At 45.9% G+C, this 142,500-nt stretch overlaps 3 protein-coding genes and 2 long non-coding RNA genes across 15 annotated transcripts in view; 2 read left to right on the top strand and 3 right to left on the bottom strand.

The window, feature by feature from the left end:
• Positions 1-1,263, bottom strand: part of SRRM1 (serine and arginine repetitive matrix 1) — a 30,023-nt gene extending 28,760 nt beyond the window's left edge. For 8 of the 9 annotated variants that reach the window (XM_032759324.2, XM_032759328.2, XM_032759325.2 and 5 more), the window contains exon 1: positions 1,100-1,263. In XM_032759324.2, the coding sequence (XP_032615215.1) occupies positions 1,100-1,120 (21 nt within the window). In that variant the 5' untranslated portion in view covers positions 1,121-1,263. Of the gene's footprint in view, positions 1-711; positions 848-1,099 lie in introns of those variants that run through there. The other variant, XM_058443942.1, reaches the window with a different exon arrangement.
• Positions 1,264-30,318: 29,055 nt separating this feature from the next.
• Positions 30,319-82,794, bottom strand: NCMAP (non-compact myelin associated protein). Its single transcript, XM_032761007.2, has 4 exons — positions 82,711-82,794; positions 42,497-42,585; positions 34,174-34,258; positions 30,319-30,642 (listed from the first exon to the last, which is right to left on the bottom strand). The coding sequence occupies exons 2-4, from the start codon at positions 42,576-42,578 to the stop codon at positions 30,501-30,503; spliced, it is 309 nt and encodes a 102-aa protein (XP_032616898.1). The 5' UTR covers positions 42,579-42,585; positions 82,711-82,794; the 3' UTR covers positions 30,319-30,500.
• Positions 82,795-82,858: 64 nt separating this feature from the next.
• Positions 82,859-97,047, top strand: LOC116813084 (uncharacterized). Its single transcript, XR_004370895.1, has 3 exons — positions 82,859-83,065; positions 87,000-87,160; positions 96,446-97,047. It is a non-coding gene; the product is annotated as an uncharacterized LOC116813084 (long non-coding RNA).
• On the bottom strand, positions 95,277-130,096 carry RCAN3 (RCAN family member 3). 2 transcript variants are annotated; one of them, XM_032759322.1, is made up of 5 exons: positions 129,760-130,096; positions 119,226-119,479; positions 104,915-105,088; positions 103,051-103,222; positions 95,277-101,217 (listed from the first exon to the last, which is right to left on the bottom strand). In XM_032759322.1, exons 2-5 carry the CDS (start codon positions 119,418-119,420, stop codon positions 101,033-101,035), a joined length of 726 nt encoding a protein of 241 aa, XP_032615213.1. In that variant the 5' UTR covers positions 119,421-119,479; positions 129,760-130,096; the 3' UTR covers positions 95,277-101,032. The 2 variants fall into 2 exon arrangements, with proteins under 2 accessions (XP_032615213.1, XP_032615214.1); XM_032759323.1 differs by having other exon boundaries at positions 129,793-130,096.
• Positions 130,097-130,550: 454 nt separating this feature from the next.
• On the top strand, positions 130,551-136,772 carry LOC131384267 (uncharacterized). 2 transcript variants are annotated; one of them, XR_009214943.1, is made up of 3 exons: positions 130,551-130,585; positions 133,034-133,144; positions 136,431-136,772. It is a non-coding gene; the product is annotated as an uncharacterized LOC131384267 (long non-coding RNA). The 2 variants fall into 2 exon arrangements; XR_009214942.1 differs by having other exon boundaries at positions 132,994-133,144.
• Positions 136,773-142,500: the final 5,728 nt, after the last annotated feature.

The raw sequence follows: 142,500 nt of genomic DNA, 5'->3' as shown, positions 1-142,500 counted from the left end.
CATGCTCTAAAGAGAAGAGCTAACGTGTATTTCAGAAAACGGAGATACTAGCTTAGACCAACTAGTTTCTATATGGTTTCATTCTGCATTAACAGTTTGCAAGCCCTGAGAGACCAATGGTGCTCAACTCTAGTCCTGTGTCCCTTCTAGATCTTGACCTAGTGCTAATTTCCTACAGGAGAGGACTATGGGACACACAGGCTCCAGCACGAGCCTGATAAAGTGTGGGCCCCGAGAACCAACTACCACAGAGTAACTTCCCTGCCTGCAGGCGATGGGCAGACGACGCTGGCAGAGCCTAGGTGAGAGTCACCTTTCGCCAGCGGACTCCAAGAGTAAAACACGACGGTGGCGGGTGGTGAGGGATGTGGAGGGCGGGAAGAAATTGAATCACTCCATAACCTGCCTCCATACCCGCGCATAGTTTTCGTTGCACTCTCTACCCTCACAGAACCTAACATTCACATTGTCCCAACAAGTTATCTACGTCCCCCTCCCTGAAGGGATATCAAATTGGGCGGGAGCTCCCGCGAACCCTGACCTGGCGCCTCCACGAAGGCTTAGGAGCTGGAGGGAGGACGATGGGGGGCGGGGAGGGCGCTTTTTCAAAAAAAGCCGCTGAATGCTGCTTCCTGTCCTCCCTCCCCTAAGGTGCTCTCCCAAGATGTACCCCTAAACCATATTCTCCCTGCCCCTGCCGCCACCAGTGACCTTAGGGCTTCCCTTTGGCCTCCCACTCGGGACTTCCTCCTCCGGCTCCGCTAGGCCCTAGGACCCGGCGGCACGCACGGCGCTCGGCCTGCAGGCCCCGCCAGGCAGGCGGGCAGCGAGGTACCATCCTGGCCCATTCCCGGCGCCATTTTCCGGCCACCGTCGCCGCCGCGTAGGGGGGACCATTCCGGAGGAGGAGACTGCGCAGGAGCGCACCGGTCTCCGCCGCAGCGCGCGCGGGGGGGGGGGGGGGTGCGCCGGCACTAGGAGGAATCCTTAGGATCTCCGAAGCTCCCCTCGCTGGCCACCCTGTCCCAAGCTAAGGGCTCCTACCAGGCCTTACCGAGGAGTCCCTGGCCTCACCCGAGCGCCCGGCGCTTCTACTTACGCGGAAAAATCCCGCGTCCATCTTGCCGCCTCGCTCGGAGATCGCTCCCTATCCCAGGGTACACCGCGCCGCCGCGACGGAGGGCGGGACCGGCGGAGGGAAAGCCGAGCGCCGGGACGCAGCGCGCGCCGTTGCGCCCGCCCCCTCCGGCCGACACGAGGCCGCGCCTGCTCAGTGCGCCGAGAACCCGCCACGCGTGCGCACGAGCGCCAGCGGGGGGCGGGCTTCTGTCAGGCCCTAAACTGCCCGGTAGGCAGTGGAGGAGGCGAACCTGACGACCGCAGCCAATGGGAGCAAAAGGGAGTGCCGTCAAGTTGCCCCGCCCTGCAAATCCTTTTGTGGCGCGTGACCATCCTTGTTCGCGCAATGTGACGTGACCCATCCTTCGACCCGTAGTGGAAGAGGCTTGGCGTCCTGGAGTTCCATGAAGCGATTGAAGAGAAAGGCTGTTGTTACCTCAGAGTGACGCGGAAGAGGCGGCCCGTGCGCCGACGAGAGGCCTGCGGCCTCCCTCTCGTTGTGAAAGTTGTGATTGTGTAGGTTTTACGCGTTTACCAGACGAGAGAGGATTGGCTGTAAAGCGGTCGAGCTTGGCAGCAGACATGAAATCTGCCTTTGTAGCCCAGCTTTTGCTCAGCCTTTGGAGGAAGCTGGAAGTGTCCAGTAGATGGGTTTCGGTTTCCGCGGCCCCGTAATCACGCCGCTGGGCAGGACGCCCGCGAGAGAGCCGTGGTCCTCGAGCTCTGTCTGGGGCTCTCCCCGGCCCGGGTCTCGGACTCCGAGAAGCACCAGCTTCCTCGCAGCGCCTCGCCTGGCCGCCCTGGTGCCTCTGCTCTGGCTGCGAGGGCCTCGGGTTGGATGCGCACTGCTAGATTTTCTTACTGTCTTAAAAATTATTGGCTGGGCGCGGTGGCTCACGCCTGTAATCCTAGCACGTTGGGAGGCCGAGGCGGGCGGATCAGGAGATCGAGACCATCCTGGCTAACATAGTGAAACTCCGTCTCTACTAAAAATACAAAAAATTAGCCGGGCGTGGTGGCGGGCGCCTGTAGTCCCAGCTACTTGGGAGGCTGAGGCAGGAGAATGGCATTAACCCGGGAGGTGGAGCTTGCAGTGAGCCGAGATCCCGCCACTGCACTCCAGCCTGGGTGACAGAGCGAGACTGTCTCAAAAAAAAAAAGAAGAAAGTTATTTTTATCTAATAAAGCAGAGACGGGGGTCTCTCTCTGTTGCTGGTCTCGAACTCCTGGCCTCCCAAAGTGCAGGGACTTAGGGCCTGAGCCACCGCGCCAGGCCCCACTCTGCCAGCTTTGTCGCAAGCGCTTCTCGCCCTTCTCGCTTCTCTTTCTCGGAGGGAAAGCAGGCGTCCCTTTCTCAGAAAGACCTCCTCCTGCCGTCTTTTGTGTCGTTCCCGCCCCACACACACACACACACACACACACACACTTGCCTCCCTTTTCTCTTTTTCCATGGCACTTAGCCCACCTTTTGAAAGTATGTATGTGTTTGCTCTCGTGGCTGGAGACACCAGCTGTGTGCTGGCGACATCCCTGCATCTCCAGCTCAGACTTCTCTCCTGACCGTCCCACGTGCCCCAAGTTGAAATCCTTATTCCTTCGCCCTCCACCAAAACCACAAACGACCTGCCCTTCCCAGGGTCTTCCCTGGCTCCTGCTGACCGCAGTGGCTTTCCTTTGGTGTAGGACGCAAGCATGTGTTACTCTTCACTCCTTTCCTTTACCTCGGCTTTCAAACTATCAAGAAACCCTCCCTGCTGTCATTGTGGTTCAGGGCACCATCGTCTCTTCCCTGAACTGCGCTGGCCCCCTAACTGGTCTTCCTGCTTCCACCCTGGCCACTCAGCAGCAGGGTAGTTCTGTTAGAAAACCTTAACCAGACACTTTTCTCAAAACCTTCCAGCAGCCTCTCATTTTTGTTAGAACAAAAGCCAAAATCCTACCTGATGCCCGCTATTTCTTGTTTGATGTAATCTAGAATGCTGTACTTCCAGATATCTTTTTTTTTTTTTTGAGACCGAGTCTCGCTCTGTCGCCCAGGTTGAAGTGCAGTGGCGCGATCTCGGCTCACTACAACCTCTGCCTCCCGGGTTCAAGCGATTCTGCTTTAGCCTCCCTGGTAGCTGGGACTACAGGTGCACACCACTACGCCCGGCTAATTATTGTATTTTTAGTAGAGATGGGGTTTTACCATGCTGGCCAGTCTGGCCTCGAACTCCCAACCTTCACTGATCCTCCCGCCTCGGCCTCCCAAACTGCTGGGATTACAGGCGTGAACCACCACGCTGACCTACTCCTGGACATCTACTGGGCAAACTTAAAGTCCCCACTGCCCCCTTGCAGATGGGGTCTTGCTCTGTCTGCCCAGGCTGGAGTGCAGTGGCAGGATCTCGGCTCACTGCAACCTCCGCCTCTCAGGTTCAAGGAATTCTCCTGCCTCAGCCTCCCGAGTTGGGAGCTGGGATTACAGACACCCGCCACCAAGTCCGGCTACTTTTTTATTTTTAGTAGAGATGGGGTTTCACCATGTTAGCCAGGCTGGTCTGGAACTCCTGACCTCGTGATCCACCTGCCTTGGCCTCCCAAAGTGCTGGGATTATAGGCGTGAGCCACCGTGCCCGGCCTGGGCAAACTTAAAGTTTTTACTCGATGGTCACTCACTGAGGCCTAACCTGCCTGCCTTGTTGGAAGTTGCTCGGATATCCTCTCTACATCCTGATGCCCCTTACTCTTTTTTTTTTTTTTCATAGCTTTTATCACCTTCTAATATGCATTTAACCTGGGTTTTTTTGTTTGTTTGTTTGTTTGTTTGTTTTTGAGACAAGGCCTGGCTCTGTCACCCAGGCTGGAGTGCAGTCATGTGATCTTGGCTCACTGCAGCCTCCGCCTCCTGGGCTTAAGCCATCCTCCCACCTCAGCCTCCAGAGTAGCTGGGACTACAGGCCCGCACTACCATGCCCAGCTAATTTTTGTATTTTTTGTAGAGATGGGGTTTTGCCATGTTGCCCAGGCTGGTGTCGAACTCATGAGCTCAAGGGATACCTGCCTTGGCCTCCCAAAGTGCTGGGATTACAGGTGTGAGCCACTGTGCCCAGCTGTTTAACCTGTTTTTAATGTTTGTTTATTGTCTGTTCCCCACACTAGAATGTAAGTGCCCTAAAGTCAGGGCTTACTGTCTGTTTTGTTCATTCATGTGTCACTAGAAAAGTGACACATGGCATGGGTTCAATAAACATTTGTTCAGTGAATGAAGGCTTGTCAGATGGCCAAAGACAGGGAAGTGACAGGCCTCCACAGAACAAGCCACTTGACCAGATGGGAACTATGAAATCACAACACCCCACATCTCCCTGACTATTCTCTATGGTTCTGATTAGTCATTCTGTTTTAGACTTCCTTCACTGTCTCTGTTTGTTTGCTGTCAATCCTATAAATGTTGTTTTTTCTGGTAGTTCTGTCATTGACTATTTTTTCCCTCAACAAAGGTGCCCTCTCTGACCTCTCGGTTTTGATTAGCTTTCATATTTCAAACCTGTGTATCTCAGGCACAGGCCTGCTCCAGACCTATATTTTCAACTTCCTGCTCACCTATTCACTTGGATGTCCCGTAGGCACCTCACACTCAACATACCCTAAACTGAATTCATCTTCATCCACTTGCCTTCAACCTTCTGGTTTCCCATTTTCAATGAATGAGCCCACCTTCTTCCTACCATGATTCTTCTCTCTTCCTCACACTCTACAACCAACTCTTGCCTTTTCACCTCTCTTAATAATGCCTCCCTCTCCTCATCCCTTACTTCTAAGTTGCAGCCACAATAAACTACAGATGCTTGTCTGATTATGAACAGATTTAGGTTTCGAATGGCAATTTTTCTATATATTGGTAAGCCTAAAATGACTAAGAGATGATTCAAATGGCACCTCTTCATCAAGCCTTTTCTGAACAACCTTCCAAAAAGGACACCCTCAATCCCCTCTGTCTTACCTTTATTTTTTCTTTCTTTCTTTTCTTTTGGAGATAGGGTCACTCTGTAACCCCAGCTGGAGTTGCAGCCTCCTTGATTTCCCCAGCTCAAGCAATCTTCCTACTTCAGCACCCTGAGTAGCTGGGACTACAGGTGTGTGCCACCACACCCAGCTAATTTTTAAATTATTTTTTAGAGACAGGGGCTTTACTGTGTTGCCCAGGCTGGTCGTGAACTCCTGGGCTCAAGTGATCCTCCCACCTCAGCCTCCCAAAGTGCTGGGATTACAGTCGTGAGCCACCATGCCTGGCCTATTTTTCTTTTCTTTCTTTCTTTCTTTTTTTTTTTTGGAGACAGGATCTCACTGTGTCACCCAGGCTGGAGTGCATTGGTGTGATCTTGGCTCATTGGTGTGATCTTGGCTCATTGGTGTGATCTCGGCTCACTGCAGCCTCCACTTTCTGGGCTCAAGTGATGCTGCCACCTCAGCCTTCCGAATAGCTGGGACTACAGGCTCACACCACCACGCCTAGTTAATTTTTGTATTTTTTTCTTTTCAAGATGAGGCTTCGCTGTGTTGCCCAGGCTGGTCTCAAAATCCTGAGCTCAAGCAGTCTGCCTGCCTCATCCTCCCAAAATGCTGGGATTGCAAGCATGCACCACTGTGCCCAGTCCTATTTTTTTTTTTTTTTTGAGACAGAGTCTTGCCATCTCCCAGGCTGGAGTGCAGTGGCACGATCTCGGCTCACTGCAACCTCCGCCTCCCAGGTTCAAGCGATTCTCCTTCCTCAGCCTCCCGAGTAGCTGGGACTACAGGCATGTGCCACCACGCCCGGCTAATTTTTTGTATTTTTAGTAGAGACAGGGTATCACCGTGTTAGCCAGGATGGTCTTGATCTCCTGACCTCGTGATCTACCCACCTCAGGCTCTCAAAAAGTGCTGGGATTACAGGCATGAGCCACTGTGCCCAGCCCCTTATTTTTTTTTAATAACACTTAACATTTCCTGGGATTATTATCTATTTTGTTTATATGTTTACTATCTTCTTCCTTTTTTTTTTTTTTTAAATAAAAAAAGCTCTATGGGGGTGTGGATTTGCCCATCCTTGGAGCTCAATAAACATTTGTTGAAATAAGTATATGAATGACAGTCTAAGGCTGGGCATCATGGTTCATGCCTGTAATCCCAGGACTTTGGGAGGCCAAGGCGGGAGGATTGCTCCAGGCCAAGGGTTTGAGACCAGCCTGGACAACATAGTGAGATACCCCCAACCCCACTGCCCCACCTCTATTTTTTAAAAAGAGTCTAAGGCTCAGTTTCCAAAGGTATTTCTATCAGTGAGTGTCTGTTGGGTTAAAATGTTACAACCACTGATTCTATCAGTAAGAGTCTATACTGGAAAATCCGCTGTGGCCAATGAGCTGCCTCCCTGATGATCCCTGCAAATGCAGTGGCTAACTACTTGGCAGTGAAAGTTTTTGCAGACACCACCTGTTGCTCACTTTGATGCTGGGCAGAACAAAATAGGTGTTGGCTGGGCACAGTGGCTCGCGCCTGTAATCCCAGCACTTTGGGAGGCTGAGGCGGGTGGATCATTTGAGGTCAGGAGTTCAAGACCAGCCTGGCCAACATGGTGAAACCCCGTCTGTACTAAAAAATACAAAAATTAGGCAGTGGTGGCACACGCCTGTAATCCCAGCTACTTGGGAGGCTGAGGCGGGAGACTCTCTTGAGCCTGGAAGTGGGAGGTTACGGTGAGCCAAGATCGCAACACTGTACTCCAGTCTGGGCAACAGATTGAGACCCTGTCTCAAAAAACAAAAACAAAAAAACAACCAAAATAGGTCTTAATGCCGAGAAGCCACTCCTAGTGAACCTACCGTGGCTCTTTTGCTGGGTCTGGTCTTTGAATCCTCAGACTCTGAGCCTCAGAAAGCTGATAGGCATCCAACCTTGGTGCCGATCCTCGAGGCACAGACTCAGATTGTTCCATTTCATCAACAGCTTTTCCTCATTGCTTGGTGATTGATGTTGATGGTTTAGGAGTTTCACCTGTTGCTTGTTCCCTGTGTTCTTCAGAATCCCTCCTACTGAACATTTATTCCATAGGCCGGGGCAGGTTTTATAATTTTCTTATTTTTGTTATCATCTTCACTTTTGTTTCCATCGTTTGCCTCTTCCTTCCAACTCTGCTTTTGTGTTTCCTGGATACAACAGGATGAACAGTCTTCCTAAAATACTTAAAAAACGTATAAAAATATATAAGCGTAAATTTACCTAGCAAGCTGTGAAATCAAACCAATAGCTGAGATGAAAATGACTGAAGAATAGAAACAGATGCATTTGCTCCAGGAGATATTTTTGAGCACATTAGTGAGTATGTTATCTATTGCCGCATAACAAATTACTCCCCAAATTTAGCAACTTAGAACAATAAACATTTGTTATCTCTCATTGTTGCTGTGCATCATCTGGGGAGGCTTAGTTGGGTGATACTGACTCAGGGTTTCTCAAGAGTATATAGTTAAGGCTACAGTCAACTGGGGCTGGAAAATATATTTCCAAGAAAACTCACTTATATAGCTATTGGCTAGAGGCCTCAGTTCCATCCCACAATGATAGGGCATCTTTGGTTTCCATGACATGGCAGCAAATGATCCAAAAGAGAGCAAGACAGAAGCCGCAATGTCTTTTGTACCATAACCTCAGAAGTCATGCACAATAGTTTTTATAATATCTTATTGGTTACACAGGTTACCCCCATTAAGTGTTGGAAGGGACTACAGAAGGACATCAATATTATGTCCTTCTGTAGCAGGGGGAGGGTCATTGGGGGTCATCTTGGAGGCTGGCTACCACGGTAAGTGTGTAAGTTGAAACTATTTCAGTGTAGCAGCTTGTATACTTCCAGATCTAGAATGGATGTATTCTTTCTCTCTTTCTCCCCTCAGATCTTTGCACATATTCTGTTCCCTTGGTCTGAAACCACTGTTCCCAGCCCTTCCTTTGCCCTCACCACTTTGCCTTTCTACCCTTTAACCTTTAACTGGCCAGCTCTGATTCTTCCTTTAGGATTTAGTTTAGATATGACTTATTCCAGGAAGCATTTCTGCTTAGTAGGGCTCAGTATTTATCATCTGATTGTCTTTTAGGGGGTTGCTGAGCCTCCCAAAATCCCTGGGTCTAGACCTTCCAAAACAGGATTCAATTTTTCACCTATGGTCTCATAGCATATTTTCCACTATATTCTAATCATATATATATATAGATATAGATATTATATATATTATAGATATTATATATATTATAGATATTATATATATATAGATATTATATATATATAGATACACACACACACACACACACACATACATGCCAATCTCTACTCTGTTGCCTATGTAAGAGGAACTGTTTGGAGACAAGGAGTTTGTCTCTCTGCTCTCTTTTTTCTCAGTACCCAAACCAGAATTTGGCAAATAGTATGTTCTAAGTAGATGTGCAACAAAAATGTACCTTGGCCAAAATACAGAATGGTTGAGTGTTTAAAATGGTATTTTGCCAAAGCTGAAGATTTACATCATACAATAAACTTTTGAGATAAAAGAGTAAACTTTTGTTTTTTTGAGATGAAGTTTCATTCTTGTTGCCCAGGCTGGAGTGCAGTATCGATGCTGTATGATTTCTGAATTTCTCTTGGTCTTCTGTATTTTTATTCCATTGTCAATAATTGCATGACACTTTTATTTCTTGCTTCTCCATTCTATAAATAATGAGATTCACTGAGGTTAACTGGGTAAGGCCAGAAGTCTCTTGGCAAGAGAAATAAAAGCTTAGTTGAATTTATCATTAATACATAAAGCTGCCAAACTATAAAATTTCTAGTTGGGTTTGCATACACAGATATCAAATAGATGAGACATGGAAGTAGCAATCTGGGATTTCCTGAATCTCACAGTTTTCTAGTCTGATAACAAGAGTCACTAGATGGCGTTCTACTCTCTCAGTATAATGTGCCTCTAATCGGGCAGGACTTGTTACAAGACTAAGTAAACTATCAAAAGAGCATGTAGTTTGATTAGTTGTTTTTTTTTTTTTTTTTTTGAGACGGAGTCTTGCTCTGTCACCCAGGCTGGAGTGCAGTGGCACGATCTCGGCTCACTGCAAGCTCCGCCTCCCGGGTTCACGCCATTCTCCTGCCTCAGCCTCTCCGAGTAGCTGGGACTACAGGCGCCCGCCACCACGCCCGGCTAATTTTTTTGTATTTTTTAGTAGAGACGGGGTTTCACTGTGGTCTCGATCTCCTGACCTCGTGATCCGCCCGCCTCGGCCTCCCAAAGTGCTGGGATTACAAGCGTGAGCCACCACGCCCGGCCTGATTAGTTGTTTTTACTGAGCCCTTCCTATATGCTTAGCATGGTGTTCTTAGATAGTAAGGGGCACAAAGGAAGTGTAAGTTAGTCCTTGGAGAGTTCATAATATTACCAGAAGAATAACAGCAACAGGCATCAGAGAAAAACATAACATCTTTGCTTGTCATCCCATGGAAAGACCTCTACAGATGTTATATTCAAGTATTATGTTTGCTTTTTTTTTTTTTTTTTTTTTGGAGACAGAGTCTTGCTCTGTCACCCAGGCTGGAGTGCAGTGGCACGATATCGGCTCACTGCAACCTCCGCCTCCCGGGTTCAAGCAATTCTCTTGCCACAGCCTCCCGAGCAAAGCTGGGATTACAGGCATGCACCATTATGCCGGGCTAATTTTTGTATTTTTATTAGAGATGGGGTTTCACCATGTTGGCCAGGCTGGTCTTGAACTCCTGACCTCAAGTGATATTCCCGTCTTGGCCTCCCAAAGTACTGGGATTGCAGACGTAAGCCACCATGCATTTTTTTTTTCTTTTCTTTTTTTTTTTTTTTTAGATGGAGTCTCACTCTGTTGCCCATGCTGGAGTGCAGTGGCACAATCTGAGCTCACTGCAACCTCCGGCTCCTGGGTTCAAGCAATTCTCTGACTTCGGCCTCCTAAGTAGTTGGGATTACAGGCATGTGCCACCACACTTGGCTAATTTTTGTATTTTTAGTAGAGACAGAGTTTTACCATGTTTGCTAGGCTGATCTCGAACTTTTGACTTTAAGTGATCCGCCTGCCTCAGCCTCCCAAAGTGCTGAGATTACAGGCATGAGCCACTGTGCCCGGCCATGTTTGCATATATATATATATATATTTTTTTTAGATGGAGTCTTGCTGTGTCGCCAGGCTGGAGTGCAGTGGCACGATCTCGGCTCACTGCAACCTCTGCCTCCCAGGTTCAAGCATTTCTTCTGCCTCAGCCTCCCGAGTAGCTGGGACTACAGGCACACGCCACCACGGCCAGCTAATTTTTGTATTTTTAGTAGAGACAGGGTTTCACCATGTTGGCCAGGATGGTCTCATCTCTTGACCTCGTGATCTGCCCACCTCGGCCTCCCAAAGTGCTGGGATTACAGGTGTGAGCAACCGCACCCAGCCCATGTTTGCATGTTTTTAAAACAAGGGCTGGAAGAATAAGAGCAGCACCCATCAGATGGGAAATGAAGAGCCATGGTTGGAATTCCCTGTACCTGTCTATGTTCTCTCTGTATTTAGATGGTAGTACTTTTCTTTTATATGGGATTTCATAATAATAATTACCATTTTGGGGGGATCATATTATGTCAGGCTTTATGTTCATGCTTTAAACACTTTAGCTAATTCAGTCTTCACAATAATATCTAGCAGATTGTTACAGGCAGAATTGTCTCCCCCTCCCAACCCCTGGCCGAATTGTCTCCCCCCTCAACCCCTGCCCTGCCCCTTCACCATCTCCAAATTCATATTGAGGTCCTAACCTCCAATACCTCGGAATGTGACTGTATTTGGAGATAGGGTCCTTAAAAAGGTAATTAAGTTAGAATGAGACCATGAGGTGGGTCCTTATCCAATATAACTGGTGTCCTTATAAGAAGGGGAAATTGGCTAGGCACAGTGACTCATGCCTGTAATCCCAGCACTTTGGGAGGCCGAGGTGGGCGGATCACCTGAGGTCAGGGGTTCGAGACCAGCCTGGCCAACATGGTGAAGCCCCATCTCTACTAAAAACACAAAAATCAGCTGGGTGTAGTGGCAGGCGCCTGTTGTCCCAGCTACTTGGGAGGCTGCGGCAGGAGAATTGTTGAACCTAGGAGGCGGAGGTTGCAGTGAGCCGAGATCATGCCACTGCACTCCAGCCTGGGTGACAGAGCAAGACCATGTCTCAAAAATAAATAAGAAGAGGAAATTAAGAGACAGACATACACACAGAGGGAAGACCAAATGAAGACATAAGGTGCAGACGGCCACCTATAAGCCAAGGAGAGAGGCTTCAGAAGAAAACAACCCTGCTGACACTTGATCTTGGACTTCCAGCCTCCAGAACAGTGACAAAATACACTTCTGTTGCTTAAGCCACCCAGCGTGCAGTACTTTGTTATGGCAGCCCTAGCAAACTAATACATAGGTATTATTCCTATTTTACAGATGAGTACAGTGAGGCATGAGAAAAAGTGAGTTGTGTAAAATCACACAGACAACATACAACAGAACTTACTTTCAGGGTTTGGTCCATCTGCTTAGGGTTGAGACCACGTTACCAATTGCTTGACATTCGTGTAGGTGTTAAAGCAAATGGCTGGAGGAGGGAATGTAGACAGATCTTATCTTTCTGGTGAATGAGCAAACAAGCCTTTCTTCATTTGGCAGTGACTGGCCTCCCAGTTGGTTTTCAAACCCACAAGGTGAGAGGAAGGGAAAGCCAGTGAGGCCTGTGCCAATTTTCTTCACCTTCAGGCCCAGGAACACTTGGACAGCAGGGGTCATAGTGGTCAGTGATTAAAAATCATCCTTGACTTCATTTAAAAATAATCAACCCCTCTTGTTGCTGTAAGTGGCCTTTCTTTTTTCTCTTTACCTCCCACACCCAAATTCCCTAGCTAGGCAGGGTCCTTAACACATTGTCTTGTAAATGTAGGGCTGGCTAGAGACCAAATATGGCTAGAGACCATTCAGCATATATGAATTTGAAACAAGACTTCTCTTTTGACCCTGGAGAATTGTAGTCCAGTTACCCATGGGCAATAGATAAAGACCGTTAGGCTGGATAGGTATGAAGATGAAGTCTGTGAGTCCATGAATTATTGAAGTCCAAGTTCTAGCCCGTGAGGGTTGCTTACGTTGCAGGGAGGGTCATCACCCCTTATCAAGTGGACAAATTGCGGCTATTTGCTTATATGTCAAACCTACAACCAGGTAAGTGGGGGTGGTAGAACCAGGATGTGCAGCAATCACATCTAGAATCAACATATTCACTAATATGCATATAGCCAATATGCACATAGCAAGGATGTGACAGCACCACCCCTATGGAAACCATTCACAGAAAGGAAGCTCCCAACTACAGAACAGAAGAAGGCTAAGCTTTCATAGCTCTATAACACTGGCTCCCACAACAGGAATGCCTGTTATTCTTCCATTCTGCTAAGTCTCAGGCAGCAGCTGGAAAGAGAGTGAGGAGCTTCTATATGTACAAGGCAACTAATGGACCATCATAGACACTCACCTAGACATTAAGATACTGTGGCCTTAGCTGGGCTCAGTGGCTCATATCTGTAATCCCAGCACTTTGGGAGGCCAAGGTGGGTGGCTCACTTGAATCCAGGAGTTTGAGACCAGCCTGGACAACAGGGTGAAACTCTGGCTCTACAAAAAATAAAAGATTAGCTGAGTGTGGTGGCATTTGCCTATATTCCCAGCTGCTCTGGAGGCTGGAGGACCGCTTAAGCCCAGGAGTTAGAAGCTGCAGTGAGCAGTGAGCTATGATTTTGCCACTGAACTCCAGCCTGGATTTTTTTTTTTTTTTTTTTTTTTTAAAGAAAAGCTGTTTTAGTGGAAGCTCAAGAGATGGGTTAATGGATGAAGGAGAGAAATCTTTATAATGCCCTGAGAGGCTGGAGGCTAATCTATATAATAAAAAGGAAAGAGTGTTGGCTGGGTATGGTAGCTTACGCCTGTAATCCCAGCACTTTGGGAGGTAGAGGCGGGCGGATCATATGAGGCCAGGAGTTCGAGACCAGCCTGGGCAATATAGCGAGACCCCATCTCTACTAAAAATACAAAAATTAGCCGGAATGGTGGCACATGACTGTAATCCCAGCTACTGGGGAGGCTGAGGCACAAGAATTGCTTGAACCTGGGAGACAGAGGTTGCAGTGAGTGGCCACTGTGCCACTGTACTCCAGTCTGGATGACAGAGTGAGACCCTGTCTCAAAAAGAAAAAAAAAAAGAGGGTTAAAGAGAGAAGAGATTGTTTGGAGAGGAAGAGGCAACAGAGCAGCTACAGGTATCAGGGAACTGAACAGAAGTAGAAAGGATTATTAACCGGATCCCCTTTGCTGGTTTTTGAAAAATATAATTGGATTTTTGGATTTTTTTTTCACTATTTTTGACTACTGGACTCTTTATTTGAGTGTGTGATACTAACATCTGGGCCATAAAGGACCCAAGATTTATTCAGATTATTCAGATACTTAAAACAGAGAAAAATGACTCTTCACTTATTATTATCATTACTACTTTTAGAGACAGGCTCTTGATCTGTCCCCCAGGCTGGAGTGCAATGGCACAACTATAGCTCACTGTAACCTCAAACTCCTGGGCTCAAGCTATTCTCCTGCCTCAGCCTCCCGAGTAGCTGGGACTACAGGCATGTGCCAAATGTGCCAACATGCCTGGCTATTTTTTTTTAATTTTTGTAAAGATGAGAAGGTCTTGCTATGTTGATCAGGCTGATCCCAAACTCCTGGCCTCGAGCAATCCTTCCACCCATCTACACCTCCCAAAGTGTAGGGATTATAGGCATGAGCCACCACGCCCAGCTGCAATGCATTTTTGGTGTTGATGGTCAGGAGGTTCAGACATCAAGCCTGCCATAAAACTCAAGTTTACTTCTCCTTGATTATAAACCCCTCTCACACCAGCGTGATTCCAGTTCACCTGAAACTCTAAGAATATTCTGCCATCTTGGTAGGTGGTCCTCTGTGATTGCTGTGGTCAGTTATTGAAGGCTTTTTTTTTTTTTCTCTCTCTTCTGACTGATATTTGTGAATCCAGCCATGTACCAGAGGTTTGTCATAAACCCCTGGCCTATGAGGCCATCTCCCTGGACAAGAGAAGTGTTTTCCGCTGTAACCCACAAAAACTGGGTAGGAAAGGAGAGGAGAGTCATGTTTAGATCTCTTGGGTTATGATGAAAATTGCTTAAGAAAATTAGATTTTAGACAATTTAATTATGGGCATGTGTCAGAATTTTGTTACAATCATGTTACAAGGGAAAAGGATTTTAGTAAGCCAATTACTAGATTTGCTCTCTTAAAAAATGAAAATGAAAATGAGTACATAATCACTGCTAGAAGAGATAAAGAAAGAAAAAAGGATTGGTTCAAGATTACTAGGCTCTTAATAGAATACTCACAGGTAGCCTGTCAGAAAAAAGTCAGTTGGATAGAAGTTTTTTTTTTTTTTTTTGAGACAGAGTCTCACTCTGTCGCCCAGGCTGGAGTGCAGTGACGTGATCTTAGCTCACTACAACCTCTGCCTCCCGGGTTCAAGAGATTCTCTTGCCTCAGCCTGCTGAGTAGCTGGGACTGCAGGCATGCATGCACCACCACGCCCGGCTATTTTTTTTGTATTTTTAGTGGAGGTGGGGTTTTACCATGTTGCCCAGGCTGGTCTCAAACTCCTGGCCTCAAATGACCCACCCGTCTCAGCCTCCCAAAGTGATGGGATTACAGGCATGAGCCACCATGCCTGGCACCCAGAATAAGTCTTAATCATAGTTCATCAGAAAATAATGTAAACATTTTCTCAAGAATGGTATTTTTGTTCCTAGAGAAAAACTGGGAATTATATCCCACAAAAACATTTTGTGGGAAATCTCTCCTGAGATTTCCCATCTCTTCAGCCACTATTTAGATCTTTTCCTGTAGACTCTCTAACAAATTTATCATTGTTATTTAAAATTCTTTGTTAATTCCAATGTCTGGGCCATTTGTAGGTCTCTTTCTATTGACTGATCTTTTGCTTTGTCATAGGTCACAGTTCCCTGCTTGGTTGAACATCAAATAATTTCATTATGTACTTGACATTATGGATAATGTGTTGTAGAGACTGGATCCTGTTATTTTCCTCTGAAGAATGTTTTTATTTTATTTTTATTTGGTAGAGAAAGGGTCTCACTGGCCAGGCGCAGTGGCTCATGCCTGTAATCCCAGCACTTTGGGAGGCTGAGGTGGGTGGATCACCTGAGGTCAGGAGTTCGAGACCAGCCTGGCCAATATGGAGAAACCCCATCTCTAAGAAAAATACAAAATTATCTGGGCGTGGTGGCATATGCCTGGAATCCCAGCTACTCGGGAGGCTGAGGCATGAGAATCGCTTGAACTCTGGAGGCGGAGGTTGCAGTGAGCCAAGATCACACCACTGGACTCCAGCCTGGGCAAGAGAGCAAGACTCCATCTCAAAAAAAAAAAAAAGACCGGGTGTGGTGGCTCATGCCTATAATCCCAGCACTTTGGGAGGCCGAGGCAGGTGGATCACGAGGTCGGGATTTCAAGACCAGCCTGGCCAACATGGTGAAACCCCGTCTCTACTAAAACAATACAAAAAAAAAAAAAATTAGCCGGGTGTGGTTGTGGGCACTTGTAATCCCAGCTACTCGGGAGGCGGTGGCAGAGAATTGCTTGAACCTGTGAGGCGGAGGTTGCAGTGAGCGGAGATCATGCCACTGCACTCCAGCCTGGGTGACATAGCAAGACTCTGTCTCAAAAAAAAAAAAAAAAAAAAGAAGGGATCTCACTATGTTGCCCAGACTGGTCTTGAACTCCTGGGCTCAAGCGATCCTCCCACCTTGGTCTCCTAAAGTGCTGGGATAAAAGATGTGAGGCACCACACCTGGATGTCTAAAGAATGTTGAGTTTTATTCTAGCAGGCAGTTAAATTACTGACAGATCATTTCACCTTGTGGTGGCTTGGTTTTATGCTTTGTTCAGGTAGGTATGTCAGTAATTGGAGTCTCAGAAGGAAAGGATAGAAATAAGAGGGAAAGGCTGGGCAGGTGGGCGCGGTGGCTCACGCCTTAATCTCAGCACTTTGGGAAGCTAAGGCAGGTGGATCACGAGGTCAGGAGTTCAAGACCAGCCTGGCCAAGATGATGAAACTCTGTCTTTATTAAAAATACAAAAATTAGCTGGGCATGGTGGCGGATGCTGTAATCCCAGCTACTCGGGAGGCTGAGGCAAAGAATTGCTTGAACCCAGGAGGTGGAGGTTGCAGTGAGCCAAGATTGTGCCCTGCACTCCAGCCTGTGTAACAGAGCGAGATTCGTCTCAAAAAAAAAAAGCTGGGCACGGTGGCTCACACCTGTAGCCCCAGCACTTTGGAAGGCCAAGGCGGGTGGATCACCTGAGCTCAGGAGTTCGAAACCAGTCTGACCAACATGGAGAAACGCCATCTCTTCTAAAAATACAAAATTAGCCGGGCGTGGTAGTGCATGCCTGTAATCCCAGCTATTCGGGAGGCTGAGGCAGGAGAATTGCTTGAACCCAGGAGGCGGAGGTTGCAGTGAGCCAAGATCGCGCCATTGCACTCCAGCCCAGGCAACAAGAGCGAAACTCCGTCTAAAAAAAAAAAAACCAGAAAGAGAAATAAGAGGGCAAACATTTTTAAAAGAAATATTAGCCAAAAATTTTCAAAATTTGATTTAAAAACAGTACCCAAAGATTCAGGAATTGCAACAAGACTTCAGGAGGATAAATATAAAGAAAACTGGGCTGGGCATGGTGGCTTACATCTGTAACCCTAGCACTTTGGGAGGCCAAGGTAGAAAAAGCGCCTGAGCCCAAGAGTTTGAAACCAGCTGGACACCATAGTGAGAACTCATCTCTACAAAAAATAAACAAAAATTAGCCAGGTGTCATTGCATGCTCTTGTAGTCCTAGCTCTCAGGAGGCTGAGGTGGGAGAATTGCTTGAGACCTGGAGGTTGAAGCTGCAGTGAGCCAAGATCACACCACTGGACAACAGAGACCCTGTCTCAAAAGAAAAAAAGAACAAACAAAGAAAAGAAAACCACGCCTGGGCACATAATTGACAAACTTGAAAACCAAAGATAAAGATAAATCATTAAAAGCAGGCCAGGCACGTTGGCTCACGCCTGTAAACCCAGCACTTTGGGAGGCCAAGGAGGGCAGATCCCTTGAGCCCAAGAGATCCAGACCAGCCTGGGTAATATGATGAAACCCTATATCTACAAAAGATACAAAATAATTAGCCAGACATGGTGATGCATGCCTGTAATCCCAGTTATTCAGGAGGCTGAGGTGGGAGGATGGCTTCAGCCCAGGAGATCAAGGCTGCAGTGAGCCAAGATTGTAGCACTGCACACTCTAGCCTGAGTGACAGAGTGAGACCCTGTCTCAACAAACAAACAAAAGAAAGAAAAAGAAAAAAAGATACTCAAGTGGAGCTATCAAGTTGTGTGTTGGCCTTTCATGCCTAGGATTCAGGAGAGAGATCTGATGCTACACATTTAGGAGCTGCAGCATATAGATGATATTTAAGTCATGAGGTCAGATGAGGGTACCAAGGGAGTGAGCATAGGTAGCCTGGAAGTCTGACAGCAAACTCAGGCTCTCCATTATTTAGAAGTAGAGAAAATGATGAGGAGCCAGCAAAAGAGATTGAAAAGGAACGGCCACTGCATTCAAAAGAGAACCAAGAGAAGGCCGCGTTGCAGAGGCCAAGCAGGAAGATAATTCCAGAAGGAGGAAGTCATAGGCTATGGCCAATTTGGCTAAGTAAGTAGATAGATGAGGGTGGAGGATTGAGTAGATTTGGCAAGGACAACTTAGTGCAACAAGGGATGAAAGCCTGATGGGAGAGGGCTCTAGAAAGACACGGAAGAGAAGTGGATGTAGCAGTAGAGACAGCACTTTCGAACAGGTTTGCTGTCCAGGAAAGCAGAGAGGTTGAGCAGTGCTTTGAAGGGGCCTGTGTGCTCAACAGAGGGTTCTTGTTTGTTTTTAATCTGAGACATAATAAAGAAATTAGAGGAGGATGTCTATAGTGGGGAAGAAAAGTAGAAGTGGGGCTGGGCGCAGTGGCTCACACCTGTAATCCCAGCACTTTGGGAGGCTGAGGCGGGCGGGTCACCTGAGGTCAGGAGTTCGAGACCAGCCTGGCCAACATGGTGAAACCCCATCTCTACTGAAAATACAAAACAATTCGTCGGGCATGGTGGTGGGCGCCTGTAATCCCAGCTACTGGGGAGGCTGAGGCAGAAGAATCGCCTGAACCCAGGAGGAAGAGGTTACAGTGAGCCAAGATTGCACCACTGCACCACTGCACTCCAGCCTGGGTGACAAGAACAAAACTCCATCTCAAAAAAAAAAAAAACAAAAAAACCATAAAAACAAACAAAAAAAAGTAGGAGTGGAAATTCAGGATGAAGTAGAAAAAAATTATAAAACAAGAGGGGCTCTACATGGTCAAAGATGACAGTGTGCCATGAATTGGAGAGAATGGTAGAACCATCTCATCTGGGGACCGAGAAACAAACAAAATGAAATAAACATCACCCTCTTATCCCCTTTTTTTCTTTATTAAGTGGAGCAAACTGTCCAATTCACAGATCCTTCAATTCGAGGTTGTAATTATGCATATATTAATTTTTAAAAATCCCTTTTACTCCCATGGGCCTTCCAGGGCAAGAACTGGAAAGCTGGAAAGAATGAGTAAGTTGGTTGTTAGATTTCTTCAAGATCAATTAAGCCACTGCAGCATTCTGTAAGAGCACGGGGGCCCAGGTAAAATGTATTCAAGAGATTGAATTTCAGCCAGCGAGGGACCCTCCCTGATAATAGCTGAGCCGACAAAGAGGGTTTCATATCGCCAGAGACCTGAAGGTCAGTCTTGTTTCTACCTGCTTCTCCCAAATGTGGACAGTCTGGCAGCGGCCGGGATGGCAGTATCTGCTGAACCACAGCAGTTTGCTTCTTTGCCAGGAAATTTTCTGTGAAGGGAATGGGTGTCCTGGGACAAAGGGCTACAGAGCTGAGACAATGCCCCTGCTGTGTGCCCCCATCCAGTGGGCCTGAGACGATTCCTGGGGACATTTTTGTTGGGTTACTCCACACCCACAAATAGCTACTTAAAAAAAGAAAAAGAACAAAACTTAACAATTAGTGGGCTATTTGGAAAAGGCATTTTAAAACTAACAGATACACAGATGCGCCTGTTACTTCTTGCAATAGGCTCTAAATTGTTCTCCCAGCCTCCAGTCGCTCCCACACCAATCCATTCTGCACATTGTAGCACAGATCTTAAAAGCACAGATCCTTAAAGCACAGATCTGATCTTGCCACTTCTCCCCTCAAGCATTTTCAATGGCTCTCCACTGCCTTCAAAATAGCCAAGGAATGAAGATCCTTCAGCCTCTTTTCTCTTCCCAGCCCATCTTCCACTATCTCCTTTGGGCTTCTGCGAAACCGAAGCTTTTCCCTCCTGCAGAGCTCTCTTCTTCTTCTTCTTCTTCTTTTTTTTTTTTTGAGATGGAGTTTCGCTCCTGTTGCCTAGGCCGGAGTACAATGGCGCAATCTCAGCTCACTGCAAACTTCGCCTCCCAGGTTCAAGCGATTCTTCTGCCTCAGCCTCCCGAGTAGCTGGGATTACAGGTGCCTGCCACCATGCCTGGCTAATTTTTGTATTTTTAGTAGAGATGGGGTTTCGCCATGTTGGCCAGGCTGGTCTTGAACTCCTGACCTCAGGTGATCCAACTGCCTTGGCCTCCCAAAGTGCTGGGATTACAGATGTGAGCGACCACGCCTGGTCCAGAGCTCTCTTCTTTATCTCTCTTCTTCTCCCACTTCTCTTCAGTCACTCCTACTCCATGTGTTTTTTGTTTTTTTTTTTTAGATGGAGTTTCACTCTTGTTGCCCAGGCTGGAGTGCAATGGTGCAATCTTGGCTCACTGTAACCTCTGCCTCCCAGGTTCAAGCAATTCTCCTGCTTCAGCCTCCCAAGTAGCTGGGATTACAGGCTTCACCACCACGTTTGGCTAATTTTGTATTTTTAATAGAGGCGGGATTTCACCATGTTGGTCAGGCTGGTCTCGAACTCCTGACCTCAGGTGTTCTTCCCCACTCAGCCTCCCAGTGTGCTGGGATTACAGGCGTGAGCCACCGTGCCTGGCCCTACTCCATCTGTTTTGTTTTGTTTATTTGAGACAGGGCCTCATTCTGTTGCTCAGGCTGGAGTACAGAGGTGTAATCAGTTCACAGCAGCATCAACCTCCCAGGCTCAAGTGATCCTCCTGCCTCAGCCTCCCAAGTAGCTGGGACTACAGGCATGCACCAGCATGCCAGCTTTTTTTTTTTTTGCTAGAGACAAGTTCTTCCTAAGTTGCCCAGGCTGGTCTTGGACTCTTGGCGTCAGGCAATCCTCCTGCCTTGGCCTCCCACAATGCTGGGATTATAGGCATGAGCCACTGCCTCTGACCCCTATTCAATCTTTTACCCTTAGTTTATATGTTATTTATTCTGGGGAGCCCTTCCTGATTCCCACTCCCAATCTATGAACCTCCAGACTGAGCTAGGTGCCTCAGCAAGAGGTGTATATAACACCTTGAACTTCCCCTATTGCAAAAGAAATTGTTCTATATTGTGGTTGTTTGTTTAATTGTCTGTCTTCTGTGGCAGAGGATGATATGGTTTGGCTGTGTCCCTACCCAAATCTCATCTTGAATTGTAGCTCCCATAATTCCCACGTGTTGTAGGAGAGATCCAGTGGGAGGTAATTGAATTATGGGGACTGGTTTTTCCCATTCTGTTCTCATGATAGTGAATAAGTCTCATGAGATCTGATGGTTTTATAGAGGGGAGTTCCCCTGCACACGCTCTCTTGCCTGCCGCCATGTAAGACATGACTTTGCTTCTCATTCACCTTCCACCAGGATTGTGAGGCCTCCCCAGACATGTGGAACTGTGAGTCAATTAAATCTCTTTCCTTTATAAATTACCCAGTCGCAGGTATGTCTTTATTAGCAGTGTGAGAACAGACTTAATACAGGGGATAAGTTTTGAGGACCACAGGTAAGTCAGGGACCATGTTTATCTTGCGCATCATGTTAACTCCAATGACTGGTATGCACTTATAAAAGTAAGCAAGAAAGATGCTGGCCACAGCGGCACCCCTGTAGTCCCAGCTACTCAGGCAGGAGGATTGCTTGAGCTCAGGAGTTTGAGGGCATCATAGCAAGATCCCATTCCTTAAAAAAAAAAAAGTAAGAAAGGAGGAACAAATGAACTGAATGTTTTTCCTTGACTTCAAAGTTTTACTCTTGCCTTTATTTATCCCACCTGACCTATCTTTGCCACAATTCCTATCAATAAAATTTCTATAGAAACTACACATATACAGTCACTCAATTCATGATAAGGTGATGCTATAGTAACACAGGAAAAGAATAATCTTCTTGACAAATGATTCTCAGTCAATCAGATCTCTATATGGAAGAGAGGAATCTTGACCCCACCTCCCACATATGGCAAAATCAATTTCAGACGGATCACAGATCCAGATATAAAAAGTAAAACAATGTGACTTTTAGAAGAAAACATAGAAGAAAAATCTTTAGGTAGGCAATGATTTCTTAAGCAGAATACAAAGAGCACCAATTATAAAGGAAAACATTGATAACTTAACGTTTAGATTAAAAATATATTTTCCCTAAAAGAAACCATTAAGAATATAAGAAGGCAGACAAAGAATAGAAAAATAATAGAGAAAAAAATCAACAAAACCAAAAATTGAATTTTTGTAACAATCAAGAAAATTGAAAAAGCTTTAGCTCAATTGAACAAAGAAAAAAGGAGAAAAGATTTGAATTACTAAAATCAGGAATGAAAGAGACAGCATCACTACTGATCTTTCAGAAATAAAAAGGATTATAAGGGAATAGTATAAAAAATTGTATGCCAAGAAACTAGCTAACCTAGATAAAATGAACAAATTTCTGAAAAGACACAAGTTACCAAAACTGACTTAAGAAGAAATAGAAAATCTGAATAGACCTATAACAAGTAAAAAGATTGCATTAGTAATAGTAGTTAAAACAACAACAACACATTTCTTACAAAGAAAAGCTTAGACCCAGATGGCTTCACTGGTAAATTCTACCAGATGTTTAAAGAATTAATACCAATGTTTCCAAAAAATAGAAAAGGAGAAAATGCTTCCCAACTCATTCTATGAGGCCAGTATTACTCTGATACCAAAACCAAACAAAAACATCATAAGAAAAGAAAACTACAGACCTATATGTCTTATAAATATAGATGCAAAAATCCTCAACAAAAACATATGAAAATCAATTGAGGTAATATCCTATATTAATAGAATAAAATACGAAAACAATGTGATTATCTTGATAAATATAGAAACAGCATTTGGCAAAATTCAACTCCCTTTCCTGATAAAAACACTCAAAGTAGAAACAGAAGTGAATTTCCTCAACCTAAAAAAGGCCATCTGTAGTAAAATTCATGGGTATCATCATATTTAATGATGAAAGACTGGTTGCTTTCCTCTAAGATCAGGAAGAAGACAAAAATGCCTGCTCTCACCACTTCCATTCAACCTAGTACTGGAAGTTCTAGCCAGAGCAATTCAGTAAGAAAAAGAAATAAGAGGTATCCAGATTGTAAAGGAAGAAGTAAAATGATCTCTGTTTGCAAATGACATGATCTCATATGTAAAAACCCTAAAGATCCCACAAAAAACAAAAAACCTGTTAGGGCTAATTTTAAAAATTCCTAAATATTGCAGTATACAAAATCAACAGGCAAAATTAGTTGCATTTCTATGCACTAGCAATGAAAAATTCAAAAAGGAAATTAAAACATTTATGATAGTATCAAAAAGCATAAAATACTTAGGGAAATATTTAGCAAAAAAGGTGAAAGATTTGTACACTGAAAACCAAAACTTCTTTGCAAAAATTAAGCCCAAAATAAATAAAAATACAGCCATGTTCATGGAACAAAAGACTTAATGTTATTAAAATGGCAATACTACCCAATTTGATCTATAAATTCAACTTAATTTCTATCAAAATCCCAGCTGCCATTTTTGCAAAATTGACGAGCTGATACTAAAATTCATATGGAGATAGAAGAAACCTAGAATAGCCAAAATAATATTTTTCTTTTCTTTTTTTTTTTTTGAGATGGAGTTTTGCTCTTGTCCCCCAGGCTGGAGTGCAATGGTGTGATCTCAGCTCACTGCAACCTCCGCCTCCTGGGTTCAAGCGATTCTCCTGCCTTAGCCTCTGAAGTAGCTGGGAGTACAGGCATGCACCACCATGCCCGGCTAATTTTTAGTAGAGTTGGGGTTTCACTATGTTAGCCAGGCTAGTCTCAAACTCCTGACCTCAAGTGATCCCTCCACCTTGGCCTCCCAAAGTGTTAGGATTTCAGGCATGAGCCACCATGCATGGCCCAAAATAATCTTGAACAAGGAAAACAAAGAGGGAGGACAAGAAAAAGTTTGAGGACTCACACTTCCTGATTTCAAAACTTATTATCAATCAACACAGTGTGAAAATGGCAGAAGAATAGAAATATAGATCATGGAACAGAATTCAGAGTCCAGGTATAAACGCTCATATTTATGGTCAACTGTTTTTTGACTAGAGTACCAAGATAATTCAACGGGAAAAAAATAGTCTTTTCAACATATGGTGCTGGGACAAGTGAATATCTACACGCAAAAGGATAAAGCTGGTCCCCTATCTCACACCATATATAAAAATTAACTCAATAACTTGGTCCTCAGTTTGATCAGAAAAAAAGAAAAAAATTAACTCAAAAGGGATCATAGACCAAATTTTAAGAGCTAAAACTAGAAAACTCTTACAAGAAAACATAGGAGAAAACCTTCATGACTCTGGATCAGACAATGATTTCTGAGATATGAAATCAAAAGTGCAAGTGACAAAAGACAAAATAGATGAATTGGGCTTTGTCGAAATTAAAAATGTTTGAGCCGGACATGGCTCACGCCTGTAATCCCAACACTTTGGGAGGCTGAAGCAGGCAGATCACCTGAGGTCAGGAGTTTGAGACCAGCCTGACCAACATGGCGAAACCTTGCCTGTACTAAAAATACAAAAATTAGATGGGAGCAGTGGTGCGTGCCTGTAATCCCAGCTACTTGGGAAGCTGAGGCAAGAGAATTGCTTGAACTTGGGAGGTGGAGGTTGTAGTGAGCCAAGATCATGCCACTGTACTCCAGCCTGGGAGACACAGCAAGACTCTGTCTCAAAAAAAAAAAAAAAAAAAAAATTAAAAACATTTGTGCTGCAAAGGACATCACCAAGAAAGCGAAGAAAAGACAACCCACAGAACAGGAGAAAATGTTTGCAAATTATATATCTTATAAGGGACTTGTATCCAGAATATATAAAGAATTCTTACAACTCAAAAACAATAAAAATCAAATAACCCAATTTAAAAATGAGCAAAGAAGTTGCAATAGACATTTCTTCAAAAATGATATAAAAATCACCAATCTGTACATGAAAAAGATGCTCAATATCATTCACTAGGGAAATGCAAATCAAAACCACAATGAGATACCATTTCTTACTCATTAGGGTGGCTATAATAAAAAAGATGGACAATAACAAGTGTTAATGAGGAAGTGGGGAAATCAGAACCCTCATACGTTACTGCTGAGGATATTAAATGGTGGCGCCACTTCAGAAAACAGTTTGGCATTTCCTTAAAAGGTTAAACATAGAGTTATCATCTCATGCAGCAATTCCTCTCCTAAGGTATATGCCCAAGAGAATTAGAGCCTATGTCTGCACAAAAACTTGTACATAATGTTCACGGCACCATTATTATTATTATTATTTATTTTTGAGATGGAGTCTCACTTTGTCACCCAGGCTAGAGTGCAGTGGCACAATCTTGGCTCACTGCAACCTCAGCTTCCCGGGTTCAAGCAATTCTCCTGCCTCAGCCTCCCGAGTAGCTGGAATTACAGGCATGGGCCACCATGTCCAGCTAATTTTTGTTTTTTTTTTTAGTAGAGAAGGAGTTTCACCATGTTGGCCAGGCTGGTCTCAAACTCCTGACTTCAAGTGATCCGCCCGCCTCGGCCTCCCAAAGTGCTGGGATTACAGGTGTGAGCCACCGCACTCAGCCAATACCCCTTCATTAACATTCACCAAGTCACAAAGTCTCTGGGATACCTGCAGTTGGAGACAACTTTACTTTCTCCAAGATTCCACAGCACTTTGTAGAATCCTTGGATGACTCAGCCTCATCTAGAAGCATCTGTAGGGAAAAAACAAGAGCTTTGGAGTCCTGGGGTCTAGCGGGAGCCACTTCCCAGGTGGGTGACCATGAGCAAATTCCCCACAGCTGTTCAGTTCTTAGCTACACACAGCAAGAAGTGATTCTGCTGATATAAGGGGCTCAGGTAGTTGCTGGAATCTCCAGAAGACCCAAGCCAGGCTCAGAGGTATGCTGCAGGTGTCTAAATCACACTAAAGAGCTCGTCTGGTGCAGGCACCATTGCTGTTGCTGTGGGCATCACTCACATAGCCAACCCTATGGACACTCAGTAATGTACTGCTGCTAGAATCCCTGATATAGCTGCCTCTTGAAATGGAGGGTGCCATATACATGCCACCAGGACAGATTCTGGTGATCCAAAGTCCATGGCAGGAGTGTCTGATCAGTCTGATTAGCAGAAGTCCAGGTCATGTCCCTCACCCTCGCTGCAAGGGATTCTGGGGAAAGAAGTATCTGGCCTCTTCAGCTTTCATAGCAGGAGGTAGTCTGGCTTCTTAATGTAGAGCATTTCCCAAACATGACAACAGTCACCAAAAGAATGACAAATGCTCATTGCATCACTCAAGGACAACTTACCTTCCTGAACCTGTTTCCTGAGCCATAAAATAGGATAATGATGGCTCGTACGGATAGGAGTTATAAGGATTAAAGTTGCTAGTGGTTATAAAGGGCCTATTCTCTGCCTGGCACACAGTAGGAGCTTCATTTATGGTAAACATCATCACTGGTGTTTTAGGGTTCATTCTAAGGTCTCCAACAATTCCAGCAGTCCCCATCCTTGGCATCTCAGTGCCTCTTGTGTTCTAACTACAGGCTGTGAGATGGGATTTCTTTGGTCATATCTGAGCAAGTTAACAAGTTTTCCAACTCACAGAAACGTCTGTTGACAGCCAGCCCATCTTCAGTCTTTAAAAGTGATGACGCAAATGACACAATGTTTGAAAAGACTTCCCCTTAGGCTCTTTTCTTCTTTTTTTTTTTAAAGATGGAGTCTTGCTCTGTCGCCCAGGCTGGAGTGCAGTGGGACGATCTTGGCTCACTGCAAGCTCCACCTTCTGGGTTCAAACGATTCTCCTGCCTCAGTCTCCCAAGTAGCTGGGATTATGGGTGCCCACCACCTTACCTGGCTACTTTTTGTATTTTTGGTAGAGACAGAGTTTCTCCATGTTGGCCAGGCTGGTCTCAAACTCCTAACCTCAAGTGATCCGTCCACCTTGACCTCCCAAAGTGCTGCAATTACAGGCATGAGCCACCACGCCCAGCCGTCTTAGGATTCTATTTACTTTGTCAGGGAAAGGACATTTTAGAAAAGGTATTTGTTAGCTCTAAACTTAACTGAAATAAACTCAAAACATGTTTGATTTAAACCTTTTTATTGTCAGATATTTTTCTTTAAGCATTTATTAGCTTTGATTGTTTCAGCAGCCAAATAAGGCAGCATCTGCTAAGAAAGGCACCTCATCAGAAACAAAATACATAACCACATGGTGAGATCCACGCATGAGACCAGCTGCTAACTCCTTGAGAGCAGCAATTGTGTCTTAATGTACTTAGTGGCACCTCAACTTGCACATAGGAACCCTTCTTACAGGATGTTTATTATCTTCATTAGTCAAAAACAAGACACTCAAATCCTTTTATTTGCCTCACCCTCACCACCCCATCTCCCCTTCTTTCCTCCACCTCCAAGCCTTCATTTAGCAAAAGAACATATACTAGAGGGTAACCCCTAGAAGACTGCACTGTGGGCAGAAGAGTCTAGTTTTAGGGTTGAAATATGCTTTGAGACAGGGTCTGGCTCTGTCACCCCGGCTGGAGTGCAGTGGCGTGATCTCAGCTCACTGCAACCTCTGCCTCCCAGGCTCAAGCCATCCTCCTACCTCAGCCTCCCAAGTAGCTGGGAGTACAGGCGTGCACCACAACACTTGGCTAATTTTTGTATTTTTTGTAGAGACGAGGTTTCACCATGTTGCCCAGGCTAGTCTTGAACTCCTGGGCTCAAGCAACTGACTGCCTCTGACTCCCAAAGGGCTGGGAGTACGGGCGTGCACCACCACAGCTGCCCCGAAACACCTCTTTCAAGCCGAATATGTTTAGGGGAGCATATTTGTTCATGGCTTGAGCCCTCAAAGAAATGGCTTTGCTCTGATTAGATGCCATTCTACCCCTTGCTCCTCGGGCCTGAGTAGTATGGTGAATGAAGCAGGAATCCTTAGCACTTGGATGTATTGAGAAGGGGCTCCTCTGGCCATGGTCATGGACGCCCAAAGGAGTTAGAAGTGGCTTTCCCTTCACCTTCAGCCTGGAAGCCAGAACCCTGATCTCTACTCAAACACATGGACAAACCCGTGTTCCCCTTGTTCAGCCCATAAAAGAGTCTGTACTGCTTTGAGCCGGGCAGACAGAGCAGTGTGACTTCACAAAAAAGACAGACTTTGGAGTCAAGAGACCTGGTTTTGAGTCTTGTCTTTGTGACTTACTAGCTGTGTGACTTTGGGAAAGTACTTTTTTTCTTTCTCTTTGAATCAGAAATTTTCATCTGTTTTGGAAAAAATAATTCCTCCCCAGGTTTTTGGGAAAATTTAATCCTATGAGATAATTTATGTGAAAGCATCTTACAAAGTCCCTGACACTTGGTGGATATTTAAACACAGTAGGAAGAAATAATGACCAGGGAGGAAGAATGTGCCATATTTCTCCAGAGCTATTCCACAGAGTATTTTTACAGTGGGACATCATGAGCCGTGTGACCCTGGGTCAGACCTCTTACCTCCCTGACTCTTGATTTCTCCTCATAATGGATTTTTCTTTTTTTGAGATGCAGTTTCACTCTGTTGCCCAGGCTGGAGTGCAGTGGCACGATCTTGGCTCACTGCAACCTCTGCCTTCCAGGTTCAAGTGATTCTCATGTCACAGCCTCCCTAGTAGTGGGATTACAGGCACACACCACCATGCCCAGCTAAATTTTGTATTATTAGTAGAGACAGGGTTTCACCATGTTGGCCAGGCTGGTCTCAAACTCCTGACCTTAAGTGATCTGCCTGCCTCAGCCTCCCAAAGTGCTGGGATTACAGGCATGAGCCACAACACCCGGCCTCAGAAGGGATTTCTGACCCCAAGAGGGAGAGACTCCTAAAATTTGAGGTTAAATGTCAAAGTGTGTCACTTTCTATAACAGAATAGAGATTTATTACCTTGTTTCCAAGATGCTATCAATTATAAGATCATAATTTATTAAAAACAACTTTTTGAGAGGAAGTAAAGAACTACAATTATATTAATGAACCCATCAATTGCAAGATACGTTCTGATTTCAGAATCATTAAAATGTGAAGAAATGTCTATCTTGCAATTGAAAAAAAAGCCTATAATAATAATAATGTTGGTTCCTAGGCTGGGCACCATAGTCCATTCCTATAATCCCAGCACTTTGGGAGGCCAAAGCAGAAGGATCACTTGAGACCAGGGGTTCAAGACCAACCTGGGCAACACGGCGAGACCCCATCTCTACAAAAATAAAAAATAAAAAAATTAGCCTGGTGAGGTGACACATACCTGTAGTCCCAGCTACTCTGGAGGCTGAGGAGGGAGCATCCCTTGAGCCCAGGAGTTCAAGACTGCAGTGAGGTGTGAGCATGCCACTGCACTCCAGCCCAGGTGACAGAGTCAGGCTCTGTCTCAAAAAAAAAAAAAAAAAGAAAAGAAAAGAAAAGAAAAGAAAAAGAATCCTGGTTCCCATTTATTAAGCATCTCCTGGTGCCAGGCACTATACTCCAGATGTTTTCCTAAGTCCTTCACTTGTTATAGTGCCCCAGTGAGGCAGGTGTTATCATTTCCACTTCACGGATAGGAAACTGAATATAAAGAGGTTGAGTCACTTTTCCAAGGCCACACAACCAGGGAGTGGGGCTTGAATGGTAGGACTTCTTAATTCCAAATACTTTCTCTTCTTGGTAGATTGTTCTCCAGGCTAAGGAGTCAGAGACGAGGTCTCTATTGAATAGAAATAGGTTGTGAATGTGTTGCTTTGAACATGTCTTGAATCTGCAAGGTGACCAGGAAGGACAAAAGTAACATAGATAGAGTTGTAATCTAATTAATCTCCGAATACTGGTCCTTGGAAGGAAGGCGTTAACAGGACAGTCAGGGGTGCTCAGAATCCAGACAAAGGGGAGCCAAGGACCAAGACAGTCAGGGTTGATACAGCCCAGAGTGGGAGAAGGACCCTGATCAGTCACCAGGATCGTTCCAGGCCCACGGACAACACAACAAGCTCCTACCCTCGAGGCCACTATTCTGCAGAGCCAGCCTATTCCGTCACTGACTCTTTACTAAGGAAGCAGAAATCTTTTGAGGATAATCTAGTTCTTCTTGCAACCTTTCTTCAAGAGGGGAAAATGTGCTGAGCAATCGTCATGAGCCAGCAGGTGGAGATGTAGTAATGGAACAAGTTATACGTTAACAAGGTTTTCTGGTTAGTTAGTCCAAGTTAGTTCCCCTGTGCCTGGTTATGGGATTGAATGCTTTGCTCTGTGAAGCTGTGGATACGGCGCTTCATCTGATACGAACCCCGTGACAGATCCTACTGTGATACTCTCAGCAGTGCTCCGTGACACCTGGCTCCTGGGCTATCTGTCTATCTATCTAACTACAGTGTGGGGGAAAACCAAGCCCACATTGGTGGATTCCCGACATAGCTCTACCTCATCAGACGACAAAAGAATGTTCTGCAGCTTTTTGGTGGGGTGGCAGCAGGGATGCGGACATAGTTGGGGTAGGGCAGGGCAGACAAGGTTGAGGATTGCTGGAAGCATCAGAGATTGCGCAAAGATGTCTCTGTCGACCTGACCGGAAGAAGCTCACTGTGAAGCTGCCAAGAGTGTGCCTCTGGGTCTCGACTCTGGAGAGGCTCTTCGGACGGTGGTGGAGATTGCGCCAGGGTAGAGGTCATCGCGTCTCCACGTGGACGTCAGCAGGACTGAAGGTCACAGTTGCAGGGTGTTGGCTGCCGTTGCTGTTTGGGCCCACAGCAGAAGGGGTGGTTGGCTTGGGGCCCTTGGGCTCCAGTTCCCGCCTCGTCCTCATTTTCCTGTAGGGAGGTAACGTGCACGTGGTTGGGTCTTTCCCCTGGTATGCCGCGGGGAATGGGCTCTGTGACTACAGTTCTGGCCAACAGATTAATGTAGATTAACATAGACATTAAATCACATTGCTTACTTGCCACCATAGAGTTTTACAACTGGAAGGGACCTTAGGCATCAGCTAGCCTGCCCTTCAATTTTTTCACTTAGATCAGATATTTAATTTTATTTGTTTCTATTAAGGAATGAGTAAAATGTCAGAGGTGGCTATATAAAAGATAAAAATAAAGATACTACATTTTTTATGTTCAAAGTTGTAGCATGTATTACATTTTCCAGCCTCATTATGCTTGCTAAGTTTATTGCTAGAAATATTTAAGAACTTTTTACATAATTGAAAAGAGAATGTACTGAAAACATTTATCTTGGCTTCATTTAATATGCCGTAAAATTCAATAATGAAAAACGATTATTCTTTTTTTTTCTTTTTTTGAGACAGAGTCTCGCTCTGTCGCCCAGGCTGGAGTGCAGTGGAGTGATCTTGCCTCACTGCAACCTCTGCCTCCTGGGTTCAAGCGATTCTCCTGCCTCAGCCTCCCGAATAGCTGGGATCACAGGCGCCTGCCACCATGCCCAGCTAATTTTTGTACTTTGTAGTAGAGATGGGGTTTCAACATGTTGGTCAGGCTGGTCTCGAACTCCTGACCTCAGGTGATCCACCCACTTCGGCCTCCCAAAGTGCTGTGATTACAGGCATGAGCCACCACGCCCAGCCAAATTTTTGTATTTTTAGTGTAGATGGGGTTTCACCATGTTGGCCAGGCTGGTCTTGAACTCCTGGCAAGTGATCCTCCCCCCTTGGCCTCCCAAAGTGCTGGGATTGCAGGTGTGTGCCAGTACGCCTGGCCAACAATTATGAATTCTCATGTCTTCATGATATTTCATCTTGCTGACATATTTTTTATATGTATATTATATATATATATATATATATTTTTTTTTTTTTTTTTTTTTGAGACAGAGTCTTACCCTGGTTTCCCAGGCTGAAGTGCAGTGGCACAATCTCAGCTCACTACAGCCTCAATATCCCAGGCTCAGGTGATTCTCCCACCTCAGCCTCCCAAATAGCTGGAACTACAGATGCGCACCACCATGCCTGGCTAACTTTTGTATTTTTAGTAGAGATAGGGTTTCACTATGTTGCCCAGGCTGGTCTCGAACTCCTGGATTCAAGCAATCCACCTGCCTTGGCCTCCTGGGGTGCTGGGATTATAGGCGTGAGCCACTGTACCCAGCCTTATAATTATTTGTTAAAAATGTCAAATCTTCAGGGAAGTTGCACAAATAGTACAGTTAATACTCTAATACTCTTGTTACAATTTGACTGTGGCCCCCAAAAAGCCTGCATTGGAAACTTAATCCCTACTTCAACATTATTGAAAGGTGGGGCCTAATGGGAGGAGTTTAGGTCATAAGGACTCCACCCTCGTGAATCCATTAATGCCAATTATAAAAGGACTTCTTAGGCTGTGAATTTGATCTCTTGCTCTCTCTGACTCTCTCTTTGCCCTTCTATCGAGGGATAACAGAGCAAGAAGGCCCTTGCCAGATACTGGCCCCTCAATATCTTAAACATCCCTGCCTCCAGAACCGCAGGAAATAAATCTCTTTTCTGTATAATTTACCCAGTCTCAGATATTCTGTGATAGCGGCACAGCATAGCCTAAGACAGCCCTTCACTGAACAATTGACTCATTACTAACAGTTTACCACATCTGCTTTTTTCTCTCTATTACTTTCTCTTTCTCTATTGTCACACAGTTTTTTAAAACCATGAACCATTTGTGAGTTGCAGGCATCATGCCACCGCACTCCTAAATACTCCTAAGAACAAAGACATTCTCCAATGTATTTATAATGCAATTATCGAGCTTTGAGACTCTTCATTTTAAACATGACAACATACAGGCAGGAGGAGGTTAAATAACTTGCTTGATTTTGACAAATCAAAGACTACTGAACCCAGGTTTCTCACTTCCCAGCTCAGGCACCAGTGCAAACAGGGTGGGTTGAGTGGATTCTCCATTCAGATTACGACCTAAAAAAGAGGTTCAGAGCTCCAGCAACGATGGAGAGACATAAAGGGTGGACATTGGGGTTTGATGCCACTCCTGGTTTGGGATAGACTCAAATTGTAATACCCCAAATTTTTTTTTAAATCACCTTTTAATGTTATTATTATTACATGTAATTGTGGGAGTATTTTCTTTGAAACCAGATGAACTAGGTTTGAATCCCAATTGTGCTAATTAGGGTTGAACAACCTTGGGCATATGATTTAATCTTTTTGTATCTGTTTCTACACCTATAAAATTGAGGATAATAGTAGTACCCACCTTGTGAGGTTGTTAGATGAGGATTAAATGCATTAACACATGTAAGGAGCTTAGAACCATGCCTGGCATGTGGTATGAGATCAATATATGTTAGCCACCTTCATTTTATTTATTTATTTTATTTTATTTATTTATTTTTTGAGACGGAGTCTCACATTGCCATCCGGGCTGGAGTGCAGTGGTGCGATCTCAGCTCACTGCAACCTCCGCCTCCTGGGTTCAAGCGATTCTCCTGCCTCAGCCTCCCAAGTAGCTGGGATTACAGGCACCCGCCACCATGCCCAGCTAATTTTTTGTATTTTTAGTAGAGATGGGGTTTCACTATGTTGACCAGGCTGGTCTCAAACTCCTGACCTCATGATCTGCCCGCCTCAGCCTCCCAAAGTGCTGGGATTATAGGCGTGAGCCACCGCGCCCGGTCCATATGCAAATATATTTTTATAGACGGTCTTGCTATGTTGCCCAGGCTGGACTCAAACTCCTGGACTCAAGCCATCCTCCTGCCTCAGTCTTCTGAGTAGCTAGGATTACAGAGCACACTACTGCACCCGGCCATGATACTTTTTTAAAGAAATGGCTTCTAGGTCTTCTATGATATGTTTTATTTATAGTTTTTTAATTTTGATTTCTTCCCTGAAAAGAATTACCTTCCATCAAGGTTGTGACTGAAGGTAATTACACATAAGGTGATAATATATAAAATTTATTTGTTGTATGATCAAATTATATTCTTTTATTTCCCCTTATACGTCTCCAGAAAGCAGAGTCAGCGTACATGCTTCGTATTTGTCATCTCAAATACTTATGTGGCCAGCTCATACAACCTAGAAGAGGGATCTCCGAGAGAAGAGGTCTGAACATTCCTCTGTTATCTGTAAATTACGAACAAATGTTTCCCACAGTGCTCAAGACCATTATTGTTGTCATTATTATTACATTAAAAAATATTTCTCCAAGTACAAAAATAGTCACTTTGAAATTCCTTCAACAGAACAGACGGCAAAAAGGACCCCCAAGGGTTCGCGCATTTACTAAAGGCTGAGGGATACTGCCAGGCACACCACGGGCACCCACATATCACCCCCCATTTATTGTGACGTCGCTGAGGGGACCAGGCAGTTCCAAAGCCCAAGGCATCCGTACCTGTTGTACATCTTCAGCAGGATCAGAACCACGGTGAAGATGATGATGACAAACACCACAACGGCAGCAACAATGGCTCCAGAACCTACAGAAAGGAGAGAAGCAGAGACCGTGAATGTGCAAACTGAACGCAGACCGGGAGGGCGCCCTGCTGTGGCACCCGACATCCTCACTGGGTCAAGGGAAGCAGAAGAGAGGGCAACATCCTGGGACACTCCCAGTTGACCCCAGGACAGTCACATCTGGAGTGGCTGTGCACCCCTTCCCCGAGCTGCGCTTGAAGGACCCCGTCCTTAGAACATCGTCTGCCAAAACTCTGCCTTAGGCAAAGTCCTGGTTCTTATCAGCTCCAGCACAGCCTCAAACTTCTGGGAAACAAACAAGCAACATACCTTCCCCTCCTTTTGATAATGCAAAAGTAGAATGTGATTTTTGTAGAAAATAATTTGAAAATATAAATATGTGCAGAAAAGAGGGGGTCGTTGAAGAACTCACTGGCCCAACAACTGCTGATTGTCTGCATATATACATTCACCAATGTGATCATGTTGATGCATGGTAAATATCTATCGGCCAGGTGCAGTGGCTCACGCCTGCAATTCCAGTACTTTGAGAGGATGGGGTGGGAGGATCACTTGAGCCCAGGAGTTCGAGACTAGCCTGGGCAACATAGCAAGATCCTATTTCTAGAAATAAAAAATAAAAAATTAGCCAGGTGTGGTGGCATGCACCTGTAGTGCCAGCTACTTGGGAGGCTGAGGAGGGAGGATCTCTTGAGCCTGGGAGGTTGAGGCTGCAGTGAGCCAAGAATTTTTGTGCCACTGCATTCCAGCCTGGGTTACAGAGCAAGACTCTATCTCAAAAAATAAAAATAAATACATAAATATCTGACTAGGTGCAGTGGCTCACATCTGTAATCTCAGTACTTTGTGAGGCTAGGGGGTTGAGGATCACTTGAGCCCAGGAATTCCAGACCAGCCTGGGCAAGATGGCAAGACTCCATCTCTGTATAAAAATTTTTTAAAAAATACCCGTTATAGTTTTTAAATAATTTAATACTTATATGTTTGAATATCTGTCTTACAGGAAATATTCCTAAATATGGAAAAATACGTACTTGGTAAAAATGGAACCATGGCCAGGTGTGGTGGCTCACACGTGTAATCCCAGCACTTTGGGAGGCCAAGGCGGGCAGATCACGAGGTCAGGAGTTTGAGACCAGCCTGACCAACATGGTGAAACCCTGTCTCTACTAAAAATACAAAAATTAGCCCGGCGTGGTGGCACGTGCCTGTAATCCCAGCTACTCAGGAGGCTGAGGCAGGAGAATTGCTTGAACCCGGGAGGCAGAGGTTTCAATGAGCCAAGATCGTGCCACTGCACTCCAGCCTGGGCGACAGAGCGAGACTCCTTCTCAAAAATAAACAAAAAAAAGGGAACCATATTTCACATACTGTTTTATAACAATATCATAATCATCTTTCTGTTTAATTATATATTTTTCTTCATGACTTTCCATGGCTGCATAGTACTCCATTGTTTGGGTGTACCACAATCTGTTCACCAATTCTCTATTGAGAATACTTATGTTGTTTCCAGTTTTTCACTAATAAAAACAAGGCTGCGATGATGTCCTTGTAGCTTAATGTCTTAGACTCTAATTTCAATATTAGTTCTCAGTTCCAATGTCACACTCCAATGTTAGTTTCTTGTTTTTTTTTTGAGAGGGAGTTTCACTCTTATTGCCCAGGCTGGAGTGCAGTGGCGCGATCTCAGCTCACTACATCCTCTGCCTCCCGCATTCAATTGATTCTCCTGCATCAGCCTCCTGAGTAGCTGGGATTACAGGCGCCTGCCATTACACCTGGCTAATTTTAGCATTTTTAGTAGAGATGGGGTTTCACCATGTTGGCCAGGCTGGTCTTAAACTCCCGAACTCAAGTGATCTGCCCACCTCGGCCTCCCAAAGTGCTGGGATTATAGGCGTGAGCCACCGCACCCAGCCTCCAATTTTAGTTTCAAGATCAGCATCCTTGTTGGAATTGATACTGAAAATATCAAGAACCGCTGGATGTGGTGGCTCATGCCTGTAATCTCAGCACTCTAGAAGGCCGAGGCAGGCGGATCACCTGAGGTCAGGAGTTCGAGACCAGCCTGGCTAACATGGTGAAACCCCGTCTCTACTAAAAATACAAAAATTAGCCAGACCTGGTGGCAGGCGCCTATAATTCCAGCTACTCGGGAGGCTTAGGCAGGAGAATTGCTTGAACCTGGGAGGCAGAGGTTGCAGTGAGCCAAGATTGCACCATTGCACTCCAGCCTGGGCAACAGAGCAAAACTCCATATCAAAAAAAAAAAAAGAAAATAGCAAGAACCATAAGCATGTTTATACTTTAAAGCAATCTATTTGATTCTGAAGAATTTATCTTAAGGGAATAATCCTAAATACAGAAAAAGTTGTGTGAACGAAGACGTTTATTATGACAATATTCACATTCTAAATATGAGAATGGTTCAATAAGGTATGGCAACCTACAGAATGAAATATTATACCACCATTTATTTATTTATTAGAAATGGGCTCTTGCTCTGTCACCCAGGCTACAGTACAATGGCACAATCATAGCTCACTATAGCCTTGAACTCCCAAGCCCAAGTGATCTTCCCTTTTCAGCCACCTGAGTAGCTGGGACCATGGGTACATATCCCATGCAAGCTAATTTTTAAAACAGTTTTTGTAAAGACAGGGTCCTGCTACGTTGCCTAGGTTGGTCTCGAACTCCTGGCCTCAAGCAATCTTTCTGCCTCAGATTCCCAAAGTGTTGGGATTACAGGTGTAAGCCACCACTCCTGGCTATACAATAATTTAAATGAGGATTATGAAGACTGTGGTAACCTGGGATCACTTATGATGATGTTAAGTATAGAAAATAGACTCAGCTCGCTGCTGCCCGCGCCGCGGACTGCCTGGGACTACTGGCGCGCGCCACCGCTGCCTGCTTTTTCTCCTCTGGCTGCAGGCACGCGTTCGCCATCTTGGCGACGCTGGTCGCCAGCTCCTGACGCACAGTGCTCTGCCCGCCTCGGCCTCCGGAGGTGCTGGGACTGCAGACGGAGCTCGGTGTTGCCCGGGCTGGAGTGCGGTAGCGTGGTCTGGCCTCGCGGCAGCCTCCGCCTCCCAGCCTTGGCCTACCAGGGTGCTGGGATTGCAGCCCCTGCCCGGCCGCCGCCCCGTCTGGGAGGTGGGGAGCGTCTCTGCCCGGCCACCCATCGTCTGGGAGGTGAGGAGCGCCTCTGCCCGGCCACCCATTGTCTGGGAAGTGAGGAGCGCCTCTGCCCGGCCGCCCCGTCTGGGAAGTGAGGAGCGCCTCTGCCCGGCCACCCACCGTCTGGGAGGTGAGGAGCGCCTCTGCCCGGCCACCCATCGTCTGGGAAGTGAGGAGCGCCTCTGCCCGGCCACCCATCGTCTGGGAAGTGAGGAGCGCCTCTGCCCGGCCACCTATCGTCTGGGAGGTGAGGAGCGCCTCTGCCCGGCCGCCCCGTCCGGGAGGAAGTGAGGTGCGCCTCTGCCCGGCCGCCCCGTCCGGGAGGAAGTGAGGAGCGCCTCTGCCCGGGCGCCCCGTCCGGGAGGAAGCCCGTCCGGGAGGAAGTGAGGAGCGCCTCTGCCCGGCCGCCCCGTCCGGGAAGAAGTGAGGAGCGCCTCTGCCTGGCCCCCCATCTGGGAAGTGAGGAGACGTCTGGGAAGTGAGTAGCGCCTCGGCCTGGCCGCCCCATCTGGGAAGTGAGGAGTGCCTCTGCCCGGCCACCCATCGTCTGGGAAGTGAGGAGCGCCTCTGCCCGGCCACCCATCGTCTGGGAAGTGAGGAGCGCCTCTGCCCGGCCACCTATCGTCTGGGAAGAAGTGAGGAGCGTCTCTGCCTGGCCGCCCCGTCTGGGAAGTGAGGAGCGCCTCTGCCCGGCCGCCCCGTGTCTGGGAAGAAGTGAGGAGCGCCTCTGCCCGGCCGCTCCATCTGGGAGGTCTACTACGGAGGCCAGAAGCAATGTGGGGGCTGGACGTGGTGGCTCACGCCTGTGGTCCCGGCACTCTGGGGGACGAGGGGGGGGTTGATCACTTCGGGCTAGGAGTTCGAGACCAGTCTGGCCAACTTGGCGAAACATGAAAAATACAACAGACGGCCGGGCGCGGTGGCTCACGCTTGTAATCCCAGCACTTTGGGAGGCCGAGGTGGGCGGATCACGAGGTCAGGAGATCGAGACCACTGTGAAACCCCATCTCTACTAAAAATACAAAAAAAATTAGCCGGGCGTGGTGGCGGGCGCCTGTAGTCCCAGCTACTCGAAGAGGCTGAGGCAGGAGAATGGCGTGAACCCGGGAGGCGGAGCTTGCAGTGAGCCAAGATTGCGCCACTGCACTCCAGCCTGGGCGACAGAGCAAGACTCCGTCTCAAAAAAAAAAAAAAAAAAAAAAAAAGAAAAAGAAAAATACAACAGACAAACTAACCAACCAACTCAGTGACAACTAAACAGGTCTACCCTGGAGTCATACTCTAATTTTTTCTATTTTCCTCCCTTTCTGATCCTTTATCCCACTTTCTTTTTCTTCCTCTTCCTTCTCCCTCTTCTTTGTCAAATAGAGGATTGAGTTATTATCACTGATCCATATAAAGTCCCTCTCTCATTTATTTTAACTCCCACCCCCCATTTCTATTCCCCGACTTCCCATGTGCAACCTTCCTAATATGTTTGATACGCATCTTTTTGTTTGTATGTATTTTTAGAAAATGTTTATTGTTTTTTGTGTGCAAAAAAAATTAATAAAAAAAAAGAGAGAGTTGTTATGAGGACAAAAAAAAAAAAAAAAGTATAGAAAATAGGCCAGGTACAGTGGCTCACGCCTGTAATTACAGCACTTTGGGAGGCTGAGGAAGGCAGATCACCTGAGGTCAGGAGTTCAAGACCAGCCTGGCCAACATGGTGAAACCCCGTCTCTACTAAAAATACAAAAATTAGCTGGGCATGGTGGTACATGCCTGTAATCCCAGCTACTTGGGAGGCTGAGGCACGAGAATCGCTTGAGCCTGGGAAGCGGAGGTTGCAGTGAGGCAGTGAGCCGAGATGGCACCACTGTACTCCAGCCTGGGCGACAGAGTGAGACTCTGTCTCAAAAAAGAAAAAAAAAAAAAAGAAAGAAAAGAAAAGAAAATAGAAGAGATTACATATATCCACCCAATATGTATTTATATAGCATATGTTACAACCATTAAAATATGTGCATACAAGCATACTGTAGAGCAAAAGAAGCCAGATACGAAGGAGTGCATATGGTATATCTACAGGCCATTTATATAAAGTTCAAAACCAAGCAGAACTAATCGATGGTGGTAAAAGTCAGAACAGCGGGTCCCCTTGGGTGGGTGGAGGATGGTGATTAGAAGGGGAACCACAACCTCTAGGATACTGGTGGTGGCTCTGTTTTTTGATTTGGGGGCTGGTTGCACAGGTATGTTCACCTTGTGGCAATTCACCCAGCTGAGCACTTACGATTTATGCACATTTTGAATGTAAGTAATGCCTTATAAAAAGTTTACTTAAAAAGCAAACAACCATGTGCTAATATTCATAGGAAGAAATACTGGAAGGGGAGAAACAGAGAGGGCGTGAAATCCATCATGGAGCAACTTAGCTTTTTTTCCTTCTTGGGGAGACTTTAGTTCCGGGTGTTTCAACCTCAGCTGGCTAATTCTTTGTCAGGGAGGCTGTCTTGTGCATTGCAAGATGTTTAATCTTATCTCTTGCCTCTATCTACTAGATGCCAGTTACAATCCCCCCAAGCTCCCCCACCCCCACCAAGCTGTGACTACCAAGATATCTCCAGGCAATGCCAAATGGCCCCTGGTGGTAGGGTTGCCAGATAAAACCAGAATTTTCAACAAACAATGGATACCATTTTAGTATAAGTACATCTCAAATATTGTATGACACATACTAAATAAGTATTCATTGTTTATCTTAAATTCAAATTTAACTGGGCATTCTACATTTTTATTTGCTAAATCTGGTAACCCTATCTAGGAGGGCAAAAGCGCCTAGCTGAGAACCAATCTTCCTTCCTTCCTTCCTTCCTTCCTTCCTTCCTTCCTTCCTTCCTTCCTTCTCTCTCTTTCTTTCTTTCCTTTCTTTCTTTCTCTCTTTCTCTCTTCCTTCCTTCCTTTCTTTTTTCTTCTCTTTCTTCTGTTTTTAAAGGAGAACCTCCCCCTCCCCTCCCCCTCCCCCTCCCTCCCCCTCCCCTCCCTCCCCTCCCCCTCCCCTCCCCCTCCCTTCTCCTCCCCCTTCTCCTCCCCCTTCTCCTTTCCTTCTCTTTCTTTTTTTTTTTGACAGAGTCTCTGACAGCCAGGCTGGAGTACAGTGGTGTGATCTCAGCTCACTGCAACCTCCACTTCCCAGGTTCAGGCGATTCTCACTCCTGAGCCTCCCAAGTATCTAGGACTACAGGTGTGCACCACCACACCCAGTTAATTTTTGTATTTTTAGTAGTAGAGATGGGGTTTTACCATGCTGGCCAGTCTCAAACTCCCAACCTCAGGTGATCCGCCCACTTTGGCTTCCCAAAGTGCTGGGATTACAGGCGTGAGCCACTGCGCCCGGCCATGAACCACTACTTTCAGTTCAATAAAAACAGAATTGTTCTTGTCTTCCTGATAGTGATTCTCTCTACCCTGCATTTCCCTCAGAACTGTTTGGAGACACACCTCCTCTGGCCTCTGTAGGCCTGCCCACCCAGCAAGGAGCAGGAAAGCCCATGGGACCCCGTCCTGGGAGCAAGCCCTTCTGACTCTTCATGGAAGAGACACATCCTGCCCTTAATCCAGCCACCTGCCAGAACCACAGCCTGAAGCTGTTTATCCCTGTGTGTAGGGAAGTCTGTCCCATGCCCAGGGGTATATGTGTAGCCAGCTGAAATGTCTGACACATACCCAAGCGTCTCCTTATACAATCAATTGATTTTCTGAAGAGTCATTCTGAAATTTTTCCTTCCAGGGGCCACTTGTTCACGGCAAATGCCTCCCCAGAACTCACTCTTCCTGCCTACATTCATTTACTCTTTCATCAGTTGATGGGATGTTTTTTTGCCTTGCAAAATAGTATAAAAATAGCTACTTCGGATGTTTGTTTGTTTGTTTGTTTGTTTGGAGACAAGTTCTGACTCTGTTATCCAGGCTGGAATGCAGTGGCACAATCTCAGCTCACCGCAGCCTCGACCTCCCAGGCTCAAGCGATCCTCCTGCCTCAGCACCACCACCACGCCTGGCTAATTTTGGTATTTGTTGTAGACATGGGGTCTCCCCATGTTGCGCAGGCTCGTCTCAAAATCCCAAGCTCAAGCAATCTGCCTGCCTTGGCCTCCCAAATTGCTGGGATTACAGGCATGAGACACCATGCCCAGCAATAGCTACTTTTTAAGGTGACCCATTTAGAGTCATTTTACAAGAGATTCAAATTTCAGTGCCTTCTAGGTCCCAAGAATTTTTAGCGAAAACAATAGCAATCGTAGTAGTAATAATATTTTTTTGTTTGTTTTGGAGACTCGCTCTGTTGCCCAGGCTGGAGTGCAGTGGCAAGATCTCAGCTCACTGCAACCTCTGCTTCCCAGGTTCAAGTGATTCTCCTGCCTCAGCCTCCTGAGTAACAGGTGCACACCACCATGCCCAGCTAATCTTTGTATTTTTAGTAGAGATGGGGTTTCACTATGTTGGCCAAGCTGGTCTCAAACTCCTGACCTCAAGTGATCCACATGCCTCAGCCTCCCAAAGTGCTAGGATTACAGGTGTGAGCCACCACACCAGCCAGCAGTAATAACAATAATCATCATCGTTATGTACTTAGTGTGTACCAGAGGCTGTGCTAAACTGTCAACCTGGATTATCTCCTTTAGTCATCACAACTGCCTTATGTGGTTGCTTCTTTAATATCCCCATTGTATAGATGAGGAAACGGAGGTACAGAGCAGTAAAGTCATGTGCTCCATCTCAAAAAAAAGAAAGACACAGTCCAGTCCCCAGTTGCCCTCCCCAGGAAGACTCCCACTGAGACAGAAATAGCGATTCTGTTCCCTGCCCTTCCACAGCAGTGCCCTGCAAAGAAACACCACTGAGGCATGTGACCATTGCTTTGTCTGCCATTAATCCTGCAGTTGGCAGGTGGCAGAACTCGGCCTGAGACCCAGGCACTCCACCTCCAGAGCCCACACTCTCAACCTCTGCACTATGACCACGACACTGGTCTTGCCATCCCTCGCCCAGCCTCCAAACCAAGTTGACCTTACTCTTATACAGAAAGTCTTCTCCCCTGGTGGTCATGTTCAGTGAGAAGAAGGTGGTATCCCCCAGAGGGGTGGCTGTGGTCATCTCGATCCTGATGAGAAAGAAGAAGAAATTTTGTTTAAAATTAGATAAATCCTTATTATTGCTACTTGATGCCTCTTTTGGTCTTTATCTGGATGACTGTAGAATATTCAAGCATGCAGTTTCTCTTGGCAGCAAGTAAATACAAAACCCATTATTAGATACCGTGGCGGGGGAGGATTTAATACTAATACCTGACATCTGTAAGGAACTTTGTTTTTCTAAACTGTTTAAATTTATTCAACAATATTTACTCAACTCCTTCAAATATCTGGATCAATCTCTCGAAACTATGTGAGGTGAGTTACTGTTGCCATTTTACTGGTGAAATCAAAGTCCCCAAAGCTACCTGGAGTCCCAAGTTGACCTAACAGAATTTAACCCAAGATGTCAACCTCCTACTCTAGTGGGCTTTTCTCCATGCTGCAGTGACACTTGAACTGGCATTCCTACTTTCAAAGCCTTTACCATCTGAGGAGGCAAAAATAAATAAATAAATAAACAGATGAAAAGTTAACTATGATTTAAAAATTTTTTTTTTGAAATAAGGTCTTGCTCTGTCACCCAGGCTGGAGTGCAGTGGTGCAATCACGGCTCTCTGCAGCCTCGACCTCCTTGGGCTCAGGTGATCTTCCGACCTCAGCTTCCTGAGTAGCTGGGACTACAGGCATGTGCCACCAAGCCTGGCTAATTTTGAACTATGATTATGAAGCAGTCAGTGACATGAGCCATTGGGCTATGAGGAACAATTTCATGGAAGAGATGCAGTTGAATACACCTTGAAAAATGGGCATGGTTAGGCCGAGCATGGTGGCTCACGCCTGTAATCCCAGCACTTTGGGAGGCTGAGGCGGGCGGATCACAAGGTCAGGAGTTCGAGACTAGTCTGGCCAATGTGGTGACGCTCTGTCTCTACTAAAAATACAAAAATTAGCCGGGCGTGGTGGCAGGCGCCTGTAGTCCCAGCTACTTGGGAGGCTGAGGCAGAAGAATCCCTTGAACCCGGGAGGTGGAGGTTGCACTGAGCCAAGATCACGCCACTGCACTCCAACCTGGGTGACAGAGCAAGACTCTGTCTCAAAAAAAAAAAAGAGAATAAGAAAAAGAAAAATGGGCATGGTTGGGGCATAAGGGGAAAGAGAACAAAGGCTGGGTTGCACAAAGCCTTCAATCGGAAGAGAGTTAATGCAGTTTGGGAATCTACCATGTGCCAGGCTCTGTCTCAGGAGACTTCACACACTATATTATCTGATTTAATCCTCTCAGTCACTGAGAAGTGGCTGTCATCTACACCCTCCTGTTGAGCAAGCTGGGACTCAAGATGGTTGAGTGAATCAACCCGTCATACAAGTAGGAGGTGGAGCTTGGACTCAAACACTCTCTGAGTGTACAATGTATTTTTTTACCCTGAGGCCACTAAGAATCAAAATGCACAAGGCTGGCTGGGCGCGGTGGCTCACGCTTGTAATCCCAGCACTTTGGGAGGCCGAGGCGGGCGGATCACGAGGTCAGGAGATCGAGACCACAGTGAAACCCCGTCTCTACTAAAAATACAAAAAATTAGCCGGGCGTGGTGGCGGGCGCCTGTAGTCCCAGCTACTCGGAGAGGCTGAGGCAGGAGAATGGCGTGAACCCGGGAGGCGGAGCTTGCAGTGAGCCGAGATCGGGCCACTGCACTCCAGCCTGGGCGACAGAGCGAGACTCCGTCTCAAAATGCACAAGGCTACAATGTTACATTTGAGGGGTGAGCCAGGACTTACACAGTTAGTGTGATGTCACCGCTGGAAAGAAGTGTTGACATCCTCCACCAAGAAGCATAATCTAGGCACGATGATATTATAATCACTCTGGGCCTGGCATGGCGGCTCACGCCGGTAATCTCAGCACTTTGGGAGGCTGAGATGGGCAGATCACCTGAGCTCAGGAGTTTGAGACCAGCCTGGTCAACATGGTGAAACCCCATCTCTACTAAAAATACAAAAATTACCCAGGCACGGTGGTGGGGGCCTGTAATCCCAGCTACTCGGGAGGCTGAGGCAGGAGGATCACTTGAACCTGGGAGGCGGAGGCTGCAGTGAGCAGAGATTGCGCCACTGTGCTCCAGCCTGGGCGACAGAGTGACTCTGTCTCAAAACAAAATAAATAAATAAATAATAATCGCTCTGAACTTTAGGGTCAAGAATATAAGGAAGCAAACCGAGCTTGCCTTCATTATTTCAGAGTGGCACTTTTACCCCAGCTGCTGACAATTCGGAAGCCCACGAAGGGTCTGTGTCAAGAGAATTGCGTAGGCTTGTTTGTAATTTTAAGAAGCCATAGGCCTCAACACCGCCCTCTACTGGAGAAACAGATATTCTGGACGTTTTAAAAAATGGTGCATAAATTTATTTTCTTTTTAAAAGTAAGAAACGTTTTTTAAATTATGAAGACGAATATTATAGGAGCCCACGCACTGACCACCACATTTAACAAATGTTTACAGTCATGTTTTATTCAATGTTTCTATTTGTTTATTTATGTATTTGAGATGGAGTCTCACTCTGTTGCCCCAGCTGGAGTGCAGTGATGTGATCATAGCTCACTGCAGCCTCAACCTCCCAGGCTCAAGTAATCCTCCCACCTCAGCCTCCTGAGTAGCTGGGACTACAGGCATTCACCACCATGCCTGGCTAATTAAAAAAACTCTTTTTTTTTGTAGAGGCTAGATGTCATTATGTTGCCCAGGCTGGTCTCAAACTCTCAGACTCAAAGCAATCCTCCCACCTTGGTCTCCCAAACTGTTGGGATTACAAGCATGATCCCCCATGCCCGGCCCAGTTCTTTTTTTTTGAGGCAGAGTCTCACTCTGTCACCCAGGCTGGAGTGCAGTGGCACAATCTCAGCTCACTGCAACCTCTGTCTCCTGGGTTCAAGTGATTCTCCTGCCTCGGTCTCCCGCGTAGCTGGGATTACAAGCGCCCACCACCACATCCAGCTATTTTGTATTTTTAGTAGTATGGGGTTTCACCATGTTGGCCAAGGCTAGTCTCAAACTCCTGACCAAGTGATCCACACGCCTCGGCTTCCCAAAGTGCTGGGATTACAGGCGTGAGCCACCGCGCCTGGTCCCCGTTCTTCTTTATAAGAAAAAAAATCAGACATAGTTGAAATCCCTTTTGTATTCTATCTCAATCCTATTTCCTCTCTTCCCCAAAGTAACCACTCCCTTGACCATTAGTGTGTATTCTCATCAAAGTTTTAAATGTTTACTATATAACATATATATATCCATAAACATTGTATATATTGTGGCTGTACATATCTATGAAACCATCTATTAAATATCAACGTGGCACGTAAGTGACTGATGCTGTGCTCGGTGCTGGGAATACACAGGGAATACTAGACGAACGCCTTGCCTTGGGAAGCTCATGTTCTAGTGAGCACGACAGATTATAGGATTGATCATATGATTCTGCGGCTCAAAAAACAATCATTTCCCCCTGTCGACACTTCAATATCTGGTAGTGAAAGCCCTTCACTCGCTGGTTCTACCCTCTGTTTCCAGCGTCTCAGCTACTCACACCACCCTCTGCCAAACTGCTGTGACAACAGGGCACTCCCTCTTCCCCCATCATACTTGGTCTTTGCTGCCTCTGGGCTGGCTGCCCCAGGCATTGGCCTCCCCAGGCCCCACCCAAGGTCTCTCCAGAGAGTCCTTATCTATGGGCTGCAGCTTTCCTGCTCTCCCAGTTCTGATGGAAGCAGGGGTCAGCAGCCCCCTTGAAACACACACACTAAGGTCAGGCCATCTGCATCCCAGCTCGGGGCTCTGGTGGCAGTGGCCTGCCCCGGGGGCTTCACAGGGTCAGAATGGCCTCTGTGGCCTGGCCCTGTTAATCTTTAGGGTGGGCTCTGCCTCTCCCTTCTCTGCGCTGCCTTAATCCGGGGCCCTGCCTAACCCTCCCTAGCTCTTGTCTACCCCTCCTTCCAAAGACCAGACCCTCCGGACTCCCAGACTCAAGCTCCCACCAGGAACCCCGTGTGGCTCTTCCTGACCTCCCCACTCCTGCCACTCTGTCTCCCTGCCTGGGCTTCCTGTCTCCCAACACCTGAAACAGGCCCACGCTGTAGCCTTCAAGACACGGCCCAGGCCAGGCACGGTGACTCATGCCTGTAATCCCAGCACTTTGGAGGAGGCTGAGGTGGGCGGATTACTTGAGGTCAGAAGTGTGAGGCCACCCTGGCCAACATGGTGAAACCACATCTCTACTAAAAATACAAAAACTAGCTGCTCGTGGTGGTGCATGCCTATAGTCCCAGCTACTTGGGAGGCTGAGGCAGGAGAAGCTTAAACCCAGGAGGTGGAGGTTGTAGTGAGCCAAGATCGTGCCACTGCACTCCAGCCTAGGTGACAGAGCGAGACTCCATCTCAAAAAAAAAGACACAGCCCAGTCCCCATTCGCCCCCCAAGGAAGACTCCTACTCCGACAGAAACAGCGATTCTGTCCCCTACCCTCCCACAGCAGCTCCCCGCAAACACCACCGAGGCCTGTGTCCACTGCTTTGTCTGCCGTTAATGCTGCATTTCATTGTCAAGTCCTTGAGGGTAGAGACTATTTCTTGTTCTTTCTCATATCCTTTTACCTTCCTCAGATAAACTGTCTGGGTCTTCTCTCCTTCGCCGTGCGAAGGCTGGAATGAGTAACGGAATTTCTCCCAGCTTCATTGGCTCATCTGTAAAACGAACTGCCTCTCCCTTTCCCTAAGGGAGCCGAGAGTGAGAAGTGGGGTATGGAAAGTGTTTTTAAGTGTTCACTAAATGGCAGCTCTAAGTATTATAGAGAATATTAGTAAATATTTGCTGAACTAACTTAGAGACAGGGAAATCTGGAGCTGAAAACTAGGAGACATTCTTTCTATAAAAATAAGCACAAATTAGCCGGCCTGGTGGTGGTGTGTGCCTGTAGTCCCCACTGCTTGGGAGGCTGAGGAGGGAGGATCACTTGAGCCCAGGAGTTTGAGGCTACAATGAGCCATGATGGCACCATTGCTTTCCACGTTGGGTGACAGAGCAAGACCCTTTCTCTGAAACTAAATAAATAAAATAAAAATTTAAAAGCGCAGACAAGTATGAGAATTTGGAATGAAAGCCTTTCCCACCCAGCACTGCCCACCTCTACTCTCAAGGGGAGATGCCGGCCCTGCCTCAGTACGTGAAGGGTATTAGCATGCATTTCCCTAAACCTTCTCCTTCTAGCCTCACCAACATCAAGCTAAGAAGACTCACCAGTGAGGCTTTCATACAATTCCTTTTAAAAGCAGAAAAGAGATACAAATAGATGGCTGCGGATCAAGGTTTGCTTAGTGAGAGAGACATGGAACAATCATTGACCAACCTAAACCCATGGACATATTCACCGTGAAACCAACATGCACAAAAATGACAGAAGCCACCATTTGAGTGTTTGCCATGTGCCAAGACCTTGCGCCAGATATTTTCACTGCATGCCCTGATTCAACTAGCAAAATGCCATGTAAGATAAGTTTTCCTTTCCCCTTCTCTCAGATGAAGACCCTGAGACTTGATAATATAAAGCCGACTCTCAGCCGAGTGCAGTGGCTCACACCTGTAATCCCAGCACTTTGGGAGGCCGAGGCAGGTGGATCACTTGAAGTCAGGAGTTTGACACCAGCCTGGCCAACATGGAAAATTAGCCGGGCATGATGGCAGGTGCCTATAATTCCAGCTACTCTTGAGGGAGGCTGAGGCAGGAGAATTGCTTGAACCTGGGAGGTAGAGATTGCAGTGAGCTGAGATCGCACCATTGCACTCCAGCCTGGGTGACAGAACGAGACTCTGTCTCAAAATAAAAATAAAAACATAAAGCTAACTCTCCACGTTTATGTAGCCTCGAAGCTACAGAGCCGGTTTGTGAACCTGGGTGTTGCAAACGGCAATGTCTGCATCCTTTCTACCGCACCATCTCTGACACACACTGGCGGGGTCTGTGACCGGTCACTGCAGGAATACATGGATGCACACACATGCACACACATACACACACTGACCAGTAATGCAGCCACCTAAGCCCACCAGGACACAGGCTCCTCCTCTACAGGTCCTGCAGGGGTGACCTCCTGGGTGCCGAGTTCCAGGTGCAGACTCTCTTTTGGATGGGCCCAGTTGCTCTTCTCTCTCAGAGAACAGTGAGGAATCTCAGAGCATATCTTGCCTCATCTCGGAACTGAGGGCTGTCAATTGCATCTCTGTCCCTGCTGCATCAGAGAAGGTGGGAGGGAGGGTGGTAGCACAGCCATGGCCAAGGATGTGGGTGTTTTCATGTGTGGGGCCCTAGCAACAGTTGTTAACCAAGTGAGGGCCAGCAGGGGCACTTCAGTATCAAACGTCTCTAAGACCAGGGGCCATGGCCATAGAAAACGCAGAGAGGACAGGGAGAGGGAGGCCAGTCTTCACTGACAGAGGTTAATTTAATAGTAATAATGATGCGCTATGTGTCGGGCACTGCACTCGGTGCTTTATGTTGGAGATCTCACTTAATCCTCATAACAATCCTGTACGGAGGGCACAGGCACTTTGTCCATTCTGCAGATGAGGAATCTGAGGCTCAGAGCAGAGAGGAAACTGTCTTAACTTCACAAGGCTAATATGAAAACCATGCCAGGATTCAAGCCAGGGTCTGTCCGATGTCACAGCCCCTTCTTCAAAAACCCTTCTAGCAAATCCACAAAGCACAGGTGGCCCAGCATCCAGGGCCCAAATCAACGTGGGGCTTTGATGAAAAACCCCACACAGGCCAGGGTTCAGCAGACAGACGAGGGCCCTTGCCCCAGGCCTCTGACCCTGACCCTGACTCCTACCCAGCTACTCCTGCCCTTGGCCACACTCTGAGCCCCTCTGTGTTCAGCAGAGCCTCGATCACATTTACGGAATCTACAAAGGACTGTTGTTTTCTTGGGTTGTTTACAAAGGCCCGTGTGGGAGGTGAGTTTGGGAAGTGATGGCGGGTCATAACCATTTATTCACGGATCCATCCTTCTCTGACTAGCTCTTGGCCAAGTCTAAGAGCTGAATCTGGAAGATAAATGCTGTCAGAGCCCCACCTGCCCAAAATATCTCCCCTGAAGCTCTGCCCTAGGGGTACCCCCTCTCCCTCTGGCCTGGCTTACATGTTCCTCCCTGGATAAGACAATAGAGAGACTACCAACCCTGGCAGACCTCTCCTCAAGTGACCACCTGTAACTCAGAGCAGGTAACCCACGAAAGCCCTCGACCCACCAAAACATTGGGATTGATTTCTCCCTATCTCCTGAGAGATGGGAGATTCAGCAGGACTTGATCTCCTCCACAGACAAGTGGCTCACTACTCCCAAGCAGCTGCTGGAGATACTGGGATGTTTTAATGATCAGAAAATTGACCCTAAGGCCAGGTGTGGTGATGTGAACCTGTGATGATAGCTACTCGGGAGGCTGAGGTGGGAGATTTGCTTGAGCCCAGGAGTTTGAGGCTGCAGTGAGCCGTGATCGAGCCACTGCACTTCAGCCTGGGTGACAGAGCAAGATACCATCTCAAAACATTAAAAGGAAAAGAAAATTGAGTTTTTTCCTCTCAGAAGTCCCATCTTTCTCACTAAAGACAGAGCTGTTTTCCTTTCTGTTTCTTTTTCTTTTGCCTATTAAACCTCCGCTCCTAAACTCCTAAAAAAAAAAAAAAAGAAAAAAAGAAAATTGACCTTCATACTGGCACCTTGTAATTTTTACTTATTGGTGCAAATTATCTCTCCACAAAGGTAAATCTGCTACCTCTTCTAGGTGAAAACCTGTCAGGATTAAGAGCACTTTTCTCGTGGGGAGTGGTGGCTTATGCCTATAATCCCAGCATTTTGGGAGGCCGAGGTGAGTGTATTGCTTGAGCCCAGGAGTTCGAGATCAGCCTGGACAACATGGTGAAACCTCTTCTCTACAAAAATACAAAAATTAGCCAGGCATAGTGGTGTGCACCTGTAGTCTCAGCTACTTCGGAGGCTGAGGCTGGAGGATTGCTTGAGCCTAGGACGCAGAGGCTGCAGTGAGCCAAGATCGCGCCACTGCGCTCCAGCTTGGGCGACAGAGTGAGACCCTGCTAAAAAAAAAAAAAAAAAGAAAGAAAGAAAAGAAAAGAAAAAAGGCACCTTTGACCTTTGTGTATGAAAGGTTCAATTCAAACTTGCACGGATGGAACAGAGCAGTTAGGGTAGCTGGTATCACCACATCAATGTTACCTCCCACCAACAGGTGGCGATAGTAGTTGGCTGTAGGTAGGTAAACATCCTGTGAAGCCAATGTGTTTTTAAGCCGAGGAGCTTTCTGCCCTTCAGAACACCAGCTGTATGTCCTCTGACGATTTTCTTCTCTGGGGTAAATATTCTCAGCTCCTTCCAACAAGCCTTCGGGTGATGGTGTCCCTCATGGGTTCCTCATTCCTCTGTGTCAAGGACTCCCCTAAGAATGACCCCAAAACTGGACGCATGACTCCAGAGGGGGGCTGACATGTTCAGAACGACAGTTTTCTTGATACTTATCAGATGTGAGCCTGAATTCTGCTATTTACTAGCTGTGTGACCTTGGCCAACTTTCTTCACCTCTTGGTTTTCTGGTCTGTGAAATTGGAATTACAATAGTCCTAACTCCATAGAGTTGTTGTGAGAATTAAATGAGATGAAACATGTCCTATACTCAGCACAGTGCTGTATACAATATCTATCGATATTACCCTGGATTGATAAAAAAGCTCACTGGCCTTACAGGCAGCCACAGCACACCTGCTGAAAGACACCCCCCAACTGTTTTTCACATTTATCCTTATGCTCGTTAATGGCCAGTCAAAGCCCCAAGATCACCAAGTGAAGGGGCTTTTTTTTTTTTTTTGAGATGGAGTCTCACTCTGTTACCCAGGCTGGAGTACAGTGGGACGATCTCAGCTCACTGCAACCTCCGCTTCCCGGGTTCAAGCGGTTCTTCTGCCTCAGCCTCCCAGAGTAGCTGGGAGTACAGGCACCTGCCACCACGCCCGGCTAATTTTTGCATTTTTAGTGGAGATGGGGTTTCACCATCTTGGCCAGACTGGTCTTGAACTCCTGACCTTGTGATCTACCCAAAGTGCTGGGATTACAGGTGTGAGCCACTGTGCCCAGCCGCGAAGGAGCTTTATAAACTGCAAAGTGGAAAGAGAGTCGCATGATGACAATATCATGATGGTCTGCTGTCCAGTCGCCAGGACTCCATTCTGCACTTGTGCAAATGACTTTCTGACAATCAGGACTTTGCACTGATCCCTGTTAGCCTTGACCTTGTTGATTTGGACCCTCAGGAGAGACATTTCAGCTCCTCCTGGGTGGCTGAAATGACAGTGCTGTGACACAGCACATTGTCTCGGGGCTCATGACCCAGCAAGGGCTTTGGGGTTGCCTAGACCTGGATTTTCATCTTTGCCTCATCACTGACCAGCTTGATAAACTGAGCCGCTCTTTCATTTGTAAAACAGGGAAAACAGCCCGTATCTCATGGGGTTGGGAGAATAAATGAGATACCATAATTAGCCAACAGAGTGCCTGGAGTGCTCATGCCAGTTCTCAGCCCCTCTTCGCCTCTCCCTGGCGCCAGTCCGTGTTCTCCCTGCTCTCTTTGGAGCTTGGACCCCCTGTTCTCTGTCTGGTCAAGTTTTGGGCTGCGTTTGCTCAAACTCAGGTATAAACAGGGAGGTCAGGGAGTCAGACCATGAAGCCTGGTGTCCCAAGGAGGGGATCTGAGCAGGGATTCACCAGGACCTCTGAGGGGCCTGATCTTCCTCTCCATCTCCACTGAGAGCAGAGACAGAAGAAATAGTGAGATTTCCCCCAAAGAGAAAAAAAGTCCTGATGGGACCGGTGGGGCACAGGGGCTGTGGCTGGGCAGGGGAAGAGCAAGCTGTGGATTCAAAACCCGAGACTCGGAAGACCAGGATTTCCCTTGTCACTCACTTGCTACCCGATCCCGGAAAGTCCTCTTCCTTCCCTGGACCTTGGTTTTCCTGCCTGTAAAATGGCCCAGTTTGGAGATCATCTCTAAGGGCTTTTCCAACCAGTGATTCTGTTACATGGAATTGTTCATAGCTTCACCCAAGAACCAGTGTCTTCCAAAAGCTTATTCTTCTTTGTAGATATGGACTCAGGGGATGTGAGGAGAGGGAAGTCAGCGTGAGCAGGTCACTCTGGAAGGCAGCGATCCTTCCTAGAAGGCACTAGAGACTGGAACAAACCGAGGCAGATTCTATGAAGGGGCTTTGATTTGGCAACAGCAGTGCACAAGAGAGGAAACCCGGGAATGAACTTCCAAGCACTCTGTGGGGTACATAGTCACCCGAGCCGCCTGAATCCTGCACGGCCATTTCCTTCACCCTCCATTCCTGTTGGATCCCTTGTCATAAGCTCCTCACCACGTCTGCCCTGTCTATTCATGGCTCTGTGTATCACAGCTCCGAAAGTTGGGGTAGGAATTCTGCCAAGGGCTCCCCTGAACTGGAGGCCATACACGATTACATACTGAACATATGTTCCTTGTAGTTGGTTCCCAGAAATAAGGAAGCACATTTTCTGCTCCATTTACCCATCCATTCTTTCATCCTGCCATCCACTCATGCCCCCACCCACTCACTTGGCACACAGTCCTTCCACCCGTTCTTCTGTCCATCTGTCCTCCCATCCATTCAATCAGCGCCCACCCCACGCATAGGACTGAGAAGACTCAAAGAGGGCCATGGGTCTGTTTTAAACCAAAGAACAATACATAAATAAATAAAATAAAAACCAAAAAACCAGAGGGGCCAAGGGGATTATGTCCTGAGGAACTCAGACCGAAAGAATGAGAAAAGGAATTGTTTCCTTTCAGAATCTTTTCTTCAATCACATGTACTGGGCATCAACCCCACCCCGCCGCCCACTGCATGCCTAGCCCAGCACTGACCACAGAAAGGTGCCTGATCAATGTCCTACTGCAGTCCTATGGCAAAAGCCGCAGGAAGTCTGGGCTTCAGGCCCAGCACACCTGTGAAGTCTTACTTTCCCACCCTGTCAAGCAGTGGCTCAGATGTCCTTTGTTCTGATTTTGTGGCCCGCATTGTAAGGAAAGGGGACTCCAGGAGCTTCTAACCCAAGACCTGCAGATATGATAAGCTGAGTGTGCTAAGAGTTATAAATAGAAACCCCAGCTGAAAGTGGTCACAAGGCTTATTTTGCTGGTGCCAAAAGGGTGGCACATACAGTGCCAGAAGTCGGTGGGAGAAAGAGACCCGTGGGCATTGTGGTGGAGATTGACTGAGAGCTAGAATGTGACCCGTGGCTTCCATCTGCCTCTCAGTCTCTGGGCTCAAGCCAGGGACTCAGCTCTTGAGAGTCCTCAACCTCCATAGGAGCTCCCACGTAAATCTGCAGGTGTCCCACTGTCCCTGTGGGGCAGGGGGGAGGCACAGGGTTAATGGGTTTATGCCCCTCAGTGAATATGCCAGAGGATAATAATGCCACCTCGATATTCTAGGCCAGGAGGGAAGGAAGCCCACACTCAAGCAGACCCTACGCAAGCGCCTGGCACTGTGCTTTCACATGCTTCCCCATTCAATCCACACAGCGAGGCAGGTCTTTTCATCCCCACTGTGCTGATAGGAAATGGAGGCTCAGAGAGGTTAAGGGACTTGCCCAAAATCTAACAGCAGGTCAGTGGAGGAGCTGAGTCTCAAACTCAGATCTCCTACTCCAAATTGTCCTCGGCGATCCTGGTCCCCAGGAGGTAAGCAGTATTCCTGGGGACACACTGAGGGTCAGTGACCCTGCTAGGGATGGACTCTGCTCACTTTTTTTTTTTTTTTTCTGAGATGGAGTCTCGCTCTGTCGCCCACGCTGGAGTGCAGTGGCGTGATCTCAGCTCACTGCAACCTCCGCCTCCCAGGTTCAAGCAATTCTCCTGCCTCAGCCTCCTGAGGAGCTAGGATTACAGGTGTGTGCCACCACACCAGGCTATTTTTTTTGCATTTTTAGTAGAGATGGGGTTTCACCATGTTGGCCAGGCTGGTCTCGAACTCCTGACCTCAGGTGATCCGCCCGTCTCAGTCTCCCAAAGTGCTGGGATTACAGGCGTGAGCCACTGCACTTGGCCACTCTCTGCTCACTTTTCTTTCTACCTGTTGATAACTGCACTTGGCCACTCTCTGCTCACTTTTCTTTCTACCTGTTGATATTTTGAGCCCAAGAGGTACAGCCAGGCCTCAGAGTATGGCAGAATTTCTCATCCTTGGTACTACTGACATTCAGGCCAGGTAATTCTTTGTTGTGAGGGGCTGTCCTGTGCATTACAGGATATTCAGCAGCATCGCAGCATCCTTGGCCTCTGCTCACTAGATGCCAGTAGCATCCCACCAGCTGTAACAACCAAAAATGTTACAGGGCATTTCCAAATGTCTTTGGGAGACAAAATTTTCTCTGGTTGAGAATCACTGGAGTAGAGCTATTTGGCCTGCCTCTTAACAGTTTCCTATTCTCTCTATCCACGAAGAACTAGATAAGAAGGAAAATGTCCAGTCTGTTTTCACACCTGTGGATAAACAACCAATAACAATGATGATGATGACGATGGCGATGACCAAAAGCACAATTACTACCATTGATCAAGTGTCTTTTACGTGCCAGTTACCATGCCAAGTACTTTGTATATGTTTTCTCCATATATTATTCCTATTTTACAGACAAAGGAGCTGAGGCTCAGAGAGGTTAGGAAACTTGCCTGAAGCATCTATGCTGTTACATGGCAAAGCTAGGATCTATTCGTTTCCTATTGCTGCTCGAACAAATTATTGCAAATTTAATGGCTTAAAACAACACACATTAATCTTCTTTCAGTTTAAGGGGTCAGAATTCTAAAGTTGGTCTTAGTGGGCTAAAATCAAAGTGCTAGCAGAGCTGTGTTCCTTCTGGAGGCTGTAGGGGAGAATTCATTTCTGGGCCTTTTCTTGCAAGCTGCCTGCATTCCTTGGCTCGTGGCTTCTTCCTCCATCTTCAGACCAGCAGCGTAGCATCGTCTTACCTCGCTGTCTCTGATCTCTGCTTCTATCATCACATCTCTTCCTCTCTCTCTGACCCTCCTGCTTCTCCCTTATAAAGAACCTTATGATGACATTGGGCCCACTCGGCTAATCCAGGATAATCTCCCCACCTCAAAGTCGTTAACTTAATTACATCTGCAAAGTTCCTTTTGCTGTGCAAACTAACATATTCTGAGGTTTGGGGGATTATGATGAGGACATTTTTGGGAGGATTAGGATGAGGACATTTTTGGGAGCTTCCTACAAAGGATTTGGACTCTTATCTATCTGATCCCAAGGTTCGCACTCTGAATCCACTCCTGCTTCATCTACACTGCCTTTACACGCAGACACACAGGCCAAGCACCATGGGAGGCACTGAGGTGGATCCGATGTGTGCAGGGAGTGGTCGGCACCAGCAACACATCAGGAGGGTGCGCATGAGAAGGGCTGTGAGAGACCGACAGACAAAGAGTCCTGGAGCCGCTGGGCCAGCTGGGGTAGGGGAACAGGGAGTGGGCTCAAGAGGCAACCGGGCAGGCCTGATTCCTTCCCTGCTGAGCAAGCCGATTTGATGTAAGTCTTAGCACCAACCTACCTCTAACTTAACTTCAAAGGTATCCGTAGTTCATCCTGTCCTGAAGGACCAGTCCAGCCCAGCCCCTGCCAGCCAGAATTCTATCCCGTCTGTGGGATTTATTTGCCTAGCTAACTCATAACCAATCTCAAATCTTCCTTTCCAAAGCTCCTCCTTGCCAAGGGCTTAGAAGGTCTTTTGTCTTGTAAGGACTTAATCTTGTAAATGTCCACTAAAGTAGACTGTCTGCTTTAGGCCCCTCCCTGGCCAGTTCTGATTTGCAAGGATGTCCTTCAGCTGTCTGGCCCCTCCATGAGCCTCATCAATCCCTTTACAGACTAGAGGAAGTGCTCTGGTTGGTTAGCTGGGTTCTCTTTCCCAGACAGGCAGAGCCTTGGGCTTCTCCCAGCGACTCTCAGGCCGTGCAGTAACTTAGGGTGATTTCTCTAGGCTACTGAACACAATGAATTTCCTGCCTGCAGGAAACTTACAGTAAGAAGGATAAATTCTGGTTGGCCTTATCTTGACATAAACAAAGTTTGGGATACATCTTTTAAACAAAAGAAAGCAGGGGCTGGTCACAGTGGCTCATGCCTGTAATCCCAGCACTTTAGGAGGCCAAGGCAGGTGGATGACTTGAGGCCAGGAGTTCGAGACCAGCCTGGTCAATATGGTGAAACCCTATCTCTACTAAAAATACAAAAATTAGCCAGGTATGGTGGCGGGCACCTGTAATTTCAGCTACTCGGGAGGCTGAGGTAGGAGAATCGCTTGAACCTGGGAAGCGGAGGTTGCAGTTGTTAGGTAACATGGGGTACCTTAAAATGGCGCCATACCTTAAGATGGGGCCGGTTCCGGGTTCTTCTCCCCTCCTTGACCGGGCACTGTCTGAACCCACCAAAGGAGGGCCAATCAGAAAGAAGCATCTCCCGCCTTCCCTTGGGCCCGCCCCTAGCCCAATCCACGTAGGCCCAAGGGATATAAAACCCAGCACACCAGCAGCCCTCTCTCTCTCCTCTTCCTTCTCCGCTCGATACCTCCAATAAAGATCTCTTAACCGCGACTGGTGTAGTTTGGTCTCCGCCCGGCCCCTTTCAGCAGTGAGCCGAAATAGCACCACTGCTCTCCAGCCTGGGCCTCGCAGCGAGACCTCATCTCAAAAAAAAAAAAAAAAGCAGAAAGGACTCATGGCTGGTTCAACAAACCATATGGAGCACGAGTATTCATCTCTGCTTCATCCTGAACCCCCTGACACATGACAGTGAAGGAATCAAGAATCAAGAGGCGTCAACTCTCAAGGCCAAAGGGAACAGAAGGGAAAACAACCACCCTGGAGAGATGCCAATCCAGGTTTGAAAAGCAGGAAAAGCCGACGGCTGAGGATGCCTTACGGCCTGGAAAAGGCCCAGGCCCAAACCTACAGACTGGGGAAACCAAGTAAAGCTGACTGCACGGAAGAAACCCCCAGACTCAGGAGTGAGTGGTGACAGAGATCACCAAACGTCAGGGTGCCAGGTGGGGCTAAAAAGAGGAAGACGGGCTGGGCGCGGTGGCTCACGCCTGTCATTCCAGCACTTTGGGAGGCTGAGATGGGCAGATCACCTGAGGTCAGGGGTTCGAGACCAGGCTGGAACTTGACAAAACATGGTGAAACCCTGTCTGTACTAAAAATACAAAAATTAGCCAGGTGTGGTGGTGCATGCCTGTAGTCCCAGCTACTCAGGAGGCTGAGGCAGGAGAATCGCTTGAACCTGGGAGGCAGAGGCTGCAGTGAGCTGAGATCGCACCACTGCACTCAGGCTTGGTGACAGAGCGAGACTCCATCCTCCTCCCAGAAAAAGAGGAAGACAAAAGTTAAGGCGCAGCTCCACTCTGCCCCCCTCCACCCCTTCCCTCCGTCCTCACCACTGTGGGCCTCCTCCACCCTGCAGAATAGAGTGAGTTCTGCCCCCGTCTGCAGAGACAGCCAGGACGAGGTAGACCTGCACTGCCTGACATGATAGCCACATGTAGCCATGGCAAGTTAAAGAAAAATTAATTACACGTAAATACAATTAAAAATGTAGTGCCTCTGTTGCATTAGCCACATTTCAGCTGCCCAGCATCCGCTGTGGCTGGTGGCTCCCACACTGGACAGCACAGGATTATGTCAAGTCATTTTGAGGAGTGCTGCTGCAGGCTGTGGCCCTCACGGTGTGGTCCACAGATCAGCAGCACGGGCAGCTGTGGCGCTTTGCTGGGAATGTAGACTCTTGGCTCCACTCAGGCCTGCTGGCCAGAACCTACCCCTCGGCCAGACCCCAGGAGATTCATAGGCACATTTGTCTGGGAAGCTCAGCTCTGCCAAAGGTTAATCTCTGGCTGAAAATGGGAATGTCACAGCCTAGGCTCTGGGAAACTGACCAGCCAAAGGGAATAGACCTATAGATACTGATTGACTAGAGAATCCTCTAATACAATGGCTAGGTTCTGTCCAGTCAGCCTATGGAGAAGCTGCTAGTTGACAAGCTCTGCCCATCTCACCTAGAGTTTTGAATGGATTTTTGTTTCCTTATTTGTTTATTTATTTATTTTTGAAACAAGGTCTCACCCTGTTGCTCAGGCTGGAGTGCAGTCGTGCAAATCATAGCTCACTGCAACCTTGAACTCCTGGGCACAAGTGCAGCCTCCTGAGCAACTGGGACTACAGGTGCGCACCACCATGTCTGGCTAACTTTTTTAATTTTTAGTTTTGTAGAGACGGATCTTGCTATGTTGCACAGGCTAGTCTTAAACTCCTAGACTCAAGGGATCCTCTGGCCTCAGCCTCCCAAATTGCTAGGATCACAGATATGAGCCACCACCCCCAGCCTGTGTCTTACTCTTAAATAGGAACAGATAGCCAAGGACCATCAACAGAACTTTGAGAGGAGAAAAGTCCCAAGCATGATAAACAGCAAACAAAACAGATGAAGAGATGGAGGCATTTAAGGCAAGTAGAGACAATGCACAGAGCAGAAGAAAACATCAATATATTCAGACAGCTAAGATGTTGCATCTATCAAACAAGAACAGGATGCTATGAGAAAGGACACTTTTGGGCATGAAGTCTTTAAAAAAAAAAAAACCCACCCTACCCCATGCACCTTTTCCCAGGAAGCCCCTGGAGTATGTACCCACTAAAGTGGGAGAGGGGTGAAGCAAGAAAAGGGCAGGGATTCCAGGGACCAGGGGCTCCAGCCTCCAGCAGGAAGGAGCAAGAAAATGCCGAGGTCCGAGCTGCCAGGCACAGTCTGTGGGTAACCAGCCTGACTGGGGTGGGGGAGATTCTGTCAGCCAAAGAAAAAATGAAACCTGCAGATTTTTTGATGTGTTTGTCTAGGTGGAAAGGAGATCTACTCTTCTCTTCTGTTGGAGAGTTTGCGGGATGAGTTTATGATAGAAAACTAAGCTCTCAGTCAGGTGTGGTGGCTCTCGTCTGTAATCCCAGCACTTTGGGAGGCTGGGGCAGAAGGATTGCTTGAGGCCAGGAGTTTGAGGCCAGCTTGAACAGTATAGTGGGACCCAATCTCTACAAAAAATAAAAATAAAAATTAGCTGGGCATGGTAGCACGTGCCTGTAGTCCCAGCTATTCAGGAGGCTGATGTGGGAGGATCACTGGAGCCCAAGACGTTGAGGCTGCAGTGAGCTGTGATCGTACCACTGCACTCCAGCCTGGGAGACAGAGCAAGAAACTGTCACAAAAAAAAAAAAAGAAAAAGAGAGAGAAAAAAAGAAAACTAAGCTCCCTCCCCCAACAGGCTTAGGGATTAAAACTCCACCTTTCTATTTCAGCTACCCGCCCTCCCACCCCACTCCTGATTTCTCTTCACCACACCACACACCCTCTGTGGAGGCTCTAGGAAGCAACTCCGTGTCCCAGGATCCTGGAGACCCCAGTTGAAAACCTCCTGAGTCCATTGCCCTCTCTTCTGCCAATGGGGAGACTGAGGGCCAGCAAAGCCCCCAGAAGCACATAGTCAGAGGAAGGTTCATTGGTAGTTTATTTGGTACAATTTTTTTTTTTGAGACAGTGTCCCACAGGCTGGAGTGCAATGGCATGATCTTGGCTCACTGCAACCTCTGCCTCCCAGGTTCTCGTGCCTCAGCCTCCTGAGTAGCTGGGATTACAGGCACATGCCACCATGCCTGGCTAATACTTTTGTATTTTTAGTACAAACAGGGTCTCACTATGTTGCCCATGCTGGTCTCCAGCTCCTGGCCTCAAGTGATCCACCCACCGCGGCCTCCCAAAGTGCTGGGATTACAGGCGTGAGCCATTGTGCCCGGCCTGTTTGGTACATTTTTTAGACCTCCTTTCTAATTCATTCAAAACAAAATGGGCAACAGCAGTAGCAAGAACCAAACCACCTCTAAAGGAGCCATGGCCGGGAGGCGACTTGTGAGACCCCCCAACCCCCCGCCCATGCGTCTGTCCTTTAAGCTTTCCTCGCAACCACCCTTGCTGTTGTAAGGCACTAAGTCTCCCAAAACTCGAACTGAGGTTTCTGAGTCACTTCTAATTGACACCTACAAAAAGCAAGACTATGTAGACGTAGTTGCTATCTAGGCCATGAACAGGGCAACTGAAAACTTCTGAGAAAAAAAATTGGGGATGGGAGTGCAGGAAAAAATTCAACTCCAAATGAGTGCCAGCAATCTCTTTGGAACCAGGTGTGTTGACTTCCAGAACCACGGCCAGGCCAGGTGTGGTGGTTCAAGCCTGTAATCCCAGCACTTTGGGAGGCCGAGGTGGGAGGATCACTTGAGGCCAGGAGCTGGAGGCCAGCCTGGGCAACATAGAGAGAACCCATCTCTACAAACGAAAAACAAACAAACAAACAAAAAACCAAAAAAACAAGGCCAGTGCCTTCTTAGAAACTCCAAAAATCTAAGTTTATCCCTAATGGATCTTTCAGTGGTCTCGCTTTTGTTTCTCTGTTCCTCTGCCTTATCCGAGGGCTTGGCTAACCTCAAAGTGTTTGTTATTAATGAGTTAAGGATGACAATTCTCTGGGAGTACCTGCATTTTAATATGAAATTCTAGGAAATCTGGTGCTCTATAATTTTAGCATGTGACATCCTTTTTTTTTTTTTTGAGATGGAGTCTCGCTTGGTCACCCAGGCCTGGAGTGCAGTGGTGCGATCTTGGCTCACTGGAACCTCTACCTCCTGGATTCATGTGATGCTCCTGCCTCAGCCTCACGAGGAACTGGGATTACAGGCATGCACCACCACGCCCAGCTAATTTTTTTTTTTTTTTGTAGTTTTAGTAGAGACAGGGTTTCGTCATATTAGCCAGGCTGGTCTTGAGCTCCTAACGTCCAGTGATCCACCTGCCTCGGCCTCCCAAAGTGGTGGGATTACAGGCATGAGTCACCGTGCCCTGCGTGACATCCTTTCTTTGAGCCCCAAGGTCTTGGTCTATGGGGCTCACTACCTCACCTACTTAACACAGCCACCTTGAAAACTCCAACAGAGAGGCCTGAGATGGGGGGCAAGAACCCCGGGCTGGAGTTAGGAATCCTGGGTTCTAGTCTCACCCCTGTTACTTACTTGCTGTGTGACCTGGAGCAGGCCACTTGTTCTGTCTGGACTGCAGTTTGCCCTCCTGCAAAGTGAACAGCTGGGGACCAGGGACCTCCCTCTCCGGCCCCTTCCTCCTTGTGACTCTTCCAGCCTCTCACTTGGTTCAGGACACCCTCCCCGAGGCTTGTTTGCCTCCACACCCTCCATTCCAAAAGGAACACCCCTCCCCTTTCCTGCCAAGCCTGGGCCTCGCAGCCGCTGGACTCCAGAGAGCACAGGAGTGGGGGAAACAATCCCAGCCGTTCAAGCTGCCCACGGTGTGAGCTGGCCAGTGGCCAGTCACAATAGGCCCAAAGATACAGAGGGGTGTTTGTCTGGGGGACCTGCAGTATCATTTAAACCTATGCTCTCTCCTTGGCCCACTGCCTGTCTTTTCTTTTCACCCTCTCAAGCAGCAGCGCCAGCCCCCAGCTTTCTCAGGAGGTGGGATGTGGATGCCGCACGGACCTAAGTGGCCTTTCTGTGGCTGGGAAACTGAACCAAGAAAGGCAGGTGGGGGGACAGGCAGGGGAGCCATCTGTGTAGGGTGGCAGTGGCGAGGGTGGAGGGTGGGGACAGCGAGGGAGGGCAGGAGAAGCTCTGGATGGGGCAATGCGGCTGTGCAGAGAGGATCAGGATGAGGGAGCTAGTTCCGACTCCTTCACTAACTAGCCAAGTTACTGCGGGAAGGCATTTTCTTCTCTTCTCCAGGCCTCAGTTTCCTCATTTTTTTTTTTTTTTTTTGAGAGTGCAATGGTGCGATCTTGGCTTATCACAACCTCCGCCTCCTGGGTTCAAGCAATTCTCCTGCCTTAGCCTCCCAAGTAGCTGGAATTTCAGGCACATGCCACCATGCCCGGCTAATTTTGTATTTTTAGCAGAGACGGGGTTTCACCATGTTGGTCAGGCTGGTCTCAAACTCTTGACCTCAGGTGATCCGCCCGCCTCGGCCTCTCAAAGTACTGGGATTACAGGCATGAGCCACCACACCCGGGCAGTTTTCTCAGTTTTAAAATGAGGCAATTGCTCCTAATCTGTGAGGACTGGGTTAAATACAGCGATGAGCTTGCAAACGCCAAGTGTGGCTTGGTGAAGACAAGGGTTTGGACTCAGATGGACCTAGGTTCAGATTCTGCCGCTGTCACCTTTAAACTCACTGTTGTTGACAAATTATTCACCCTCCAGGAGCCTCATTTCCTCATCTGGATCCTTATAAGGATCAAATAAGAGCTGACAGAAGGCACCCTGCCCAATAAACCTGTCTGAACGAATGAAGACTCAGTCGGGTGCATTATGACTTCTGCGGGGCCCTCCCAGCATCATACATTTTCGTGGGCTCTAAACATTTTATTTTTTTTCCAACCTGAGGGAAAAAACTGAAACTTTTTTTCTGCTCTAAAAGTTCTTTTCCCTGCTTGATTTTAAAGAAATTGAAACATCTTTTTTTTTTATCTGAGATGAAGTCTCGCTCTGTCACCCACGCTGGAGTGCAGTGGCACAATCTCGGGTCACTGCAACCTCTGCCTCCCAGAAATTAAAACTTCTTAATGGGCTCTTAAAAGTATTATAGGCCTTGGCCAGGCGTGGTGGCTCATGCCTGTAATCCCAGCACTTTGGGAAGCCAAGGTGGGTGGATCACCTGAGGTCAGGAGTTCAAGACCAGCCTGGCCAACATGTTGAAACCGCCTCTCTACAAACAAAAATTAGCCGGGCATGATGGTGGGTGCCTGTAATCCCAGCTACTTGGGAGGCTGAGGCGGGAGCATTGCTTGAACCTGAGAGGCAGTGGTTGCAGTGAACGGAGATCATGCCATTGCACTCCAGCCTGGGTGACAGAGTGAGACTCTGTCTCAAAAAAAAAAAAAAGTATAGTGGGCCTTGTCTACTGTGCCTAGTGGTCCTGGTACTGCTGATTCAGGGTTCTCTCAGAGCTGACCTGTCCTGGACACTGTCTCCAGTGTCTACCAGGCCCCTGATGTTGTCTCTGAAGAATCTGCTGTGGAGCTCAGAGTCCTGGGACATGGTATATGTCAGGGTTCTCCGGAGAGACAGGGTCAATGGGTTATACAGGTACAGAAGAGGGGACTTACTAGGGGAATGGGCTCATGCAATTGTGGAGGCTGAGAAGTCTGGTGACAGGCCATCTGCAAGCTGAAGACCTTGGGACGTCCGAAGTGTGGCTCAGTCCAAGCCCGAAGGCCTCAGCACCAGGGACACTGATGATATAACTCCCAGTCCCATTGGCCGGGCGTGGTGGCTCACGCCTGTAATCCCAGCACTTTGGGAGGCCGAGGCGGGTGGATCACTTGAGGTCAGGAGTTCGAGACCAGCCTGGCCAACATGGTGAAACCCTGTCTCTACTAACAGTACAAAAATTAGCTGGGCATGGTGGCACACACCTGTAATTCCAGCTACTCAGCAGGCTGAGGCAGGAGAATCACTTCAACCCGGGAGGCAGAGGTTGCAGTGAGCCAAGATTCCACTGCACTCCAGCCTGGGCAACAGAGCGAGACTCCGTCTAAAAACAAAGCAAAACAAAACAAAAACCCTCTCAGGCCTAGACTGAAGGCTTGAGTGCCTGGGGGCCACTGTGTGAGTCCCGGAGTCCAAGGGCCGGGGGGCCTGGAGTTCTGCTGTCCAACACAGGAGATGAGCATATCCCAGCTCCAGGAGCTAGACCGACATATTCTCCCTTTTTTCTGTTTTTTTGTTGTTGTTTTTTTGTCCTCTCTGGGTCCCCAGCAGAGTGCATGGTGCCGCCCACACTGAGAGCAGATCTTCCCCATCTAGTCCACTCAGACTTGCTTGCTAATCTCCTCTGGAAACACCATCACAGACACGCCCCAAAATAATGCTTTAGTAGGTTTCCAAGTTTCTTTTCTAAGTTTAATTATATTTTTTGTGGAGATGGGGTTTTACTATGCTGCCCAGGCTGGTCTCGAACTCCTGGGCTCAAGAGAGCCTCCTGCTTCGGCCTCCCAAAGTTCTGGGATTATAGGTGTGAGCCGCTGCACCTGGCCAGTTTCTAGGTTTCTCAGTCCAGTCGAGTTTTTGTTTTTGTTTCTTTTTTGCGGGGGGAACAGGGTCTTGCTATGTCGCTCATGCTGGAGTGCAATGGTGCGATCTTAGCTCACTGCAACCTCTGCCTCCCAGGTTCAAGTGAGTCTCCTGCCTCAGCCTCCTGAGTAACTGGGATTACAGGCACACACTGCCATGCTTGGCTAATTTCTGTATTTTTAGTAGAGACGGGGTTTCACCATGTTGGCCAGGTTGGTCTCGAACCCCTGACCTCATGATCCACCACCTTGGCCTCTCAAAGGGCTGGGATTACAGGCGTGAGCCACTGTGCCCCAGCCCCAATCAAATTGACACCTAAAATTAACCATCATAGACACTGATGCCTTGCCCACTACAGAGCTGAGCTCAGGGGTCTGTATTTGAGCCGAACCACCTGGTTTCAATGTAATATGAGTCCTGTCCCTGAAGGCTGATGGGGCCCAGGAGAACCTCAGGTGTGAAAGCTGGGAGGACCCAGTCTGCCCTGTAGACAGGCATGGAGGTGTGTGAGCAGGGCCTGGCTTTCCTAGACCTGGGGTGTAGAGGGTGACATTTACCACCCAGTCATGGCTGCTTCTTCTGGGTGCCTTTTCCATGCCCACCACTGGGCACGGGCTTCATGTTCACAGTCCCATTGGATCCTTATCAAACTCCATTCTGCTTCACACCCAGCGGACAGACTAAGTGAATCGTCCAGAATCACAGAGCTACCGGGACAGGATTGGGACCCAGTTTTCTGCTTCCCAAACCAGGGCCTGGCAGCACCCATCCTGTCCGCTCCTTGACGTGTCAGAGGAAAAGTGGAAGAGACTTTTAGGGCGTGTGGAACGTGTGAGGCAAGTGTGAGCCGGGGGTCCGGGAAATGCAAACACGAGCAGGAACGAGGTTTGGGGAAGGATGTGGTGGGTGTGCTGGGGTGCTGAGCTCTCCAGGGGGCCTGTGTACTCCTAGGAGGAGGGGGCTGAGCAGTGGGGAGAGGCGGCGAGTGTGTGAGCAAGTGTGCAAGCGAGTGTGCCTCTGTGGCCTGGTGTGTCCAGAGCCGGCCCTGGCAGGGGGAGCTTGGCCAGGCGGGGCTAGCAGGTTCTTCACTTCCTTGCCGAGCTGCCCAGAACCATATGTTACCCACAAACCATAACAGTTGCTGAGCTCGGCTCAGCCCGCACTGTTCAGTGACCACTGACTTCCTCGGGCAAGAGCAGGTCAGAGGCACAGGAAGGAAGGGTCTGATGGGGTTGGAGCCTCAGACCTGACATTTACCTCGGACGGGACAGTCCTTCTTGGGGATACGGAGCCCATCTCCACCTCCAAGTCATATCCCAGTGGGGGAACGCCCTCAATGTGATCCGTCCACCCTAGCCTGGAGAGGATAGAAAAGCCCTCTCCCCTTAAAATCCATCAGCTGTACAGCCACCCCAGAGAACTTTCTAGAAATACATCTGAGCATGCTCGCCACTGCCCCAACTTTGGATGGCTACTCATCAGCTAAGGTGAACGAAGTCCCAATCCTCAGCTAGGCTTTCACCACCCGGCAGCATCTAGATCTGTGCTGTCCAGCGTGGTGCCCCTGGCCACGCATGGCTATTTGAGCCTCTGAAATGTGGCTGCTGTGAGTTATAATGTATTTTAAGTGCAAAATGCCCATGGAATCACAAAGACTTAGGACAAAATAAAAGAATGTAAAACATCTCATTCATAATTTTTTTCTGCCGGGCGTGGTGGCTCACACCTGTAATCCCAGCACTTTGGGAGGCCGAGGCAGGCGGATCACTTGAGGTCAGGAGTTTGTGACCAGCCTGGGCAATATGGTGAAGTCCCTTCTCTACTAAAAATACCAAAATTAGCCAGGCTTGGTGGTGCGCATCTGTAATCCCAGCTACTCGGGAGGCTGAGGCAGGAGAATCTCTTGAACCCAGGAGGCAGAGGTTGCAGTGAGCTGAGATCGTGCCATGTCACTTCAGCCTGGGCGACAGAGCAAGACTCCGTCTCAAAGAAAAAAAACAAGTATATATATAAAGTTTTTTTCTATTGACTACATGTGGAAATGTTCATATTTGGAATACGCTGGGTTACATAAAATATCAAAATATAGCCTCTTTCTTTTTTCTTTCTTCCTTTCTTTTTGAGACAGAGTCTTGCTCTGTCACCCAGGCTGGTGTGCAATGGCGTGATCTCTGCTCACGGCAACCTCTGCCTCCTGAGTTCAAGTGATTCTCTTGCCTCAACCTCCTGAGTAGCTGGGATTACAGCCGTCCACTACCACGCCTGGCTAATTTTTGTATTTTTAGTAGAGATGATGTTTCACCATGTTGGCCAGGCTGGTCTTGAACTCCTGACCCCGTGATCCACCTGCCTCAGCCTCCCAAAGTACTGGGATTACAGGTGTAAGCCACTGCACCGGGCCCTCTTTTTACTTTTTTAATGTGGCTACCAGGACATTTACAATTACATATGTGGCTCACCTTATATTGGACAACACCAAATCATACTCTGTCCTTCTCTCTTTGCTTTATACCCAAGGACACCGGGAGCTCCAAGAGAAGTCTCAATGTCCCTGGTTGGGAAGCAGAATGGGGTTTGATGAAAATCCAATGAGACTGTGAACATGAAGACCATGCCCAGTGGTGGGCATAGCAGAGGCACCCAGAAGGAGTAATTATGACTGGGTGGTAAGTGTCCACCACCCACACCCCTCTCCTACCAACACCAACTCATTCATTTGTTCATACATTCATTCATTCAGGAAATATTCACTAATCATATATTATGAGCTAGAGGCTGTGGCACTGAGCAAGGATCGGGCACAGGGCACCTGGCATGTACCTTCCCCCCATGTGTGGTCTGCATCACCAGGAGGCAGATGTGACACTAACACAGAGGTGCTGTGAGCTCAGAGGCTGAGGGTTCTGAGCAGGGGCCTGGGGGAGGGCAGGCCACCTGGAGCAGTGGAACTTGAGTGGCACCATGAGGTCATTAAACTTTTCGGCTGTGGGGTCAGACTGACCTGGATCTGAATCCCAGGAATATAATAATAGCTTGTATGTACTTAGTTCTAAGTGCTAAGCCCCCTGTTAAGTACTTTGTTTGTTTATGTATTTAGTTTTTGAGTGAGATCTTGCTCTGTTGCCCAGGCTGGAGTGCAGTGGCACAATCATGGCTCACTCCAGCCTTGACTTCCCCAGTTCAAGGGATCCTCCCATCTGCACCGCCCAAGCAGCTGGGACTACAGGTGCACACCACTGCACTCGACTAATTAAAAAAAATTTTTTTTTTTTGATAGAGATGGGGCCTAACTTACTTTATGTTTATTTGAGCGTCTCTCCACCCTAAGCAAAAAGCATATTGTTTGTTAAAATTTCTAGGCTGGGCATGGTGACTCACGCCTATAATCCCAGCAGTTTGGGAGGCCAAGGTGGGCAGACTGCTTGAGCTCAGGAGTTCAAGAGCAGCCTGGGCAACACAGGGAAACACCGTCTCTACAAAAAAAAAAAAAAAAAAAAAAAAAAAATTGCCAAGCATGGTGGCTCACATCTGTGGTCCCATCTAGAGGTTGAGGTGGGAGGATCACTTGAGCCCAGGAGTTCAAGGCTGCAGTGAGCAGTGATTGTGCCACTGTACTCCAGCCTGGGTCACAGAGCAAGAAAAATTGTCTCAAAAAAAATTTTTTTAAGTGAGGAAACTGAGGCCCAAGGAGGTTAAGTAACTTGTCCAAGATCACCAACTGAGGAAAGACGTGACCCCAAAGAATCTGACTTCAGAGTCTGCACCATGTTTTGAGGGCTTGAAGATAAGAGGAGCATTTAATGAGCACTTATTATGTGCCAAGCACTTTTCTAAAAACTGTATAAGTAAGCTTTTATTTGTATAGTTTAAATTTTTATTTGTATAACTCATTTCATTCCATGCCAGCCCTAGGAGGTGGGTATCATTATTTCCATTTTACAGGTAGAGAAACTGAGGCCCGGAGAGACTAAGTATCCTGAGGTCACACAGCCAGTGAAAGCAGCAGAACTAGGTGGAACTTAGGCCAAGTACACCAGAGTTCATGCTTTTGACCACTCCACTTTACTGCTGCCGCTCAATCAATGAACATTGTTACTATTATCATTTGACTGGGACTTTATGAGGTGGGAAGGGAAGAATGCCAGTCTAGCTGGGAAGAACAGTGGGAGTGAAGTCTGGGGAGGAGGGGGTGGGAATGGGCACATTAGGGAAGGAAAGTGTAGGATTTGGTGAGTGGGTGGGAGAGTGAAGGTCCCAGCACAGTGAAGTCTAGTGCCCAGGGAGGGCCAGAGTGGAGCCTAGATTCAAGAAATATGTTGGGACTGGGCATGGTGGCTCATGCCTGTAATCCCAGCACTTTGGGAGGCTGAGGCAGGTGGGTCACCTGAGGTCAGAAGTTCGAGACCAGCCTGGCCAACATGGTGAAACCCCATCTCTACTAAAAATACAAAAATCAGCCGGGCATGGTGGCAGGCGCCTGTAATCTCAGCTACTCAGGAGGCTGAGATGGGAGAATTGCTTGAACCCAGAGGTTGCAGTGAGCTGAGATCGCACCATTGGGCAACAGAGCAAGTCTCCAAAGAAACAAAACAAAACAAAAAGAAATATATTGGGAATTAAAGCTGTGGAAGAACTTCCTCCACCGTAAGAAACTAGCATGCTCTGGGCTATCAAGAACCCCTACATTATGAGCTGGGTATGGTGACGCACGCCTGTAGTCCTAGCTACTTGGAAGGCTGAGGCGGGAGGATCTCTTGAGCCCAGGAGTTTGAGTCCAGCCTGGGCAATATATTGAGACCCCTGTCTCTAACAACAACAACAAAAAGGATCCCTATTATGGGATTCAGTCTGTTATGGATTCAGTTTGAGATGCTTGAAAATGAACCAGTAGTGGTCAGAGCCAGACTGACCTGGGTCGGCTGGGTGGCCTTTAGAAAGTTACTTAACCTCTCTGTGCCTACATCTCCTTTTCTGTAAAGTGGAGGTAATAACAGAACCCTCTTCATGGGATTGCTGTTTTTTTTTTTTTTTTATTTTTTTATTTTTTTTTTGAGACGGAGTCTTGCTCTGTCACCCAGGCTGGAGTGCAGTGGCACGATCTTGGCTCACTGCAAGCTCCGCCTCCCGGGTTCACACCATTCTCCTGCCTCAGCCTCTCCGAGTAGCTGGGACTACAGGCGCCTGCCATCACGCCCGGCTAATTTTTTTGTATTTTTAGTAGAGACGGGGTTTCACCGTGGTCTCGATCTTCTGACCTCGTGATCCGCCCACCTCGGCCTCCCAAAGTGCTGGGATTACAAGCGTGAGCCACCGCACCCGGCGGGATTGCTGTTTAATACTACTATTACTATTAATAAATATAAAGGCTCTGGCAGTGTTTGGCACAAAGCAGCCCTTTAATATATTTCCTTTCTCTCCCCTCCTCCACCTCTAGGAATATCTCCCCAAACCCCCAGTCACACAAGAATCGAGGTTAAAATCAGCAATGGATCTAGCACCATCGAGGTCCCTGGGGACCCCAGGTCAGTAAGGCGAGAGAGGAAGAAGAAAGGGCAATGTCAAGCCATCCAGTTTCCAAATGTGTCTGAGACTGAGAAAAAGGAATAAGTAGAACTTGTTTCCCTCTCCTTCCTGCTGTGTCAACTCCGAGTTATATAACTGAGCTTCTCTGTGAGGTGCCCCGTGGGGGCCTCCAGGAGGCAGGGTTGGCAGTGACATAAATAAATATTTCTGTGCTCTCTGCCCCCGGGCTCAGGTTCTGAGCAAATACCACAGCCTGAGAGGGAGGCTGTGACAGGAGGAAGCTCTGGGCTGTGAGTTTCCCCGTGTTCCAGGCCCAGCCCTGCCTGGAAGGATGTGAACGGGTCACAGGCGGGTGCCTAATTAGGTGACGAGCGGTCACGGGAGTGTGACCTGGAAGGAGAGATTCCAATACAGCCAGGGCATCGCGGAACCCTCGGTCGATTCTCCCTATGGGTAGAATCAAGCCCACTCTCCTACCCCACCTGGTGTTCAATGCCCTTTACAATTCAGCCCCCGCCACCTCTCTCCTGCCTCCTCTCCCATCCCATCTGGGCACCCACATACTCCACACCCTGGCTCTTTGAGACTATTGAGTTTTCCCAAGATTTGTCCCCTCTTTGGGAATGTCCTCCACTTCTTCCCTCCTCCATGAACTAGAAAGGGGATGGAGTAGACAGAGATCAGGACTTTAGAATTAAATTGGGGGTTGAACTCCAGCTTCGTTGTGTCCCCTCGGGCTCACAACTTAGCCTCTATGCCTGTTTCCTCAACTGTAAAGGAGGCTTTGCGACTCCTCTCTAGTTCCTTCTTGTTACACTCAAAGGAGATGATCATTGTTAATATTAAGTGTCAATCACTTAGCCTTACTGTATAGACCAGGCCTGTGTAAGGGTTTTGTGTGCATAAGTCGCTTAGCAGTGCACGTTAACCCCCTAGCAGAATGCCTGGGCCCTAGTAGGTGCTGATAATGTCAGTTTCCTTTTTCTCCAAGACCTGCTCAAAGCCTCTCCTCCTATCTGAAGGAGGTCAGGCTCCTCTGAGACTCTTCACAGCATCTCATAGGTACCTTAGTTATAGCACTTACCACCTGAAAGTGTTGTTATCAGTAGGGAGGTCCAGCTTCCTTTCTATTCTAGGTGCTCCCTGGGGGACAGACCTGCCTTAGTTACAGCCATCCTGCCAGCACCCAGCACAAGGCCTGCAATTTAGAAGGCACTTGAATGAATAAACGCATGAATGCATGTGTGCATATAGGCTGCGTGGAAGAGATGGGGTTAAGCAGGTACCTGAAGATGGGTTGGCTCCGAACATACGCTTAACTCTCTGGGGTCCGGCTCCCTGAGCTCAGGGCCTGGACCATCACAGCCCCACTCAGCTCCGTGCAGACTCAAGGGGCAAGTCACAGCCTCCTTTGTACTTTTACACTGCTTGGATTTGGATATTTTTCTAGTAAAAAACCAGGATATTTGTCCTGGCAAAGGGTTTTTGAGCTATGAGGCATCCAAGAGGGGATCTAGAAGCTATGGACTGGAATTTCCAGAATTCAGGTTTATGAATCATAGACTTACCTCCACAGTGCCTGGCCTGGCCTTGTACCCAGCATACAATAATTGTCTAATAAATGCTTAGTGGGTTTGAGGCAGTGTGCTTTTTATGCCATTGTGGGGCTGGGATATGTCACTGTGAAGGAATAGAAGCCTCCAGCCTCTTCCCTGGGGAGCCACTTGTTGAAGGAATTAGAATTACAGACCTTTGCTTTCTGCAGTTTCTCCTTTGTTCCAATAGCAATGATCATTTCCAACTTGCTACAGAATAAAGTTCTAATGATCTGTTGTGGGAATCAAGGTCTTCCATGAACTTGCCTCAGTCTTATTCCACCAGCCCCTGTCTCCTCTTCCCTTCCCCTGCCAGGCAGAATGAGCAATTTCCTGTCTCCGAAACCCACCAGTGCTTCCCAGCTATGCAAATTGCAGTTTCCAGACAGCCTCATAATATCTCCCATCCCATATTCTCTCCTGCAGTGTGACCCGGCCACTGCCCACATCAAGAGGCAGAGTCCATTTCTCCACTCCCTTGAATCTGGTTGGGCCCTATGACTGCTTAGACCACCAGAATATGTCAGAAATGGCCAGGCGCATGGCTCATACCTGTCATCCCAGCATTTTGGGAGGCTGAAGTGGGAGGATCACTTGAGCCCAGGAGTTAGAGACCAGCCTGGGAGCATTAGTCTGTTTTCTTACTGCTATAAAGAACTGCCCAAGACTGGGTAATTTATAAAGGAAAGAGGTTTAACTGACTCGAAGTCCAGCATGGCTGTGGAGGCCTCAGGAAACTTACAATCATGGAGGAAGGAGAAGGGGAAACAAGGTAACTTCTTCACAAGGCGGCAGGTTGGAGAAGTGCCGAGCCAAAGGGGAAGAGCCCCTTATAGAACCATCAGATCTCATGAGAACTCACTCTATCACGAGAACAGCATGGAGGAAACCACCACAATGATTCAGTTACCTGCATCTGGTCTGTCCCTTGACAAGTGGGGATTAAGGGGACTACGATTCAAGATGAAATTTGTGTGGAGACACAAAGCCTAACCATATCACTGGGCAACAGAGTGAGACCCCATCTCTACAAAAAAAATACAAAAATTAGCCAGGCATGATGGTGTGCACCTGTAGTCTCAGCTACTCAAGAGACTAAGGTGGGTGGATTAATTGAGCCAGGAGGTGGAGGCTGCAGTGAGCCATGATCACGCCACTGCACTCCAGCCTGGGTGACAGAGTGAGACTGTCTCAAAACACACACACACACACACACACACACACGCACAATCTTCTATCACTTCTAAAAATGGCCAGTGTCACTTGCCATTAATAGAAAGTAACAATGACATAAATTAGATGAAATAGATCAATGTCATTACATTCTAGCTAAACAATGTCACCTCCCAAACTGTCCAAGCCCAGGGCTCATTCTCTCCTTGTTGAAAAGATGAACAACTGTTGCAGTGACATTGGTACCCAGACTCTGGGTTCAATATCTGGGCAGTTACAGTGTATCAGCTTCCAGGTCCCTGGATCCAGGATGTGTGTGTCCTTGAATTCAACAGTTCCCTGTCAAGTTCAGTTTCAACCTCCAGGACAGCCTTGCGATTCCTCCACTTTCCTGTTATGGCAGATGCTGCAGCTCCCCAGTCTGGCCAGTTTTGCAGTATTTGGGGAGCCTCTAGCCTTTCCTATATTAAAGCAAAAAAACAAAACAAAACAAAAAACGAGGTGTATAAAATCCCCTCCTGCCTAAAATGCCAAGTACTGCTTCTATTTCTTGCACTGAAGCCTGACTTCCCACAGTTCTTGCAGGATCTCCTGAACGTTTCTTTAATTATTTATTTCCTGCGAGAGTATTTTCAATGTGGGTCTTTGTGTATTCCACCTTCTGAGGCTTTATTTGCCTAAGAATATTTTTATTATGACCTCATGTTTGAATGACAAATTGGCTGGCTTTAAAATTCTGGATTGAAAGAGTTCCTTTTTTTAAATTACTGGTGACATCACTTCTTTGACTTTATCGGGTATTGCTGTTGAGAAGTATAATGCCAACCCAGTTCTTGTTCCTTTGTACGCCATCTGTTATTTCTCCCTGCTCTTCTTCTGGTCTTTCATATTCTTAATTTCCCCATGATACCTATGTGTGAATGTTTCCTTATTCTTTTCTACTGTTGGTTACTGTATGAGCCCTTTCAATCTGCACTCATTTTAAAAAATTTTTTGGAACACTTAAATCTTCATTATTTCTTCAATTATTTATTTCCTCATCTCCACTTTTATTTTTCTTTCTTTCTGGGAATCGTACGTCTACTCTCCATCTCTCTCAGCATTTTTTTTTTTTTTTTTGAGACAGAATCTCACTCTGTTGTCCAGGCTGGAGTGCAGTGGCGTGATTTCAGGTCACTGCAACCTCCAATCTCCTGGGTTCAAGTGATTCTCTTGCCTCAGCCTTCTGAGTAGCTGGGATTACAGGCGCCCACCACCACACCCAGCTAATTTTTGTATTTTTAGTAGTGATGGGGTTTCACCATATTAGCCAGGCTGGTCTCAAACTCCTGACCTCAAATGATCTGCCTGCCTCAGCCTCCCCAAGTGCTGGGATTACAGGCCTGAGCCACTGCGTCTGGCCTCTCTCAGCTTTTCTTTTCTATGTGTTGTCTCTGTTTCTTTCCCTGTTGCTTTTGGGGATAATTCTCATTCTGATCATCCTATCTACTCGCAAATTCTTCAGTTGTATCCATCCTGATATTCAGGCCATCTATCATGTCTTTTATTTTTTAAATCTTAAATTTTTCATAGCTAATGTTTTGGCTTGATTCTCTCTTATGACTTCTTTTTTTCCTGTTCATTGCAGCAGTTTTTTAATGAAAGCTGTATGTAAGATTACTTTATTCCTACATCTTCCCAATTGCATTTTCCTTGTATTTGGCCTTTTCTGTTCCTATTTGGTGACACTTAGCTTTCGGCTCAAGGATCTCAGTCTTTGTTCAGGGTTAAGCGCCCTGCTGGGGCAAATGGCCAGCCTTCTCCCCCTGCATATGTCCAGTGCAGATAACATATTTCTTCCCATAAACTTGGACCACTTTGCTCATTTGCTGACCTCTATAGTGTCCTTGGGCAAACTGAGCTTCTTCATCCTTTCAGATGGGCATGGACCAAACATTATATTAAATCTTCCTGTAGATACGGGAAGCTGCATTAAAATACCGTTTATGGTTCTTGTGAGAATCACAAAGATTTCTTGACTTTCAGAAGCCACTGAATTTCTTTTTCTCTTTTTTTTTTTTTTTTTTTTTGTTGTTGTTTTTGAGAAGTTTATTGTCGCCCAGGCTGGAGTGCAATGGCGTGATCTCGGCTCACCGCAACCTCTGCCTCCCGGGTTCAAGCGATTCTCCTGCCTCAGCCTCCCGAAGTAGCTGGGATTATAGGTATGCACCACCACACCCAGCTAATTTTGTATTTTTAGTAGAGACAGGGTTTCTCCATGTTGGTCAGGTTGGTCTTGAACTCCCAACCTCAGGTGATCCGCCTGCCTCGGCCTCCCAAATTGCTGGGATTACAGGCGTGAGCCACCATGCCCGGCCAAGTCACTGAATTTCATTTTGACCACTGTTGCTTCAGTGATAGCTGAGAAAGGGAAGTGCCTGTGACTTCTTGTTCTTGTATTATTTCATGAATTTCTTCCTTTATCTCCTTAAGTATAATCATGCTTTACTTTAAAATCTTGGTCCATCTGCTTCAGTAATTCTGCTCTGAATGGCATATGTGGTTTGATTTATCTTTCTTTTGTAGTAGCTGCACTTCTCAAGTGTCTAATTATTTCGGCAGGTGAGTTCATGTGCCCCCGGGGATGCCAGCTCTCTGCCTGGTAATGTGCCCTGGAGAAAGGGCATAAGGAGGGGGAAGGCATGAGCCCCAGGGCAGGAAGCTTCCTTGGCTTTTCTGCCTGGCACTTTGCCAGCTTCACCTTTAAGTTCCCAGAGAGAAGCAGGCTCAGCAGGAGGTAGACTCTGCTTGGGAGACTCCCCCAGCTGGGGGTGGGGGTGGGGGTGGGACTGTAGGGGCATTAGTGGAGAAATCAATGCCTGATCCCTTGCCTGTTTTTATAATTCCTCACTCCAGCAGGGCTGTAGCTGCCAGTATCTGCACCAAAGTGACAGGCAGTGATTGTTTCAAGACAAAGAGCAGGGGACCTGAAGCAGGTGAGCTTCCCTGAAGGGCAGAATAGTGGAAAGGGTAAGAGTTCAGGCTCTAGGGTCTGTCGAGCATTTGTTCATTCCACATCGAAAGCTGGTATGTGGCGGGCATTGTGTTGGGTGATAGGGAGACAGTGGGGAACCGGGCACAGTCCTCACCCTCAGGGAAGTTACAGTCTGACAACAAACTAACAGATGTGGATCCATGTTGGCACTGCCAGCTGGGCAACTCACTTAGTCTTTCCAAGCCTCAGTTTCTTCATCTGCAAGACGGAGATGAAAATAGCACTCATTTATAGGGTTCCTGAGGCTTATCAGGAGACAAGGCTGCAAGGTGATTCGTAGAATGCCTGGCACATTGAAGGCTCTCAAAAATGTTAATTACTGTTGTTATTATTGTGACGAATGACGCTGTTACTGGGAATTAGGTAGGAACTTGGAGCTGCTTAGAAAAAAGATAAATGAATTGCTTTTCATCCTCTGGGCAAACCAGTTACCCTTAGGAGGCAGAAAATTCAGAATTTCAAAGAAAGAGGATTGAGTAAGCGTGGCTCTTAAAAAGCTGAGGTCAAAAGCAGCAAGGCAAAGAAACAAACCAAGTTTCATTTTCCAGCAAAAACGATTAATATTATTAAAGGTGTTCAGATTTTGGATAACTGGTCTCCTTTTCTAGTTCTTTGTCCCTCCCTCCCTTTTTTTTTTTTTTTTTGATGAAGTCTCGCTCTTGTCCCCCAGCGTGGAGCGCAATGGCGTGATCTCAGCTCACTGCAACCTCTGCCTCCCAGATTCAAGCGATTCTCCTCCCTCAGCATCCCGAGTAGCTGGGACTACAGGTGCGTACCACCACACCTGGCTAATTTTTTATTTTAAGTAGAGACGGGGTTTCACTATATTGGCCAGGCTGGCCTCGAACTCCTGACCTCAGGTGATCTGCCCGCATCAGCCTCCTCCCAAAGTGCTGGGATTACAGGCATGAGCCACCATGCCCGGCCCCTCCCTTCCTTCTTTCTTGCTCAAGGCAGTACTGTGAGGTTAGAGCTTCCACAGCGATGGGCCTGGCTGGAGTTTCATCCCTTTGCTTGTTAGCTGGAGGACCCATGTCTCCATTAGGTGCAGGTGGCATGATGCCCAGAGTATTTTTAGGGGCCACAAAAAATGTTTTTATTTCTTTTAAAATCCAGAGGAAAAAGTGACTTTCAGGTTGAAGAAGATGTTTTGATATACCCATGCAGTCATATAAATATCATTGTAAATATTTCTTTTTCTTTTTTTGAAACAGACTTTCACTCTTGTCACCCAGGCTGGAGAGCAGTGGTACGATCTCGGCTCACTGCAACCTCCGCCTTCCCCATTCAAGCGATTCTCCTGCCTCAGCCTTCCAAGTAGCTGAGATTACAGGTGCTCGCCCAGCTATTTTTTTTTTTTTGTATTTTTAGTAGAGGCGGTGTTTCACCATGTTGGCCAGGCTAGTCTCGAACTCCTGACCGCAGGTGATCCGCCCTCCTCGGACTCCCAAAGTGCTGGGATTATAGGCGTGAGCCACTGCGCCTAGATGATTTTAAATATTTCTTATGGGGCATGGGGTCCATTAAGGCAAAAGTGCCCCAGGCTCAGGGAAGTCAGAATGCATCCCCAAGGGCACCATGGAACAATAATACTCATCTCTGGGGGTGTTAAAGGGCCAGGGCTTGTATAGCATTCTGCACTGTGTGGGCACCTAAGAAGCTCTTGGCAAGCAAGTTAACCATTTGTTTTCCTCTATGAACTGCAAGTTGAAACCTTAGGAAACCCCCATGAGGGTCATGGGATTGGGCACAGTAGTGAGGGGAAAAGTCGCACAACCGTTTTTTTTTGTTTGTTTGTTTTTCTGTGAGATAGGGTCTTCTTGCTCTGTCACCCAGGCTGGAGTGCAGTGGTGCCATCATGGCTCACGACAGCCTCAACCTCCTGGGCTCATGTGATTCTCCCACCTCAGCCTCCCGAGTAGCCGGGACCACAGGTGCACACCACCACACCTGCTAAAGTTTTTGTTATCTGTAGAGACAGGGTCTCCCTATGTTGGCCGGATTGGTCTCAAACTCCTGGGCTCAAGTGATCCTCCTGCCTTGGCATGAGCCAACACCCCGGGCCCACATTTGTTTTTTATTACACGACAGACCAAGGAAATACCTCAGAAACAGATGAAAACTTCAAAGCGAGGCCACTGTGTTCCAGGGTGTGCAAGAAACCAGACAGGCAAAGAGCTCTTTCTCAATTCCCAGTGCAGGTGTTAGCAAGCCCTGAAGAGGTGGGCTGAGTGAATGAACAAATGAATGAACCAATGACGAGTGAATTGTGGGACGAATTTTTAAATCCTGAGGTTGTTTCCTCCAAAAGGTAGCTCCCCAGACACAAGTTTCTTCAGAGGCAAAGGGAAACAATTTTTTTTTTTTTTTTTTTTTTGAGACGGAGTCTGGCTCTGTCGCCCAGGCTGGAGTGCGGTGGCGCAATCTCGGCTCACTCCAAGCTCCACCTCCCGGGTTCACGCCATTCTCCTGCCTCAGCCTCCAGAGTAGCTGGGACTACAGGTGCCCGCCACCACGCCCGGCTAATTTTTTGTATTTTTAGTAGAGACGGGGTTTCACCATGTTAGCCAGGATGGTCTCGATCTCCTGACTTCGTGATCCGCCCGCCTCGGCCTCCCAAAGTGCTGGGATTACAGGCGGGAGCCACCGTGCCCGGCCACAAATTCTTAATAGATGATTGCAGAGGGTACTAGCGTCTCTGGTTAAATTAGGAAACTGAGGCTCAGAGAGGTGATGTGGCTTGAGGCACAGTACAGGGCTTAACGCGCTGCTCATCTCTGCCTCCTCGGGGCTGTTACTTGGAGGAAAGCCCTCCAAGCCCAGAGGCCCCAAGCAGGTACCAGCCCTACAAGGGCCCCCATAGTTCAGGTGTGTCCAGCCCAGGCAGGAGGCCCCTCAGAGAAGGCCTGAGCCCAGCTAGAGAACAGGCCTCTCTGTCTTAGGGGTTGGCACACCCTCTGTTCCTTCCTTAAACTGCAGCCACTACCTCGGGGAATTTCAAACCACATGAGAAGGTCCAGCCCCACTAGCCAGCTCCAGCTCTGGCTCCACCCCCTCAGCTTCACCTCCACCCCAGCCCTGCCCAGGATCCACTGAGACTCACTGCTAGCTCTTTTCTTGGCTCAGTCCTTCTCCTTCTTCCTGCCTCCTCCTGCCCACCTAGGATCTATACTTCTGATTAGGAATTCATTTCAGTGTAAACAGCAAGAAATCCATCCTGTTAGGTCCCAAAGCAAAGAGTGGGACTCCAGTGGCCGACATGCCAACGACTGCCTCAGGAGACTGGATGGATGGAGATGGGGAAACCGATAGGGGAGCTAGAACAAGGCTTGGAAGTTGTCCGGGAGAAACAAACCGATCGCTGCTTCCAGGCTGACTTCAGAGGCCCTTGGACAGCAGCATATGCCAAGTGGACATCTTACCACAGGCACTTCTGGCCAGCAACAGCTTTAGCTCAAATTACAGAAGTTCTGTTTTGGATATTTCTCTCCAATATCAAATATATATCTTTTTAAAAGTCAGGTGAATAGATGTAATTTTGGGTCTTTTCATCATACATGAGGGGTTTTTTTTTTTTTTCTAAAGAAATTAGAAGAGTTTATTGGGCAGCTTAAAATCCACTTTACCTTTCTTTTCTTTTCTTTTTAACCTTTCATCCCAAGTTATTGGAAGACTGAAAAATAAAGGGAAGTGTTGCTGCATTTACAATTCCTGGAGAACGCCACCGCTTGCTGAGTGTGGAAAGCTGTTGGAGTTCGGAGAAATGGTCTTCCCCAACTCTACGTGACCCTGAACATCATGTCCAGATCCCGGTTTGCAAACCCTGAGAGTGACAGTGCGCTCCACTCCCTGTAGAGATCCCGTCACCTCTAACACACTATGACCCTGTGTCCCAGGAGCAACAGGATGAGGGGGGTCAGCTTGCGCGTCACTTTCTCCTCTGGGAGACGCGGGAACAGCGACATAGCGTGAGGCCTCCCCCCATGTGTCAATATCTAGCACTAGATCCTTTTCTGAGAAAAGGCATTGATGATGGTGGGAGAGAGGGTGGAGGTACCAAATGTGAGAGAGGGGATGGGGACAGTGGGGGGCACCACACAATGAAACAAGAAGCTCATGGTCAGTTTTATCAGAATCTCCTCTTTCAAAGCCAAAAGCCCCGTCCTCAGTCTGGGTGGATACATTCCACATAGATTCCTTGAGCCCCTCCTGTGAGCCAGACGCCATGCTAGGTGGGGACAAAGTGAGAAGCAAGGCACACTTGCTCCCTGCTTTTCTAGAGCTTAGGGTAAAACACAGATATTAAACAAGGGTTGTTGGCAATTATGGAAAGTGCTACAAGGAGAGGCTTTGAACTTGACCCCCTTAGGGGATCCAGCGCCTCCCAACTGTTGATGTACTCCTCCAGTCTCCACCTCCACTTTAGAACTTGGCTTCTCACATATTCGTGGTCAACCCAGGGAGATGGAAACCCACTGCAGCTGCCTGCCAGGATGTCACAAAACTAAAACTAGCTTTGCTTAGAGTGGCTCTACCTCAAGGACACAGCTGCTTCCTGACCTCAGGCAGGAATGGCGACAGTCCACATGGTGCTATGGAGCCCAGGAACTGGCCCAGGGGATAAGCTGTTGATAGAAAACCACTACACCAGATTCCCACAGAGCCCAGCCAGTTCGTCAAGCCCAGCTCACTATATGCCCAGCTCACCGCACACGCCGTGGCTGGCTGGCTTGGCACCATGCTGCCTCCCCACAGCTCACCTCGGCCTCAGCCAGCACAGAGCCCGGCAGGGACGAGGTGAAGAATGCCCCATGCCATGAAGGGGTCATGGGAACCCCCTTCCCTTTTCCTCCTCCCCTCCTACCAGGCATTCATGGTCCTTTGGTGTCTGGCTGCCCTTCTGTCCCCTCTCCCCACTTAGAGGACATGAGTAAAGGTACCGGCCTACCTAGAGTTCCTGCCCCATCGTCCAGTCCCATGGGCTGATGGGACTCAGGATTCCAGGGTGTCGTGTGCCCTCCTCTATCACGGTGCTCTGGCTGTGCCTGTCACTTTCTACTACCACCACCGACACACACACGCACACACGTGCACACACAAAGCACGCACACACACACATGCACACATACACACACACGCACACACACATGCACACATACACACACGTGCACACACATGCACACATACACACACGCACACACGTGCACACACACAGCACACACACACACACACAAGCACACACACACATGCACACATACACACATGCACCATAAGAGGGGGTGCCTATAATCTGTTGCTCTGGGCTTCTGCTTATAACTGTTCCATCCACCTAGACCACTGTCTCTGGTATCCATACCCACCTCTTAGAACCAGCCATCTGTAAATTCACTATTTGTGCCAAGCATTGTACTTCATACGCATTCATTCATTCATTGGACAAATATGTATTGAGACCTGCTGCATGCTGGGCACCGTGCTGGTGCTGGGCATACAAGGGTGAACCAAGTAGGCATCATCCCTGCCCCCAAGCAGCTGCTAGCAGACGTTAATAGCTCATGTTTATTGAGTGCCTACTATATACCGACCCGGTATTAAACACTTTATGAATTACCTGATTTAATCTGTCAGAGAAATTGTTTCGTTTAAGGAGCACATCAAACTGAACCATAGAGAAAAGTGTGGACTTGCCCCAGACTGTTGGACGGCCTTGGCCGAGGGGTAAAGCAGGGACTCCAAAGCGTTGCCCTAACCACCACCTTTCCTTTCCCTGCCCCACTCAGATGCCACCTCCTCCAAGAAGCCTTCCGGAATCTTCTCCCAGACTCAAGGGCTGCCTTGGTCTCTCTAATCCAGCCTTCATATTTGACACAGCCATCTCCTCCCACAAGGATACCCAGAGAACTGGAGCCGTCTCTGCATCCTTCCTCAGGAGCGCTGTTGGATGAGCGACCCCCGAGCCCCTCCAAACGTGCGGGGGATGGGAACTAGGGCCCTGGGCTCCTTCTCTGCCCTGGGTTTTCATCTCGCTGAATCGCAGATCTTCCGCAGGGGCCTCTGCATAGGGCCGACCCATCAAGGCGCCCATTTAACAGATGAGGCGGACAAGGCCTCAAGTGGGTAAAAGTTCCTTCTATCTCCAGGCCCGGTCAAGGTCGACTCCCTTTTCTTCCAGCGAGCCTCGGCCCCTCCGCCAGAGGCTTGGGTGGGGAGGGGACAAGGAAAGGACCTTGTCTCCAAAACCCACTGGAGATGATCAGCCTCCCTCCCACCACCCCGGACCAACGCCCTCCCGCGCGATATCCCTGGCAGGCAGCAGGCACTCACCACCCCAGGCACTTCCTCCAACAGATGTGGGGGCGAGACTGGGGACCCCTCGTCCCCGCCTCCGGGCCCTCCTTCGCCCAGCGCGGCCGGCAGGTGGACAGGAAGCCACCGCACCTGGGCCGGGCCGCTCCTCGCTCCCCGCAGCCCCGGGCACCGCGGCGACCAGGCGCCTCCTACCTGCTCTGTCGAGCCCCGCTAGGCCTCCCGCCGGCACCGCCGCGCTCCCAGCCAGGGTCCCCGCCGCCGCCGCCCGGCGCTGCCACCCTGGGATCCCGCCCCCGCCCGGGGCGTCCCGCCCCCGGCCCCGCCCCGTGCAGGTAATCCCGGGGAGGCCGGGGGCCGCGCCGGGGGTGCCAGGGGTCCGCACACTGGAGTGGCGGCGCCTCCCCGTGGTGTCCCCGCGCCTGGGTCCTTTTTGGGACTGGCTCTGGCATTCCCGGGCATCAGTCCAGTAGAGAAGTCCAGCAGGAGGCTTCCAGGTCGGACTCCTCCGAGGGGAAAGAGAGGGAAGGGGCCTCACAAACACACCCAGGTGAGCTCCAGGCACTTTGAGTAGGGTCTTTAAAGGAGCACGGTGCTAATCTGATTGAAGGTTTTGGGGGGCAGGTGGGGATTCAGACAACCACAGAACGTTAGACCGGGAGGAAACAGGCTTGGCAGCCGGCAAGCGTCAAGAACTCGGCCGCTGTAGGATCAAAGGCTCCTTCCTCCCCAGGCTGTCGGGCTTCCAGCTGTATCCCAGGAGTCCAGGGCGAGGCAGCAGGCACTCAATCAATATTTGTAGAAAGCGGGAAGAGACCTCGGAGAGGGGGTCTCTTCTTTCAGAAACAGGGAAGCTGAGGCCCAGGAAGCAGAGGTGAGCACAAAGTCTTACAGCAGGTTAGTAACAGAATCAGGAGTGGAGGCTGGTTTCCCGGTTCTGTTTTCAATTGATTTCCAGAAAGTGATTGCATCTGGGCCGACTGCCTTGCCGCTCAGTGCCTGTGAGATGCTTTCAAACTCTCCTCAGCTAAGAACTAAGATTTTTATAGGAAAAAAACATGTATTTTTATAGGAAACTCCAAGGTAGTATTTATTTATTTATCTTTGAGATAGGATCTCACTCTGTAGCCCAGGCTGGAGTGTGGTGGCACAATCTCGGCTTACTGCAACCTCTGCCTCCTGGTTCAAGCGATTCTCTTGCCTTAGCCTCCCAAGTAGCTGGGATTACAGGCACATGCCACCACACCTGGCTCATTTTTGTGTGTGTGTGTGTATGTGTGTGTGTGTGTGTGTGTGTGTATATATATATATATATATTTATTTATTTTGGTAGAGACAGGGTTTCACCATGTTGGCCAGGATGGTCTTGAACTCTTGACTTCAAGTGATCCACCAGGCTTGGCCTCTCAAAGTGCTGGATGAGCCACCGCTCCCAACCCATTTTATTTTGTGGAGACTGGGTCTTGCTCTCCCGCCCCAGCTGGAGTGCAGTGGCAGGACTTAGGCTCACTGCAGCCTGTAACTCCTGGGCTCTAGCGATCCTCCCACCTTGGCCTCCCAAAGTGCTGGAATTACAGGCATGAGCCACCATGCCCAGCTGCAAGGTGGTATTAACAAATATTGATTGAGAGTATAATCCTGTAATTCTACTTTCTCATCAAAGACTTGAGACACCTGAGTATGGTCTTTAAGGAGCATGGTGCTAATCCATGGCTTCAAGAGCTTCCCTGTGGTGGGGGAGGCAGACCTGGTAACAGGGAGAGGCCACGATGTGGGGAGAGGAGTCCAGTGGGAGCCTGCTCTGGCCCTGAGGCCTGAGTTCTACAGTAAATGGCACTGGGGGGGCCACTTCAGGATGCTTCTGGAAGCTTTTCCAGGTTTGCTTGTGGGGGCAAGAGCCCTCAGTGCATGGTCTCAGGTTCAAATCCTGGCTCCACTGCTTATTACTCACAAGATGGGAGTAGTTTCTGAGACTGTTTCTTTCTGTAAAATGAAGAGAAGCTACTTCAGTATAGTGGTGAGGATTAGAAATGAGATCACACTTGTGAAGTGCCAGGTAAGTGGGAGAATGATTATGCCAAGTGGCAGGAGCTGGGAAGGGGGACTTTGATGTCTTAGATAGGTCCTTCTCTGTAGGGTTTGGTAGTCTTCAGCCTTCTGTTATCTATGGCTCAAGCCCACCTTCTGCTTTGTCCCTTAATCCAGGCTGGCTAAGCCACAGGACACCTGCCCTGTCAGAATGAGTTTGTGCCCACCGACAGTCGGGAGTTGGGAAGGGAGCTCTTCCTTGCATCAGCCCTCCCATAACCATGGTCAGACACACCAGCCAAGCCCAGGAGGCAGAAGCATGAAAAGGCTCTTCATCGCTCAGCATGTTCACTCAGTGAGTGCCACAGAGTGTTCACTACAGGCCAGGCACTTTGCGGGGTGGGGTCCTTTTCTCAGAAAATGATCAGTGGTGGCCCCTCCCTGCCCTGTAGACCTCACCTTCCAGTGGGGCTGGGGTTGGAGGGACAGATGACCCAAGCACAAAAGATGGTAACAAAATAGTGAGACCATCTGAAAAGTTCTAAAGGAAATAATAATATGGTGTCATTGATAATTATGGGTGGGAGGGCAGGGGCTCCCACAGAAACCCATCTGCCAGGGGAGGACAAGGGAACTGAGACCCAAAGGACAAGCAGGCAGGTGAGGAGGGGCTGGAGCTGGGGCCGGGGAGCACTCTAGAAGGGAGCAGGGTGGGATAGGGTGGGGGAAGCAGAAGGTTGGTTTCTGCAAAGATCCTAAGGCCAGTATAGCAACCAAAGCCAGAGGTGGTTTCAGGGAGTGGACAGAATGAGGTCAGAGGCTGGCAGAGATCAGATGCGAGGTCTTACAGGTGAGAGTAAGGATTTTATTACAAGGACTGGGGAAAGCCATGGAGGGTTTCCCCTTGCAATTAAGGAAAGCAACAGACTGGGGGCGGTGGCACACACCTGTAATCCCAGAACTTTGGGTGGCTGAGGCAGGAGGATCACTTGAGTCCAGGAGTTCAAGACTAACCTGGACAACATGGCAAGGTCCCATCTCTACAAAACAAATTTTAAAAATTAGCCGGCCATGGTGGTGCATGGCTATAGTCCCAGCTGCTTGGGAGGCTGAGGTAGGAAGGTCACTTGGGCCTGGGAGGTAGAGACTTCAGTGAGCTGAGATTGCATCACTGCACTCCAGCCTGAGTGACAGAGCTAGACCCTTTCTCCAAAAAAAGAAAAAAAAAAAAAAAAAAGGAGAAAGGAAAAAAAAAAAGATTTTGAAAGGAATTTAATGGAATATTAAAAAAAAGTGTGATTTGGTGATTTTTCATTTTTAAAATATAGAGGATGTTTATATATAAATCAGTTTTATTAGTCAATGAAAATTGCTTATACAATTACCCAACATCCCAGCACTTTGGGAGGCCAAGGTGGGAGGATCACCTGAGGTCAGGAGTTCGAGACCAGCCTGACCAACATGGCAAAACCCTGTCTCTACTAAAAATACACACACACACACAAAATAGCTGGGCATGGTGGCACGCACCTGTGATCCCAGCTACTCGGGAGGCTGAGGCAGGAGAATCACTTGAACCCAGGAGGCGGAGGTTGCAGTGAGCTGAGATCGCACTGCTGTACTCCAGCCTGGGTGACAGAGCGAGACTCCATGTCAAAAAAAAAAAAATTACCCAACAAACCACTCCAGTTTCGGATGTTACCATATGGAGTCTCAGGTGCTGGGGGATTTTAAAATAACAAAAAATGACTGCTTCCACGTGGAAAATACTCAGAGACAACCAGTTATCCTTCCTTTTCTTATTAGCAGAAGATGTAACTACAAACTAGCCTTTGAGCGGCTGTGTTTTCATCTCCTGGCCAGGCATGTCCAGTCTTTCATGTCTCTCCTCAAAGCCTTAATCTGCTGTTTATGGCTTTTGAGATGGTTGCTGGGGAAACCAGCCAAATGTCATGTGGGATTAGAATGCAATTTCAGGGGAGGAGACGAAGCACAGAGAATCATGAGTCCAGAGAAACCCAAGTCCACATTGTTTAATCTAGTACAGAGAGAGAGAGAGAGAGAGAGAGACAGAGAGAGAGGGAGAGAGAGAGAGAGAGACAGAGAGAGAGAGGGAGAGAGAGAGAGAAACAGAGAGAGAGAGGGAGAGAGAGAGAGAGAGACAGAGAGAGGGAGAAAGCGAGAGAGCAAGAGAGAGAGGAGGCAAACATACCTAGGCCAATTGATTTTGAAACAATTCCGTCTCTCAACTAAGTAGGCAGAGAGTAGAGGGAGCAGCAAAGGCCACAAGACACAGGCCAAGGTTCTAAATGACCTATAGGGCTCGTAGTGCAGTGTGTCACGTGGCTGTTCCCAGATGGACATGCGCTGGGTGGACGTGAAGTGCAGAGGAGGACCAGTGCCCTTTCCCACGCGCTGCTGTCCTGCATGTGGTCTAATTCCCATCTTACCTCTAGGAGCATCTGGCGATGGAGGATGAGAAGACAAGAGAGTGACGGGTGTGGAGTCAGGGGTCTAATCTCTCTGTGAGCCACCTGATCTCCCCAGGCCTCTGTTTTCTCATCTGTGAAATGACGGGTTGGACGGCCTTGTCTCTGAGGCCTCATCCGGTTCCACGGTAAGTCTGATAATCATGAGTGTGCCTTTAAACAGCCAGCCCAGGTCATTATCTGACAGCTTCCTCATTTTTTATGCTACATTTTTAGGAATGTACGTTAGCACAAACCATTTGTTGGTAATCGCAAGGGAAAAACTTCTATTCTCAGAATGAAAATAGGAAGCTGTAAATTAATTTAAGTCCTTCTGCCATCAGCGGAAGCCACTCCTCCTCACCTTGGCAAGGAACCTGTGCTCTCCTGGGGGCAGTCAGCCCATTCGCAGCTATCTGGGCTGCTGAGTTCTCCTCCCCTGGTACCTCGTTGGTCTATCCTACTATCACAGTCACCCTAGGAATCCCAGAGTGAGAGCAGAGAAAACACACACTGAGGGAAGACGCAATCTAATGGCTACTCCGTTTACTTGCTGTGTGACTTCAGGCAGATCTCCTAACCTCTCTGGACATGAGTTTCCTCTTCTATAATTCATTCGTTCAGTGAATATTTACCAGCAGCCTGCTATGTGCCAACGATGAATAAAAGAGATGACAATTCCTGCTCTGATGAAGCACGCATTCTGATGGGAGAAAAACAAGAAAAATGAAGCCAGGCTGGGCGTCGTGGCTCAGACCTGTAATCCCAGTGCGGGGATTACAGATGTGAGCCACTGCGCCCGGCATCTTTTATTTATAAAGTCAGAAAATCTAAATAAAAACATGTTATGAAATTATTTCCTTTCTTGGATCTTTAGGTGCTTAAATAGGGAAATGGCACAAAACCAAAATATAAGTGGGTAACCCTATTAAAAATTTAGAGTAATGATAAAATACTGTTCTTTATGTATACTGGCATGTATGATATGTCTCTTATTATGACATGGAAGACTGGGATAATGGTGTTTCACATTCAACATCAAGATCATAAGGAAGCTCTGTGGTGAATATCATAAAAGCTCTCTGTCTGAAACTCTCCATACCAGAACTTACTTTGGGTACATTTATCAAACATGCTTAAAATTTACTTCTCGTATCTTGCCTGGAATCAGAATTGAGTGGTGAACAAAATGAAGACCAGATAAAAATCAATGCTTACCTATTAGGTCTCTAAACTCGGACTAATTCACCAATGAATAAAATACTCTCCCCTTTTGGTCTTTATAAAATTCGTTGGGGTATTGCAGTTGACTGTGATTGAAGTTCACTGTGATAGCTGTTTTATTTTTGTCTGCCCTGCTTTCATTTCCCTTTCTTGGGTAAAGGCCTCGCCCATCTGGCCTCAGGGATGGGCAGGCAAACCAATCTGACCAATGAGAATCCCACTGCAGTATGGAATCATAGAAAGAAGCTCTCTTTCCACCTGAGTTGTTGGCTACCATGTTCTCTGCTGCGAGGGGACGTCCTTTTTGCAGTAAGAAGGAATTTGGTGCACACGCAAAGAGAGGTAGAGACAAAGACAGCTGAGAGATGAAGAAGCAGTCCTTACCCTATGCCCTTCTAAGCTCTTAACAGAAGCATTTAGAGCCATACATTTCCCTCTCCACTTTAGCCCCCTTTTTCTCCTACTACATTGTACCAGGTTGGTCTATGACCAATACCATACGGCAGAAGTGATGGTCTGTCATTTCTGAGATTAGGTTATAAAAAGACTTCATCTTGGGCTCTCTCTCTTTCTCTCTCTCTGATCACTTACTTGCTCGGGGGAAGCCAGCATCCATGTGCTGTGAGCAGGTTCTGGAGAGGCCCCCGTGGCGAGGAGCTGAAGCCTCCTGCCAACTGCCATGTGAGTCAGCAGGGAAGCAGACGATCCAGCTGAAACCGGAAATTTCCCTTGACCCCTTTGTGAGCCTTGCAACAGGGGTGCCTCACTTACTTACCCCGCAGCTCTCAACCCCTCGTGGGGCGGGAAGCACAGGTGAACAGGTGCAGGAGCCAGGGCGAGTGGTTTTGGGGACTGGTAGGAGCAAAACTCCCATGGCAGCATCTAGAGGGGAGTACCTGTGACCCCCTCCCCCCACAAGAGACTGGAGGAGTGTTATAGTGAACACTCTTTTAAAAAGTTATTTATTTATTTATTTATTTATTTAATTTATTTATTTTGAGACAAAGTCTTGCTCTGTTGCCAGGCTGGAGTGCAGTGGTGCGATCTCTGCTCGCTGCAACCTCTGCCTCCTGGGTTCAAGCGATTCTCCTACCTCAGCCTCCTGAGTAGCTGAGATTACAAGCGCACGCCACCACGCCTGGCTAATTTTTGTATTTTTAGTGGAGATGGGGTTTCACCATGTTGGCCAGGATGGTCTCGATCTCTTGACCTCATGATCTGCCTGCCTCAGCCTCCCAAAGTGCTGGGATTACAGGCATGAGCCACCGCCCCCGGCCTACAGTGAACACTCTTTTAGCTTTTGCCGTTCACAGATGGCTTAAGTGTTAAATAGCTCAGTGGGCCCTCTCTCTGCCTTTTCACGTGAGGTGGTTGCCTTCCACCAGCGAGGGCAAAGGGTCAGTGTGACAGCCTTCTGTATCCCAAGCTCTTGTCTGTCTGGCATCCAGAAAAAAATCAGGTCACATGAACTAATTGAAGGATAGTAAATGCGGGGGATTTTATTGCTGACAGAAGTGGCTCTCAGAGGGAAGGGAAGCTGGAAAGGGGATGGAGCCGGGAGGTGGTCTTCCCCTGAAGTCTGGCCATCTCCAGTCGGACTTTTCTCCAAAGTCCCACTGTCGAGCTGTCCCTCTGAAGTCAAGCTGCTTCTTTCTGACATCCGGCTGCTTCTTCTCCCCTTCTCTGCTCTCTGCCAGTGAAGCCTGGGTTTTTCATGGGTACAGAATGGGGATTGGGTGGGCCAGGGGTGGTTTTGGAAAGGGCCACGTTTGAATGGGAAAACAGGGATGTTCTCACTTTGGGCCATGGTTCCAGGCTTGAGGGTGGAGCTTTGCCAGGGTCCCTGTCCTTTTCAGCCTAGAATTTCTCTGCCTCCTGTCCTTATCACAGCCTTGCTGATGACTTGATGGCAACCTCTGAGATACCCTGAGCCACCACTGTCCAGCTTAGCCACTCCCAGATTCCTGATCCTCAGAAACTGTGAGATAATGTTTTCTTGTTTTAGGCTGCTAAATTTTGGGATAATGTGTTGTGCAGCAATAGATAACTAATACACCCCTTAATGGATTTTTATTAAACCTGCAGTTTAACTGTCTCCTTTTTCTCTAGCATGAACAACTAGTTAACTTCTCTCCAGGAAAACACACCTTAAAGTGTTCAATTCATGTAATTGGAGACATCTGGAGACAGGAACTGAGCAGGAGGGCAGCTCTGTGCCCTTTCACAATAGAAGTCATTAGTACACAGTATCTAGGATTGGCAGGATGCCCAAGGGCTGCTTCTCATTTGCAAAGGAGACAAATCTCCATCCTAGACTTTCCAACAGTTGTTAGAAATATCTAATGGGATAGAATAAATAGCCTGCCAAGTAACTGAAGTTATCAAGGAAATAAGTCAGAGGAGGCTAGTCCATTTGGTCCGTAAAAGATCTTTCTTTCACTCACAGGGCTCACTCAGTCAATTTCTGAGAAATCATTTTTGGTTTAATTTCCTCCTTTAGGGGAAGCAGCCTGGTCAAATCTCTCAGGACAGAATACTGTATAATTTCCCATCAAAGATCTCAATTATTCAAAAGATATTGAAGAAAGATAGCACCCAGCCGCAAATTAACCTGATTACTTCTTTGAACCAAAAAGAAATGGTGAATCTAGAGTTAAACCACCTACAACGCTCTTCATTTGTAGCTCAGAGAAGAATGAATGATACAGTGTATTTTTTTCCATCCATATGGGAGTACATTTAATAAAGAATCTTCATCTACATAATGTAATAAAGTAAAAAAGAATCTATTAACCATTTAAAGTCTATCAAAAGGGGATACAAAGTCTCATAGTAAAAAAGACTTCTCAATTATCCTTAATCAGTTATCTTGCAATTATCCTTGATCAATGTGCAATTATCTTGCACATTATCCTTGATCTGTGCAAGATGCCTCTTATGTTTGGAGGCATATGTTTAATGTGTATCTTTTTATTTGTATGTATTCTTGCAAAGTGCATTACTGTCTTTGTGTGGTCCTTCACATAATGCAAATGTTAGATACATCTTACTCCTTTTGGCACTCAGCTGTTTTCAGGATATATCCATGTGGCTGTGTATATGGCTACTCTTGCTGCATGGTTCTCCATAGCGTTCATGTTCCAGTTGCAAACACTAGTTTGTCTCCATAAGTAATGGTGCAATGAACATCCTCAACATACCTCTTTATGGCCCTGTGTGAGAATCCCTTTGGGATATTCTTGGGACGTCTCTCTCTGTGTCTCATCTATCTCCAGGGGCAGAACTGCAGAGACAGAAATTTTTTTCTTATTTAGATGACCAAGGACTGCCAGTTTGTTCTTTAGAATGACTAAACTAGTCTATACTTCCACCAGTTATACGTCAGATTTCCTATATCCGCTCCCTCTGGCTATACTTGGCATTACTTGCTTTTACATTTTTGAGAATCCAATAGGTATAAATGGCATCTTGTCATTTTAATTTGCACTTTATCCTATTACTGGGTTTTAGTATTTCTTCATAGGCTCATTGTTTTCCTTTTGTGTCAATTACTTTTCATATCCTTTAGCCTGTTTTTCTATTGGGCTGCTTTTCCTCGTCAATTTGCAAAATCTCTTTGCATTTTATAGTTATTTCCCCTGTGTTAGTGTCAGAGGTGTTCAAACCAGGGTGACTCCATCTTTAATAGGGGCTCAGTAAAATGAGGCTGAGACCTACTGGGCTGCATTCCTAGGAGGTTAGGAGTACTTAGTCACAGGATATTTACAGTTAAGGGAACAAGTTAATAATGTTAATGTTAATGGGAAATAATAGACCCAGGAAATGTCCTGATGTCCCAATATCTTAAGAACAAAAGCATTTTTAGTGTAAGAATATGTTTCACTTTAAAGATAATAACATAGATGCTTGTGGAAGACAGCAATTACACAAAGATTAACAGTCCTTTGTCACAAACCTTTGTAGTAGAGCACATCTCTGCCATGATTTTTGCTTTATCTTATATATAAGCAAGCATTGTATCTTAGGCAGGCACGTTCCCCCTTGTGCTTTTGGGAACGCCCTACTCTGTTTATGGAGTTATCTATTCTTTCACTCCTTTACTTTCTTTTCTTTTTTTTTTTCTTGAGACACAGTTTCACTCTGTCATCCAGGCTGGAGTGCAGTGGCACAATCTCGGCTCACTGCAACATCCGCCTCCTGGGTTCAAGCGATTCTCCTGTCTCAGCCTCCCAAGTAGCTGGGACTACAGGTGCGCACCACCACGCCTGGCTAATTTTTGTATTTTTAATAGAGACGGAGTTTCATCATGTTAGCCAGGCTGGTCTCGAACTCCTGACCTCAAATGATCCACCTGCCTCAGCTTCCCAAAGTTCTGGGATTACAGTTGTGACCCACCATATCCAGCCGATTCCTTTACTTTCTTAATAAACTTGCTTTTACTCAGCTGGGCATGGTGGCTCACGCCTGTAATCCCAGCACTTTGGGAGGCTGAGGCGGGTGGATCACCTGAGGTCCGGAGTTCAAGACCAGCCTGACCAACATGGAGAAACCCCGTTTCTACTAAAAATACAAAATTAGCCGGGCGTGGTGGCGCATGCCTGTAATCCTAGCTACTCGTGGGGGGCTGAGACAGGAGAATCGCTTGAACCCGGGAGGCGGAGGTTGCAGTGAGCAGCGATCACACCATTGCACTCCAGCCTCGGCAACAAGAGTGAAACTCGGTCTCAAAAAAATAAAAAAAATAAAAATAAATAAAATAAACTTGCTTTCACTCTACTCTGTGGGCTCATTCCGAATTCTTTCTTGCATGAGATCTAAAAACGCCCCGTAGGGGTCTGGATCAGGGCCCTTTCCGGTCACATCAAGACTGCAAATACTTCTCCCTATTGTGAACATTTTCATGGCATTCCTCATTGAGCAGGAATCATTGATTTTGATGTAACCAATTAGAATTCTGACCTTATAGCTTATGCTTTTAAAGTTTTATGAAGTCTCTCCCTGCTTCTAGGTCACAATGATATTCTCCCACAATTTGTTCTATTAGTAATTTTACATTCTAGATTTAGGTCTTTAACTTTTAACTTTCAGCATTTAACTTTTCCAAACATTTCGGACCACAAACTTTTCCCAAGTAACATACTTTGAAATACCTTACTGAAATATCTAATCTACAAATCGCTTGTATTTATACTTGCTATATCTCATAAGACCTGGGGAAGCTTGGCAAGATGAGATCTTTCCTATGTGTCCAAGAATTTTAATCTTTTCTTCTTCTAGATTAGAACCACATTTTAATGTGTTCATTGAGGGCAGGAACATAGTGGTTGCTTACTCCTGCCCTTTAAACATACTCTTCTCAGTGATAATAGGACTCTGATACATACAGTGTATGCATTTAACTTGAAGCCAGTCTATTAGGTAAATTACTTAAATCTTGATTCTTGTCTTTCCTATTCTGCATTAAAAATTTTGGTTTTGGCCGGGTGCGGTGGCTCGTGCCTGTAATGCCAGCACTTTGGGAGGCCGAAGTGGATGGATCACCTGAGGTCAGGAGTTCAAGACCAGCCTGGCCAACATGGTGAAACTTGTTTCTACCAAAAATACAAAAATTAGCCAGGCATGATGGCGTGCGCCTGCAGTCCTAGCTACTCGAGAGGCTGAGGCAGGAGAATTGCTTGAACCCGGGAGGCAGAGGTTGCAGTGAGGTGAGACTGCGCCACTGCACCCCAGCCTAGGCAACAGATTGAAACTTGATCTCAAAAAACAAATTTGTGTGTGTGTGTGTTTTGACCTAGGTTATTTGCAGTGGTTTTCCAATTTTCTGTTTTAGCCAAGGAATCCTCAGCTCAAGTGAAAACATGCTAGGACCTTTAGGTACAGCAAATAATAGGGGAGTTGAAGCAGGAGTGCAAGGCCCCAGGAACCTGGAAGCATGGCGCCCCCTGGAGGCAGCCCCACAGAACACAGCTTGGGAAAACATCAAAGTGGAAACGTCCCCAGTGACAACTTTTTTAAAAACAAAGAAGGCCAGGTGCGGTGGCTCATGCCTGTAATCTCAGCACTTTGGGATGCCAAGGCAGGTGGACCGCCTGAGATCAGGAGTTAGAGACCAGCCTGGGCAACATAGGTTAACCCTGTCTCCACAGAAAATACAAAAATTAGCCGGGTGTGGTGGTGCACACTTATGGTCCTAGCTACTTCGGAGACTGAGGTGGGAGGTGAACTGTGTTCATGCCACTGCACTCCAGCCTAGGCGACAGAGCAAGACCTTGTCTCAAAAAGAAAACAATATCAAGAACCTTTGAATCCAAATACATTTATCCAGAAAAATTAGATTTTGGTGTAACAAAGTAGTGGAGTGTGGTAGAAAGAATGTCAAGAAATGGGTTCTAGTCCCAGGTCCATGACCATCCAGATGTGTGCATTTGGCAATGCCTCTGGGGCCACTTTCTTGTAAAGGTGTGTTGGGCGTGGGGTGGGGATGGGGGAGGCAGGGGCAATAGAGGGGTGTGTCTGGGTCTGTTCTGCTGAGCTCCCACAGGGGTTGGAACTCAGGTCCCCATTCCTCCCCCAGCCCCTTGAAAAGGAGCAGCTTTGTTTACCTTTCTTTTTTGTAATAGTTTTATATTGGCTTTGTGTAAGATTTCATTTGAACAAAGAGCAGAGTCCTATGGCTTAAAAATAAGTATTCAAAATCCCACTGCACTAGATAACCTCTACTGTCATTTATAGTTCCATATTTTGGAGATTTTTTTTTTTTTTTAACCAAGACAAAAAGTAAGTCTTTACCAGGAATAAATCATTTTTAACAAAAGGGGAAACCAGGGTTAAAAGGTTTCTTGGGAAAGTGCTGAAAGTGCAGTGGTTATTTACAGACAGAACAGTGACTCACCACCTTGAACTCTAGCACTGCACTGCATTAATGTTCAACAGGACTCTTGTGAAAGAACGAACATGATATTGCACTTCTCTGTCTTATTAGCTAAATGTAAGTGATGTGTATTGAAAATACTACACACAAAAAAACTCAATTCAATGGACTGATTTAAAAATAGTTACTAACTTTATTTGTATTCATTGTAAAAACAGAACTTGTTACAGGTAATCACAAAGCTTCCAAAAAAAAATTACATTCTGCTTTTGTCACCTTGATAGGACAAGGAATGTTTAAATGTCCTTAAAACACAGGGTAGTTAAAGTTGACAAATAACAAACTACTACAAACTATGGATTGTCACTTCAAGCACACTAAAATGTGGAATACATTTACATAAATTACTGACCAGTTTTTTGCCATACAAAGAGTATGCACTACAGCTTATAGTACCATAAAAGTAACATGCCCCAAAATATAACAGAAGATCACAAACACGTTCGGAGAAAATAATAACTTTGACTCTTGGGTTCAATTAAGATTGAAGTGAAATGATTGGGAAAGTTTTCTGAAACTTGAAGGGCACGCACATTATAGCAGAACCGTCAATCAACACTCACGTGGGGTTGAAAAGCAGCAGGAAGAATATGGCACGATAACAAGGGTAACCACCTTTCTCTCTCCTCAGTCCCCAATTTGAGTTAGAAAGATTGGGGACTAAACAGAAAACAATATTTAAAAACATGTATTATCTGCATAGATAGAAATCTTCCATTACGATGAGAGTGAACATTCGGTCAAAGCTATGCAGGAGTGCCAAGAGTCTGCAGGATATGATTCTGTTTCAAAAGGAAATATATAGGTTTACATCCAGACAGACCACATAACAAATTTAGTGAAAGATCTTTACACTGTTATTTAAGTGGGTAGAGACGCTGACTCAGCCCCAGGTTAGTTCTTGACCTTGGCTAAAAACTCTACTTTGAACGTGATGATTTTTATAATCTTTGTCAGTGAACCCAGCAGTTGTTGCTTTCAGTTGTCTTATGCATTGTACATTTGGTAACAAGAAAACAGTCTCCAAATGATTAACATTTTCCCCTGATTCACAATGAAACAATGGCATTCTGATGAAGATGATCCATATACCAAGGGGAGTTTAAAAGACAAATAAGTATTTAGCGAATTGTAGGATCAGGTTCATAAATCTTTTAAAACTTTTTAAATAGTGAGTTTCTGTAACGTGGACTTACAGCTCCAGCTAGGAAGCAACTATTGCGCCATCTTTTGTTCCTTTATATTGTCACCCCAATTATAAATAATTTGTTTCTTTTAGTACAGGAAGATACAAATGCAAATGTGCAAAAAAAGGAAGAAGGAAAGATGGACCAAGTTCACCTGTTTGGTACGTACAAGGTCCACAGCTCTGCAGAAAGGGGAGAAACCTGGTAGACAGAGGGCCTGATGCACCACAGGACTGAGTACATCTTCCATTGCTTAATTATGGGTGAGACTTTCCCTTTTAAAATAAATCTATGGTCTGTGAAATAGTCTGTATAGAAATATGAAGCCTTGACTAGGTCAGTCATAGCAGTTCCATCTTTAATAGAACTCAATTTTACAAGCATGGAGTGAGAGTATCATTCCACTGCAAACTCTTATTTCCACAACATATTCGATCTCATTCTGCTTCAGTAGAGTTACCTCTTAAGTACGACTATTAATCATTTCTTTAATATGAAAATCTGGGAAAGCCCACATAAAATACCAACATAATTGCTGGCTACCAAGGTAAAATTATTTAGGCAGATTCCAACCCCAATGGTTCAATGATAACAAAACCACAGAACATGGGACATCAAATTCATTAACTAAAATTATTAAGTCACCTCTTCCATCCGATGATGAGATTTTTCTTATTCACTGTTTCCCATCAGGGAAAAAAGAATCCTCCCATGTCATGCCTTTTTTTTTTTCTCTGATGCCAGGAATTAGCATTCATTGCCTCTTTAAGAGGCCAATGCAAAAAAAGGTAGAGAAAGCCCTAGCCCAGGAGTTGGGATTGCCAGTTCTAGTCCCTGGGTTGCCTTGCTGGGGGTGCCTAAGTCAGTGCCATAATCTCGGTTTTCTAATCTATGTAACATGGGGATCGAGTATATGATTTCCAAGGTCACTTTCACCTCTGTGATTGAGCCTCTAAGAAAGCCAAATCTTTTCACTTCGTAATCATGACATTTTTAAAAGATGGAGTTCATATGAATGGGAAACTTTTTTTTTTTTTTTTGAGCCAGGGACTTGCTGTTTTGCCCAGGCTGGTCTTGAACTCCTGAACTCAAGTGATCCTCTCATCTCAGCCTCTCAAATAGCTGAGACTACAGGCACGCACCACTGCACCTGGCTAAAGACTATATTCTTAAAGAATGAAAGTACTGCACTTCACCTCTATCTCCTGGTATCTCTTCAATTCAAACACACCATAAATAACTACAATATTTTATTTAAGGCTAAGTGCAGTGGCTCACGCCTGTAATCCCAGCACTTTGGGAGCCCGAGGAAGGCAGATCAGTAGGTCAGGAGATCGAGACCATCCTGGCTAACATGGTGAAACCCCGTCTCTACTTAAAAAAAAAAAAAAAAAAAATACAAAAAATACAAAAAATTAGCCAGGCGTGGTAGCGGGCACCTGTAGTCCCAGCTACTTGGGAGGCTGAGGCAGGAGAATGGCGTGAACCTGGGAGGCGGAGCTTGCAGGGAGCCGAGATCATGCGGCTGCACTCCAGCCTGGGCAACAGAGTGAGACTCTGTCTCAAAATAAATAAATAAATAAATAAAAATAAAAAATAAAAAATATTTTATTTAAACCTTTATGTTGAACTTAAAAGTTCCTTGAAGCTTTGTTTTGACTCTTAATTACTGGTATGTTTTTGAGTATAACATTTTGAAGAAGCAGAATGTGAACAGACTAATTTGCTTTCCAGCTGAGTTTTAGTTCTGGAAGGCAATGGAACTGTTCCTATCCATTTCTGCCTCTTAGTACCTTAAACCTCAGAGATGCTAACTAGTACCCTTTTTACATGGATTTATCTTTGGTTTCATCAGGTGCATGTGCTACAAAAATCTAGAACCTATGAGCCAATGCAGTGTAGGTTCTGTGACTATCCTTGTTAAGTGTGACAGTTTTCTAATCCTTCACAAATGTTTTTTTCCCAACACAAAGCACCATTATCTTGCCTCACAATTTTCTACATAGTTTGATTCCCATGAAGAGGTTATGATTTCTAAAGAAAACATGACTACTATACTATCAGGGTTAAATCTTTTTTTTTGAGACAGAGTTTCGTTCTTGTTGCCCAGGCTGGAGTGCAAGGGCGTGATCTCGGCTCACCGCAACCTCCGTCTCCTGGGTTCAGGCAATTCTCCTGCCTCAGCCTCCCAAGAAGCTGGGATTACAGGCATGTGCCACCATGCCAGGCTAATTTTGTATTTCTTAAGTAGAGACGGGATTTCACCGTGTTGGTCAGGCTGGTCTTGAACTCCTGACCTCAGGTGGATCCACCCACCTCGGCCTCCCGAAGTGCTGGGATTACGGTATGAGCCACCATAGCTGGCCTATCAGGGTTAAATCCAAGGAATAACTCAATTTCAAAAAAATTGCAGAAAAGCCTATTAAAAGAAAAAAAAACCATGAGACTTATGTCTTGTAAATTTGTTACATGAACTAGATATCAAACAGCCAAAAAAGGACAGAGGTGATAGTACCTGTTAAGATCCTGGTTCATTTCACAATATGGAAAAAGTTGATGCGTACTTAGTAGCTTTTTAAAAAAAATTCATTTTATTATACTAGAAAAATGAAAATATTAATATTTTCCATTCAGAAAAGTTTAAATGACTCCTCTCTAATTTTGGTTTAAAGTTTTCTTCAATTTATTCAAGGCTCTCAAAAAAAATAGAAAAGCACTGTAATTTGCACTGCTCGACTGTAAAATGTTTTATGTGTTAGGAATAGAATATTCTTTAATTGGCAGGCAGAGAATGAAAGCCAAGCCAAATAACAAAATCTCATGGGTTTTGATCACTTAGAAAATTACAGTGAATCAATATTACCTAAAAGGAAATTCAAAAAATTCCCAATTGTTGATAATACATGTCTCCTGACATACGGGGTCCATCTTGCAATAAAAAATGGGTACAATGCTGAGTTCAGAACTGCAAAGTAAATTTATTAGGTGGTTGTCGGTTAAAATGACAAATGATGATCTGAATTCAATACATTAAATTGCTGATAGAATTGCAAATTTCAACTGAATTTACATTGAGGCCTAGCAGTGGTAGTTGGCTACAAATGGAACGGTTTATCACCTCAGAGTATTTGAGGGCAAGGAAGATACAGAAACAAAAAATTAGGGGTATGCAACACGGTTTAAGTGCTCAGAAATAAATTTTACCGTAGTGAGAACGAAACCACATGACATGGTACTAACACTATGCAGATGTCATGGTTGAATGCCTGCGTTTTGTTGCTTCATGGTGGCAGCCGCCTTGGTTCATTAGTTCTCACGTGTGCAGCTCCTTCACGTGCCCCGGAGCTTCCCAAGTGTGCCACACAAAGGAAACAGCACAGTGAGTGGAGGCCAGCAGACCCACCCGGCCCAAAGCAAAGCCTTCTCAGTTATGAGACTTTTCTACAGAAGGGACTTCAAAGTCTAAACAGACCAGAAAGAAAGAGTTAAAAAGATCCTGCTTCTTCTTAGGGAAGTTCAAATGTACATTCTGACACCTAAGTGAGAAACAATTCTGTTTTAGGAAAAGTGCCAACTGCAATCTGGGTACAAAATTTCAACAAAAAGAAAAGTAAAACTGAATGATCTCCCCCTCATTCCCTAATTCATAGAAAAATAGTAGGTGTGACTTTTGTTTCAAAGCAAGCTGAAAAATGGTTAAATGGACAATTATTTATAAACGGTCTTCAGAAAACCTTATCATTACCTTTTCTAGTTGAAAGTCTATGAATGACATAAATAAATGTACAGATCATAGCCAAAAAACTCAAGAACTAGTGGTTAACACAATACTGGAAACAGTGAAGGATAAAAACTGGTGAATGAAGGTAGTTGGGTGGTCTACAGGCTAGAACACGGTCACGAACGGCAGAATGCAGTAGCCACCTGCGATCCTAATCGTTCAAGCTTACTGGTGATACGTCCCACTTCTGAAGTGGCCGTCCTTCCTAGGCAGCCATGTCTGGAGGGCGCCACGTCAGGAATGAGGGCCTGTGCATTGCTTTGTCCCAAATTCCAGATAAGAGCAACATGTGGGTGGATCTGTGTCGTAAGACTGATCCTCAAAGTGGATTTGGCATTTCTTCCCCAAAGCTAATCGAACAAATACTTGAGAACCATGATTTCTACGAATTATTCTGTATTTCAGGTTTCTTTTCCTGCAAAAAATTTCATGTATACTGAGTAACAACCTTTGATCGATTTATTAATTAGAAGCTGTTTATACCAGTAGAAAAATATCCACAAACAATTAAAATTATAAGACTTTTTAAATTCATAAAAATGGTACTGTACTGGGTGTGACTATAGTGCCAGTTTTTGGTATCTCACGTGATACAGAATCAGGAGGACTTACGTGACTGGAGGGGAGGGAAGCTGTTTTCCTAATTTGTTACTATTTAAAACTTGGGGGCTTCTCTTTTAGTGTAAAGTCCCTTTTGGAATATTACTTAAAATCTGGGACAGGTCAAATCAGCTGTTACTCTACACGACCGTGTCTGCAGTACAGGCGTGGTGAGAAGACCTATACCTCACTCTGCAGAGTCTCACCTATGCTGTTCGCAGCAACGCATCGGCCGCGGGCACAGATCACCATGGCCGGAGCCCACCAGGGCAGGCACCTCGCACCACAACCAAGGGCCTCACAGCGCGCAATCGAAGGTCTGGGGCTCATTCAATGCTGCGGTCGGAGGGTCGGGGCGCCTCGTCTGGGCAATTTTCTGTTTGGGGTTTTTTGTTTCTTCTTCCTCTTCAGTTTCACTTTCACAGACATGAACCACCACGCTGGGTGTCGACTCCGTTCCCGCGTGAAGTTCGTATTTCTCTCCTGCAGAGGCAAACAAAATAACCATGACAAAAGCATCACTTCCAGCAAAAAGAACCCTTTTGTCTCTTGCAACTTTTTGTTCTACTCCTATTTTAATGGGTGATTCTTGTTTTTTAAATCTTTAAATCCTATGTCAGAGTATTTTATCTTGTTTTGGTGTTAAAGATTTGATACTTTAAGGCTTGTATAAAATGTTGTTTCAATACCAAGGTCTTGGGAGTTAAAATGCAAAGGCTAATTATTGTTTTATGAATAACATGAGTGAATCTGCTTAATTAATTATTGATTTGAGATGGAGTCTCGCTCTGTCGGCCAGGCTGGAGTACAGTGGTACGATCTCAGCCCACTGGAACCTCCGCCTCCCGGGTTCAAGCGATTCTCCTGCCTCAGCCTCCCAAGTAGTTGGGACTACAGGCGTGTGCCACCATGCCCAGCTAATTTTTGTATTTTTAGTTGAAATGGGGTCTTTTTTTTTTTTTTGAGACGGAGTCTTGCTCTGTCGCCCAGGCTGGAGTGCAGTGGCGCAATCTTGGCTCACTGCAAGCTCTGCCTCCCAGGTTCACGCCATTCTCCTGCCTCAGCCTCCCGAGTAGCTGGGACTACAGGTGCCTGCTACCATGCCTGGCTAATTTTTTTTCGTATTTTTAGTAGAGACGGGGTTTTCATGTTGGCCAGGCTGGTCTCAAACTTCCCGACACCAGGTGATCTGCCTGTTTTGGCCTCCCAAAGTGCTGGGATTACAGGTGTGAGCCACCGCACCCAGCCAAGTGACTCTGTTTACCTTCATAATGGTTTCAGTTTGGGAGATACTTGTAAGGATCCAGGCAGCACAGGCAATCCCTTGATTATAGGACCTTGGATATCTAAGGTACAGCTCTAATGTCTAAAAACAGCACTGAGTCACTTCTTCCTCAAAATGCCTCTTTTATTCCCCTACAAGAGACATAACTGTGTCTTGGGTGGACAACTGTCTGAACCAGCATCACACTGGTTTCTTACATGATTTTAAAAGGAAGAGAGGTAGAGAAAGTAAAGAGAAGGAAAAAGGAAATGAAAAAGAAATGACAAAAATATTGAAGGAGTGAGATGGTATCACCACCAATTCCTTATAATATATTCAAAGTAGTTGTTGTTTGTCTGATACTTGGTGGGGCTGGGGAGAGAAGGCACCTAATATTCACTAACTGCCTATCAAGTACTAGCAAACTTTGTAGTAGTAAAAATTACAGTTACATTTATTGAGTATTATCTATACATCATTTAATACTTAATTATTTATTTTTACTTTTTTGGAGACAGTCTTGCTTCATTGCCCAGGCTGGAGTACAGTGGTACGATCTTGGCTCACTGCATCCTCCACCTCTCGGGTTCAAGCAATTCTCCTGCCTCAGCCTCCCAAGTAGCTGGGACTATAGGCGTACGCCACCATGCCTAGCTAATTTTTTGTATTTTAGTAGAGACAGGGTTTCACCATGTTGGCCAGGTTGGTCTCGAACTCCTGACCTCAAGCAATCCGCCCACCCTAGCCTCCCAAAGTGCTAGGATTACAGGCATGGGCCACCACACCTGGCCCTCATTTAGTACTTATAACCACACTGAATGGTGCCTATGATTCTCCTTACTTTATAGATGGAAAAGCAGAAGCTCAGAAAATGGAGGATAAATAACTTGCTCAAGATCAGAGCAAGCAGATGCCACAGGTGGAATGTGAACCCAGGTGTGTTTGACTTTATCCTCTGCTCTAACCATACTGCCACAATGCACGTTGCTGAATATGATCTTCAATAGAAAAGTTTCTTGGGGAAGAAAAGGCGAAAAATAGAAGTTTATTACCTGGTCCCAATTTGGAAACAGCACAGAGTAAATCATAATTTATAACAGGCATTGCATCTTCGCTCTGCTTCCACCCAACCGGGGGAGAGGCTGGAGGGGAGATGAGGAACTGCTTGACAGGCTGGGGCGGCAGGAGATAGGACTTGTCCCGCACTTCACTGGACATCTGCACCTGCAGGGAGTGAGACACTCAAAGCCAGTTTGCAAACCAGGCTGTGTTTTCTTCATTTTCACCCTTTATGTTGACTGTTCCATGTTTTTGTAGAAAATTAAACATTTCTTTCTTTCTTTTTTTTTTTTCTTTTTGAGACGGAGTCTCACTTTGTCACCCAGGCTGGAGCACAGTGGTGCAATCTCGGCTCACTGCAAACTCTGCCTCCTGGGTTCACACCATTCTCCTGCCTCAGCCTCCCGAGCAGCTGGGACTACAGGCGCATGTCGCCACACCCAGCTAATTTTGTTTTTATATTTTTAGGAGAGACGGGGTTGCACTGTGTTAGCCAGGATGGTCTCGATCTCCTGACTTCATGATCCACCTGCCTCGGCCTCCCAAAGTGCTGGGATTATAGGTGTGAGCCACCGCACTTGGCCTATTTCTTGTAAACAGTCTATAATCTCCAAGAGGGTGGGACTGGTCTGTCTGGCTCACCACTGGCCACTCAGTGTACAGCACATGGCCACACATAGTAGGCCACACATATTATTTAACTGAATAAAAAATAAATGGATGGGCCAGGTGTGGTGGCTCACACCTGTAATCCCAGCACTTTGGGAGCCGAGGCAAGTGGATCACCTGAGGTCAGGAGTTCAAGATCAGCCTGGCCAACATGGTAAAACTCTATCTCTACTGAAAATACAAAAATTAGCCAGGTGTGGTGACATGTCTGTAGTCCCAGCTACTCGGGAGGCTGAGGCAGGAGAATCACTTGAACCTGGGAGGCGGAGGTTGTGGTGAGCTGAGATTGCATCACTGCACTCCAGCCTGGGTGACAGAGTGAGACCCCATCTCAAAAAATAAAAAAATAAAAATAATAATAATAAATAAATAAACGGATGAACAGGGAAATGAACGACAGTAACTACTAAATTCCAATCTTAGAAGACATTAGGTTATATCGACTTATTTGTACTCCATCTCAAGACACTCTACCAAGAAGCATCAAGACATCTCTTTCATTTAGGTTTTTACTTGGAAGGCAAGACAACAAACCTTTTTAATTTGAAAGGTAGACTGAAAAAAAATGCTTTTTTGAAAACAAAACAGTGCACTTAATACACAAGTAATCTCCTGATTTTGCCCATTCTTCTCAGAAGAAATTGGTTTCTCAGAGAGCCACACCAATGCAGGATTAGAATATACTAAGCATAGCCAATTTTTGGTACCCTACAGGGTCCTCTGCAATTTCAAAGTCGAAGACAGCCTTTTTGTACAATTCCGTGACCTCCCTGGTTCCTCATATGAATTATGGAAATGATTTAAGAGACCATTTTCTCAGTTTTGCCAAGGATTTCACGTCTTATTTCATGTATGCCATTCTAGATGCACAGGAGAGAAGTTAGTTCCCTAACACTAGGGTGTCAGGGCGTAACCCACGCAGAATCCCAGTTGAGCAAAGCTGCCAGAAAAATCAACTCCTTCAACTACTAGTCTCAGCAAAACAAAGTTAGGAGGTAAATGTGCTTAATAAATACATGAAATTATGTATCTATAAAATAAAGGGAAAATATTTTTGTATTATTTGCTGATTGAGATGGTTCATTCTACACACCTCTGCTATAATAATATAGAAAATGGTGAACTAAAAATATTTTTGGATGGAGAAAAACAAGTTTAGAGAACAGTGTTCTTTGCACTGTGAAATACCTGTGCAAAATACAGCTTTAGCTTCTGCCCATTGAAGTCTGTTTCGTGGAGTTCTATTCGCGCTCTTGCTGCCGCTTCAGGTTTGCTGAAATTTATTCTGACTCTTCTAAAGCTTTTAAACAGCTGAAAAGTAACTTGGTCATCATAGATGGTGAAGAGTGCTTCAAATCTTTCCTACAATTAAGGAGCAGCAAGGCAAAGGGAATGGGAGGAAAAAAAAAAGAAAAACTTTTAACAGAAGGAGAAATTTAAATCATGAAACCTAATTAAGAACTCATTATAAGTTAACCTTTTCTCCAAAAAAAGTACACTTTTCTTGCACGTATACAAGAACAGGTATCCTGTAATTTAGCAATTACACTTACTTTATGTATTTTTTTGAGATGGAGTCTCATTCTGTCATCCAGGCTGGAGTGCAGTGGCGTGATCTCAGCTCACTGCAACCTCCACCTCTCAGATTCAAGTGATTTTCCTGCCTCAGCCTCCAAAGTAGCTGGGATTATAGGGGCCGGCCACCATGCCCAGCTAATTTTTACATTTTTAGTAGGGATGGGTTTCACCATGTTGGCTAGGCTGATCTTGAACTCCTGACCTCAAGTGATCTGTCCACCTGGGCCTCCCAAAGTGCTGGGATTACAGGCGTGAGCCACCACGCTGGGTTGTGCACTTATTTTAAGTGTAATTAACTTTATTAAATATTGTCCACATTCAAAGGTTATAAAATGAATGCAAGATACAAGAGAATGATACAAACATGTCCAATTCTAGAACACTGCCATTGTTCTGATGTCCTCGGTGCGAGAAGGTTGGTTTTTCCCTCTGTCAGATTCCTTTCCTCCTTCAAAGTTGTCATTTCTGGAATTTTATCATTCCCTTGTTTTTCTTTATAGTTTACCACATCTATTTGTATCTCTAAAAATGTTATCATGTTATATGTATTCTTCCACAACTTGCTTTTTTTGCTTAGATCTTGCTCCTGACGTTCCCCCTTGCTGTTGTGTGTGACTGTCTTTTTTTTTTTTTTTTTGGGAGATAAGAGTCTCACTCTGTTGCCCAGAATGAGGTGCAGTAGTACAATCTTGGCTCACTGCAGCCTCGACCTCTAGGGTTCAGGCAATCCTCCTGCCTTGGCCTCTTGGGTAGCTGGGACTATAGGCACCTGCCACCACATCCAGCTAATTTCTTGTATTTTTAGTAGAGACGGGGTTTTGCCACATTGCCCAAGCTGGTCTCAAACTCCTTGGGCTCAAGTGATCTACCCACCTGGACCTCCCAAAGTGCTGGGATTATAGGCATGAGCCACTACACCCAGCAAGACATCCATTTCTAAGTAATGTTTCAGCTGTTCTCCACCAGTTCATTTAATTTTTTTTTTTTTTTTGAGATGGGGTCTTGCTATATTGCCTAAGTTGGGCTCAAGTGATCCTCCTGCCTCAGCCTCCCAAGTAGCTGGGAGTACAGGCACGTGCTACCACACCCAGCACCTGAACAGTTTTGATATGTTTTATTATTTATTTTTTAAAATAGAAGGCAGGGCACAGTGACTCACGCCTGTAATCCTAGCACTTTGGGAGGCTGAGGTGGGCGGATCACTTGAGGTCAGGAGTTCAAGACCAGCATGGCCAACATGGTGAAACCCTGTCTCTACTAAAAATATAAAAATTAGCCAGGCATGGTGGTGGGCGCCTGTAATCCCAGCTACTTGGGAGGCTGAGGCGGGAGAATCGCTTGAACCTGGGAAGCGGAGTTTGCAGTGAGCCAAGATCGTGCCACTGTACTCCAGCCTGGGTGACAGAACGAGACTCCTTTAAAAAAAAAAAAAAAAAAGAGACAGAGTCTCTCTGTCACCCAGGCTGGAGTGGAGTGGTGTGATCAGAGCTCACTGCAGCCTAGAACTCCTGGGCTCAAGCCACCCACCCCTACTTCAGCCTCCTGAGTAGCAGGCACCACCATGACGCTTTTTTTCTTTTTCTTCTTTTTTTTTTTTTTAAATGAGATGAGGTCTCGCTATGTTGCCCAGGCTGGTCTCAAACTCCTGAGCTCAAGCAATCTTCCTACCTTGCCCTCCCAAAGTGCTGGGATTACAGGCATGAGCCACCATGCCTGGCCACACCTGGCTAATTTTATTTTATTTTTGTACACACAGAGTCTCAATGCCTTGCCCAGGCTGGTCTGGAACTCCTGGGCTCAAGCAATCCTTCTGTCTGAGCCTCCCAAAGTGCTGGGATTAAAGACGTGAGCAACTGCACCAGTTGATTCTAAATACTCTCTAATTTCCCTTATGATCTCTCCCTGTCTCATGAATTATTTAGATGTACGTTTCTCAAATTGCAATAGATGGGAGTTTTTTATCTTTTTAATGTCTAACTCATTTTCACTCTGATTGGAGTAGGCTATCCATAGTGATAGTAATCCTTTGACAGTTTGAGATTTGCTTTTGGTTCAGTGTCATCAAATTTCATAAATCTACATGTGCTTGAAAAGCGTGTGTTTGTGCAGCTGTTTGGTACAGTATTATAAACATGTTCAGTATATCCAGCTCCTGTGCTTTACAAGTTCTATATCCTGATTTTTTGGGGGTCTGTTTTAACTATTATCAGGAAAGATCTATTAGATTCTCCCACTATTAGGTGGCTGTGTTATTTTTCTGTATAATTTGGTCACTTTCGCTTCCTACATTTTAAGGCTAAGTTATCATGTGCATACAAGCTTATGATTTTTTTCTCTTCCTGGTGAATGGAACTTTTAATCACTAGGTAGTGACCCTCTTCGTCTCCCAGATAAAGGAATGCCCTTTGTCTTAAAGTCTATTTTGTCTGGCATTAATATAGCTGGTGTAGCTTTCTTTTGATTATGTATTGCATAGAAATCAATTTTCAGCCTTTACTTCTAACCTTTCTGTATCCTTATGCTTTAGATATGCCTCATAAAAAGAATACGTGTGTGTATAATGCATGTGTGTGCCTGTACGTAAATAAACACAGTTTGACACTCACTGTCTTTTCACTGGAGGAACTAGTCCATTGTTGATTACTGATATTTTGGGATGTCTACTATCTTATCTGTTAGTCTCAGATTTTCTGTGTTCTTTTTTTTTTTTTTTTTTTTTGCTTTTTCCAACTATTTTTTCTCTTTCTCTATTTTCCTCCCCTGAATGAAATTCACATGAAAGATGCTAATGTACCTTTGGCAACTTCTTTAAAGATGCCTAACTCCCTATAGCCACAGTTTCTCTTTCACAAAGGCAAAACAATCAAACCTTTTTCTCCACATTCATACTGAAACTATGTAATTGCACAAAAATTGCATTTTGGGGTGAAAAGCATTGGAAGAATATCTGAGCACAAATTATTTTATATAATTTGCAGTACATGTATATCTCCTGAGTATTTTGAGATGGACTCTAGAGAAAAAGAAAGAGAGCAATATTTGAGTCATTCATGAGGCTGAGAAAAAAATTGTTATTTTCCCATTTATTAATGAATTGGGATAATGAAAAGCCTAATTTCAATCACTAGAAGAAAAGCAACATTAAATTTTCTTTACAGAAAACATATTTAGGCAATGGTTTAATAAATGAAATGCAATAAAACGGATCTAAGAAACTTCTCAATACCTTTAGAAATATTCCTTAGGCTTGGCAATGGTAACACAATAAAAGGAAGCTATAAATTAGCTTTGTTCCTGCTTGGCCTATGTAAAGATCTTTCAATGATCTGTTGATCCTGAAGTGCAAATTGTACACCCCCTCATTTATTAACTTCTCTCAATTTGAACATTTACCTCCCACTTTGCAACATTTCTCCAGTTGGATAAAATATAAAATAATTTGTGCTCCAATATTTATTCTTCCATGTTCAAATATCCTTCATTATTGAGGAAACATAATTTATCCTAAAAACTGTGTATTTTTTGTCAATTCATTTAAAAAAATACATCACGCCAGACCTTCTACTCTGTCTGGCTTTTCAGTGGACTGCAAGCTGCTTCCAGCAGGGGTGCAGTTTTAAGATCAATCCTATTCTTACTTACTATAGCGTTTCCATATATTAAAGTAATACAGAAAGCCACGCGCGGTGGCTCACGCCTGTATTCCCAACACTTTGGGAGGCTGAGGCAGGCGGATCAACTTGAGGCCAGGAGTTTGAGACAAGCCTGGCCAATGTGGTGAAACCCCATCTCTACTAAAAATACAAAATTACACACCTGTAGTCCTAGTTACTCTGGAGGCTGAGATATGAGAATTGCTTGAGCCTGGGGGGCAGAGGTTGCAGTGAGCCAATATTATGCCACTGCACTCCATCCTGGGTAACAGAGCAAGACTGTCTCAAGAAAAAAGTAATATATATAAATAACAAAATATTATACAGATATAGTAAGGATTTTAAAGTAGCATATCAGTTCTTAAAAGGGAAGGTGAATATGTAAGTATATTAAATATACTTACATATATTATATATAAATATATATTACATATATTATTATTGCTTCTGGATACATTTCAAAGTTTCTTTAGCATCCATTTCAAAGGTGGCTAGCTTTGTCGCTTTTAAAGAGAATTAGAATTGAGATTTTGCAAAATCACATCCCATTTGGTTCTTGGTATTAGCTTATTTTAAATGTATTTTATTTTTTTTTTATTTTTATTTTTATTTATTTATTTTTTTTTTTGAGACGGAGTCTCGCTCTGTCGCCCAGACTGGAGTGCAGTGGCACGATCTCAGCTCACTGCAAGCTCCACCTTCCGGGTTCCCGTCATTCTCCTGCCTCAGCCTCTCCGAGTAGCTGGGACTACAGGCGCCCGCCACCGCGCCCGGCTAATTTTTTGTATTTTTTTAGTAGAGACGGGGTTTCACTGTGGTCTCGATCTCCTGACCTCGTGATCCGCCCGCCTCGGCCTCCCAAAGTGCTGGGATTACAAGCGTGAGCCACCGCGCCCGGCCAAATGTATTTTAAACATTGAGAAAATATTAAAATTCCTATGTGAGATGGTTAAGAAATATTAACACTGAACACAATGGAAACTGAGGAGGAACTAATTAAGAATAGCTTCTAAAATATTAGTACTTTGTAATCCTGTACATTAAACATTTTCCTTTCCCAAGGGAAAAGGCCCATGTATTATCCCTAGCCCCCCACAACAATGAATTTTTCCTAGTACCAATACATCGTATGAGAGAAGCTATCTTGCAAACAGCTACGTGATAATCATATCCTTCTTCCTATTTCCCTTCAAGATAATTTTTTTAAATTCCAGAAATACACTGTAACTGAATGTAACATGCAGATGACAGCAATAGGTCATCTGGCTCTCTCTCTCTCTCTCTCTCTTCCAAATCCAATACCTGTGATAGGATTAAGAATTATAACAAAATGGCCAGGCACAGTGGCTCATTCATCCCAGCACTTTGGGGTGCCAGGAACTTGAGACCAGCCTGGACAACACTGCAAGACCCCATCTCTACTAACAAATTAAATAATTAGCCAGGGATGGTGGCATACGCTTGTAGTCTTATCTACTTGGTTGGCTAAAGTGGGAAGATTGCTTGAACCCAGGAGTTCGAGGCTGCAGTGAGCCACAATTGCACCACTGTACTCCAGCCTGGGCAACAGAGTGAGACTCTGTCTCTCTCTCTTAAAAAAAAGACTTATACAAAAGTGAAGCCATGCAAGAACTGATTAGCAAGCTTTTGCTGAGTTTTGTGTTTTTTCTCTCTCCTCCACACCCATTTTCCCCTTGAAGTAGCATAAATATGGTTATGAAATATGTGAATTCTAGCTGTGAGGTGCTTTAGAAGCATGAAGAATTAACTTGGAGGCAAAACCATCAGTTTCCATTTGAGAAAAATGGTTACGAGCCCTCAGCTGGTAGCTTTGCCCTTCTGTGAGTCCACAGACATCCCCATGTCGATTCCTGAGGCTGCCCCTGATAACCCGGCATTAGCACGAAAAGGATTTAGAAGATTGCAGATGGCAGGGGAAGGACATAATCTGTAAAAATGGACTGAAAATGGCTTGTGATAAACGGGAAGGATCTGCAGCTGTTCATTCCAAAACCAAATGACTATTTTTCTCCTTAGAATTATTTCAGAAATAGCTCACTTTCATAAATTTCTGAATTCTCTAATGATATAAAATTAACATCATCCTGTTGGGTGATGGCTGCATATTTATTTGAGAAAAGATAATGGGGATTCCATTAAAATAAAAATCATCATTAACCACTTAACTTTTTCTGTAGTCACTTAGTACCCCCCTCTGGCAGCACAACATCTACAGGCATAACACAAATAACGCAGCCTAAAAACCAAAGCCTGAGGCTTTTTCCTATGATGCAAGTAGGTTTTCCACAAAATACAGACCAGAAGCTGCCTTCATATGCTAAGATCACCTGTGCAGTTAGTCATCAAAATGACAGCACATACCTTGTACCTAAAATAGCTAATAATAATATGTAACCAACAACCTTGGGAACTTGAGAGAGTGCTTGACAGCTGGATAATAGGCATCAGTAAAGGAGAAAAGTGGAAAAGGCCATACGGGAAGGTCAGTTTCAAGGAGTAACAGATGAGGATGGCGGCCAAGTGTGTATTTCCTGACCTTTCTGGAACCACCATGGCTCCACTCTCTTACCCTATCCCAACTCGGAGAAGGCAAGGTTTAGCTGTTTCAACTAAGAACAAACTGGAAACATGATTTTGCCACACCCCTTTGCTTTGGACTGAAAAAAAAAATGAGGAGCCCACCACCTCTATTAAACATTAAAGAGTGGGAGGATGGGAGGCTGAGGCACAAGAATTGCTTGAACCTAGGAGGCGGAGGTTGCAGAGAGCCGTGATTGTGCCACTGCACTCCACTACCCTACGGGACTTTAACTCCCTCATGCTTCCAAGTCTGTGCATGCATCAGTATGGCTGAGCATCCTTGTTCAGGCAGCACAGAAATGCTGGGATGGAAAGACAGGGCAGCTCAGGCCAGGTGTAAGGTCACACCTGCACACAGCTGGCTGCTCCAGCAATGACTAGGTGAAAAGAGGGTTAAGGTGGAGCCAAACAGGTGTCCAATACATACATACCGCACACACATATGTGTGTGTATAAATATATGTATGTGTATAGTTAAAAACATACATATTACCAAGAACACTAAACTTAAGAAAAATAGGCTTTTTTTTGCATTATTTTTATTGTGGTCAAATATACAAAACACAAAATTTATCATTTAACCATTTTTAAATGTACAAGTCAGTGGTTATTAAGTACAGTCTTACTGTGTGACCATCACCACTATCTGTCTCCTGAACTTTTCCATCATCCCATACAAGCTCTCAATACATTAAACTGTAAATCTTTTTCCCCACCCTCCAGCAACCAATATTCTATTTTCTTTTTAATTTTTTTTTTCGTTTGTTCATTTTTGAGACAGAATCTCACTTTGTCAGCCAGGCTGGAGTGCAATGGCACCATCTCAGCTCACTGCAACCTCCACCTCCTAGGTTCAAGGGATTCTCCTGCCTCAGCCTCCCGAGTAGCTGGGACTACAGGCGTATACCACCACGCCCAGCTAATTTTTGTATTTTTAGCAGAGATGGGGTTTCATCATGTTGGACAGGCTGGTCTCGAACTCCTGACCTCAGGTGATCCACCTGCCTTGTATTCCCAAAGTGCTGGGATTACAGGCATGAGCCACTCTGCCCGGCCTAAATGATACTTTTAAAAGCATGCTACTATGAGCTGTGCCATAGAGGGTAGCACAGTTCCAGCACATAGAGGAGCCTTCTCTCTGAAGATGCTACTGCATCTTCTAAGAGTTTCATAGTTTTAATTCTAACATTTAAGTCTTTGGTTTTTTGTTTTGTTTTGTTTTAGGAGATGGGGTCTCAATATGTTTCCAGGCTGGCCTCAAAACTCCTGCGCTCAAGCAGTTTTCCCACCTCAGCCTCCTGAGTAGCTTGATCCATTTTGAGTTAATTTTTTATTTGATATAAAATAAGGATGCAGCTTCATTCTTCTGCATGTGGATTTCAGTTTTCCCAGCACCTTTTGTTGAAAAGAGACTGTCCTTTCACCCACAGAATGGTCTTGGTACCTTTGTTGAAAATCATTTGACCATATACACAAAGGTTCGTTTCTGGGCTCTCTATTCAATTCCATCGATCTCTATGTTTGTCTTCATGCCAGTACCACACTGTTTTGATTACCATGGCTTTATACTAAGTTTTGAAATCAGGAAATGTGCGTCCAACTTTGTTCTTTGTTTTCAAGATTGTTTTGGCGATTTGGGATTCCTTGAGGTTCTATATGAATTTCAGGGTAGGTTTTCTATCTCTGCAAAAAAACATCATTGGGATTTTGATAGGGATTGAGTTGAATCTGTAGAGCACTTTGGGTAGCACTGACATCTTAACGTTATTAAGTTTTCCAGTCCATAGATACGGATGTCTTCCCCTTTATTTGTGCCTTCTTTAAATCTCTTTCAACAATGTTTTGCAGCAATGTCTATAACTTAAACCCACTGTATAAAATACAGACTTGACTAGGATTTCTTAATTCTAAACTTCTATGATTCTCTAGTATTTAATTGAGCCTCAAAGCTAACTAAATTACTAATTCATGGCCAGAACAGCACTATAAAACCAATTAAACATTTACTGAAACCTTAGGATGTTTCATGCTCTGTTAAAAACACAGTTCACTATAACAGAGATATTCTTCCTTTGAATCCTCTTTTTTAATTCCCAAATTTAAAATATCACTTTCCTCAAAGGATTCTACTTTTTCTGGGCTGAAGGCTTTGCTAGAATATACAAACAATTGGTTTAGTCTAAAAATCATAAGATCACTTTACTCAGCTTCCAAATATCATTTACTTTTCTTAAATAATATTTTTGATTCTTCTTTAAATGGAAGGTACAGAATCGAAGCTTGAAAGGAAGATTTGAATTGTGCATATGATTATACAAGCCACTGAAGAATTTGGGCCAGTGTATCTGGGAGCATAATTTCAGATTAAATCTCCTATGTACCATTTTGTCTCACTCAGCTCACAATTCTGTTTCTTGATCATAGTATTGCATCACTAATCCTCAACAACCATCTTACAGAATCCATTCATTCAGCAAACATTTAACAGGTGTTGCTCTGCACTGGGAACTCAATGAGATGCTCTGCGTCACCCATCACAGAGGAGGACAGCAGAGCAAGTAGTGATGTATTAATATCCCTCAACCACCATAATCAGAAACACAAATCAAATGTCCTATGGTGAGGAGGTCAGATAAACAGTTTTATATACAAAGGGCAGTACTTTGCAAGGGTACTAGATTCTACTGCATTTCTTTGTATGGTAAGTCCTGTTGAGAAGACTGCTAACACTAACATTTACCAAGTCCCCTAAGACACCAAGACCTAAGGCAAAAGGCAGTCCCATTTCTCATGTTACAAAAACCTAAATTATATTTTGAAAACTCCTCATGTTCAAACCAGAAGCAAGATTAATTTGCTTCTGGAGGGGCCAGGCATGGTGGATCACACCTATAATCCCAGCACTTTGAGAGGCAGAGGTAGGAAGACCGCTTGAGCCCAGGAGTTTGAGACCAGTCTGGGCAACATAGCAAGACCTTGTCTCTTAAAAAAAAAAAAAAAAAAAAAAAAACAGGCCAGGCACAGTGGCTCACGCCTGTAATATCAGCACGTTGGGAGGCTGAGACAGGCAGATTACTTGAAGTCGGGAGTTTGAGACCAGCTTGGCCAACATGGCGAAACTCTGTCTCTACTAAAAATACAAAAATTAGCTGGTTGTAGTGGCATGCACCTGTAGTCCCAGCAGTTTGGGAGGCCAAGGCAGGCAGATCATCAGGAGTTTGAGACCAGCCTGGCCAACGGGGTGAAACCCTGTCTTTACTAAAAATACAAACAAATTAGCCGAGCATGGTGGTGGATGCCTGTAATCCTAGCTACTTCGGAGGCTGAGGTGGGAGGATTGCTTGAACCCGGGAGGCAGAGGTTGCACTGAGCTGAGACTGCACTACTGCATTCCGGCCTGGGTGACAGGGTGAGACTCCATCTCAAAATAAATAAATAAATAAATAAATAAAATTAGCTGGATGTGCTGGTGCATGCCTACAGTCCCAGCTACTCGAGAGGCTGAGGTAGGAGGATTGCTTGAGCCCAGGAGGTCAAGGCTGCAGTGACCTATGATCACACTACCACATTCCAGCCTGGGTGACAGAGCAAGACCCTGCCGCTTTTTTAAAAGACAGAGAAAAAAAAAACATGGGGTTAAAAACAGCAAACAAGCAAATACAATCACATTGGGACAAATCCAAATCTGTCAAAGAAAAATGAAGCACTAAGCCTGTGGCACTCCTGATGGAGCTACTGATTAGCAGAGCACATACATAAAATTAACAACCCTATAGCTGAGAAATATACATTGAAAGATAAGTCCTTTTCTCCACCTATTTTTCTTACAGTTTATTTTCCTATGATTTATTATCCCTCCAACACTATTCTTAAGAAATATTGATAAAAACATAAGAGCCAAAATCTAATGATCTAAAGCAAAGATTTACATTTACATGATAATGGCACCTGTGTTATTTATTCTACTATTTGGAAGAATGTAAAAGCTTACTCCAATAGTTAGAAGCTTATAAAGACAAAAACTTTTTCAAGTTAGGAAAAAAATTTTTTTTTATAGAGATGGGGTCTTGCTATGTTGGCCAGGCTGGTCTCGAACTCCTGAGTTCAAGCAATCCACCTGCCTCGGCCTCCCAAAGTGCTGGGACTATGGGTGTGAGCCAATGTGCCCAGCCAGAAATTATTTTTTGAAATTAAAGTGTTCAATTGCAATCGGGATTATTCTGCCTATAATCCAACAAAAGCAACTGTTTTATTTTTTGCACATTCATAGATAACCTGAATAAACAGCTGATTTCAGGAGAAACTACAACAAAATAAGACACTGATAGAAGAAAAATGTAAAGGAAACATTTGATTCTGCCCATATTTTAAAAAATATTTCTTTAATAGAAACGAGGTCTCACTATGTTGCCCAGGCTGGTCTCAAACTCCTGGTCTCAAGCGATCCTCTCGCCTTGGCCTCCCAAAGTGCTGGGATTACAAGCATGAGCCATCATGTCTGGCCTTGATTCTGTCCATATTTTATATCCAATTGATGATCTATAGATAACCATAATATAAACATTTTATATTTTGTCATTTCAGATATTACTGTTAAGAGTGTTAAATACAATTTACTAGGAAGTCCGCTGAACTGCTGTTATTAGAATTTCTGCTGGGATGATTTCCAGTATAAATTTATGTTAGATATAATCCCCAAATGGTTTAAAAAATGAAACCCAACAAGGACCCACCCTTTTTGCAGGTTAAAAATTTCCCAGACTACAGTTAAAAAGAAAAGGTTGAAACAGAAAAGAATGGCCGGACGCGGTGGCTCACGCCTGTAATCCTAGCACTTTGGGAGGCCGAGGTGGGCAGATCACTTGAGGTCAGAAGTTCAAGACCAGCCTGGCCAATGTGGTGAAACCCCATCTCTACTAAAAATACAAAAAAATTAGCCGGGCATTGTGGCGTGTGCCTGTAATCCCAGCTACTCAGGAGGCTGAGGCAGGAGAATTGCTTGAACCTGGGAGGCGGAGGTTGCAGTGAGCCGGGACTACGCCACTGCACTCCAGCCTTCCAGCCTGGGCAACAGAGAAAGACTCCATCTCACCAAAAAAACAAAAACAAAAACAAACAAACAAGAAAAAACAACAAAAAAGAGAAAGAAATAGAAAAGATTGTGAGGTTTCTTGAAAGAATTCCTACATATATAATTTTAACATAAATTGGCAATTCATCTGGTTTTTTACAACAATAAACAAGGTTAACTTATTTATAACATAAAAACTTAGAGCTCTTAGCATGAAACTCAAAAGGACGATTTCAAAATGTCTAAATTATGACTGAACTTGGGAAAGCAAATAGCATTTGTAAATGAAACAACCCTGAAAGACACACAGCTGGCGAGTGCAGCCCCCTTCCCTGCTCCGCTTGGGGGGGGGTCATCTCCAGGCGGGTGCACTCCCAGAGCTCCCTGGCTCCCTGCTCTGCCCTCTTCTCCCATCGCTGCCATCCACGTGCTGCGGGCTGAGCTTCCTGACGTGGAGCTCTGATGGCCGCTCTGTGCTCAGAAACCCTCCGACCGTTTCCCACAAAAGGGCAAGCTCCTGAGCTAGATGTTCATAGGATTTTGCTGGGTGGCCCCATACTCACTCTTCTAGCCCAATTTCTCCTGACTCTGCCCAAATATCAGCTATGTGCTAAGCACACAGAATGGCTCGCTACTCCTGAAATGGCCCACACTCTCTCGATTCAGCTCTTTTCTCATTCTGTTCCCTCTGGCCAAAATTTCCTTTCCCTTCCCTGCTAAAATCCTACCCAACTCTCATAGCCCTTCTCCAATGCCACCTCCCTGTAAGATCTTTTATTCCAACTGGCTGTGATCTTTCCTCAATGCACTTTTAAAATTATTATTATTTAAATAATTATTATTCCTCATTTTTAAAATTATTATTATTATTTTATTTTATGGAGATGGGGTCTCACTATATTGCCCAGGCTGGTCATGAACCCCTGGGCTCAAGTGATCTGCCCGCCACGGTCTCCTAAAATGCTGGCATTACAGGCACGAGCCACTGCACCTGGCCCTGTTCTTTCAAGTTTCTTTCTTTTTTCTTGAGACGGAGTCTCGCTCTGCTGCCCAGGCTGGAGTGCACTGGTGCAATCTCGGCTCACTGCAACCTCTGCCTCCCAGGTTCAAGCGATTCTCCTGTCTCAGCCTCCTGAGTAGCTGGGATTACAGGCACCTGCCACCACACCCAGCTAATTTTTGTATTTTTAGTAGAAACGGGGTTTCACCATGTTGGTCAGGCTGGTCTGGAACTCCTGACCTCGTGATCTGCCTGACTTGGCCTCCCAAAGTACTGGGACTACAGGCGTGAGCCACCACGCCCGGCTACTTTCAAGTGTTTCTAAAGGCACTAAGATTCCATTTGATATCATTATTACTTGTCATCCCTGCTGCCTGGCCTTGATTCTGCTGCAGGGCTGGACACCATGAGGCAGAAGCTGCATGTCTCATGCTCTACCCTCTGAAGCAACTGGCACCAGTGCCTGGCACACCGTAGGCACTCAAGTACATCCTGAGTTAAATGGTATCGAAGTTCTGCTCCAAGGAAGTCATTGGAAGGGAAATATTTTGGGTGCATCGGCTGAAAACTAAAGGGCCAGTGATAGTGTTTTGAGAAAAAGCTCAGAACGTGGAAAACACATCCCAGTGGCAGAGCTATTTTACTTTTGTGGGACTAAGACCTATAGCCATTTGTGAGGTCATGACGGGGAAAAACAAAACAAAGCACACACACACACACACACACACACACACACACCTCTCTTTCTAGGTAAATAATAAATGAACTAAAGGAATCTTTAAAATAATAAGCTCAATCATTTTCCCCAGTTATAGAAACTAACACAAGAAACGTGAACAATTTTGTTACGACAAAATCATAAATAGTCCTAATAGGTTTTACGTAAATCAGTCCCAGGAAAAAGCTGAATTCCTTCTTTTGTGAATGCACTCCCAAGTAATAGGAAGCCCGGCTAAAGATCCCCAGGTTTTCTTTAATTATAGTCTCCGAAAACGAATAAGTGAAGAAATAAGTGAATGGATTGAATAAGACTTGACTCAGAATTCACTAAATGCCAGTGCTTCTTAAAGTGTCTATGGAGAAGAACTGGTTTTGGAACATTTCCTATCTGCTGCAGACTGATACTCTTCTAAAAATACAATAAAAATTCTGTGGCAACATCTAAAAGTGGACATACGCTTTCTTTTTTTTTGAGACGGAGTCTCGCTCTGTCCCCCGGGCTTAAGTGCAGTGGCATGGTCTCAGCTCACTGCAACCTCTGCCTCCCAAGTTCAAGTGATTCTCCTGCCCCAGCCCTGCGAGTAGCTGGAATTACAGGCACACACCACCACACCCGGCTAGTTTTTGCATTTTTAGTAATAGAGACAGGGTTTCTACATGTTGCCCAGGCTCGTCTCGAACTCCTGACCTCAGGTGATCTGCCCACCTCAGCCTCCCAAAGTGCTGGGATTACAGGCATGAGCCAATGCGCCCAGCCTAAAAGTGGACATACACTTTCTATACTTAATTTGTCAGAGACCAGTCAAGCTCTGTTTCCCCAAATCCACACACATTTAACATGCTACGAATGTAGGGAAAGGGAGGATAGATGCCTACCTTCTGCTCTCGTGCCTCAAACACTGCTTCATGGACGCTGCAAGCAAAAAGTGAGGTAGGCAGATCACTTAAATCCATCATCTCATCCAAATCATCTTCATTTTCACCAAAAATCATCTCTTCTTCCTCTTCTTGGTCAGTGCTACACAGATCTGACTGGCTATCATTCCAAGATTTCATAGTGTCCCTCAGCATTATCCCCCAAAGTGGGCCTTTTCCGTCTGTATAGTCCCAGGATGTCTATCAGGCACCCACTGTTAAAAAAAAAAAAGAAAATGCAGAGGTAAAACTCTGAAGACCAAATAATGTTCCAATCAATCAATGTCTCCAGGCTGCAATTCATCAAATGAAGCAATTTTATTTAGAAAGATAAATCAGTATTTAAATCAATGCATTACAGTCCTCGCAAGTGAATTCTAGATACGCTAATTTGATTTGCTTAGCATATTTTATGTAACATATTTCATTGGCAATGATTTATTAAGAAAAAAAGGCAAAACATTTTCTAGTGAACCTAGGGAAAAAGGGTAACATAAAATGAGATCGTATCAATATGTGTTCTAGTTTAGAAGCAGTAGAAAGAAAAATGTGAACCAGAAGAGCCTCCACATATTTGTTTGGGGTTTTCCATGTACAACACTGTAACTGGCACAGCCAAATACAACCCACACTAATTCTCTCACCATCTGCACCCTGAAATATGGTCTGTGATGAGCTGACTCTACCTCTCCTAACCAATTTGTTCTTTTTGAATACACTTGAAAGAATTAAGTTACACAGAATCAAAAGCTGTCTATAAATTCAGTCTTTGTTAATATTAGAAATATTTGCAGTAGGCAAAATTTAACACAGAAAATCAAAAAGAGGGCCAGGTACGGTGGCTCATGCCTATAATCCCAGCACTTTTTTTTTGAGATGGAGTCGTGTTGTGCTGCCCAGGCTGGAGTGCAGTGGCGCGATCTCGGCTCACTGCAACCTCCGCCTCCCGGGTTCAAGCGATTTTCATGCCTCAGCCTCCACTACAGGCGCGTACCACCATGCCCGGCTAACTTTTTACATTTTTTTGGTAGAGATGGGATTTCACCATGTTGGCCAGGCTGGTCTCCAACTCCTGACCTCAGGTGATCCTCACACCTCAGCCTTCCAAAGTGCTGGGATTACGGGTGTGAGCCACCACATCTGGCCAACCCCAGCACTTTGGGAGGCTGAGGCAGTGATCAAAGGATCACTTGAGCTCAGGCGTTCAAGACCAGCCTGGCAACATAGTGAGACCTTGCCTCTACAAAAATTAAAGAAAATAAAAAAGATGTCCTTTTTCTGAACTTTTTTTGAGACGGAGTCTCGCTCTGTCGCTCAGGCTGGAGTGCAGTGGTGTGATCTTGGCTCACTGCAAGCTCCGCCTCCCGGGTTCACACCATTCTCCTGCCTCAGTCTCCCAAGTAGGTGGGACTACAGGCGTCCGACACCAGGCTCAGCTAATTTTTTGTATTTTTAGTAGAGATGGGGTTTCACTGTGTTAGCCAGGATGGTCTCGATCTCCTGACCTGGTGATCCACTCGACTCGGCCTCCCAAAGTGCTGGGATTACAGGAGTGAGCCACCGCGCCTGGTCCCTTTTTCCGAACTTTAAAAAATAACCAATTTTAAGGCAAATGTCTGGAGCTGGCAGTGTCCCTGGGTGGAATAACAGGACAGAATCTGTCTCTCATAGGCTGTTTCTGTGCATGTCTGCCTCTTCCAATGAACAGCACATCACATTCACCGAGCAGAGAGCCTTGGACACGACACATTTCGAGATGCGGAGGCAGAATTTAATAAATACGTAGCAGGCACAGACAAACTAAGTGATTTTGATTACTACCTCAATACCACCTGATTTGTGATTTTTCCCTTTTATTTCAAAGAACAGGAGGTCACAAATACATTGCTTACACACAGTACAATACGGAATGGTAATTATGGAATAAAAATAGTGAGGTTTTTTGGTATTCTACAATATCAATCAAGACTACTTCTAAGAAGTAAAATCTTGACTCATTTGTATACACATTTTCTGAGTGCCTACTGCATGGTGTTGGGGAGTGAAGAAGACATGGTTCCTACCCTCAAGGCACTCCCAGCAAAGCCAGCATTTCTCCTCTTCAACAATGCTAAGCACCCATTCTCCTAAAGAACCCCGTTCCATCAGCTGTCAGCTGTACTTAATTTTTTTTTTTTTTGAGACAGAATTTTATCCTGTTGCCCAGGCTGGAGTGCAGTAGTGCGATCTTGGCTCACTGCAACCTCCGCCTCCCAGGTTCATGCCATTCTCCTGCCTCAGCCCCCCAAGCAGCCGGGACTACAGGCATGTGCCACCATGCCCGGGTAACTTTTGTATTTTTAGTAGAGACGGGGTTTCACATGTTGGCCAGGCTGGTCTCGAACTCCTGACCTTAAGTTATCCGCTCGCCTCGGCCTCCCAAAGTGTCAGCTATATTTTCCATTTCTCCTTCTCCACTTGTTCCTCTTCCTCAGCAAACATGTGTTCCCGCGAGCCCTACCATCTGGATTCTACCCTCCCCTCACGCTCCCCCTAATTTTCCTTCACCTTCCTACCAGCTCCTAGGAAACGTGATCTCTTCTTGCCGCACTCCCTCTGCTCTAGTCACTCCTGAATTAGGTGCAGTTTGGCCTCCGCACTACCTTTTGGCTGCAGCTGTCCTCCTCATGGACAGCAACGGCTTCCCCACAGGCATCCCACATTTTATCATGTGTCACTTTATCACACTGCACTGCATTTTTTACAAAATGAAGGCTTGTCACAACCCTGCATTGAGCAAGTCTATCAGTGCCACTTTCAAACAGGATGTGCTCACTTCATGTCTGACGTGTTCTGGTAATTCTCACAATATTTCAAACTTTTTCATTATTATTTTATCTGTTACGGTGATCTGTGATTAGTGATCTTTGATGTCACCACTGTAATTGTTTCAGGGCACCATGAACTGCACCCATATAAGATGGCAGACTTAATCAATACATGTTGTGGGTGTTCTTCACCAATACACATGGGTGTTCTTAATGAATACATGTTGTAGGTGTCCTTAACCAATACATGTTGTGGATGTTTTGTTTTTTTGTTTTGTTTTGTGTTTGAGACAGAGTCTTGCTTTGTAGCCCAGGCTGGAGTGCAGTGGTGCGATCTTGGCTCACTGCAGCCCCCGTCTCCCAGGTTCAAGCGATTCTCCTGCCTCAGCCTCCCAAGTAGCTGGGACTACAGGTGCACGCCACCATGCCCAGCTAATTTTTTGTGTTTTTAATGGAGACAGGGTTTCACCATGTTGGCCAGGATGGCTTTGATCTCTTGACCTTGTGATCTGCCCACCTCGGCCTCCCAAAGTGCTGGGATTACAAGCGTGAGCCACCGTGCCCGGCCATGGGTGTTCTTAGTATGTGTTGTAGGTGTTCTAACTGCTTCACGAGTGGGGCCATTTCCCCGACTCTCTCCCCCTCCTCGGGCTCCCTACCCTCTGAGACACGACAATATTGAAATTAGGCCAATTAATAAACCTTCAGTGGCCTCTAAGTGTTCAAGTGAAAGGAAGCATCCTGAGTCTCTCACTTTAAATCAAAAGCCAGCACTGATTAAGCCCTACTGAGGAAGATACGTCCCCAGAGGCCGAAAGCTAAGTCTCTTCACCAATCAGTCAAGTTGTGAATGCAAAGGAAAAGTTCCCAAAGGAAATTAAAAGTGGTACTCCACTGAACACACACATGCTAAAAAGGCAAAAAGAGCCTTATCGCTGATACGAAAAGTCTGAGTGGTCTAGATAGATGATCAAACCAGCCACAACATTCCCTTAAACCAACGTCTAATGCAGAGCAAGGCCCTAACTCTCTTCACTTCAATGAAGGCTGAGAGAATGGAGGAAGCTGAAGAAGAAAAGTCTGAAGCTAGCAGAGGTTGGTTTATGAGGCTGAAGGAAAGGAACTGTCTCTACAACATAGAGGCGCAAGCGACGCAGCAAGTGCTGATGTGGAAGCTGCAGCAAGTTATCCAGAAGATCTAGCTAAGGTCATTGATGAAGGTGGCTACACGCAACAGATTTTCAATATAGACAAAATAGCCTTCTATTGGAAGAAGATGCATCTAGGACTTTCATAGCTAGAAGTCAATGCCTGGCTTCAAAGCTTCGAAGGACAAGCTGACTCTTTTGTTAGGGGCTAACAGAGCTGGTGACTTTAAGTTAAAGCCAATGCTCATTCACCATTCTAAAAATCCTATGGCCCTTAAGAATTGTGCTAAATCTACTCTGCTTGTGCTCTATGAACGGAACAATTCAGCCTGGATGACCACACATCTGTTTACAGCATGGTTTACTGTATGTTTTAAGCCCATTCTTGAGACCTACTGCTAAGAAAAAAAGAGAGATTCCTTTCAAAACTTTGCTCTCGTTGACAATTCGCTTGGTCACCCAGGAGCTCTGACAGAAATATACAGGGAGATGAATGTTCTTTTCATGCCTGCTAACACAATATCCATTCTGCAGCCCATGGATCAAGGAGTAACTTTGACTTTCAAGTCTTACTATTTTAAGAAATAAATTTCATAAGTATACAGCTGCCAGAGATAGCAATTCCTCAGATGGATCTGGGCAAAGTAAATGGAAAACTTTCTGGAAAGAAGTCACCATTCTAGATGCCATCCAGAACATTCGTGATTTATGGGAGGAGGTCAAAATTGCAACATCAACAAGTTGGGAAGAAGTTGATTTCAACCCTCATGGATGACTCTGAGGTGTTCAAGACATCAGTGGAGAGAATAACTGCAGATGTGGTGGAAATACCAAGAGAACCAGAATTAGAAGTGGAGCCTAAAGATGTGACTGAATTCTTGCAATTTCAAACAAAACTTGAATGGAAGGGAGTTGTGAATGAGCAAAGAGGGCGGTCTCTTGAGATAAAATCTACTCCTGGGGAAGACATTGTAAACATTGTTGAAATGACAACAAAGGATTTACAATATTCCATAAACTTAGTTGATAAAGCAATGGCAGGGTTTACAGGATTGGCTGCAATTTTGAAAGAACTTCCACTGTAGGTAAAATGCTATCAAACAGCATCACATACTACAGAGAAATCTTTCGTGAAATGCTGTTGTCTTGTTTTAATAACTGCCACAGACACCCCCAACTACAGCATCACCACCCTGATCAGTCAGCAGCCATCAACCTCAAGGCAAAACCTTCCACCAACAAAAAGATTACGACTTAATCGTTAGCATTATTTTTTGAGATGGGGGGTCTCATTCTCACTCTGTTGCCCAGACTCTAGTGCAGTGGCGTGATCATGGTTCACTGTAGCCTTGACATTCCCAGGCTCAGGTGAGCCTCCCACCTCAGCCTCCCAAGTAGCTGGAACTACAAGCACACACCACCATGCCCGTTTAATTTTTGTATTCTTTGTAGAGATGGGGTTTTGCCATGTTGCCCAGGCTGGTCTCGAACTCGTGGGCTCAAGTGATCCACTCGCCTTAGCCTCCTAAAGTACTGGGACTATTAGGTGTGAGCCACCACACCAACCGATTATTAGCATTTTTTAGCGACAAAGTATTTTTTAAATGAAGGTCTATAATTTTTTTTTAAGACACATGCTATTGCACACTTAATAGACTATAGTATAGTGTAAACAAGACTTTTATACGCACTGGGAAACCAAAATTCATGTGACCGGCTTTATTACAATGATCTGTAACAAAACCCACGATATCCCCGAGCAAGCCTGTAGTTGAAACCCAGTGTCAGGTCTCAGCCGATCTCCGTAGCACATGACCTGGCTGCCTATTCCATTCATTCTTGGACCTTCCTGTGTCCCTGCCTTCTGGGTCTTGCCTCTTCCTGGCCCTTCTTCCTCACCAACTCTATCTTTTTTACTGCCTCTTTCTCCACATCCTCATCCTTTTTTCCTCATCTTCCTCTCCTGGCTGATTTTATCCACACTGGAGTATTTAGCTGCCTAATCACCAGAGGTTCTCAACGAAGTTCCTGCCTCCCTGTGGTTCACACACACCTGTGTCAATACTGGCTCTCATTTCATGCAACGACCTTAAGACAGGATGAATGTCACCAAAGTTGGGAGGGAAGCCAGAGCAGAACCTTGAGCAATAAAGGTTATATTGTGATTATTTGTTTACAAATCACTCCTAGCTACAAGACCGTATCTGCGAAGCTCCAGGCCCTGGCATAGTTTCCCGCTCACAGTGTATGCTGAATAAAAGCAGGTAGTATTGTGGTTACCCCACTGGTATGTCAGCACAAAGGTAAACTGAATTCTGCATGGGATTAGAGATAGCTTCCCAAAGGAGGCAATGGTGAGACTTCAAGGATGAACAGAATTTCGGAAGGAAAAGAATGGGGAGCATTCCACGCAAAGCCAGCAGGACATGAACAAAGGCAGGAAGACAGTAGGACCAGCATGCACAAAGGTCACGTGATCTGGCATGGTTAGGGTGCAAGGTGTTTGGTGGGGGTGGCATGAGACAGACGGAAAGGCAGGTATGGGCCAGGTTGCCAAGAAAGTAGGGTTACAGAGTTTTGACATAAAAACCATGTCAATATCAGCATGCCATTGTGGGTTTTTAGGTAGGGAAATGATAAAACCAAGTGCAATTTAACTTTCAGTATCTCTAAAGGTGGGCTGTCTTTGTATCTTATCTCCTAGAGGCACTAATGTTTCTACCCTATTCCCAACCCATTAAAAAGAGGTAAAGAAAATACTGTGCCTGGATTTTTGGAGACTGGCAAGTTGAGGAGCTCTGGCTGACTAGATTTTGAAATTTGAGAAAGTCAACCTATTCTTGATAAGACTTTTTTGTTTCAAGTTCCCTTGTCTAACCCGTAAAAAGATTTTAAAAAACAGAACACAGGAAATAATCCTTCACCTGACTTAAAAAAAAAAAAATTCTTAGAATGTCACACCTTCATTTCCTGTTTTCTACCTTCAATTTTGAGTACCTTTTTTTTTTTTTTTGATATAACTTCAAACAGAAGTTATAAGAATAGCACAAGAACTCGGGTACGCTGTATCCTTTACCCAGAGTCACCAATTCCTTCTGTTTTGCGCATCTGCTTTATCTTTCTCCATATTTATAGACATGCATTTTCCTGAGCCATTGGAAGATGGAGCACACCCCTTTTACTTCCAAATACTTCAGTGTATAAGAACAAGATTATTTTCTTACATAACCCATAGGACAATTATCAAAAACAGGAAATTTAACATTGATATAATACTATTATCTAATACATAATTTGTCAAATGTATAATCTGGATTCAAATTTTGTCAGTTATCCTAATAATGTCTTAGCTATTTTCCTTCGATTTTTTTTTTAGATTATTGTCAAATTATTTGTCGTTTGTCCCAAGATATCTATGTTTCTTTCTTTTTGCTTTTTTAAAGACAGGGTCTCTGTCACGCGGGCTAGAGTGCAGTGGTGTAATTATAGCTCCACTCCAATTATCGCAAGACTAAACTGTTCCTCAGTTTACCAATCCAGGGAACTCTAGACTGGCCCAGCAGAAAGGGCTGAACCAATATCCTCCAGCTCCTGTAAGCAAAGGTCTGTGCTAATCCAGGTTTCCCATCATCTCCAGCACAACTGTAACTACGGCTGGCTTCTGGCAAATTGTTTCTTCATGGAAATATCAAATGAGTGGAAAAACTCCAAGTAACACGACCATCTGCTCTGCCACAACAAGCCTGTGACAAAAGTCATCTATCAAGGCAAAATGTCAAGCACATGGCATGGATCTTGCATTTTCTGTTCTGATCAGGAAAAGGCAAATTCTTTCTCCTCCAGGATTAAAATAATAATTTTTCAAATTAACAAGCTTCCCAACTTGGTGAACATTTCAATATCTTAGTTAGATGTACTTTTTATTTTTTTGTATGTTAAAAATGCTGCCAAACAATACTGGAAGCAAACAAGTGCTCCATTATCAGCTCTACAAGTGTCCTGCTGAATAACCTTGGGAAAAATCACTTGGCTTTTCTGTATTTATGAAATGAACAAAATAAAATACATAAAATGTATAAAATATATAAAATAAACACAGGTGCTTTGGGCTAAGTTCCTTTTTTAAACTTCTAAATTATAAATTTCAACTAAGTTAAAAAAACAAAACAAAACATTTGGACTGGTGTGGTAGCTCATGCCTGTAATCCCAGCACTTTGGGAGGCAGAGGCAGGCGGGCTGCCAGAGCTCCAGAGTTCGAGACCAGCCCGGGCAACATGGCAAAACCCCGTCTCTACAAAAAAATACATGGTGCACGCCTGTAGTCCCAGCTACTCAGGAGGCTGTGGTGGGAGGAATACTTGAGCCTGGGAGGCCAAGGCTGCAGTGAGCTGTGTTTGCACCACTGCACTCCAGCCTGGGCAACAGAAGGAGAACTTATCTCAAAAAAAAAAAAAAAAAAAAAAAAAGAAAAGAAAAGAAAAAGAGAAAAAGAAAACAAAGCAACAAAAAGCCACTTAGGATCGTCAATGCGAAGTTCTGAACAGCTATCACGAAGCCCTACCTTCTATTCTCTAGTCATTTACCACTCACAGGTAGAACTGTACTATTTTTAGTAGCTGTAAGAAAAATTTGGTGCGACAGTAAAGTAAAATGGGTGAAAATTTGATTTTTGTATTTTGTATGTTTCAATGACCCATGTCTTGTTTTCACAGATAACCTAGAATTGGTCCTGTTATAATTGAGGTTCCACTCCACCAGGAATTCGTTAGCAAGAGACAGATAGAAATAACAAAAACCAGCCTACAAAACATATGAAAACAACAGGCTTTAAAGAGTAACTGAAGCTGAGATACATAAGACTGATGCTATTTGTTGTGCTGTGTATAATTTCTTTCCCCTGGATAGAACCTCTACATTCTAGGGAAAAAGTGGAGATTGCGGTCCGACCTCCACCTTCTGTGTTTTTTTTCTAAGTAACAAATGGTGTTGAACTTTAGAGCTTCCATTATTTCACAGGCTTCAGGCTAATGGATTTCCGGGTCACACTATTTTTCATGCTTTAAGTCCTTCAACCAACAACTCTAACACCATACAAAATCTGCTCTTGTCTGTTACCTAATGTTCACATGTTTGAAACCTTTACAAACGTTGTATTTCAATAGCAGGAAAAATCTTGTTTCCTAGAAAAGCACTGAAATCTGTTTTCAGGCTAAGAAAGAAAAGGTTTGGGCTGGTGCGGTGGCTCATGCCTGTAATCTCAGCACTTTCGGAGGCAGAGGTGGGCGGGTGGCTTGAGCCCAGGAGTTCAAGAACAGCCTGGGCAACATAGTGAGACCCAATCTCTACAAAAAATTAGCCGGCACCTGTAGTCCCAGCTACTCAGGACGCTGAGAGGTGGGAGGATCGCTTGATCCTGGGAAGTTGAGGATGCAGTGAGCTGTGTTTGCACCACTGCACTCCAGCCTGGGTGACAGAGCGAGGCCTTGTCTCAAAAAGAAGAAAAGAGAAGAGAAAAGAAAAGCAAAGGCAAGGCTTGCCAATGCAGTAAAATGTAAAGCTGATGACCTGGCTAAAGAAGAGACTCAGTTTTCAAGCTTTTCACAGTCTTCCTGCATGGAAAGCCCATTTCTAGATCAATTTAAATCCCCACCAAAAAGAACACATTTGTGTGATGTACACCTAGCTCCTGAATTATGTGTTTACAGAGTTTAAGATATTGAACCAAAGCCAGTGAAATAGTCTTAAAACAAATTCCTTTACGTCGTATGTAATCACAGCTACAGATAAATCAATTGCTTCTTTTGCCAAATAGTACATCAGAGACTTCTACGAAAAGCTCAGATAAATGTGGTGTACTTGGCGGCTTCCAACAAGTGGAAGCGAATATTTTTGGCTTTCAGCACTACAGGAAAACATCACTTTAAATAATCCTTGTTTGTATCTGAAACACGGATCTGGATTGCTTCCTACACTAGAATCCTAATCTCTAAAGGAGATGATCAGATTTTGCACGGAAGCTAGAAGAATCAATCTGGAACAGATCACTCCTGCCCTACCTGTCCAGGCGGCGGACAGAAGCAGACAGACAAGTTTCAAGAAGTTAGGGAGTCACTAATGCGATGGCGATCCACGCACCGTGGGGGAAGCGGGGCAAGGGAGAAAGAAAGGGGGCTTCCACCTTCCACGCGCCCCTGCACCGCTCCTGCCTTCAGAGGCAGGCTGGGGCCTGTCGGCTTTTCAAAAAGTCAAACACTTGATGGGAGAAAATCGTTGGTGGAGAAGACAAAACATTTTTGTTTTGTTTTCCGGGACACTACCCTCGAGGCTGCCAGACTAGACCCCGCGCGCGAGAAGGGTGCGGCGGGAGGCGAGGTCGCGGGAGGCGAGGTCGCGCGCGACGGCACCTCCCGGTCCCGCGGCTCGGGGTGCCCACCCCTCCCGGACTTCTCGGGGCGGCTTTTTTTTTTTTTTAACTTTTCACGCCCCCACCCCCCCCGCCCCGCCCCGCGCCCCACCCCCGCCCCGCGCTGGGTGCAAACCTGCTGGAGAGGCCGGGCGCGGTGGGGCCTCACCTGCACGCCCCGCCGCCGCAGGACGGGAGCCGGGAGGGCAGCGGACGGGCCCGGGCTGCCCGACGGGGCTGCGGGGAGCCGGTCGGCGCGAGCTGCGGGGCCTCCGGGAACCTGGTGGGCGGCGGGCGGGGCGGAAGACAGAGCCGGGAGCCGCAGGCAGCAGCAGCCTGGCCGCCACGCCCTCGACGCCGGCGAGAGCGGCCGCCTGGGCTGGGACTAGGGCGGTGTCCCGGCTGAGCGAGGCTGCCGGCGCCGCGCGCGCTCCCGGGCCCCTGCGCGCGCCCGCCTCGTCCCCTCCGGTTCTGGCAGGGAGCGCGCACGGCGGCGCAGGCGCCAGAGCCCAGGACGAGGGTGGGGACCCGGGCGGGGAGCGGGGCGGGGGCGCGCGGGGGCCGGGGTGGGGGTGTCTCGCCGCGCGCGCCCTCCTCCCGCTCCTCCGGGTCCCTGGTCCCCAGCCTGTGGGGGGCTTGGGCTATAGCGCTGGGGCGGGGGCTTTAGATCCCACCGAAAACAGGACCTCTGGCGACCTTCTCGTTTTCCACTGGGAGCGGAGAGAGCCGATCTCCTTTTCCTGCTAGTCCCGTAGGACAGTCCCCGGAGCAGCTCATAAGAGTATAACGAACGTTTACTCAGGGCTGGTTACTATGTACACTGCGCCCCGCGCGCGGCGAGTTTACCTCGGTTCACCTCCCGGCAACCGGCGGCCCGGATATTATCAGATGCTGGGGGCTTCCCGGCGCCTCATTGCCGGAGGAGAGGCGGCCGCAGGTTGCTGAGCTGAAGCTAGCACCAGGTGTGGGACGGCACAGGCTGGGTCCCGCCCTGGCGGGTACAACCCTCTTCCCCTTACCCACTCCTTCCCCTCCCTTCCCATCCCCTCCCCTCCTCCCCACTCGTGCTCTTCACCCTCCTCCCGCTCTCCCTCCTCCTCTTACTCCTCTTCACTCTATGCCCTATCTACCGTTGTCATACAATCCACATGTTTAATGCTTTCTTTTTCGTGTAAAAACCCTTCTACGCAGTCTTGCTTGCTTGTCTCCGACGCCCTAGGAGACCATGGGACATGATTACAACTATTAGCGCAAAGGGAAGAGCCCGAGTCTAAGCTGCTCAGCGATTTTCAGTGGTAGGACCGAGGCTTACATTGGCAGGTATTATTACTACCAATAACAACTATGATGACAAAGCTCCTGAGCCCAACTTGGAAGGCAGCTGGTGTCTCTTCCCTTAGCCGGCAGAGAAGGAAGCAGGGTCACAAAGCAGGGAAAATAACTGGGCGCCTGTAGTCCCAGCTACTCGGAGAGGCTGAGGCAGGAGAATGGCGTGAACCCGGGAGGCGGAGCTTGCAGTGAGCCGAGATTGCGCCACTGCACTCCAGCCTGGGCCTGGGCGACAGAGCGAGTCTCTGTCTCAAAAAATAAAAATAAAAAAAAATAACTGGGCTCATCTCCCACCTACAAGGACGCGCAGTCGCGCGGTGGTGCGCACCCGTAGTTCCAGCTAACTCAGCAGGCAGAGGCGGGAGGATCGGTTGAGGCCAGGAGACTGAGACCAGCTTGGACAGCATAGCAAGACTCCGTTTCAAAAAAAAAAAAAAAGGAATGTGCAGTTAGAAGAAAATCAGCTCTGATTACCCACTTAAGGGCTTTCAGAGGCAAAGTGAAGCACAGTGAAGGTTAACATCAAAGGCACTCAGTGCCTGCATCATGGGGCAGGAAGATGGACTAAAATGTGTACAGCACATCTAATCCCTGTTACATGTAAACTAAGAAATCAGGGTTGGATTATGACCCCAAGGGCTCTCCAGCAGTTGAGCCCAGCATAGTCACCGAGGTATGCCCAGCAGATCACCCCTCCTGCTTCCTGCTTGCTGCTTCTGTGGTTCCTGCTGCCTCCAACCCTGCTGCTCCTGCTCCCCAGCTTGTCTTAACTAAGTTCTTCACTTTCATTCATTTAACTAATATTGACTGCAACCTGCATCTTTTGTCAAGGTCACCCTAAAGACTGTAGTAATTCTTTTTTCTCTAAATTCCTCTAACACAGCAACTTTTGCAAAAATTGAGTTTTGTGTTTTTTTTGGTGTTTTTTTGTTTGTTTTGAGATGGCGTCTGCTCTGTTGCCCAGGCTGGAGTGCAGTGGCACAATCATAGCCTCAACCATCCAGGCTCAAGCGATCCTCCCATCTCAGCCTCCTGAGTAGCTGGGACTACAGGCACATGCCACCATGCCTGGCTAATTTTTCTATTTTTTGTAGAGACAAAGTCTCATAATGTTGCCCAGGCTAGTCTCGAACTCCTGAACTCAAGCAATCCTCCTGCCTCAGCCTCCCAGAGTACTGGGATTATAGGCATGAGCCATCGCACCTGGCCAAAAAATTGAGTTTTCACATCAAATGATACTGGAAACAGCTGCATTCCATAGCCCTGCCTGGAGATGTCTGATGCACGTTCACACAAAAAAATGGCCCTGAGAGATCCTAAGTCAAACAACCAGGTTAGCTTGTTTAACTTAGTTTCCCTGAGGTATTAGGCCCTGTGTGGGTGTTGGGCTTGCAAGGGTAAGGCCCGTAGAGATCTGCCACCTGAGGAGCTCACAGATAGAGGAGACAGTGATTGTGATACAATGGTAGATGTGCACTATTTGAGACATTTGCGAAGTGCTAACAAAGCAGAGGAAGAAATGAGCAATCCTACATGATGGGTCAGGGAATGGGGTTCACATTACCAAGTATTATTCAAGATTCTCTCTTTTTTTTTCATGGTATACATCAATCAGACTGGGTTAAGCAGCAAATGGAATGCATTGACTCACATAACAGAAAGGTTTGGGGCTTCAGGCATGGCTGGATTCAGGGGCTTAAACTATGACATCAGGATTAAGTCTTTTCCCTCTCCATTTCTTGACTCTATTTCCTGTTGACTTTACATTCTTAGGCTTCCTTTTCCCCATGAGATGGCAGAATGGCTGCTTACAACTTCAGATCACACCCTTTCCACCAGGAAAGGAGTTTCTTTTCCCTGATGCTGTCAACGAAAGTCCCAGGACTACACCTCATTGTCTAACTTGTGTTACCCGTGCATCACTAAATCACTCTCCTGAGAAGGGGCATGGAACACTCTGACAGCTCCTCTCAAATCGCATGGACTGAGATTTGGGGAGAGGTGGCTTCCTGTGCTAGGTCATTTCTGTTGGCCCTTCCAGAACTACTCTCCACCCTTTCCTTCCTGATTTGAGCCTCAAGAGGCCAACTTGCATCGACTGCCTCCACAGGTCCCTTGTCCTCTGACTTACAGTTGAATTCACCAAATAGAAGACATTGGAAATGAGACCTGAGGGTTGGGGGAGGAGGAAGGTAAGGGTATTATTCCTCTGGCCCCTGCTCTTCTGGGTTGCTGCAGGTTGGCTACATGCATTTATTGAAGCTTCTGTCAACTGGCCTTCTTCACACAGCTACTCTCTCCTAGTTCTAGTAAATTATCCTTTCTCCACCTTCAGAATTATCCACCCTGGAGGTGATAATAGCTCCCCTCTGTTGCCTGCCACAGTGTATCACACCATCAGCCCTGGTTTTTCCTCAACCCTGCCCACACATCTGTATGTAACCTTTACTAAACCCCCTTTAGATTAATCATCTGCTGGGATGCTGATGGTTACATTCACCAAAGGAGATTCGAGTCTCTATTACCAAAAGAAAGGGGAATGAATCAAGGGCAGGCAACAGCACTGTAGTAGTGATATTGGTTTGGAAGAAGTATCACCATAGTGCAGACTAGAGATGACTGTGGCTTGGACAGGGTCGTGATGGGGGAAGCAATGAGAAATGGTAGGATTCTGGCTATATCTCAGAGGCAATGTTAACACAGTTTACTGAGGAATTGTAGGTAAATTATGAGCAGTAGGGAGGAGTGAGGATGGAAGCAGTTGGAAAACATGCATCTGGAGCCTAAGAGTGAGCTCAATGAGTAGTGATTTGGGAGGGAGGCGCGGAGTTGAAACCACGGGCTCAGATGAAATGACCCAGGGAACCCATGTAGAACAGAACACAGAAAGGGCAAAAGGCAGAATCTAGAAGAACAAACAGCAGCCTTTCCATGGTGAACAGAGGAAGAGTTGCCATCTTATATCTATCATCTAGATCGTGAGCAACTCAATAACTTGAGCACAAGAACAGAATCTTCCACATCCTTCCTCTTTACTGTCGTGTCTGGCGAAGTGATGACCACACGGTGGGTAATCAATGCTTGTTATGAATGAACTTGACACAGTTTCACATTTCTAACACTCCCTCCCTCTCCTTCTCATGTGAGCTTTGAGTTACAGGCCGAGAAAAAGAGAAATTGATCCCTGTGGCTCAATCCGTTGAAACCCATGCCCAGGTTGCTAAGCATTTCACTGCCCTGGAAAACTTCAGTAGAACCTCTCAGACGATGCCACAGATCCCAAGTAGCACACCTCTTGCCTTTTAGCAGAATTTCCAGACCAGCGATTTCATTTCAGATTTTCTTATTCCAGATTTTCTTATTCTTATTTGAGTAGATTTAACAGTCAATAGAACAAATCCTTGTTAGGTTTGTTTTGGGTCTGTGCTATGAAAATAATACAAGTGGCAAAAGATCTCCATCTCACATGCATACATTGCTGGTGGGATGTAAAAGGATGCAACTGTTTTTTGGAAACTGCCAGCTTATCAAGCTAAACATACACCTACCCCATGACCCAGAAATTCCACTCCTAGATGTCGACTCAAGAGAAACGTAGGCAAATGTCTACCAAAAAAGAGGCTGGTACAAGAATGCTCTTAACATCTTGGCCGGGTGCGGTGGCTCACACCTGTAATCCCAGCAATTTGGGAGGCCAAGGTGGGTGGATCAGTTGGGGTCAGGGGTTTGAGACCATCCCGGGCAACATAATGAAACCCTGTCTCTACTAAAAATACACAAATTAGCTGGGTGTGGTGACGGGCGCCTGTAATCCCAGTGGCTTGGGAGGCTGAGGTGGGAGAATGGCTTGAACCCGAGAGGCAAAGGTTGCAGTGAGCCGAGATTGTGCCACTGCATTCAAGCCTGAGCAACAGAGTGAGACTCCATCTCAAAAAAACAAAAACAAATCAACAGGCCGGGCGCGGTGGCTCACGCTTGTAATCCCAGCACTTTGGGAGGCCGAGGCGGGCGGATCACGAGGTCAGGAGATTGAGACCACAAAAAACAAAATTAACCGGGCTGGTGGTGGGCATCCCACTATCGGAGAGGCTGAGGCAGGAGAAGGTGCAGTGAGCTGAGATCGCGCCACTGCACTCCAGCCTGGGTGACAGAGCGAGACTCCGTCTCAAAAAAAAAAAAAAACAAAAAAAACAAATCAACAACACAAAATATTTACTCATACTATTCTCCAACTGTAAATATCCCAAATGTCTGTAAGAGGAATGGATAAGAAAACCACGGCATATTCAAACAATGTAATACTACACAGCAATAAAAAAACATGAAATGCTGATACACATAACAATGGATAAATCTCAAAAGCAATTGTTGAGCAAAAGAAGTCAAAACGCAGAGATGTATGATTTCATTTATATGAAAGTCAAGAAGAGGCAAAACTAATGTATGGTAATAAGCATGAGAATGGTGGTTGCTTCTGAGGGTAGGGATTAATTGGAAAGGGGCACAGGCCATTCAGGGGTTATGGAAACGTTCTTCCCATGCCAGTATGTTTGCCAGACATGGTTCTAGGCATTGGGAATATAGCAGTGAACAAAACAGACCGAGTCCCTGCTTTTATACAAATCCATCTCAGTTCTTTTAATTGGTTGCATTGTTTAATGCATTTTAAATAAGAAAAAAGTGGCCTTTCTTTAAATACAGTCTATGACAAATCTGAGGAACTCTCTTGCTTCGTGTTTAGTTGCTGATGGGAAGGCAGAAAAGTACAATGGAAAGAGCATGGGCTCCAGGAAGTCAGCTCTACCACTGACTGGCTGTGTGATTTTTGAGCAAGTTCTTTAAAGCTGTGAGGCCTTACTTTCCTCATCTGTTAAATGGATTTTTAAAATTATTTTTATAATTTACAAGCAAGGTCTCGCTTTTGTTGTCCAGGATGCTCTCAAACTCCTGGGCTCAAGCGACCCTCCGACCGCAGCCTCCCAAAGTTAAACAGAATTGATGATCCCGCCTTGCAAAGTTGTTTTGCAAAGTGCCAGACACATTGCAGATGCTCAGGAAACATGAGCTGGTTTATAATCAGTTTACCAGGAAAATTTTACTTTTGCCCAGTGAGATATGGGCGGAGGGAGGCTGACTTGGCTGGCAGAGGTACCCTTTTGCTTTTTTTTTTTTGAGATGGAGTCTCACTCTGTCACCCAGGCTGGAGTGCAGTGGCACAATCTAGGCTCACTGCAACCTCTGCCTCCTGAGTTCAAGCAATTTTCCTGTCTCAGCCTCTTGAGTAGCTAGGATTATAGGCATGTGCCACCATGTCTGGCTAATTTTTGTATTTTTAGTAGAGATGGGGTTTCACCATGTTGGCCAGGCTGGCCTCGAACTCCTGACCTTGTGATCTGCCCATCTCAGGCTCCCAAAGTGTTGGGATTACAGGCGTGAGCCACCATGCCCAGCCCAACCTTTTGCTGTTCTTTCTTCTAGCCTGCAATGTGAACATGATGGCTGGAGCTCCAGCAGCCATTCTGGACCAGGAGGTAGCCTTGAAGATGGAAGCCACATGTTGGGATGGTGAATCCAAAAGATGAGGAGCCTATATCCCTTGTGACACCAGAGCTGCCATACCAGCCCTGGGTTCCTCCATCTATACTGCCTTCATATGGTAAAGAAATATTCTTGTATCTTGTTAGGTGTCTGTTGCAGCCAAACACAATCCCAACCGATATTCACTGTAAATGATTCCATGGCTCCCTAAGTACTTTTACAAAGCATCTATCACAATTGTAATTAATAAAATAATTATGCAATTACTGGTTTAATGCCTAAGTCCCAAGTAGAATATCAGTTCCATGGGGGCAGGGATTAGTCTGTTCACGGATGTATTCCCAGCTCCTATAACAACATCTGGTTCTGGTAGGTAGTAAGTGCACAATAAATGTAGCAGAGTGAAAGGGAGAGAGGAAACGGAGCTGCTCCTGAGGAGGAGAGAAATCACTGCATAACGATCGATCTCTATCTCACACTCATTAATATGCATCTGGGTGTGCTGGATATTTTAATTCATGTTCTGCCACACTCTAGATCTCCTATGGGATTTGCATCACAGATGGTACCTTTTCCTGAAGAGCCTTAAATTAACCTGCCTCCCTGGTAACACCCTCATTTGTCTCCCATTCCTGGCAAGTCAGCCATTCCCCCGAGAAGAGAGTTGCAACACGATCCAATTGTTTGCTGGAGGAGTGAAACTTCTTATCAGCCCCACATCCAACATTGGTTGGGAGATGAGTCATGTCGATTTTTGATATTTAAAATTTTCTCATAAAAATTGGACTTAGCCTTTATAGAACATTTCAAAACAAAAAGATAAATTTAAAAATTCAAATCACGTACAATCCCAGGATCCACAGATAGTCATGTGCAAGGAAAATAACTTGGGTCCCCCAAATCACTAAGCTAAAGGGAAAAAAGCTGGGAACTGCTCAGGGCAAACCTGCTTCCCATTCTATTCAAAGTCACCCTTCTGCTCACAGATAGATGCATTCTGATTGCCTCCTTTGGAGAGGCTAATCAGAAACTCAAAGGAATGCAGCCATGTGTCTCTTATCTGCCTATGACCTGGAAGCCCCTTCCCCGCTTCAAGTTGTCCCGCCTTTCCAGACCAATCAGTGTTCATCTTACATATGTTGGTTGATGTCTCGTGACTCCCTAAAATGTATAAAACCAAAGTGCACTCTGACTACCTTGGGCACATGTTGTCAGGACCTCCTGAGGCTGTGTCACAGGCATGTGTCTTCAACCTTGGCAAAATAGACTTTTTTTTTTTGAGATGGAGTCTCACCCTGTCCCCTCAGGCCGGAGTGCAGTGGCGCAATCTCAGCTCACTGCAAGTTCCGCCTCCTGGGTTCACACCATTCTTGTGCCTCAGCCTCCCGAGTAGCTGGGACTACAGGCGCCTGCCACCATGCCCAGCTAATTTTTTTGTATTTTTAGTAGAGACGGGGTTTCACCATGTTAGCCAGGGTGGTCTCGATCTCCTGACCTCGTGATCTGCCTGCCTCGGCCTCCCAAAGTGCTGGGATTACAGGCATGAGCCACCGCGCCCGGCCCAACCTTGGCAAAATAAACTTTCTAAATTAACTGAGAACTGTCTTAGATTTTTGGAGTTCAGAGTCACTATTCAATATTTTAGTATACAGCATTTCTCTCCAATTTTTGGGGTAAGATTAGTACACCATTAAAATCAGCCAATTTGGATCTCTTATTTCACTTAACATATTGCAAACATTATCTTTTGCTTTAAAGTACTATTTAAATTTTTTTAATGACTACATAATATTGCATTGTCTGTTATTTATCTAATTATTTCCTTATTGTTGTAATCAAAGTTTCATTCCAATTTTCTGTTACATAATTAACCATACAATGAATACCTTTATATGTAAAATACGCTGTTGCATTTATGATTATTTCCTCAGCATAGATTCCCAGAAGCAGTTACTAGGCAAGGGGCATGAACATTTAAAAAAGCTCATATTGGAAAATGACAAAATGCATTTCAAAAAGGTTACTGTATTTAATTATAAATGCCTTTCCTGATAGGCAAAAAACAAACAAACAAACAAAAACCTCCCCAAACATGACATCTTGATTTTTCACATGTGCTTCATCTGAGATCTGCCTAAGTTCTCTGTGCATTCTTCCACTGAGCTATTAGCATTGTTTATAAGAACATCTTACACACTGTGGATAGTAACCCTGTGATTACATTGGTTGGAAATTTTCATCATTTCCCTTTTGAAATTTTTCTTTGATATAAAGATGTTTTAAAAATTTTACTTGGCCAGGTGTGGTATCTCATGCCTGTAATCCCAACAATTTGGGAGGCCGAGGCAAGAGGACTGCTTGGGTCCAGGAGTTCGAGATCAGCCTGGGTAAACACAGTGAAATCTTGTCTCTACAAAAAATAAAAAAAATTGGCTGGGTGCGATGGCACCCACCTTTGCTCCCAGCTACTCAGGAGGCTGAGGTGGGAGCATCGCTTGAGCCCAGGAGGTCAAGGTTGCAGTGAGCCATGATTGCACCACTGTACTCCAGCCTGGGTGACAATGTTTTGAGACCTTGTCTCAAACAAAAAACCCATGTAATCCTAGCACTTTAGGAGGTCCAGGAGGGAGAATCACTTGAGCCTAGGGGTTCAAGACCAGCCCGGGCAACATGGCAACCCCCCAATCTCTAAAAAAAAAAATTAGCCTGGGCATAGGGGCAGGCACCTGTGGTCCCAGCTACTCGAGTGGCTGAGGCAGGTTGAAGCTGCAGTGAGCTGTGATCACACTGCTGCACTCCAGCCTGGGTGACAGGGTGAAATCCTGTCTCAGAAAACAATTATTTGTATACAGTGTATTGATCTTGTACTTTATGATCCCTTAGCTTGCTGAGGTGTGATTAATCATGACCTTTACTTTCTTTTTTTGGAGTCAGGGTTTATCAAAAATGTAACACCAATATAAGTCAAGGTAAGCCTCAAACTTAAATACTGTTTCCAGTGGTTCTAACATTAATAATTAAATAACCCACTGCTTCATATATATACAATTTAGTACAGATGCTCCTTGACTTATGATGGGTTATGTCCTGAAAAATCCATTGTAAGTTGAAAATATCGTTAAGTCATAAGTGTATTTATTTATTTAGAGATGGAGTCTCGCTCTTTTACCCAGGCTGGAGTGCAAGGGTGCGACCTCTGCTTACTGCAACCTCCGCCTCCTGGGTTCAAGTGACTCTCCTATCTCAGCCTCCCAAGTAGCTGAGACTACAGGCACATACCAACACACCAGGCTAATTTTTGTATTTTTAGTAGAGACGAGGCTTCACCATGTTGGCCAGGCTGGCCTTGAACTCCTGACCTCAAGTGATCCACCCACCTTGGCCTCCTAAAGTGCTGGGATTGCAGGTGTGAGCCACCTTGCTCGGCCTGTAAGTGTATTTAATACCGTATACGTAACCTACGGAACATCAGAGCCTACCCGAAGCATGCTCAGAGCACTTACGTTAGCCTACAGTTCGGCAAAATCATCTAACACAAAGCCTATTTTATGAAGTGTTGGATAGCTCATGTAATTTATTGGTGCTGGTACTGAAAGTGAAGGCAGAATAGTTGTGTGGGTACTCAAAATACAGTTTCTACTGAAAGCGTCATGTTTTCACACCATTGCAAAGTGGAAAAATCGTAAGTTGAACTATCAAAAATTAGGGACCTGGGCAAGGCGTGGTGGCTCCCACCTGTGATCCCAGCACTTTGGGAGGCTGAGGCAGGCGGATTGGTTGAGTCCACGAGTTTGAGACCAGCTTGGGTAACTTGGTGAAACCCCATCTCTACTAAAAATACACACACACACACACACACAGAAAAACTAGTTGGGCATGGTAGCATGTGCCGGCGGTCCCAGCTACTTAGGAGACTGACGTGGGAGGATCACTGGGGAGGTGGAGGTTGTAGCAAGCCACTGCGCTCCAGCCTGAGTGACAGAGTGAGACCGTCTCAATAAAAAAAATAAAAAAATAAGAAAGTTGAAGACTGACTGAATACGTAAGAACATACTACATATGTATTTCCAAATGATTTCTTCTGTTGCATTGATCTAGCTGTTAATAGAGATGGTTTTATCATTGTAGTTTTATTATCTGGAAGGGAATGTCGGTACACATATTTCCAAATACTTTTCAGAAACGTTTTACCAATTTCTACCTGCCTCCTCCCAGCCCCCGCCCCCGCCCCCGCCCCGACTCTGCCCCCTTTCCACAATCTCCCCAAAGCTGCAGGCATTTTCCTTAAAAGCCTTCACATTTTCAGAACACTCGGGCTCCCATCCTGCTGGCGCCACTAACTACAAGTGGCTGTTTAACATTAAGCAAACCTCACATTCTTTAAGCCTGGCTCTTCGGCTCAGTGGAAATAACAGTGGTACTGCCCTTCTAAGACGGTTTGGAGGCTCAAATGAACCATTTGTGACAGCACCTAGAAAAATATAAAAATATAAAATGAACCATTTGTGACAGCACCTAGAAAAATATAAACATTCAGTAACAAGGTCGGCAATCAATAACTATTGCATTTTCATTAAAAAGAAACATGTCTTTTAAAAAAAAAAACCCTCCTGCATAATTTTGACAATCGGGCATGGAAATACGTCTTCAGCATGTTTGGAAGCCTGGATGCTGGGTGAGGTTTCATCTTGCAGTGTTGCTCTAAATTAGAAAGAACCAATTCCATTTGCCGGAAGATTCGGAAGCTGCTGAATTAACTACATATCTGTTATCTTTGAGGGCATCAGTACCTACGACTCCACACTGGAAGGAGCTGCTCTTTAAATGTTGCAATCCTGCAATTTGGGAGAAGGAGATCTTACTTCCTGATTAACTTGCGTTGCAGATGGTGAAGAATAAGAGCTAGACGGCCATAATCAGAAGGAAGGCGACCAGGCAGAGAGCAAAGGAGAAAATGGAACATTAAAAATGGGCAGCTGCTTGAGCAGCGCAGGGATTCAAATGAGTCTTGAGCTTTCTTAAGGATCCATCAAGGTTTGATCAAGAAACAGAAATCACATCAGTTAAACAGAAATAACTTAATATAAACAATTGTTGACCACGAGCAGTGGCCTGTGCCTGTAATCCTGGAATTTTGGGAGGCCTCGGCAAGAGGATCCCTCAAGGCCAGAAGCTCGAGACCAGCCTTGGCAACACAGACACCCCGTCTCTACAAAAAAAAAAAAAAAAAAAAAAATTTAATTAGCCAGGTGTGGTGGCATCTGTTGGTAGTCCCGGCCATTTGGAAGGCTGAGGTATGAGAATTCCTCATGCCCAGGAGTTCGAGGTTGCAGTGAACTGTGATCATACCACTGCACTGCAGCCTGGGCAACAGTGAGACCTCCTCTCAGAAAAGAAAAAAGAAATTGTTACCTAGACATGAAGCTGTTACCTAAGTAACTTAACAGGTAAAACTCTAAAAAAAAATCATGGTGGTAGGAACTACAGCTACATCCATTCCTAATGTATCCAGAATTGGTGGGTTCTTCATATAGCTGACTTTGAGAATGAAACTGTGGACCCTCATGTTGAGTGTTACAGTTCTTTAAGATGATACATCCAAAGTTTGTTCCTTCGGATATTCATGTTTCCTCCTTCTGGCTGGTTCATGGTCTCACTGACTTCGAGTGAAGCTGCAAACCTCCACAGTGAGTGTTACAGCTCATAAAGATAGCACATCCAAGGTTTTGTCCGGAGTTTTTCATTCCTCCCAGTGGATTTGTGGTCTCACCAGCTTACAGGAGTGAAGCTGCAGACCTTTGTGGTGAGCGTTACAGCTCATGAAGTCAGTGCCAACTCAGTGAGCAACAGCAAGAAGAGACAAAAAACCACACATCCACACAGTAAAAACAAACCCCAGGAGATTGCTACCTCTGGCTTGGGCAGCCTGCTTTTATTCCCTTATCTGGCCCCACCCACATCTTGCTGATTGGTCCATTTTACAGAGAGCTGATTGGTCCATTTTACAGAG

This window comes from Hylobates moloch, unplaced genomic scaffold (assembly GCF_009828535.3).
Source record: "Hylobates moloch isolate HMO894 unplaced genomic scaffold, HMol_V3 SCAFFOLD_9, whole genome shotgun sequence".
Classification (NCBI taxonomy): Eukaryota; Metazoa; Chordata; class Mammalia; order Primates; family Hylobatidae; genus Hylobates; species Hylobates moloch.
Note: the sequence above shows the minus strand (reverse complement) of the source record. Positions and strands in the feature narration are given on the sequence as shown.

Coding starts and splice junctions, on each gene's coding strand:
- RCAN3 (XM_032759322.1), bottom strand. CDS start 119,420: ATGCTGAGGGACACTATGAAATCTTGGAATGATAGCCAGTCAGATCTG. Junction 105,089..119,225: donor TTGAGGCACGAGAGCAGAAG/GTAGGCATCTAT, acceptor CCTTAATTGTAG/GAAAGATTTGAAGCACTCTT. Junction 103,223..104,914: donor TAAAGCTGTATTTTGCACAG/GTATTTCACAGT, acceptor CACTCCCTGCAG/GTGCAGATGTCCAGTGAAGT.
- NCMAP (XM_032761007.2), bottom strand. CDS start 42,578: ATGACCACAGCCACCCCTCTGGGGGATACCACCTTCTTCTCACTGAAC. Junction 34,259..42,496: donor AGAAGACTTTCTGTATAAGA/GTAAGGTCAACT, acceptor TCCTTTCTGTAG/GTTCTGGAGCCATTGTTGCT. Junction 30,643..34,173: donor CTGCTGAAGATGTACAACAG/GTACGGATGCCT, acceptor ACCTCCCTACAG/GAAAATGAGGACGAGGCGGG.